General features: G+C 46.6%; 20 protein-coding genes and 1 long non-coding RNA gene across 23 annotated transcripts; 2 read left to right on the forward strand and 19 right to left on the reverse strand.

The window, feature by feature from the left end:
- Positions 1-33,391: 33,391 nt before the first annotated feature.
- LOC123445505 lies at positions 33,392-34,647 on the reverse strand. Its single transcript, XM_045122493.1, has one exon. The coding sequence runs from the start codon at positions 34,210-34,212 to the stop codon at positions 33,511-33,513; it is 702 nt and encodes a 233-aa protein (XP_044978428.1). The 5' UTR covers positions 34,213-34,647; the 3' UTR covers positions 33,392-33,510.
- A 6-nt stretch (positions 34,648-34,653) lies between these two features.
- LOC123445504 lies at positions 34,654-36,675 on the reverse strand. The gene has a single exon (XM_045122492.1). It carries the CDS (start codon positions 36,198-36,200, stop codon positions 35,496-35,498), a length of 705 nt encoding a protein of 234 aa, XP_044978427.1. The 5' UTR covers positions 36,201-36,675; the 3' UTR covers positions 34,654-35,495.
- A 728-nt stretch (positions 36,676-37,403) lies between these two features.
- Positions 37,404-39,070, reverse strand: LOC123445503. Its single transcript, XM_045122491.1, has one exon. The coding sequence runs from the start codon at positions 38,250-38,252 to the stop codon at positions 37,548-37,550; it is 705 nt and encodes a 234-aa protein (XP_044978426.1). The 5' UTR covers positions 38,253-39,070; the 3' UTR covers positions 37,404-37,547.
- Positions 39,071-41,105: 2,035 nt separating this feature from the next.
- LOC123445506 lies at positions 41,106-42,130 on the reverse strand. The gene has a single exon (XM_045122494.1). The coding sequence runs from the start codon at positions 41,943-41,945 to the stop codon at positions 41,244-41,246; it is 702 nt and encodes a 233-aa protein (XP_044978429.1). The 5' UTR covers positions 41,946-42,130; the 3' UTR covers positions 41,106-41,243.
- A 2,373-nt stretch (positions 42,131-44,503) lies between these two features.
- On the reverse strand, positions 44,504-45,435 carry LOC123445508. The gene has a single exon (XM_045122495.1). It carries the CDS (start codon positions 45,356-45,358, stop codon positions 44,654-44,656), a length of 705 nt encoding a protein of 234 aa, XP_044978430.1. The 5' UTR covers positions 45,359-45,435; the 3' UTR covers positions 44,504-44,653.
- A 2,432-nt stretch (positions 45,436-47,867) lies between these two features.
- LOC123445509 lies at positions 47,868-49,159 on the reverse strand. Its single transcript, XM_045122496.1, has one exon. The coding sequence runs from the start codon at positions 48,714-48,716 to the stop codon at positions 48,012-48,014; it is 705 nt and encodes a 234-aa protein (XP_044978431.1). The 5' UTR covers positions 48,717-49,159; the 3' UTR covers positions 47,868-48,011.
- A 2,364-nt stretch (positions 49,160-51,523) lies between these two features.
- Positions 51,524-53,178, reverse strand: LOC123445516. Its single transcript, XM_045122504.1, has one exon. It carries the CDS (start codon positions 52,300-52,302, stop codon positions 51,601-51,603), a length of 702 nt encoding a protein of 233 aa, XP_044978439.1. The 5' UTR covers positions 52,303-53,178; the 3' UTR covers positions 51,524-51,600.
- Positions 53,179-53,275: 97 nt separating this feature from the next.
- Positions 53,276-54,939, reverse strand: LOC123445514. The gene has a single exon (XM_045122502.1). The coding sequence runs from the start codon at positions 54,105-54,107 to the stop codon at positions 53,406-53,408; it is 702 nt and encodes a 233-aa protein (XP_044978437.1). The 5' UTR covers positions 54,108-54,939; the 3' UTR covers positions 53,276-53,405.
- Positions 54,940-55,900: 961 nt separating this feature from the next.
- LOC123445515 lies at positions 55,901-56,756 on the reverse strand. Its single transcript, XM_045122503.1, has one exon. It carries the CDS (start codon positions 56,626-56,628, stop codon positions 55,927-55,929), a length of 702 nt encoding a protein of 233 aa, XP_044978438.1. The 5' UTR covers positions 56,629-56,756; the 3' UTR covers positions 55,901-55,926.
- Positions 56,757-57,760: 1,004 nt separating this feature from the next.
- On the reverse strand, positions 57,761-59,000 carry LOC123445510. The gene has a single exon (XM_045122497.1). The coding sequence runs from the start codon at positions 58,595-58,597 to the stop codon at positions 57,893-57,895; it is 705 nt and encodes a 234-aa protein (XP_044978432.1). The 5' UTR covers positions 58,598-59,000; the 3' UTR covers positions 57,761-57,892.
- An 8,614-nt stretch (positions 59,001-67,614) lies between these two features.
- Positions 67,615-76,684, reverse strand: LOC123445518. The gene is made up of 3 exons (XR_006631103.1): positions 76,638-76,684; positions 72,189-72,281; positions 67,615-67,826 (listed from the first exon to the last, which is right to left on the reverse strand). It is a non-coding gene; the product is annotated as an uncharacterized LOC123445518 (long non-coding RNA).
- Positions 68,104-69,234, reverse strand: LOC123445513. Its single transcript, XM_045122501.1, has one exon. The coding sequence runs from the start codon at positions 68,938-68,940 to the stop codon at positions 68,239-68,241; it is 702 nt and encodes a 233-aa protein (XP_044978436.1). The 5' UTR covers positions 68,941-69,234; the 3' UTR covers positions 68,104-68,238.
- Positions 69,836-70,965, reverse strand: LOC123445511. Its single transcript, XM_045122499.1, has one exon. The coding sequence runs from the start codon at positions 70,902-70,904 to the stop codon at positions 70,200-70,202; it is 705 nt and encodes a 234-aa protein (XP_044978434.1). The 5' UTR covers positions 70,905-70,965; the 3' UTR covers positions 69,836-70,199.
- Positions 72,569-73,694, reverse strand: LOC123445512. The gene has a single exon (XM_045122500.1). It carries the CDS (start codon positions 73,403-73,405, stop codon positions 72,704-72,706), a length of 702 nt encoding a protein of 233 aa, XP_044978435.1. The 5' UTR covers positions 73,406-73,694; the 3' UTR covers positions 72,569-72,703.
- Positions 74,541-75,978, reverse strand: LOC123445517. The gene has a single exon (XM_045122505.1). It carries the CDS (start codon positions 75,364-75,366, stop codon positions 74,704-74,706), a length of 663 nt encoding a protein of 220 aa, XP_044978440.1. The 5' UTR covers positions 75,367-75,978; the 3' UTR covers positions 74,541-74,703.
- A 305-nt stretch (positions 76,685-76,989) lies between the features above and the next one.
- LOC123445520 lies at positions 76,990-78,547 on the reverse strand. Its single transcript, XM_045122508.1, has one exon. It carries the CDS (start codon positions 77,826-77,828, stop codon positions 77,127-77,129), a length of 702 nt encoding a protein of 233 aa, XP_044978443.1. The 5' UTR covers positions 77,829-78,547; the 3' UTR covers positions 76,990-77,126.
- Positions 78,548-78,934: 387 nt separating this feature from the next.
- LOC123445519 lies at positions 78,935-80,602 on the reverse strand. The gene has a single exon (XM_045122507.1). The coding sequence runs from the start codon at positions 79,770-79,772 to the stop codon at positions 79,068-79,070; it is 705 nt and encodes a 234-aa protein (XP_044978442.1). The 5' UTR covers positions 79,773-80,602; the 3' UTR covers positions 78,935-79,067.
- A 2,742-nt stretch (positions 80,603-83,344) lies between these two features.
- On the reverse strand, positions 83,345-95,590 carry LOC123445521 (pentatricopeptide repeat-containing protein At1g09900-like). 2 transcript variants are annotated; one of them, XM_045122511.1, is made up of 2 exons: positions 92,994-95,590; positions 83,345-83,387 (listed from the first exon to the last, which is right to left on the reverse strand). In XM_045122511.1, the coding sequence occupies exon 1, from the start codon at positions 95,466-95,468 to the stop codon at positions 93,453-93,455; it is 2,016 nt and encodes a 671-aa protein (XP_044978446.1). In that variant the 5' UTR covers positions 95,469-95,590; the 3' UTR covers positions 83,345-83,387; positions 92,994-93,452. The 2 variants fall into 2 exon arrangements, with proteins under 2 accessions (XP_044978446.1, XP_044978445.1); XM_045122510.1 differs by lacking the exon at positions 83,345-83,387 and adding an exon at positions 92,306-92,515.
- On the reverse strand, positions 84,773-87,281 carry LOC123445522. The gene has a single exon (XM_045122512.1). It carries the CDS (start codon positions 86,136-86,138, stop codon positions 85,437-85,439), a length of 702 nt encoding a protein of 233 aa, XP_044978447.1. The 5' UTR covers positions 86,139-87,281; the 3' UTR covers positions 84,773-85,436.
- Positions 95,591-95,814: 224 nt separating the features above from the next.
- LOC123445523 (gamma-tubulin complex component 5-like) lies at positions 95,815-102,317 on the forward strand. Of its 2 annotated transcripts, XM_045122514.1 has the most exons (16): positions 95,820-96,483; positions 96,584-96,844; positions 96,942-97,036; positions 97,349-97,511; positions 97,601-97,711; positions 98,816-99,955; positions 100,037-100,189; positions 100,272-100,371; positions 100,525-100,619; positions 100,695-100,868; positions 100,946-101,002; positions 101,075-101,146; positions 101,290-101,388; positions 101,468-101,599; positions 101,688-101,861; positions 101,955-102,317. In XM_045122514.1, the coding sequence occupies exons 1-16, from the start codon at positions 96,328-96,330 to the stop codon at positions 102,093-102,095; spliced, it is 3,123 nt and encodes a 1,040-aa protein (XP_044978449.1). In that variant the 5' UTR covers positions 95,820-96,327; the 3' UTR covers positions 102,096-102,317. The 2 variants fall into 2 exon arrangements, with proteins under 2 accessions (XP_044978448.1, XP_044978449.1); XM_045122513.1 differs by having other exon boundaries at positions 95,815-96,483; positions 101,688-102,317.
- Positions 102,318-131,560: 29,243 nt separating this feature from the next.
- On the forward strand, positions 131,561-137,120 carry LOC123445525 (probable RNA-dependent RNA polymerase SHL2). Its single transcript, XM_045122515.1, has 2 exons — positions 131,561-134,388; positions 135,868-137,120. Exons 1-2 carry the CDS (start codon positions 131,641-131,643, stop codon positions 136,753-136,755), a joined length of 3,636 nt encoding a protein of 1,211 aa, XP_044978450.1. The 5' UTR covers positions 131,561-131,640; the 3' UTR covers positions 136,756-137,120.
- Positions 137,121-140,331: the final 3,211 nt, after the last annotated feature.

A 140,331-nucleotide genomic window follows, 5' to 3' on the forward strand; every position in this document is an offset into this window, starting at 1 on the left:
TCAAACTGGCGTTTCCATGCGCTACTCTGACTAACGCCACCGCTGCTCACCGACGGTACCCCGCGAACTAGGCCGCCGACAAGCACGCCGATGAGGTCGCCTCTCCGTGTCTCCATTTGTCCACCCTCGGCCAGTGGCCATGCCCGCTCGAGCACGCACATCGGAGCAGACCGTTGTTGATCTATGCCGCTTCGGCCAGTGGCCATGCTGAATCGCCTCCACCACCACCATCATCTCATGCGCACCCCCCCTTCCCCAACAAGACCGAGCTTGTGCTCGAGGCGATGACCGCAAGCAATGCAACATGGTGACTTTCTGCAACAAAACACCTGTTGCAAGAAAAAATTACAACAAGAGATCTGCTTAAAAAAACTCAAAAATATTCTGCAATCAGAACTTTGTTGCGAAAAAAACTACAACACAACCTTGACCTTTGGACAGCAAGGAAAAGCAGCTTTCAGCCAGTAGAACCTCGCTGTCGTATCTTTTGTTGTTTCTGATCCAAGTAAATTGTACAAAATGTGCCGTATGCATGTATTGTACTTCCATCATAAACGCTCTTATATTTTTTTACGAAGGGAGTATGTAATAATACTTCCCGGCAAAAAAAAAAACGAGTAGGTAATAATACCATAGCATACTATGATCGTCGTAACAAACATTATGACCTACTCCTACGTACTATAAGTTCCTGTCCACGAAAAGGATAGGCAAATATTGCGTGTGGCCATACAGTACCAGGTTCGTATAACGTCCTGAAACAATCTACTCCTAGAACGGAAGTCGCGCCACACACGAATCGCTCCATCGGGTTTTTTGGTGGGGTGGGTGGGACGCATGTTTGCTCCATGGGGTTCATGCTTTTTGGCTGCTGGACCTTGGTAACACAACAGATTTGCTCCGTTGGGCTCATGCTTTTTTCACTGATGGACTTTCCAAACACAACAGACTGCCGTCACTTGTAATTTGGTGGTACTGTGGTTTTTTTTTTTTTAGGAAAGGCCATCATGGCTAGCTTTATTAACTCAAATAATCAAAACATCATTCACCAATTGGCTAACTAAGAACTCAAGAGGTTCATTAGTCAAATTGTCCTCAACTTTATTACAAAAACTAAACTTTGCTAGCTCATGAGCTACTGAATTAGCTTCACGAAAACAATGAAAGAAGATGACTTTTCCTATAGATGTAGCCATATCTATGCACTCAGCGAAGACAGCCGCTGCTGCATCCCACCACTGATCTTGCCCTTGGCAACACTTGATGACGCTCAAAGAATCTGATTCCGCTTCTACCCTGTTAAAGCCCAAGGAGTTCACCAAATGTAAACCATCTCGCATTGCCATTGCTTCAATCGTGACAACGTCAGCTGCGAAGAGAATGAATCTGCAAAACCCTGCAATAAAGCCACCCTTTTCATCTCGTAAGATACCTGCAGTAGAACCCGATCCTTCATCTGAATGGAATGAAGCATCCACATTTAGCTTTATAAATCTTGCCTCTGGTCTCTTCTACTTGTGTTCCACCGGTTCCCTCTTCTTTGATAAAGATTTTATGTAATTTCCCACTATTGCTAGAATTGAGGTATGCCACCTGAAGGATGGAGGGCAAGAATCATGATGGGTGTGTCGCCGGCGGAGCCACCAGAGATACCAGCAGCCAGCCACTATTACCTCTTTGTCATTAATACTTGGCATGATCGACATTGGTTGGTCCAGCTCTAGTAGGAGAAATTCTAAGATGGCTGACCCTAAGCGATCCACTTGAACTGCTTGTTCAATACGATCAGTCAGCCCTAGTCCAGCCCACAACCTTCTCGCCAAATCACACTGGAATAACATATGCCGCATGTCTTCAGGTCCCTATGGCACACCGGACACTCCCCATCAATAGGGATGTGCTTATTAGCAAGAATGGATTTTAGTGGTACAATTCCACGCAACGCCCGCCAACAGAAAATCTGTATTTTCCGTGGCACTTGTAACTCCCAGAGCTTCTTCCAAATAGCTGCCTGCATAGTACTGGTGGACACTGAATTCGCAAGGGATTGACCCCTGAACTTATGTGACCAGTGAATCGCCATGTCACATTATCACATGTGATCTGAACATCAATGAACATGGGGTCTAGCCGAAGTCTTTGGACTGTTATTTCGTTTCGCCACATCAGAATTAGGCCTCCACTTCTCCCATTACTAGTGCACACCATCTTCTGATCCATCTTCAAGCGTTTCCTTAAACATTCCGCCGGATAACTATCCAAGTGAGTTTCCGAAAGGAACATCACATCGGGACTAATACTTCGCTGGACATCCAGCAAAGCTCGAACTGCCGGTTCATTCCCGAGCCCCCGACAGTTCCAGGATAAGAGTTTCATTGCGTCCGGCGATCACCCTCGAGGGGCGTCGCCGATTCTAACTCATCCTTATGGTGGGTGCTACTTCCAACAGCCTGCCCGTTCTATGATCGAAACTTCTTCCTGTTCATGCTTTTTTGTGGTGTATTAAAGAGCATTGAGTCACTCTCTTCTACATCTATCTCTCCTTCAAAACGATTAACTTTCTCTGTAAAGGTAGCCTCTTCCGGACTCTCATCCAGTTTATTCTCAGTGAAAGGAATTATAGCTGTCTTGGATTCTGGTGATCACATTAATTTTCCCGACTGACGGATCAGCTGAATTACTATCTTCTGCTGCCCTCTTCCCCAAGACGTTTTCAGTCGCCGGAAGCATTCTGACATCCTGATTTGATGTTGTTGGAACCATACCATCCCCATTCGCTCCTGCATTTTCAGTCCTATCCTTCTGGACATAAGTATGTCGCCAAATCATCGGATTTTCCCCACTATTGCTCGGATTAGTTGGGTGATACTGCATGTTGTTTCCCCAGCCTCTTCCCATCCCTCGACCAACACCTTTACCCCGTCCAGCAGGATCGTTTTCACCACCTCTCTCTCTTTCAGCAGGACCGCGGCCCCCACGGCCACCACCCCTTCCTCTTCTAGGTGCCATTAGAAAGCTCCCCCATTCGAACTTAGACTGATCATGTTCACCCGATCCACATTCTTCGTGCCAATGGCCCATTAATCCACAAGCATTACAAAAAGTTGGGAGCTTCTCGTACTTCACTAAGTATTTCTCTGTTTCACCTCCCTTCGTGATCCCAACAGCCCTAGTTAACTTTTTGTTAACGTCAAGCTTCACTCTCACCCTGATAAACTCGCCAATAAATCCGTTTGGCAGTGCGACCTGCACCTCCTCAACCATACCAATCCGGCTAGCTAGATTCTGTAGTGCGTTCTTGCTCTTCAGGACTCCATCAGGCAATCTATGGATTTGGCACCACGTCTCCAGCCTATCCAATTTGATCTTCTCCGGGTTTGTAAATCCATCATACTCTGCCATAATCAGTGCCATACCACGGAAGTCCCAAGGGCCTTGGTGCATGGCCTTGTTCCAATCAGCAAGACAATTGAATTGGATCGAAAATAGGTTTGCGTTGATCCTTCGCCAAACCACCACCTGGGCAGGATTCCAGGCCGCTTCATATCCGCTATCAACGCGCTCTGACTGAAGCTTTTTGTCGTTAGGAGCCGTCCTAGGGCTAGCCACTTCGGCTTGATCTCATCCACATCAAGCTCTTCTTCCCAGACTAGGTCATCTGCCTCATCATCCTCCAGATGTAGTCTTTCCAAAAGCTTACCCGTATCATCCTCCTGCCTTTGGGAACCCGATCCAGAACCCCACCCTTGAGCAGCCATGATCGCGGGTGTCTACTCACCCCGGTCGCCTGGAGGACTGCCGAGGGAAGGAAGAACCGCGAGCACGTAGGAAACACTCAGTCGATCGTCAAGCCGCTGATCGAGTCTCAGGGGAACTCACGGCAGTCTCGCCGCCGGAGGACTGGAAAACCCTAGGTTCGAGACCTAGGGGAAAACTTTCAAAGGTTTCACAACTGGTGGTACTGTGGTTAGCACAAGCGCACGTACTCGGCCTACTTCAGGGGGAGTTGGTTGCGTCTATTGTGACGTTTAATCGATTGTGTTTTGTCTGGAAAGGAAGGAGAACTCATCATCAAATGTGGCCACTTGGACGGCGTAAGGTACATTTGGCTACCGAGCTCCCGGTAGATCTTTACTTTTTTTCCCTTTTGGTAAACTTTATTTCCGGACCTAAAAAAATTCTGAACAAGAGTGTACATATACATATAAAATGTATATTATATACATACTATGAGGTTTCATAAAATATATTTCCACATGTGTGATGTACAAAAAAAGACAAATATGCATATTAAAATGGGCTTAGAGCATCTCCAGCCGTTCGGCCCCCCAGGGGCGTGAAATAGTGTCGCATGGGGTGCGCCGGCAAAAAAATCAGCGTGGGGAGGAGGGCTTGGGTTCCCATCCCCCCAAAGGTCGTCCGAACTGATTTTGAAAAAAAAAACCCAACCTAAATTTGGCCAAAAACGATTTGAAGGAAATTCATAGTTTTTCATTGAAATTTGTACGAAAGTGAAATAAAAACATAATTAAACCCTAAATGAAAACTACGTCGCCGCCGCCCGTCGTTGCCGCCGCCTTCTACATGCTGAGAAGCTTGTTGATACACCACCGCCATCATGGCGATCGTCGTCCTGCGCTCTGCCGCCGTCCTGCGCTCTGCCGCCGTTCTGCGCTCCGCCGCCGTCCTTGCTGCACCCCTGCCCTGGGTCGCCATGGCGAACGGGGTTGGAAGGCCCGGGCGCCTCCTTATTGATGTCGTCAAGGATGACGATGCCGTCCTCCTCGCGGTCGCGACGCCGGGCGACGATCTCCTCAAGGGCACGGCGCTGGCGCTCCATCTCCTCCCGGACGTAGTCGCCCCGCGCCCATTTTAGGGCGGTCTTGTCGTCGACAGCCATGGCCAGGTGCTCCTGCTTGACAGGAGGAGCGTCGACTCTGTCTTCGGCTTGACGAGGCGGAAGGAGGCGCCGGCTCGTTGATGACGATGTTGCCACTGCGCGTGCGCCACCCTAGCAGCATCTCATGCGGCGCCAGTTTGACGGCGAGGAGCACCGGAGACCCGGAGGAGAGGGAGGGGGGCTCGGGTTCCCAGTCCCGCCCCTCCAAAGGTCGCCCTAACTGGTTTTTGGAGAAAAAAAACTCGACCTAAATTCTGCTAAAAACGACTTAAATTTGAAGGAAATCCATAGTTTTTATTGTTTTTTTTACAAAAGTGAAATAAAAACATAATTAAACCCTAAGTGGAAACTACGTCGCCGTCGCCCAACGTTGCCTTCGCCTTCTACATGCCGAGAAGCTTGTAGACGTTGGTGTAGTCACCGCCGCCATCGTCGCCATCGTCGCTGTCATCGTCCTGCGCTCCGCCGCCGTCCTTGCTGCACCCTGCCCTGGGTCGCCGTGGCGAACGGGGTTGGAAGGTCCGGGCGCCTCCTCGTCGCTGTTGTCGAGGATGACGACACCGTCCTCCTCGCGGCCGCGAGCCGGTGGACGATCTCCTCAAGGTGTTGGAAATATGCCCTAGAGGCAATAATAAATTAGTTATTATTATATTTCTTAGTTCATGATAATCTTTTATTATCCATGCTATAATTGTATTGATTGAAAACACAATATTTGTGTGGATACATAGACAAAACACTGTCCCTAGTAAGCCTCTAGTTGACTAGCTCGTTGATCAAAGATGGTCAAGGTTTCCTGACCATAGGCAAGTGTTGTCACTTGATAACGGGATCACATCATTAGGAGAATCATGTGATGGACTAGACCCAAACTAATAGACGTAGCATGTTGATCGTGTCATTTTGTTGCTACTGTTTTCTACGTGTCAAGTATTTGTTCCTATGACCATGAGATCATATAACTCACTGACACCGGAGGAATGCTTTGTGTGTATCAAACGTCGCAACGTAACTGGGTGACTATAAAGATGCTCTACAGGTATCTCCGAAGGTGTTCGTTGAGTTAATATGGATCGAGACTGGGATTTGTCACTCCGTGTGACGGAGAGGTATCTCGGGGCCCACTCGGTAATACAACATCACACACAAGCCTTGCAAGCAATGTGACTTAGTGTAAGTTGCGGGATCTTGTATTACGGAACGAGTAAAGAGACTTGCTGGTAAACGAGATTGAAATAGGTATGCGGATACTGACGATCGAATCTCGGGCAAGTAACATACCGAAGGACAAAGGGAATGACATACGGGATTATATGAATCCTTGGCGCTGAGGTTCAAACGATAAGATCTTCGTAGAATATGTAGGATCCAATATGGGCATCCAGGTCCCGCTATTGGATATTGACCGAGGAGTCACTCGGGTCATGTCTACATAGTTCTCGAACCCGCAGGGTCTGCACACTTAAGGTTTGACGTTGTTTTATGCGTATTTGAGTTATATGGTTGGTTACCGAATGTTGTTCGGAGTCCCGGATGAGATCACGGACGTCACGAGGGTTTCCGGAATGGTCCGGAAACGAAGATTGATATATAGGATGACCTCATTTGATTATCGGAAGGTTTTCGGAGTTACCGGGAATGTACCGGGAATGACGAATGGGTTCCGGGTGTTCACCGGGGGGGGGGGGGGGGGGGCAACCCACCCCGGGGAAGCCCATAGGCCTTGGGGGTGGTGCACCAGCCCTTAGTGGGCTGGTGAGACAGCCCAAGAAGGCCCTATGCGCCATAGGAAGAAAATCAAAGAGAAAAGAAAAAAAAGAGGAGGTGGGAAAAAGGGGAAGGACTCCTCCTTCCAAACCTAGTTGGATTCGGTTTGGAAGGGGATGACTCCCCCCTTTGGCTCGGCCGAACCCCTTTGGGGTCCTTGGACCCCAAGGCAAGGCTCCCCCTCTTCCCCCTATATATACGGAGGTTTTAGGGCGGATTTGAGACAACTTTGCCACGGCAGCCCGACCACATATCTCCACGGTTTTACCTCTAGATCGCGTTTCTGCGGAGCTCGGGCGGAGCCCTGCTGAGATAAGATCATCACCAACCTTCGGAGCGCCGTCACGCTGCCGGAGAACTCATCTACCTCTCCGTCTCTCTTGCTGGATCAAGAAGGCCGAGATCATCGTCGAGCTGTACGTGTGCTGAACGCGGAGGTGCCGTCCGTTCGGCACTAGATCGTGAGACTGATCGCGGGACGGTTCGCGGGGTGGATCGAGGGACGTGAGGACGTTCCACTACATCAACCGCGTTCACTAACGCTCCTGCTGTGCGATCTACAAGGGTACGTAGATCGAACATCCCCTCTCGTAGATGGACATCACCATGATAGGTCTTCGTGCGCGTAGGAAAATTTTTGTTTCCCATGCGACGTTCCCCAACAATGGCATCATGAGCTAGGTTCATGCGTAGATGTCTTCTCGAGTAGAACACAAAAGTTTTTGTGGGCGGTGATGTGCTTTTTGCTGCCCTCCTTAGTCTTTTCTTGATTCTGCGGCATTGTTGGATTGAAGCGGCTTGGACCGACATTACGCGTACGCTTACGAGAGACTGGTTTCATCGCTATGAGTAACCCCGTTGCTCAAAGATGACGGGCAAGTGTCAGTTTCTCCAACTTTAGTTGAATCGGATTTGACCGAGGAGGTCCTTGGATGAGGTTAAATATCAACTCATATATCTCGGTTGTGGTGTTTGCGTAAGTAAGATGCGATCCTACTAGATACCCATGGTCACCACGTAAAACATGCAACAACAAAATTAGAGGACGTCTAACTTGTTTTTGCAGGGTATGCTTGTGATGTGATATGGCCAACGATGTGATGTGATATATTGGATGTATGAGATGATCATGTTGTAATAGATAATATCGACTTGCACGTCGATGGTACGACAACCGGCAGGAGCCATAGGGTTGTCTTTATACTAACATTTGTGCTTGCATATGCGTTTACTATTTTGCTAGGATGTAGCTTTAGTAGTAATAGCATGAGTAGCACGACAACCCCGATGGCGACACGTTGATGGAGATCATGGTGTGGCGCCGGTGACAAGAAGATCGTGCCGGTGCTTTGGTGATGGAGATCAAGGAGCACGTGATGATGGCCATATCATGTCACTTATGAATTGCATGTGATGTTAATCCTTTTATGCACCTTATCTTGCTTAGAACGACGGTAGCATTATGAGGTGATCTCTCACTAAAATTTCAAAACGAAATTGTGTTCTCCCCGACTGTGCACTGTTGCGACAGTTCTTCGTTTCGAGACACCACGTGATGATCGGGTGTGATAGACTCAACGTTCACATACAACGGGTGCAAAACAGTTGCACACGCGGAACACTCGGGTTAAGCTTGACGAGCCTAGCATGTGCAGACATGGCCTCGGAACACATGCGACCGAAAGGTCGAGCATGAATCGTATAGTGGATATGATTAGCATAGAGATGCTTACCACTGAAACTATTCTTGACTCACGTGATGATCGGACTTGAGATAGTGGATTTGGATCATGTTCCACTCAAATGACTAGAGAGATGTACTTTTTGAGTGGGAGTTCTTAAGTAATATGATTAATTGAACTAATTGTCATGAACATAGTCTAATGGTCTTTGCAAATTACGATGTAGCTTGTGCTATAGCTATACTGTTTTTATATGTTCCTAGAGAAAATTTAGTTGAAAGTTGATAGTAGCAAACTTTGCAGAGGATTGTCCTCGTTGCTGCGCAGAAGGCTTATGTCCTTAATGCACCACTCGGTGTGCTGCACCTCAAGCGTCGTCTGTGGATGCTCTGAACATCCGACATACACGATTCTGATGACTACACGATAGTTCAGTGCAAAATACTTAATGGCTTAGAAGCAAGGCGCCGAAGACGTTTTGAAACGTCACGGAACATAAGTGATGTTCTAAAAGAGATGAAATTGTGATTTCATGCTTGTGCCCTTGTTAAGAGGTACGAGACCTCCGACAAGATTCTTTGTCCACAAAGTAAAGGAGAAAAGCTCAATCGTTGAGCGTGTGCTCAGATTGTCTGAGTACGACAATCGCTTGAATCAAGTGGGAGTTAATCTTCCAGATGAGATAGTGATGGTTCTCCAAAGTCACTGCCACCAAGCTGTGAGAGCTTCGTGATGAACTATAACATATCAAGGATAGATACAATGATCCTTGAACGATTCGCGATGTTTGACACTTCGAAAGTAGAAATCAAGAAGGAGCATCAATAGTTGATGGTTTGTAAAACCACTAAGTTTCAAGAAAGGCAAGGGCTAGAAGGGATACTTCGTGAAACGGCAAAACAGTTGCTGCACTAATGAAGAGACCCAATATTAAACCCAAACCTGAGACTAAGTGCTTCTGTAATGAGGGGAACAGTCACTGAGGCGGAGCAACCCTAGATACTTGGTAGATAAGAAGGCTGGCAAAAGTCGAAAGAAGTATATTTGATATACTTGATGTTGATGTGTATTTTACTAGTACTCCTAGTAGCATGAGGGTATTGGATACCGGTTCGGTTGCTAAGTGATTAGTAACACGAAATGATGGCTACGGCGTAAACGGAGACTAGCTAAAGGCGAGGTGACGATACGTGTTGGAAGTGTTTCTAAGATTGATATGATCAAAACGTCGCACGCTCCCTCTACCACGGGATTGGTGTTAAACCAAAATAATTGTTATTTGGTGCTTGCGTTAAGCATGAACATGATTGGATCGTGTTTATTGCAATACAATTATTCATTTAAAGAGAATAATGGTTACTCTATTTGCTTGAATAATCACCTTCAATGGTTTATTGAATCTCGACCGTAGTGTTACACATGTTCATAATATTGGTGCCAAAAGACACGAGGTAATGATGATAGTACCACTTACTTGTGGCACTGCCGCTTGAGTCATGTTGTTATAAATTGCATGAAGAGGCTCCATGCTGATGGATCTTTGTACTCACTTGATTTTGAATCACTAGTGACATGCAAATCATACCACATGAGCAAGGCCTTGTGTTCATTGAGATGAAACAATATAGTAACTTGTTGAAAGTGATACATTTTGATGTATGCAGTCCAATGGGTGCTAAGGCACGCAGTGAATATCATTATGTTCTTACTTCAATGACGATTTGAGTAGATACAAGAGTATTCACTTAATGAAACACAAGTCTGAAATATTGAAAAGTTCAATTCTGTTTCAGAGTGAAGTTCGTCGTAACAAGAGGATAAACTGTCTACGATATGATCATAGGAATGAATATCTGAGTTACGAGTTTTGGTACGCAGTTAAGACAATGTGGAAATTGTTTCGCAGTTCATGCCACCTGGAACATCATAGTGTGATGATGTGTCTGAACGTCATAGCCACGCACTATTTGGTATGGTGCATGCTATGATGTCTCTTATCGAATTACCACTATCGTTTATGGGTTATACATTAGAGACAACCGCATTCACTTTAAATAGGGCACCGCGTATTTCCGTTGAGATGACACAGTATAGACTGAGGTTTAGAGAAATCTAAACTGTCGTTTCTTGAAAGTTTGGGGCTTCGACACTTATGTGAAAAAGTTTCAGTCTGATAAGCTTGAACCCAAAGCGGATAAATGCATCTTCATAGGATATCCAAAACAGTTGGATATATCTCCTATCTCAGATCCGAAAGCAAAGTGTTTGTTTCTAGAAACGGATCCTTTCTCGAGGAAAGGTTTCTCTCGAAAGAATTGAGTGGGAGGGTGGTAGAACTTGATGAGGTTATTGAACCATCACTTCAACCGGTGTGTAGCAGGGCGCAGGAAGTTGTTCCTGTGGCGCCTACACCAATTGAAGTGAAAGCTGATGATGGTGATCATCGAGCATCGGATCAAGTTACTACAAGCCTCGTAGGTTGACAAGGTCGCGTACTACTGTAGAGTGGTACGGTAACCCTGTCTTGGAGGTCATGTTGTTGAGCAACAGTGAACCTACGAGTTATGGAGAAAGCAATGATGGGCCCGGATTTCGACAAATGGCTGGAAGCCATGAAATCCGAGAGAGGATCCATGTATGAAAACAAAGTGTAGACTTTGGAAGAACTACTTGATGGTCATAGGACTATTGAGTAAAGATGGATCTTTAAAAGGAAGACAGACGATGTTGGTGATAAGTCACTATTAAGAAAAGCTCGACTTGTCGCAAAGTTTCCGACAAGATCAAACAGTTGACTATGATGAGACTTTCTCACTCGTAGCGATGCTAAAAGTCTGTTAGAGTTATGTTAGTAGTTGTTGCATTATTTATGAAATATTTCACATAGGATGTCAAACATTGTTTCCTCGACGGTTTCCTTGAGCAAACATTGTATGTGATACAACCAGGAGGTTTTGTCGATCCTAAAGATACTAGCAAGTATGCAAGCTCCAGCGATCCTTCAATGGACTGGTGCAAGCATCTCGGAGTTGGAATATACACTTTGATGAGATGATCAAAGATTTTGGGTTTGTACAAGGTTTATGAGAAACTTGTATTTCCAAAGAAGTGAGTGGGAGCACTATAGAATTTCTGATAAGTATATGTGGTTGACATATTGTTGATCAGAAGTAATGTAGAATTTCTGTAAAGCATACAAGGTTGTTTGAAAGGGTTTTTCAAAGGAGTACCTGGATTGCGCTACTTGAACGTTGAGCATCAAAGATCTATGGAGATAGATCGAAAGCGCTTAATGGAAGTTTCAACAAGATGCATGCCTTGACAAGTTTTTGAAGGAGTGCAAAATAGATCAGCAAAAAAAGGAGTTCTTGGTTGCGTTCTAAGGTGTGAATTTGAGTAAGACTCAAAACCCGACCACGGCAGAATAAAGAGGATAGACGAAGGTCGTCTTTTATGCCTTAGCCGTAGACTCTAAAGTATGCCATGCTGAGTACTGTACCTGATGTGTGCCTTGCAGCAAGTCTGTTAAGAGGTACACAGAGTGATCCAGGATTGAATCACTGATCAGCGGTCAAAGTTATCCTTGGTAACTAAATAGACTAAGGAATTTTTCTCGATTATGCAGGTGGTTAAAGAGTTCGTCGTAAAGGGTTACATCGATGCAAGCTTTGACACTAATCCGAGTAACTATGAGTAGTGAAACAGATTCGTATAGTAGAGTAGATATTTGGAGCATTTCCGAATAGCAAGTAGTAGCAGCATCTATAAGATGACATAAAGATTTGTAAAGAACGCACAGATCTGAAAGTTTCAGAACCGTTGACTAAAACCTCTCTCACGAGCAAGACGTGATCAAGACCCCATAACTATATGGGTGTTGGATTCGTTGGAATCACATGGTGATGTGAACTAGATTATTGACTCTAGTGCAAGTGGGAGACTGTTGGAAATATGCCCTAGAGGCAATACTAAATTAGTTATTATTATATTGTTGGGGAACGTCGCATGGGAAACAAAAAATTTCCTAAGCGCACGAAGACCTATCATGGTGATGTCCATCTACGAGAGGGGATTTCCGATCTACGTACCCTTGTAGATCGCACAGCAGAAGCGTTAGTGAACGCGGTTGATGTAGTGGAACGTCCTCACGTCCCTCGATCCGCCCCGCGAACCGTCTCACGAACCGTCCCGCGATCCGTCCCACGATCTAGTGCCGAACGGACGGCACCTCCACGTTCAGCACACGTACAGCTCGACGATGATCTCGGCCTTCTTGATCCAGCAAGAGAGACGGAGAGGTAGATGAGTTCTCCGGCAGCGTGACGGCGCCCGGAGGTTGGTGGTGATCTAATCTCAGCAGGGCTCCGCCCGAGCTCCGCAGAAACGCGATCTAGAGGAAAAACCGTGGAGGTATGTGGTCGGGCTGCCGTGGCAAAAGTTGTCTCAAATCAGCCCTAATACCTCAGTATATATAGGAGGGAGGGGGAGGGAAGAGGCAGCCTCAAACCCTCAAGGTTTGGCCGAAATTGGAGGTGGAGGAGTCCTACTCCAATCCTACTTGGAGTAGGATTCCACCTTCCCAGTTGGAAACTCTTTCCACCTTGTGTTTTTTCCTTCTCAAACCTTATGGGCCTTAGTGGGAACTTATTCCAGCCCACTAGGGGCTGGTTTATCTCTTCCCATAGCCCATGAGACCCCTTGGGGCGTGACACCCCTCCCGATGGTCCCCGGCACCCCTCCCGGCACTCCCGGTACAATACCGATGAGCCCGAAACTTTTCCGGTGACCAAAACAGGACTTCCTATATATCAATCTTTACCTCCGGACCATTCCGGAGCTCCTCGTGACGTCCTGGATCTCATCCGGGACTCCGAACAACATTCGGCAACCAACCATATAACTCAAATACGCATAAAACAACGTCGAACCTTAAGTGTGCAGACCGTGCGGGTTCGAGAACTATGTAGACATGACCCGAGTGATTCCTCGGTCAATATCCAATAGCGGGGCCTGGATGCCCATATTGGATCCTACATATTCTCCGAAGATCTTATCGGTTGAACCTCAGTGTCAAGGATTCATATAATCCCGTATGTCATTCCCTTTGTCCTTCGGTATGTTACTTGCCCGAGATTCGATCGTCAGTATCCGCATACCTATTTCAATCTCGTTACCGGCAAGTCTCTTTACTCGTTCCGTAATACAAGATCCCGCAACTTACACTAAGTCACATTGCTTGCAAGGCTTGTGTGTGATGTTGTATTACCGAGTGGGCCCCGAGATACCTCTCCGTCACACGGAGTGACAAATCCCAGTCTCGATCCATACTAACTCAACTAACACCTTCGGACATACCTGTAGAGCATCTTTATAGTCACCCAATTACGTTGCGATGTTTGATACACACAAAGCATTCCTCCGGTGTCAGTGAGTTATATGATCTCATGGTCATAGGAACAAATACTTGACACGCACAAAACAGTAGCAACAAAATGACACGATCAACATGCTACGTCTATTAGTTTGGGTCTAGTCCATCACATGATTCTCCCAATGAAGTGATCACGTTATCAAGTAACAACACTTGCCTATGGCCAGGAAACCTTGGCCATCTTTGATCAACGAGCTAGTCAACTAGAGGCTTACTAGGGACCGTGTTTTGTCTATGTATCCACACAAGTATTGTGTTTCCAATCAATACAATTATAGCATGGATAATAAACGATTATCATGAACAAAGAAATATAATAATAACTAATTTATTATTGCCTCTAGGGCATATTTCCAACAGTCTCCCACTTGCACTAGAATCAATAATCTAGTTCACATCACCATGTGATTCCAACGAATCCAACACCCATATAGTCATGGGGTCTGATCACGTCTTGCTCATGAGAGAGGTTTTAGTCAACGGTTCTAAAATTTTCAGATCCGTGTGTTCTTTACAAATCTTTATGTCATCTTATAGATGCTGCTACTATGTGCTATTCGGAAATACTCCAAATATCTACTCTACTATACGAATCCGTTTCACTACTCATAGTTATTCGGATTAGTGTCAAAGCTTACATCGACGTAACCCTTTACGACGAACTCTTTAACCACCTCCATAATCGAGAAAAATTCCTTAGTCCATCAGTTACTAAGGATAAATTTTGACCGCTGCTAGTGATTCAATCATGGATCACTCTCTGTACCTCTCAACAGACTTGCTGCAAGGCACACATCAGGTGCGGTACTCAGCATTGCATACTTTAGAGTCTACGGCTAAGGCATAGAAGACGACCTTCGTCTATTCTCCTTATTCTGCCGTGGTCGGGTTTTGAGTCTTACTCAAATTCACACCTTACAATGCAACCAAGAACTTCTTCTTTGCTGATCTATTTTGAACTCCTTCAAAACTTGTCAAGGCATGCATCTTGTTGAAACTTCCATTAAGCGCTTTCGATCTATCTCCATAGATCTTTGATGCTCAACGTTCAAGTAGCTCAATCCAGGTATTCCTTTGAAAACTCCTTTCAAACAACCTTGTATGCTTTACAGAAATTCTACATTACTTCTGATCCACAATATGTCAACCACATATACTTATCAGAAATTCTATAGTGCTCCCACTCACTTCTTTGGAAATACAAGTTTCTCATAAACCTTGTACAAACCCAAATCCTTGATCATCTCATCAAAGTGTATATTCCAACTCCGAGATGCTTGCACCAGTCCATTTAAGGATCGCTGGAGCTTGCATACTTGCTAGTATCTTTAGGATCGACAAAACCTCATGGTTGTATCTCATACAATGTTTGCTCAAGGAAACCGTCGAGGAAACAATGTTTTGACATCCTACATGCAATATTTCATAAATAATGCAGCAACTACTAACATAATTCTAACAGACTTTTAGCATCGCTACGAGTGAGAAAGTCTCATCATAGTCAACTGTTTGATCTTGTTGGAAACATCTTTGCGACAAGTCGAACTTTTCATAATAGTGATTTATCACTATCATCGTCTGTCTTCCTTTAAAGACCCATCTTTACTCAATAGTCCTATGACCATCAAGTAGGTCTTCCAAAGTCTACACTTTGTTTTCATACATGGATCCTCTCTCGGATTTCATGGCTTCCAGCCATTTGTCGGAATCTGGGCCCACCATTGCTTTCTTCATAACTCGTAGGTTCACTATTGCTCAACAACATGACCTCCAAGACAGGGCTACCGTACCACTCTGTAGTAGTACGCGACCTTGTCAACCTACGAGGCTTGTAGTAACTTGATCCGATGCTCGATGATCACCATCATCAGCTTTCACTTCAATTGGTGTAGGTGCCACAGGAACAACTTCCTGCGCCCTGCTACACACTGGTCGAAGTGATGGTTCAATAACCTCATCAAGTTCTACCACCCTCCCACTCAATTCTTTCGAGAGAAATCTTTCCTCGAGAAAGGATCCGTTTCTAAGAGCAAACACTTTGCTTTCGGATCTAAGATAGGAGATGTACCCAACTGTTTTGGATATCCTATGAAGATGCATTTATCCGCTTTGGGTTCGAGCTTATCAGACTGAAACTTTTTCACATAAGTGTCGAAACCCCAAACTTTCAAGAAACGACAGTTTAGATTTCTCTAAACCTCAGTCTATACTGTGTCATCTCAACGGAAATACGTGGTGCCCTATTTAAAGTGAATGCGGTTGTCTCTAATGCTTAACCCATAAACGATAGTGGTAATTCGATAAGAGACATCATACCATGCACCATACCAAATAGTGTGTGGCTATGACGTTCAGACACATCATCACACTATGATGTTCTAGGTGGCATGAACTGCGAAATAATTTCCACATTGTCTTAACTGCGTACCAAAACTCGTAACTCAGATATTCATTTCTATGATCATATCGTAGACAGTTTATCCTCTTGTCACGACGAACCTCACTCCGAAACAGAACTGAACTTTTCAATATTTCAGACTTATGATTCATTAAGCAAATACTCTAGTATCTACTCAAATCGTCATTGAAGTAAGAACATAATGATATCCACTGCGTGCCTCACCACCCATTGGACTGCATACATCAAAATGTATCACTTCCAACAAGTTACTATCTTATTTCATCTCAATGAAAACAAGGCCTTGCTCATGTGGTATGATTTGCATGTCACTAGTGATTCAAAATCAAGTGAGTATAAAGATCCATCAGCATGGAGCCTCTTCATGCAATTTATACCAACATGACTCAAGCGGCAGTGCCACAAGTAAGTGGTACTATCATCATTACCTCGTATCTTTTGGCACCAATATCATGAACATGTGTAACACTACGATCGAGATTCAATAAACCATTGAAGGTGATTATTCAAGAAAATAGAGTAACCATTATTCTCTTTAAATGAATAATCGTATTGCAATAAACACGATCAATCATGTGCATGCTTAACGCAAGCACCAAGCACCAAATAACAATTATTTAGGTTTAACACCAATCCCGATGGTAGAGGGAGCGTGCGACGTTTGATCATATCAACCTTGGAAACACTTCCAACACGTATCGTCACCTCGCCTTTAGCTAGTCTCCGTTTATGCCGTAGCTTTCATTTCGTGTTACTAATCACTTAGCAACCGAGCCGGTATCCAATACCCTCATGCTACTAGGAGTACTAGTAAAGTACACATCAACATCATGTATATCAAATATACTTCTTTCGACTTTTGCCAGCCTTCTTATCTACCAAGTATCTAGAGTTGCTCCGCCTCAGTGACTGTTCCCCTCATTACACAAGCACTTAGTCTCGGGTTTGGGTTTAATGTTGGGTCTCTTCATTAGTGCAGCAACTGTTTTGCTGTTTCACGAAGTATCCGTTCTAGCCCTTGCCTTTCTTGAAACTTAGTGGTTTTACTAACCATCAACTATTGATGCTCCTTCTTGATTTCTACTTTCGCAGTGTCAAACATCGCGAATCGCTCAAGGATCATTGTATCTATCCTTGATATGTTATAGTTCTTCACGAAGCTCTCACAGCTTGGTGGCAGTGACTTTGGAGAATCATCACTATCTCATCTGGAAGATTAACTCCCACTTGATTCAAGCGATTCTCATACTCAGACAATCTGAGCACACGCTCAACGATTGAGCTTTTCTCCTTTACTTTGTGGACAAAGAATCTTGTCGGAGGTCTCGTACCTCTTAAGAAGGGCACAAGCATGAAATCACAATTTCATCTCTTTAGAACATCTCTTATGTTCCGTGACATTTCAAAACGTCTTCGGCGCCTTGCTTCTAAGCCATTAAATATTTTGTACTGAACTATCGTGTAGTCATCAGAAACGTGTATGTTGGATGTTCACAACATCTACAGACGACGCTCGAGGTGCAGCACACCGAGTGGTGCATTAAGGACATAAGCCTTCTGCGCAGCAACGAGGACAATCCTCGGTTTCACAGACTCAGTCTGCAAAGTTTGCTACTATCAACTTTCAACTAAATTTTCTCTAGGAACTTATAAAAACAGTAGAGCTATAGCGCAAGCTACATCGTAATTCGCAAAGACCATTAGACTATGTTCATGACAATTAGTTCATTTAATCATATTACTTAAGAACTCCCACTCAAAAAGTACATCTCTCTAGTCATTTGAGTGGTACATGATCCAAATCCACTATCTCAAGTCCGATCGTCACGTGAGTCGAGAATAGTTTCAGTTGTAAGCATCTCTTATGCTAATCATATCAACTATACGATTCATGCTCGACCTTTCGGTCTCATGTGTTCCGAGGCCATGTCTGCACATGCTAGGCTCGTCAAGCTTAACCCGAGTGTTCCGCGTGTGCAACTGTTTTGCACCCGTTGTATGTGAACGTTGAGTCTATCACACCCGATCATCACGTGTTGTCTCGAAACGAAGAACTGTCGCAACGGTGCACAGTCGGGGAGAACACAATTTCGTCTTGAAATTTTAGTGAGAGATCACCTCATAATGCTACCGTCGTTCTAAGCAAAATAAGGTGCATAAAAGGATTAACATCACATGCAATTCATAAGTGACATGATATGGCCATCATCATGTGCTTCTTGATCTCCATCACCAAAGCACCGGCACGATCTTCTTGTCACCGGCGTCACACCATGATCTCCATCAACGTGTCGCCATCGGGGTTGTCGTGCTACTCATGCTATTACTACTAAAGCTACGTCCTAGCAATATAGTAAACGCATCTGCAAGCACAAACGTTAGTTTAATGACAACCCTATGGCTCCTGCCGGTTGCCGTACCATCGACGTGCAAGTCGATATTAACTATTACAACATGATCATCTCATACATCCAATATATCGCATCACATCGTTGGCCATATCACATCACAAGCATACCCTGCAAAAACAAGTTAGACGTCCTCTAATTGTTGTTGCATGTTTTACGTGGTGACCATGGGTATCTAGTAGGATCGCATCTTACTTACGCAAACACCACAACGGAGATATATGAATTGCTATTTAACCTCATCCAAGGACCTCCTCGGTCAAATCCGATTCAACTAAAGTTGGAGAAACCGACACTCGTCGGTCATCTTTGAGCAACGAAGTTACTCGTAGCGATGAAACCAGTCTCTCGTAAGCGTACGAGTAATGTCGGTCCGAGCCACTTCGATCCAACAATACCGCCGAATCAAGAAAATACTAAGGAGGGCAGCAAAATGCACATCACCGCCCACAAAAACTTTTGTGTTCTACTCGAGAAGACATCTACGCATGAACCTAGCTCTGATACCACTGTTGGGGAACGTCGCATGGGAAACAAAAAATTTCCTACGCGCACGAAGACCTATCATGGTGATGTCCATCTACGGGAGGGGATTTCCGATCTACGTACCCTTGTAGATCGCACAGCAGAAGCGTTAGTGAACGCGGTTGATGTAGTGGAACGTCCTCACGTCCCTCGATCCGCCCCGCGAACCGTCCCACGAACCGTCCCGCGATCCGTCCCACGATCTAGTGCCGAACGGACGGCACTTCCGCGTTCAGCACACGTACAGCTCGACGATGATCTCGGCCTTCTTGATCCAGCAAGAGAGACGGAGAGGTAGATGAGTTCTCCAGCAGCGCGACGGCGCTCCGGAGGTTGGTGGTGATCTAATCTCAGCAGGGCTCCGCCCAAGCTCCGCAGAAACGCGATCTACAGGAAAAACCGTGGAGGTATGTGGTCGGGCTGCCGTGGCAAAAGTTGTCTCAAATCAGCCCTAATAACTTAGTATATATAGGAGGGAGGGGGAGGGAAGAGGCAGCCTCAAACCCTCAAGGTTTGGCCGAAATTGGAGGTGGAGGAGTCCTACTCCAATCCTACTCGGAGTAGGATTCCACCTTCCCACTTGGAAACTCTTTCCACCTTGTGTTTTTTCCTTCTCAAACCTTATGGGCCTTAGTGGGAACTTATTCCAGCCCACTAGGGGCTGGTTTATCTCTTCCCATAGCCCATGAGACCCCTTGGGGCGTGACACCCCTCCCGATGGTCCCCGGCACCCCTCCCGGCACTCCCGGTACAATACCGATGAGCCCGAAACTTTTCCGGTGACCAAAACAGGACTTCCTATATATCAATCTTTACCTCCGGACCATTCCGGAGCTCCTCGTGACGTCCTGGATCTCATCCGGGACTCCGAACAACATTCGTCAACCAACCATATAACTCAAATACGCATAAAACAACGTCGAACCTTAAGTGTGCAGACCGTGCGGGTTCGAGAACTATGTAGACATGACCCGAGTGATTCCTCGGTCAATATCCAATAGCGGGGCCTGGATGCCCATATTGGATCCTACATATTCTCCGAAGATCTTATCGGTTGAACCTCAGTGTCAAGGATTCATATAATCCCGTATGTCATTCCCTTTGTCCTTCGGTATGTTACTTGCCCGAGATTCGATCGTCAGTATCCGCATACCTATTTCAATCTCGTTTACCGGCAAGTCTCTTTACTCGTTCCGTAACACAAGATCCCGCAACTTACACTAAGTCACATTGCTTGCAAGGCTTGTGTGTGATGTTGTATTACCGAGTGGGCCCCGAGATACCTCTCCGTCACACGGAGTGACAAATCCCAGTCTCGATCCATACTAACTCAACTAACACCTTCGGACATACCTGTAGAGCATCTTTATAGTCACCCAATTACGTTGCGACGTTTGATACACACAAAGCATTCCTCCGGTGTCAGTGAGTTATATGATCTCATGGTCATAGGAACAAATACTTGACACGCACAAAACAGTAGCAACAAAATGACACGATCAACATGCTACGTCTATTAGTTTGGGTCTAGTCCATCACATGATTCTCCCAATGAAGTGATCCCGTTATCAAGTAACAACACTTGCCTATGGCCAGGAAACCTTGGCCATCTTTGATCAACGAGCTAGTCAACTAGAGGCTTACTAGGGACCGTGTTTTGTCTATGTATCCACACAAGTATTGTGTTTCCAATCAATACAATTATAGCATGGATAATAAACGATTATCATGAACAAAGAAATATAATAATAACTAATTTATTATTGCCTCTAGGGCATATTTCCAACATATATTTCTTAGTTCATAATAATCGTTTATTATCCATGCTATAATTGTATTGATTGGAAACACAATACTTGTGTGGATACATAGACAAAACACTGTCCCTAGTAAGCCTCTAGTTGACTAGCTCGTTGATCAAAGATGGTCAAGGTTTCCTGACCATAGGCAAGTGTTGTCATTTGATAACGGGATCACATCATTAGGAGAATCATGTGATGGACTAGACCCAAACTAATAGACGTAGCATGTTGATCGTGTCATTTTGTTGCTACTGTTTTCTGCGTGTCAAGTATTTGTTCCCATGACCATGAGATCATATAACTCACTGACACCGGAGGAATGCTTTGTGTGTATCAAACGTCGCAACGTAATTGGGTGACTATAAAGATGCTCTACAGGTATCTCCGAAGGTGTTCGTTGAGTTAGTATGGATCGAGACTGGGATTTGTCACTCCGTGTGACGAAGAGGTATCTCGGGGCCCACTCGGTAATACAACATCACACACAAGCCTTGCAAGCAATGTGACTTAGTGTAAGTTGCGGGATCTTGTATCACGGAACGAGTAAAGAGACTTGCCGGTAAACGAGATTGAAATAGGTATGCGGATACTGACGATCGAATCTCGGGCAAGTAACATACCGAAGGACAAAGGGAATGACATACGGGATTATATGAATCCTTGGCGCTGAGGTTCAAACGATAAGATCTTCGTAGAATATGTAGGATCCAATATGGGCATCCAGGTCCCGCTATTGGATATTGACCGGGGAGTCACTCGGGTCATGTCTACATAGTTCTCGAACCCGCAGGGTCTGCACACTTAAGGTTCGACGTTGTTTTATGCGTATTTGAGTTATATGGTTGGTTACCGAATGTTGTTCGGAGTCCCGGATGAGATCACGGACGTCACGAGGGTTTCCGGAATGGTCCGGAAACGAAGATTGATATATAGGATGACCTCATTTGATTATCGGAAGGTTTTCGGAGTTACCGGGAATGTACCGGGAATGACGAATGGGTTCCGGGTGTTCACCGGGGGGGGGGGGGGGGCAACCCACCCCGGGGAAGCCCATAGGCCTTGGGGGTGGTGCACCAGCCCTTAGTGGGCTGGTGAGACAGCCCAAGAAGGCCCTATGCGCCATAGGAAGAAAATCAAAGAGAAAAGAAAAAAAAAGAGGAGGTGGGAAAAAGGGGAAGGACTCCTCCTTCCAAACCTAGTTGGATTCGGTTTGGAAGGGGATGACTCCCCCCTTTCGCTCGGCCGAACCCCTTGGGGGTCCTTGGACCCCAAGGCAAGGCTCCCCCTCTTCCCCCTATATATACGGAGGTTTTAGGGCTGATTTGAGACAACTTTGCCACGGCAGCCCGACCACATATCTCCACGGTTTTACCTCTAGATCGCGTTTCTGCGGAGCTCGGGCGGAGCCCTGCTGAGATAAGATCATCACCAACCTCCGGAGCGCCGTCACGCTACCGGAGAACTCATCTACCTCTCCGTCTCTCTTGCTGGATCAAGAAGGCCGAGATCATCGTCGAGCTGTACGTGTGCTGAACGCAGAGGTGCTGTCCGTTCGGCACTAGATCGTGGGACTGATCGCGGGACGGTTCGTGGGGCGGATCGAGGGACGTGAGGACGTTCCACTACATCAACCGCGTTCACTAACGCTTCTGTTGTGCGATCTACAAGGGTACGTAGATCGAACATCCCCTCTCGTAGATGGACATCACCATGATAGGTCTTCGTGCGCGTAGGAAAATTTTTGTTTCCCATGCGACGTTCCCCAACACAAGGGCATGGCACTGGCGCTCCATCCTCTTCCAGACGTTGTCGCCCAGTGCCCATTTGAGGGCGGTCTCGTCGTCGGCAGCCATGGACAGGTGATCCCGCTTGACGGGAGGAGCGCCGGCTCCGTCTTTGGCTTGACGAAGCGGGAGGAGGCGTCGGGCTCGTTGATGACGATGTCACCGCTGCGTGTGCGCCTCCCTAGCAGCGTCTCCCGTGGCTCTGGTTTGACAGGGAGAAGCGCTGGCGACCCGGAGAAGAGGGAGCGGGAGCCGGACGAGGAGGAAGACACCGTCTCCATCCGCCTCGGCGTCCAAGAGCTGCCGCGATGGCGGGAGAAGGCATGTGGTGGTGGGTACTCAAACCGTGGCGAGTTGCCGCCCTCGATGTGCTCGAGGACGACCTCCAATGTGCGACCGGGGACACCCCACCATTGGCGGCGCCCCTCGGAGTTGTGGCGGCCGCGTGGTTCGACCCCGTTGGTGGCGGCAAGCTGGTCGGCTTGCCGACGTTTAAAGTGCGCCGTCCATAGTGTGTTGTTGTCGGGGGTGTACCTCGGCAGGTTTCGCAAGCTCTTCGACAACAACGACCGTATGCGTGTGATCTCCGCCCGCCAGTCAACTCTAGAGGGCGACGGTGTCACAAGGATTCCGCCGACGCTCAGCTCCACAAGCCAGGCACAGGCATGTTCGGTGGCGCCGGGTAGTCTGCCTCGTAGAGAGGGCGGGCCTCATGCTCGTGGAGATGACGGTGGCCAAAGCCATTGGCCGCCGCTCCATCGCCGGGGAAGCGCTCAACCATTTTTTTGGGAAGAAAAAGGGAGAGGAGGCGCCGGTGACGAAGGGGGCGAAAGAGGAGAGGGCGTCGGCAGCGAGGTTCTGACGAGAGAGGTGTGCGGCCACCGGCAGGGGGAGGGCTGCTTATATAGACGTGGGTGGGCGGGCACGCGGAGCGGTGCGGTGTGAACGTGTGACGGGAGCGGACAGGACGTGCGTCGCCGCGCCTTCACTGCGCCGCCCATGAAGAATCGATGCATGGCTTACCGGCGGCGCAATCTTCGCATTGATTCCCATGGGAAACGAGGCGATGAGGACGACGACTGCGCGCCAGTCGCTGACTCGGCGAGTCTACAACTGTTTCGTGCTAAAAACGTTTCCACCGGCGCCCTTGGGTTTGTTCTGGGACCGCCGGGACCAATTTTGGCCCTAACTAACGAAAAATGGGTTCCTGGAACACGTCTGGACCGTTTTTTCCCGTCAGGAAAAAAACTGTTGGGGGCGCGGCTGGAAATGCTCTTAGCATCTACCGGTGTCTCTTGCTTTTCTTTCCAAGCTTGCACCGCACCTCGATAGGGTAGTGCACGACATGGCTACCGGCCTAGGCCCGGGCCTGGGGTGTGCAGCCGGTGCCGAGTGCCGACGGCATAGGGCCCCAACTTTGTAGGGGGCCCAAATTTCCGAGCGCATTCCAGATGCTACAGGCCCATTAATTCCGTTGTCTGCACGACTGCGTGGTACGATCAATCGTGGGCGACCACTTGAGGACTCCTCTAAGTCTAGTGTCGCATGGCCGCAATGCATATGATATCGTTGCAAGGAGTAAGAACATCTTCAACAGCCGCGCTTCGCGCCGCGCCCAAAAAATACGTTTGCCGCGCACGCTTCGGCTGGTTTAGCGCGGGGTTAGGCGCATGCTCCAGCAGCCGTGCTATAATGCAGCGCGCGCGCCGCTCCAGCAGTGTCCAAAAATGCAGCGCGCGCAAACCATTTTTTAAATAGATTGCATTCAAATAAAAAGCATACAAAGTTATTTTACATAGATTGCAACTTGATAGGTAGTTCAAAAACAGAGATAGATAATTCGGTGCTAGATAGTTCGAAAACATAAAAACTAATCCCAGTCGCTCCAATCATCTGCACCATCATCATCGTCGTTGGTGTCGTCAGAGGTTGACAGCCAGATGTCGAACCAACGCTCGTCTTCTTCAGTGAAGAAGGAGCTCCCGCCTGCATTGACGAGGTCGGCCTGCTCACTCGCCAATGCCTTCCGCCGACGCCTGTCCAACCGCTCCTCGCGGCGCCGGCGCGTGTCCTCCTCGCGGCGCCTTGCCCAATAACCCTGCTCGTAGGCGACATCCTCCGGGTGGCGCCAGCGCCACTCCGCCATGACCCGCTCGTCCTCCTGGGCGACGAGGAGGCGGCGCTGCCGCGCAGTGTGCTCCGCACGGTCTTGTGCGGAGTTTACACGAGGCGACGGGGCGACGTCTAACGCCTGCTGGAGCGTGTAGACGTCCTGGAAGTTCATTTGGCGGCGCCGCCTGCCTAGGCGCCACGCCGCCGCGTCGAACGCGCGGGCGGCCTGGTGCGCCGTGTCGTACGTGCCGAGGCTAAGCCGGAGATCGCCGAAGCGTATCTCAGCGTAGAACCCGCCGTTGGGGCGCTCGCGGACGCCGCGGTAGCCGGATGCAGAACGGCAGCGCGGCGGCATGGTGGCGCGTCGGGGGCGGGGCGTTGGAGCTGTGGCGGCGCGCTGGAGCGGCGGTGGTGCGAGAGGCAGAGGGAGAGAGAGAGAGTGGAGCGGTGGCGGCGCGAGGGAGCGGCAGAGCTGCGTTTTTATAGGCGCGTGCGAAGCGGCGCGGCAAAAATGACGCGCGAGCTGTCGCCTTTTCACGCGCGCGCAACCGGTTACCGCGCGCTGTTTTCCCGTCGCCGCTGGAGCGCGCCATTCCGTCCCGCGCGCGCTAAAATGATGGTTTACCGTGCGCGCGCCCCTTTTCACGTGTCCGTTCGAGATGCTCTAAGGGAGAAGGTCGTGAAGGGCGCCCTCGCCTGTGTAGTAGTCTGCGAGAACCCGCGTCATGAACAAAACAGGCACCGGCCATTGCCGGCGGGCGGGAGCGGCGAAACACGCGTGTAGCTCTGCCTGCTACATCCCCATGAGGAGAGAGACCGAAGTGCCATACGGCGGCACTCAACTGACTCTGCGGGTGGTGTTGGCTTCGTCAGCGACGCAGATGTCCATGAGGGGTACTCGCCTAAACGTCGTCTTCAGTTCGTCTAAACTGGTGTGATGCCTAGCTAGCTCACTTGTGATTAACTTTTCTTCCCAAGAACTCATGACTACAAGTTCACAACTTGCCTAGAATAGTTTACTAGTATTATATCTAGTGCAAACCAGAGAATAAGCCATCTTGTTTCTCGCACTTACGATTCAATTTGACGAAAATTGCTTGGTGAATCTTTCAAAGAAAAGGGAGCAACTAGTTAGGGAACGCTACCTCGCGAGCCTTTGAGCGATTGCTTCCGCACGCCGTCACTTGGCGCGTTTCCAGCCAACGTCACGTGTCGCGCTTTGAGCATTTTCATCGGATTTTTTTTTAATTTTTTCGCACGCGTTTTTGCTTTTTTTGTGTGGTTTTTTTAATTTTTTTAGTGTTATGGTTTTTCACCGGTCTTTTATAACTTTTGGACGGAAACAAAAAAAAAATTCGTGAAAAAACGTGTTTTTTTACCCGAATTTTCTGTTTTTTTTACGAGAGGCACGGTTTTGCCTCCACGAGAGGCATAACCGTGCCTCTCGGAAAGAAAAAAAAACACGTTTTCTTTTTTTTGCGAGAGGCATGGTTTTGCTTTCACGAAAGGCATGGTTTTGCCTTTGCGAAAGGCACGTCCCGTGCCTTTCGGAAAGGAAAAAACACGTTTTTTTACGAGAGGCACGGTTTTGCTTTCGCGAAAGGCACGGTTTTGCTTTCGCGAAAGGCACGGTTTTGCCTTCGCGAGAGGCACTCCCGAAAGGAAAAAAAACATTTTCTGTTTTTTTTTCTGAGAGGCACGGTTTTTGCTTCCGTAAAAGGCACGGTTTTTGACTTTGCGAGAGGCACGCCCGTGCCTCTTTCGAAAAGGGGAAAAACGCGTTTTTTGCTCTCTCTTTTTTTCCGCGAGAGGCATGGTTTTGCTTCCACGAGAGGCACGGTTTTGCCTTCGCGAGAGGCACGGTTTTTTTCTATCGCGTGAGGCACGGTTTTTTCATTCGGTTTTTTCATGAAAAAAAAGTTCGTCAAAACCTATCAACATGGGATCTAGTTTTGAATATCTCGATGCCAGAAAGTCAACGGCGAAAACGGTTCGAGATTTGAACGCACGGTTTAAGAGATAAAACGTTTTGAAAATACGGATCTACGAAAAAAAGAAAAAACCCGGTTGCGACAAGTGGCACGCATGCAGTGCGCCACTTGTCACAACCTGTGATGATGGAAGTAATCGTTGGAAGGTGTATTCGCTAACTAGTGATTTCGTTCAAAGAAAATTATGCACTCGCACTAGGCCTTATTTTACGGTTTGGCACAAGCCCCCTGATTTTGCCGGCCTGGCCTTGTACCGGCCCAACGGCCTCAGCCCACCGCCCCAATCCCAAATCCACCCGAGTACGAGCAGAACCTCTCGCTCCGACTGTCCTGCACAACACACCACACATGGCAACACATCACCTATGATATGTTTTGTTGCTTAAATATGTTGATTTTTTCTGCTGTTATTGCTGTAATATGCTCCTGCTTTTCTTTCAAAGTTGATGTTTTTGCTAACTGCTCGTGGGGATGGGTTCCCTGTCCCGTGCTCGTGGGGGTGGGTTTCCGGACGGGTTTATGGGACGGGCAAAAAATGGTCCCGTGCACGGGGACGAGCTTGCGGTTTTCTCGCGGAGGCGGGTTTGGGCAAGTAATACCCGGTGAGTTTCATCCCTGTTGCCATATTGAGTGCATGGGTTGATGACTGGAAGGGAACAGGGTGGGTCGCAAACCTGCAAGGTCAAAGAGGCGTGGATCATGGAGGGGCGCGGGCCGAGGAAGCATCGGCTACAACTGACTTAACCAGGACGGTGTGGGCCACCGCGTGGGTGGCCGTCACAACCCACCCTCCCGTCGAGCAGGCGCCGAAAGGGACGACATGGGCATGCACGTTGGGCAATGACATATCCCATGAGGATGTCGATGGCACATTCCTCCCCATTGTTGGGAAGAGCGTGATCAGGGACTGGCGTGTGGCGAGAGGGGACAAATCCATGTCCACAACCGCATGAGGAGAGCGCCCCACGAGGGCGCGTCGAAGTCGAAGGCGGAGTTGGAGTTGGCTCTAGAGATGGCATCGTCAGAACGTAGCTAGAGGAGACGTCTGGACGAACATGGGGCTTTGCCTTTGGGCCTCTTACGGCAGCGACAAGTGGAGCATTGGTGGCGAGAGAGACGCGGGAGATAGCAACTCACTCTTTCAAGGATTATAATTTTTATTAAGAGCATTTAGATTTCTTTTTAAAACTTGAACCATATATCGTAATTATTTATAAGGTTCTATCAGCAATGAAAGCTTTATGTGCTAAGTACAACCATCAACCTTGTCTTTCCCATGTGTGTTGAGTGATCCACAAAATAAGGCTACTCATATATGATAAGTGTAATGCGACCTATAACCTACTAATTCCATCATAGGTTTAACATCATTGTTGTTATCGACAGGGCCAGTCCTGAGATTTTGAAGGCCCGAGGCGAAACAACACATAATAATAGTGAATATACTTATATATAAAAAACCTACATATGAACACTTAAATGCATACAAAAACCATATACATATGAAATAGAGGTAATATCATCTGAAGTCATAAAACTTGCGTTCGATGTTTAGTTTCGTGCTAAAACTTTAAAATATAAATTTCTGGTCATCCAACTTGTATTCTCGTGCAAATACGGTACTTTCACTCATATCTGTATGGCCTGCCTACATGGCGTGTCAGCCTAGCGAAGGCCCATCTGTCGGTGGCTGGGTGTCACAAAGCTTGGATGACCCTAATACACCTTTTTTGCCGCAAAACCCAATTTAAATTATGTAACTACGCACAAAATACCTTAAATATAATGAAAAAATGACCGGGAAGCTAGGATTTGAACCCATGGCCTGCTAGTTAAACACTAAGAAATACGTCCATCCCACCAGTGCCATGTTGATAATGCACTCTATAATTACAAGCAAAAGACTGTCAGATTTTTCCAAGTTAATGTGATAAATAAGCCCACCGGTCAATGGGTCAACCCATAGCTTGTAATGTCGGTGCATGAATAATTTTATTTTTAATAATAAGGAAAAAGGGGTCCGATGGATTCGAGCTTTTGACCCCGAGCGTGGAAGCGCAGGAGCTAACCACTACAACAGTACCTATTTGGGGCAAAAAGTGAAAGACCGATTTTCATATTGAGGGGCGACAACTTTTTGTAGACCACCACGACTACTCGTACCGGACCGAATATCTGAAAACTGCTCGGTTATCGGAAATTTCAGTGTTCCCGGGAAAAAATGTTATAACCCTAAAATTTTGAATCTAAAACCAGGTCAAATATAAATATGCATACAATATCATAATCACACATTTAGTTTAGTAGTAGGGTCTGTGGTTCTATTCACGTATTCTGAAATACTCCCTCCGTTCCAAAATAAATGATTCAAAAGTGACTTAACTTTGTACTTACAAAGTTGAGTCACTTATTTTGGGACGGAGGAAATACTTGTTTTAGGTTATTCATGCTCTTTAAAAAAAAATGGTCCAGGTGCTGCAAGAATGAATTGAACTTGCGACCTTTTTAAGAGAGGAGTCGAACTGACCACTACAATAGGGCAGACTTATTTAAAAAATTTAAACTAAATATATTTAGGCGTGAAAAATATTGAATTTAGAATTTATTTTGAAATTTCAGGCAAACTGTTTTTGGAGTTGCTGAGATATTTTGAAACCCGTGTTTCCCGGACCCTTCTGGGGAAAAAGGAATAAAAACATCTCGCTTGTGGAGAAGTTTTGTATGTCATGGGTTAAACATTGTAGTACGTTTTGACGCTGTTTTTTTTATTTGAATTTCATTAAAAAAAATTGGTAAAGAAACCGACATTTTAAAAAAACCTATTTCTCGACAAAACCCAGGAAAAAAGGGAATCTAGAAAATACTTGCGCCAGTATGTAGTTTTCAGGGGGTTAATTAATATGCATGGAGAATCGCTTGGACTAAAAGGGGAGCTCGCGCGCCGCCGCCGCCACCGGCGACCTCCGGACACGGCGACCCCCCCCGCCTGATGTTTGCGGAGGCAACGCATATTCATTGCCCTTCGTCAGAGGCACCGGCGCTCGCGCTGCCATTCTCTGCCGCGGACGCTCGCGCTTCTACCTCAACCCCGACGAGCGCTGCGAGCGTCTCCAGGCACTTCTTTTCGTCTGTCCGAGGTAGGATCCCCGCTCCGTCGCTGGTTGGTTTCGAGCCGTCGTTGTCAGAGCATGCGTGCTTGGGGTCGTATCGATCTGCTGCCCTGCCACTCGGTGATCGATCTGCTGCCACTCGGTCATTTTCCCGTGGAAATTCGGTGCCAAATTGCGATAATGTGTTGTACGGGGAAACTGGATAGAAGAGGCCGGTGCTCTTGCATAGGCGGTGGAGTCATATACCTTGTTCAACTTTCTCTCACGATGCAAGCGAACCCAATCCTGATCCCTGACAAAGCATGCATCTGTGTTGCCAAATGCAGGCTTCGTCTTGTGACTTTTGACATCACCATGTATCTGAAGCATGCTGGCGTTTCAATTAGTTGGATTATGATGCTGGGCTCTCATTCAGTCAAAGAAGAAATGAGCACCCTGCACTTCTCCTGGTCAGCTGAAGCAGACTTCTTGCTTGCGTATCCTTCTCAAGCAGTTGTTGTGCCTTGTTGGTCAGACTAATGGAATTCAGGGATTCAGAGAAGTCCGGAATGGAAGCTCAAATGCTTTCGTCCTAGCTAGAAATGGAATGAAGACAATAGATTCGGACAAGGGACTCTTTGCTGCAACGGTGTCGAAGTCGAACCAGTATGGTGTGCCTCTATATATATAACCAATGAGGCAGAGGCCATGTAAAGGCTCATCCTAGAGACAACAGGGTTCTCGTCGGTTATGGAGAGTTGTGTTAGATAGAAGCCACCCATCTCCCTGACAAGCTGATGCTCTTTTTTTTATGCTTGGTCAATACAAGGGGCGTCTGTAACTCTTGTCTCCAGCTGAGGCTTCTGATCAGGCTGTCATGTCTGGATTATTGGCAGCAAACTCGTGCACGAGTGTGTAGTTTGGTTTCAGATCAAGATCATGAGACCGGTGAAACGGCGAGAAATGAAGAGTTGGGTGCTGATTGCTTGCTGGTGGAAGGAACAGTTGACTTAGCCTTGGAGGTTCCAGGGCCATGCTTATCTGGTGAGCGTCATTGGCATGTTTCTAGTTTCTACTACGGCATTGGCATGTGACTATTTGCAATCTCATGACAATCCACAAGAGTTACAATTTCTTACTGCCGTGTTAGGTGCTCCTAATGAGGGCAATCACACTGTCATGTTCCAGTTATTGGCAGCAAGAAAATACATGGCTGCTTACTCTATTGATTGGGGCCATACATGAATGCTTTAGCACCACTTTGTACTAATGTAATCTGATTGATATGCAAACTTTATGTGATTTATAGTGTTAACTGCAACCGGCATATTATCAGTTATGGGGAACAATACCCAGTATATCATAAGGAGCAATATCATGGCTTCGAGTTAGCGTGTCTGAATAATGTTCTTAATCACACATTGAACATGGGCCTTAAATGTTTCTTTACTAATTGGGTGTAGGAATGAATATTGGCTTGATAGCTGCATTGTCTCCTTTTTTCAGAACCAAGTGCAGTTTCTGGATGGTGGATGATGGTCTTCAACAGTTCAACTATGAGAAACTTTCTTCATTGCATTGCAGAGGACAAGGAGCAGGGGAGATGGCTAGAGTTCTTCCCCCACTTGCTTTGCCTGCTGAATTTGGCAGAGGCTAACTTGGCCTCCAGGCAAGCACACATGATCTATTATGAATGGTCCATCCATTCTTTGTTTCTCATACCATCACGTATTGTTTCAGTGATCAGGGATGGCGAAGAGTAGAGACGGCTGTGTTTAGGATCTGAAGCTGGTCTTCGATGACTAGTTCATTAGAGTGAGGGCTGAAAGGCAAGCTGGCAGACCTTCGATGCTTGGGGCAGAAGCTGTAGTGCTATTTTTTCATCAGATGGAAAGGAAGAGAGGAGGAACTTTGCTCTAATGGTATCTACCCCAGCATGCACATTTTGGTACCGTCATATATAGTGCAGAAGTAGAAGAGCCTACAGACATCTTGTCTGTTGAGGTCCTGAGAGTTTGTCCCCCATCCTCAAGGCAAGTAATATGCCGCTCTGCTGTCATCTTATCGTTTCATACATCTATGAATATGAGTATATGGGCATGTCATGTCTAAATTATCAGAGGCAAACTCACACACGAGGATCACTTTTTTTATGTTAGATCTAGATAGCTTGATCATGTACATGATGACTAACCCTCTTCATGCTTTGCCGCTGTAATGCTACAGCCTTGTCTTAGTTGTTAGTGGCAAACTCATCTGCACGAGGGGGTGGTTGGTGCTTGCTGGTGTAAGGAGCCATTGACTTCATCACCATGTTCCAGCGTTGTGTTATCTGGTTCCGCTAACAGCCTTTGTGCATTGGCATGCCAATCTTACAACCAAGCTCATGCCAGTCATCTCCCTGCTGTCATCAGAGGTCTGTGTCTGTCTCTTCTTTCTTAGGATCCTTTCCCAAGATCCCCAAGTGTATTAATTCAACGATTCGATTCGACTAGTACTGCTAGTAAACGTATGGGTGTTCAGGTGCACAAACGTTTGTGGCCCAAAATGCTGACATTTTCTGCAAATTGATATTAAGCATATGCCGTCACCATTGAGTGACAAGGTTATAATGGAATAGGCATGGTTTTGAGTCCTGGAATCATCATTTTTGGACAAAAACTATTTTGATAAATTTTAGCACAAAGTCTTACCAACATGAGATTTATTTAGTGAATACAGTGGTAATGTATTTTACTGGCATTTGTATACAATGTAAGAGGGGTGTTGAAAGAAAAAAATTTCCTAGGTCTATTCTACCATGCTTTGATGAGGCAAAATATTTCCCTTTTACAGGAGAGATGTTATTGGTGTTAATGTGTTAAAATTAAGATATGTTATCTAAAATATTTATGATGCTCAATCCAATATTCATCTCCCATTAATACTAAAAAAATATGTTGAAGATAACAGCATAATAAAAAAATTTCAACTGCAGATATAGATTATTATTGTTATTAAGAATTTTTTTATTTCATTCTTCAACTTGATCTATCTATCATATTTAGATATATGATTTTATCAGGAATGCAAATTTATCATATGAATAATGATCTAGATGTATATACCGAAATATTCACTGAGCAAATGAGCATACGATGGCCAGAATTTGCAACTATGAAGGGAATCTGCTAGTTGATTTATGTGCTAAGTACAGCCATCGACCATGTGGGTTCAACCTAGCGTATCCCATTCACGATAAGCGAGATCCACAAAATGAGGCTAATCATGAATCTTATGGTAGGTGTGGCGCAACTGATAAAACACGTCTTGGTCTAACATCATTGTTATCATTTACCACAAAAAATTATCCTGCAACACAAACCTAACTAAAAGAACCTAGTAAATACATGATGGATTCAAATCATACACATTTTCTTTTATCATGCATATTCATCCCAAAGCTCCAGAAAGATTATACCGATATCACAAATCTGAGAGGGATCTAAACTTTGCTCTTTGTTTTCTATAACTTCTGTACATTTGTACCGTATACATATGGCAAAACTGTGTCAAGATCGGCTCATCCTCAAGAAGACGGATGCCAATCACAGGGAGTACCTATGAGCTAAGAATGTTTAAAAGAGAAACTCTGTTCTGGACTAATTTCCTGAACAGATTTCCTGCTCCATTCTGAAGGTCTCCAAGGGTACACTCTAACTCCTGCAATTTCTCCTCCTTGCAAACAACTGCCTTCTTCTTGTAAAATGCCTTGTAGACAAGAGACTGTTTTGGCATCTCAATTTGCCTCGACAAGAGATGGAGTGTGGACTCCAACAGAGAGATGCAGACCTCTCTTGCCTTGGTCAATAGCATGACCATCTTGTCGGATGCAGGCTTCTTGGCAGTCTTCTTGAAATGTTTCCTGGCCTTCTTCGCCAAGCGAGTAAAGGACTGGTTCTTGGCTTGAGCAGCTGCATCATCTCCTTTCCTTAGAGCCACCTGCATCTCTTGGATGATAGCCATCATCTCGGCGAAGGTCTCTTGCATGTAGTTGCAGAGATCTAACAGCTCAACGGAGCATCCCATCTCTCCATCCAACATCCTCCTCTGCTGGGAGGAGCAAACTTGGTGGCTTGGTAGGCAAATGATCTCTTCAAGACCATCGTAGATGTTTGCAAGAGTCCTGAGACCATCGCACATCGTGCTGATGGAATTGGAGGAAGATATGCTTGCTTCTAGGCTGTGGAGCTCTTGCTCAACTTTGGTCTCACTCACGCAAGGCCTAGATGGCAAACTTATCGATCTTTGGTGAAAAGCCATATCTGAGCTTGAAGTTTTTCTCTGTATATTTTGTGGTTGATGAGAGCTGAAGAAAAGAATAATTCTTGGTTTGATGTGTCTACTGCTCTGCTAAGGCCTATTTATACAGAAAATATAAGTAGTAGCATTTGATTGGTTGACACGAAGAATTATGTCATCACATCTCCCAGATGTTGTCTGCTTACCATGCCTTGAGATCTGGCAGAAGCATAGAGACCACAACCCTAAAGTCGTCTCATGTTCAGTACATAGTTTTGTGTGTCTACTGTCCTTGAGATGAGCAATCACATTATCATGTTCCAACAATTGGCAGCAAGAACCAGCATTAGCATAATTGCACGCTCAAGCCATTATTTAATTGGTTGCTAACCTAGCATTTGGCTAAGACATAGTTGTATTTAATAAGGTGTTTTCCTTGGTGGGCACTCTTGCAAATCACAGGTTGAAGCCTCAACGTCCGGAGCTGGCATGTTTGGGCCATGGAAACAAGACCCACTGCAGAAGGTCCATGTTAGCGGTTCAGAGTACTGTCAGAAACATGATTATTTTTCAGTTTGAGGCTTTCAGCCACCCACTGTGTGAGTAGCATGATTATTTCATATCTAACCATACAGAAACAAGCTTTTTTCAATATCTTCTATACAATCCTATTACCTTTTAGTTGTAGTAACTTATTCTCTAATATTAGTGTCTTTATTTCTGGTGAAGTTTGAAATAAGCATATAAAGCATTGATTGTTCTTTGTGTACTGAGAATTATTATATGGAAAGGAACAAAAACTTTGCATATAGTTAATCCCATAGAGAAACTGTGTTTCTAGAGTAAATGTTTTTGTTATTTTTTCCTTCTTAAATGCTTAGATGCTATTTATGCCGACGATGTTAAAGTCCGAGTACATTAATTTGGACTTTGTTGTATGAAATAAGAACTATGTTTAATTGTAGTGCCAGACTGCACAGCCATGTGGACATGTGGTGGTGGTAGAGAATGTTGGTAATAAAATTGATTGATTCTGCTAACTACAAGTTGAGACCTTGTGACTTTGATCTGGCATGTTTCATTCATAAGAAGCAAGATCCACTAACCAAGGATATCAGCATAAAGTATCACAAACACATCTTCCAGCATGAAATGGCCAAATGGATCAAAACTTTGATTTCTCTTTCTATAATATCATGTACATTTGTACAGTATAGCGTATACATATGGGAAAATTGTATGAAGTTCAGCGATTCCTTAAAAGGCGGATGCCGAGCAGAGGGTGTCAAGAGTGACTGGAGTATCTACGAGCTAAGGATGTTGAGTAGAGAAACTCTGCTTTGGACTAATTTCCTGAACAGATGTCCCGCTCCACTCTCAAGATCCCCGATGCTGCACTCTAACTCCGACAATTGCTCCTCCTTACAAACAACCGCCTTCTTCTTGTAAAATGCCTTGGAAACAAGAGACTGTTTGGGCATTTCGATTTGCTTTGACAAGAGATGGAGTGCAGACTTCAGCAGGGAGGAAGAGATCTCTCTGGCATTGGCCAACATCATGACCATGCTACAATCTGCAGGAGCCTTCTTCGTGTTCTTCTTGAAATGATTTTTGGCCGTCTTTGCCAAGCGGGTGTAAGCTTGGATCTTGGCTTGAGCAGAGGAATCATCCCCTTTCCTTAGGGCCACTTGCAGCTCTTGGATGATGGCCTTCATCTCGACGAAGATCTCTTGGATGGCGCTGCAGAGATCCAGCAGCTCGAGAGAACCTTCCATTTCTCCATCCAACATCCTCCTTTGCTGGGAGGAGAAAACTTGGTTGCTTGGTAGGCAGATGATCTCTTCAAGATCATCGTAGATGTTTGCAAGAGTCCTGAGACCATCGCACATCGTGCCGATGGAATTGGAGGAAGAGATGCTTGCTTCTAGGCTGTAGAGCTCTTGGTCGACTTCGGTCTCACTGACGTGAGGCCTAGAAGGCAAACTTATCGATCTTTGGTGGAAAGCCATATCTGAGCGTGAACCTTTTTGCTGTCTTGTGGTAGATTAGAGAAGGAGAAGCAGAAAATAAGAGCTTCTTGTTTGATGTATCTACTGTTCTGCTGCCGCCTATTTATACAGAAGATGTGTACAGCTGTGTTGTAGTATATGATTGGTAGACATGAAGAATCATGCCATTACATCTCCCACATGATGTCTGCTATGCCTTGAGATCTGGCAGAAGCATAGAGAACGCAAAACTAAAGTCTTCTCATGTTTAGTACTACAATGTTTTCTGTGCCTACTGTCCTTTAGATGAGTCATCACAATATCATGTTCCAGTAATTGGCAGCAAGAACCAATAAAAAAGATGCGGTTTAGTCTGACGGTGGATCTTGCAATAATTAAACGTCCGCGTCCTTACTTAATAGATCGCTAACCTAACATTTGGCTGTGACATACATGTATTTAATAAGGTGTTTTCCTTGGTGGACACTCTTGCGAATCACAGGTTAAAGCCTTGATGTCCGGAGCTGGCATGTTTAGGCCATGGAAACAAGATCCACCGCACAAGATCCATGGCGGTTGAGCGTGTTCTCCCCATTTTTTCAGTTTGAGGCTCTCAGCCACCCACTGTGTAAGTAGCACGGCCATTTCATATATTTATGTGTGCCCATGGCCAACTTAATTTTTTTTTGATATTTTTGTACAATCCTATTACCTTAGTGGTACTAAGCACTAACTGATTCTCGGGCATTGGCATCATTATTTTTGGTGAAGTATGAAACAAGCATATAAAGTGTCGGGCTGTTCTTTGTGGTTCGAGAATCATTATGTAGAAAGCAACAAAAACTTTGCGACTGGCAAGTTTGGATTACATCTTGCTCAGATTATTGTTAATCATGCACAACATGCAAAAGGTCGTGGTTCTAGAGTAAATGTTTTTGTCATTTTTCCACCCTAAATGCTTGGATGATATAGATGTCGCCGAAGTTATTTTTACTTTGGTGCATGAAACAAGAAGCGTATTCAATTGTAGTGCCGGACTGCAAAGCCATGTGGTTATGAGGGTGGTAGAGAATCTGGGTAATAAAATTGATTGATTCTGCTAACTGCAAGCTGGGAGCTTTTGACTTTGATCTGGCATGTTTCATGCATAAGGAGCAAGGTCCACTAACCAAGGATATCAACATAAAGTATCACAAACACATCTTGAAGCATGAAATTGCCAAATTGATCAAAACTTGGTTTCTCTTTCTATACTATCATGTACATTTATACAGTATAGTGTATACATATGGGAAAATTGTATGAAGATCGGCTATTCCTTAAAAGGCGGATGCCAATCGGAGGGCGTCAAGAGTGAATTGGGAGTATCTATGAGCTAAGGATGTTGAGCAGGGAAACTCTGCTCTGGACTAATTTCCTGAACAGATGTCCTGCTCCACTCTCAAGATCTCCGATACTGCAATCTAACTCCTGCAATTGCTCCTCCTTGCAGACAACTTCCTTCTTGATGTGAAATGCCTTGGAAACAAGAGACTGTTTAGGCATTTCGATTTGCTTCGACAAGAGACGGACCGTGGACTCCAGGAGAGACACAGAGATCTCTCTGGCCTTGGCCAACAGCATGACCATGCTACAATCTGCAGGAGCCTTCTTCGTGTTCTTCTTGAAATGATTCTTGGCCTTCTTCACCAAGCGGGTGTAAGCTTGGATCTTGGCTTGAGCAGAGGAATCATCCCCTTTCCTTAGGGCCACTTGCAGCTCTTGGATGATGGCCTTCATGTCGACAAAGATCTCTTGCATGGCGCTGCAGAGATCCAGCAAGTCGAGAGAACCTTCCATTTCTCCATCCAACATCCTCCTCTGCTGGGAGGAGAAAACTCGGTTGCTTGGTAGGCAGATGATCTCTTCAAGATCATCGTAGATGTTTGCAAGAGTCCTGAGACCATCGCACATCGTGCTGATGGAATTGGAGGAAGAGATGCTTGCTTCTAGGCTATGGAGCTCCTGCTTGACTTCTGTCTCACTGACGTGAGGCCTAGAAGGCAAACTTGTTGATCTTTGGTGGAAAGCCATATCTGATCTTGAAGATTTTCTCTGTGTTGTGGTTAAGAGAGGAGCAGGAAAGAAGAGCTTCTAGTTTGATGCATCTACCATTCTGCTGACGCCTATTTATACAGAAGATAATATGTATACAGCTGTGATGCAGCATCTGATTAGTAGACATGAAGAATCATGCCATTACATTAGCCATGAGATCTGGCAGAAGCATAGAGATCCCAACACAAAAGTCGTCTCATGTTCCACTAATTGGCAGCAAGGACTAATTAAGAATGGTATAGTTTGATGATGGCTCTTCACATAGTTGCATGCTCAAGCTATCATTTAGTGGAACCTTTTCAGTTCAAGCACTCAGAGTTTGTACCCACCTTCCAGGAAAGTTTGTGTTGCTCTGCTGTCATATTAATGTTTCATATACATCTATGCAGATGAGTTTTTTGTGTTAGATGATATAGACAACTTGATGCCTTGATCATGTGCATGATGACTAACCCTCTTCATGCTTTGTCGCTGGCATGCTACAGCCTTGTCTTAGTTGTTAGTGGCAAACTCATCTGCACGAGGGTGTCGTGTGGTTTCGTCTTGCTGGTGTAAGGAGTCAATTGACTTCATCCGCATGTTCCAGCATTGTGCTATCAGCCATTGTCCAACCTTACACTCTTGACTCTTCATAATTTCGCTGGCATGTTTCAGTTGCATGCTTGCAATTCTTTAGTAATGCTAACAAATGTACATGTGTTGTTCAAGTGCACAAACCTCTTTGTGGCCCCAAAATGCTTACATTTTCTGTGAATTGATATTAAGCATATATATGTCGTCAACATTGAGTGACAAGATTATAGTTGAACAGGCATGGTTCTAAGTTTTTTGGACAGATATGCTGATAAATTTCCTCCAAATTCTTAGCTACATGAGTTCTTTTTAGTGTATACGGTTGTAATGGATTTTAATGGCATTTATATATCTAAAGGGGGGGGGGGGGGGAGAAACAAACAAAAGTATAGTACCATGCCTAGATGAGGCAAAAAATATTTCCATTTTACAGTGGAGATTTTATTATTGTTAATGTGTTAACATGATATGTTATCTCATAAATCCATGATGCTCAATCCAATAATTATCTCCCATCAAATACCAAATAAAATTATGCACACGAAACCAGCATACAATTTTTTTTCATTTGCGAATATGGATTTTTTTGGTTACTAAGAACATTTTTTATTTCATTTTTTCACTTAATCTATCCATCACAATTAGCTATATGATTTTATCAGCAATGCAAACTTATCATATGAATAAGAATAACAAGGTAGATACATACAAAAATAATAATTGAGCTTATGATGGACAGCCTTTGCAACTATGAAGGGAATCTGGCTAGGTGTTTTTTTCGAAATGGAGGCATCGCCCCGGCCTCTGCATCGAGAGATGCATGCAGCCATTTATTAAGCAAGAACCCAGTTCAAAAGAAATACAAAGCAGTCCCAGTAAAGCCAATAGAGATAAAGTTACAAGGCGAGCATAACGCCAAATCTAAAGATAACAATAGGTCTAGATGACTATCCACCTATCCTATTAGTATGCCGCCATCCATATCGGTTGAAGATACCCTGAGCTACCATCTCCCATCGGGCACACCCAGTAACCAAAGGCTCCCTGGTTCCCACAGGATTGAGTAATAACCACGTGTGGATCGAGGCGGTAGCCCTGAATATGACCTGCAAAAAGTTAATATAACAATGTCTGTTAAAAACCACATCATTTCCGCAGTTCCATATAGCCCACATAAGAGCACAGGCTCCAACTCGAATAAGATTAGCGTAAGAAACATTAACCCCTTCCAGCCACGTCCCAAATAACATGTTAATACTGTTAGGAGGAGAAATGTTGAAAGCAATATGAATCGAGCGCCATAAAAGTTTAGCCATAGGACAATCTAGAAAGAAGTGCTTAATGGTTTCATCGGTCTGACAAAAGCTGCATCGTCTATTGCCTTTCCAATTTCGCTTGGCCAAGTTATCCTTAGTTAAGACCACTCCTTTGTGAACAAACCACATGAAGATTTTTATCTTAAGGGGAACTTTGACCTTCCATATATGCATGGATTTTGGAATAGGTGAAGAATCAATAATGTGCTCATACATTGATTTAACTGAGAATATACCATTGGTAGTCAACCTCCAACGAATACTATCAGGGTCGTCAGAAAGGGTAATATCCATCAACCTTCTAACCAAATGCAGCCATGAATGCCATCTATTACCAATCAAGGCTCTTCGGAACTGAATATTTAGAGGAATCTGACGTGACACCGCCGCAACGGACGTCTGTCTGCGTTGGGCTATATTGTAAAGCTGCGGATACTGGATTGCCAAGGGCTCATCACCTATCCAAGTATCCTCCCAGAATCTAGTTAATTCACCATTACCTATGATAAATCTAGTTCTGTTAAAGAAAGCAGTCTTTGTTTTCATGAGACCTCTCCAAAAAGGTGAATCACCCGGTCTCGTGGTGACCTGAGCTAAGCTCTTCTGTTGTAGATACTTGTTCTTCAAAATTTGTGGCTAGGTGTGATGCAACTATCAACCATGTGGCTTCGACCTGGCGTGTCCCACGCATGGTCAGTGTAGATACAAAAAATATGGATTGTGTGCTAATAAAGAATATTAAGGTACAACTCGGAAAAAAAAATCTTAAGGTAATGTTAACTTGTAAAAAAACTTGCATATAGGTCTAACATCATTTCGGTCTTATCATTTAACACAAACCTAGCAAATACATGATGGATTCACATCATACACATTTCCTTTTCTCATGCATATATTCGTCACCAGGCCCCAAGAGATTTTATCAACAGCACAAAATCTGAGATGGATCAAAACTTTGGTCTTTCTTTCTATAATTTCTGTACATTTGTACTGTATACATATGGCAAAACTGTATCAAGATAGGCTTATCCTCAAAAAGGCGGATGCCAATCACAAGGAACAGTGTGATGTTGAGAATCTATGAGCTAAGAATGTTCAAAAGAGAAACTCTGTTCTGGACTAATTTCCTGAACAGATTTCCTGCTCCATTCTGAAGATCTTCGATACTGCACTCCAACTCCTGCAACTGCTCCTCCTTGCAGACAACTGCCTTCTTCTTGCAAAATGCCTTGCAGACAAGAGACTGTTGTGGCATTTCAATTTTCTTCGACAACAGATGGAGTGTGGACTCCAACAGAGAGATGCATACCTCTCTTGCCTTGGTCAATAGCATGACCATCTTGTCGGATGCAGCCTTCTTGGTAGACTTCTTGAAATATTTCCTGGTCTTCTTCGCTAAGCGAGTAAAAGATTGGATCGTGGCTTGAGCAGCTGCATCATCTCCTTTTCTTAGAGCCGCTTGCAGCTCTTGGATGACGACCATCATCTCGGCGAAGGTCTCTTGTATGGTGTTGCAGAGATCTAAGAGCTCAATGGAGCACTCCATCTCTCCATCCAACATGTTTATCTGCTGGGAGGAGCAAGCTTGCTTGCTTGGTAGGCAAATAATCTCTTCGAGACCATCGTAGATGTTTGCAAGACTCCAGAGACCATCGCCCATCGTGCTGATAGAATGGGACGAAGAGATGCTTGCTTCTAGGCGGTGGATCTCTTGCTCGACTTCGGTCTCACTGACGTGAGGCCTAGAAGGCAAACTTATCGATCTTTGGTGGAAAGCCATATTTGAGCGTGAAGCTTATCGCTGTCTTGTGGTTGATGAGAAGAGGAGCTTCTTGTTTGATGTAACCACCGTTGCGCTGCCGCATATTTATACAGATGGTGTGTACAGCTGTGTTGTAGCATCTGATTGGTAGACATGAAGAATCATGCCATTGCACCTCGCACATGTTGTCTGCTCTGCTATGCCTTGAGATCTGCCAGAAGCATAGAGATCAAACGCTAAAGTCTTCTCATGTTTAGTACATTGTTTTCTATGCCTACTGTCCTTGAGATGAGCCATCACATTATCATGTTCCAACAATTGGCAGCAAGAACCAATCAAAAACCATTTCGGCATAATTGCACGCCCGTGCCATTACTTAAAGGATCGCTAACCTAACGTTTAGCTGTGTCGTATGTGTATTTAATAAGGTGTTTTCCATGGTGGGCACTCTAGCAAATTACAGGTTAAAGCCTTGACGGTTGGACCTGGCATGTTTAGGCCATTGAAACAAGATCCATTGCCAAAGATCCATGTTAGCTGTTCAGCATGTTATCCCCGTATTTTGTTTTCAGCTTGAGGCTTTCAGTCATCCACCGTGTGAGCGGCATGACCATTTAATATCTAACCATTGCAGAGACTAGCTTTTGATGTGTGCCTATTTTTTTCATATTTTTGTACGCTATTATTACATCTTAATCCTACTAACTGATTCTGAGACTCCCCGGGAATGAGCATATAAATTGTCGACCGTTCTTTGAGTGCACTAGAAGGTTTGGATGAGGTTTTGCTCCGATATTGTTAATACTGTAGGACATGCAAAAAAGTTGTGGCTCTGGAGTAAATGTTTTTTTTATTTTGTCGCCTTCGATGTTTAAATGATTTTTTTTTGAAAAGGAGGCATATCCCCGGTCTCTGCATCATTTTTTGTATTACAAGCTCATGCGGAGCTAAAGAAAGGTCTCAAAAGAGGTGATATAAAAATGTCACAACCGGCTTAAAATAGGCCTAGATGACTACACATCTATCTTATTACTGGACTATCATCCAAACCGGTTGTAGATATCCCGAGCTATCATCTCGCATCGGACAGACCCCGTAACCATAAGCTCCCTTGCTTTCACAGGATTTAGTAATGACCACATGCAGATCCATGATGTGGCCCTGTAGATAACCTGCAACTTTTTTTATTTGTATGTCTGTTAAAAATCAAATCATTTCTGCTAGCTAGCTATACGTGGGCGGACAACCCACGATCGGAAAACTCCCACGTCTCCCTCCCAACCCTAGCCGCCTCCCCCTCCCCCTCCCTTCCTCGTCGTCGCCTGAGGCAGCCGCCGGGCAAGCCCGGGGCGTCAAGGATGATGGCGGCGGGGCCTAGGCTACCCTGCATCTGCATGCGGAGACCCGGATCTGGAGCGGCGGCTCCATTGGCGAGGCATGGCGGGCTAGCAGCCGTGCGGGAGGTGGATCCAGCGTCTCAGCCGCGCGGGCGGCGAGATCCGGTGGTCGTTGGCGTCCTGCGGCGGGTGGCCGGTGCGCGCGATCTGGCGCCTCTCCCCTCCTCCCCTGTTCGGCGTGCGGGGCAGCCTGGTCGGGCCGCGCTTTCTTGGATTGCCGTTTTTGTACTGGAGGTGCTGCTGGTGATGGGGATCTAGTTCGGGCGAAATCCCTGGTCGGCCATGGCCGGCCGCGTCGATGGCGACGCCTGAGGGCGCCGTTCCCCTCCTTGGAGGCGTCGGTATGGACTGATCCCCTCACTTCCCCTTCCCCTAGGTCTGCCGGGCGAAAGCCTTAACTTTGTTGGGCGGTGGCGGCGCTCACGGCGCCGTTCCCTTCTTGAAGGCGCCGCTTTGGGAACCTTGGGGCTGGGTGGTGCTTGTGGGTGGTGGGAGACGGTGGTGGTGCGGCCCTATCCTAGCATGGATGTCCGTCCGTTGCTTGGAGATGGACTCGCGTAGGTGGAGGTCGTCGTTTGGCGTCCTGATGGCGTCGATGGCGGAGGCACCTGCCAAGGCTGGTACCTCAATCTGAGCTGAAGATGGATCAGTGGAAGATGGCGGCGACGACACATATGAGTGCGTCGGATCGGTTTGTGCCCCGGACCCGGTATGTGGCTCGGTCAGGGTCTCCGGCTTTAGATGTTAGGCTTAGGTGAGAGGTCTGGGTATTTGGTCCAGCTTGCACCCCTTCATCATATGAATAGGAGTAGCGACAGATGTTGCCAAGATGGCGGATTCAGACATATTGTTGTACTGCTTTGTAAGGTCCTCGAGAATAATCAATAAAATGGCCGCATGCATCTCCCAGATGCAGAGGCCGGGGGTCATCCTCCTTTTCTAAAAAAAAAAAATTCTGCAGTTCCAGCAACTCGCGACAAGAACCAATCAAAAAGATGCGGTCTAGTCTGACGGTGGATCTTGGCATATATAATTGCACCCCCATGTGGTGGTGGTGGATAATAAAATTGATTGATTCTGCAAAGTACAAGTTTCATGCACAAGGAACAAGATTCACTAACCATGGGCTTCAAAATGGACTATACTGGGATCACAAACACATCTTCAAGGAAGAAATCGTCAAATGGACCAAAACTTTTCTTTCTCTTTCTGTAGTATTATGTACATTTATACAGTAGTGTATACATGTCACAAAATTGTATACAAAGATCAGCGATTCCTTAAAAGGCGGATGCCGAGCAGAGGGTGTCAAGAGTGACTCTGGAGTATCTACAAGCTAAGGATATTGAGTAGAGAAACTCTGCTCTGGACTAATTTCCTGAACAGATGTTCTGATCCGCTCTCAAGAGCTGCGATACTGCACTCTAACTCCGACAAGTGATCCTCCTTGCAAACAAGCACCTTCTTTTTGTGAAATGCCTTGGAAACAAGAGACTGTTTAGGCATTTCGATTTGCTTCGACAAGGGATGGAGTGTGGACTCCAGCAGAGAGGCAGAGATCTCTCTGGCCTTGGCCAACAACATGACCATCCTGCAAGCTGCAGGAGCCTTTTTCGTGGTCTTCTTGAAATGATTCTTGGCCTTCTTCACCAAGCGGTTGTAAGCTTGGATCTTGGCTTGAGCAATGGAATGATCCCCTTTCCTTAGAGCCACTTGCAGCTCTTGGATGATGGCCTTCATCTCGACGAAGATCTCTTGGATGGCGCTGCAGAGATCCAGCAGCTCGAGAGAACCTTCCATTTCTCCATCCAACATCCTCCTCTGCTGGGAGGAGAAAACTTGGTTGCTTGGTAGGCAGATGATCTCTTCAAGATCATCGTAGATGTTTGCAAGAGTCCTGAGACCATCGCACATTGCGCCGATGGTGGTACGGGAAGAGATGCTAGCCTCTAGGATCAGCAGCTCTTGCTCTACTTCGGTCTCGGTGGTGTGAGGCCTAGAAGGCAGACTTGTCGATCTTAGGTGGAAAGCCATATCTGAGCTTCAAGCTTTTTTGTGTATTGTGGTTGAAGGGAGGAGGAGAAGAAAGGAACAATTCTTGGTTTGATGTGTCTCTGTGCTGCTAAGACCTATTTATATAGAAATGTACAGGTAGTAGTATTTGATTGGTAGACATGAAGAATCATGCCATTACATCTCCCAGATGCTGTCTGTTTGCTATGTCTTGTGATCTGGCAGCAGCATAGGTATTACAACCCTAAAGTCGTCTCATGTTTAGTACCTTGAGATGAGCCATCACATTATCATGTTCCAATAATTGGCAGCAAGAATCAGCAGCGAGGTTCAGTCTGATGGTGGATCATAGCACAATTGCACGCTCAAGCCATAGTTTAAAATATTGCTAACCTAACATCTAGCTTTAGCATGCCTTTTAATAAGTTGTTTTCATTTGTAGGCACTCTTGAAAATAAAAGTTAAAACCTCGACGACTGGAGCTGGCATGTTTAGGCCATGAAAACAAGATCCACTGCATAAGACCCGTGGTCCGTCGGTGACTTGACATTATCCTCATTTTTTTTTCCATTTGAGGCTTACAGAAAGAAACTTTTGATAAACAGAGTTCCTTCAAGGGTGGAGCTAAGTTTTTATTTCTAAACACCTAGTTTTGGTTTAGCTTTCTCACTGTTCTCTTGTATAGCTGCATAGTTAGATAGATAGATAGTTTTTTTACTTCTTTTCCTTTTATTTACTTGTATATACTTCATATAAATTTTATAAAAATTATGTGGGAAGAAATTTCTACAGTTTGGGGTCAAAAAACAGAAAAAGAAGATTTTGATGTGTGCCCGTGGACACCCTATTTTGTCAATGTTTTGTACAATCTTATTACCTCTTGGTCATACTAACTAATTCTTGAACATCAGCATCTTTATTTTTGGTAAAGTTCAAAGTAAGCATATAAAGCATCGATTGTTATCTGTGTATTGAGACTCATTATATGTTAAGGAACAAAAGCTTTGCGCGGTGGCAAGTTTGGATTAGGTTTTGCTCAGACTACTGTTAATCCTGTAGAACAGACAAAAGGCTGTGGTTCTACAGTAAACATTTAAAAAATCACTTTCGAAGATTAAATGATATAGATGCACCGATCTTAAAATTTGAGTGTGTTTAGGCTCTGAAGCTGTTCTTCGATGCTGTTATCATTAGAGTGAGGGCTAGAAGGCACACTGGCAGACCTTCCATGCTTGGCGCAGAAGCTCTAGTGCTATTATTTGTTTCAGATGGAAAGGAAGAGAAGGGGAACATTTGGCTACCCTCATATAGTGCAAAAGTAGAAGAGCCTACAAACAATAGGAATCTCGATCAGTTCAAGTCCTGAGAGCTTGTCACGCATCATCAAGGCAAGTTTATGCTGCTGTTTTCATCTTATCATTTCATACATCTATGAGCATATGGGCCTGTCGTGTCTAAATTATCGGTGGCAAACTCACACACAAGGACTGGGTTTTGTATTAGATCTAGATAGCTTGATCATGCATGTGCATCGGTGTCTCAGCGTTACTAACCCTCTTCATGCTTTGCCGCTGGCATGCTACGTACAGGTACAGCCGTGTCTTCGTTGTTAGTGGCAACCTCATCTGCACGAGGGTGTTGTGTCGACGGTCGGTGCCTTTTTTGTGTGTGAATGCTGTTGGTGCTTGTTCGTGCAAGGAGTCATTGACTTCATCAGCAATTTTCAGGTTTAGTCTGATTGTGGATCTTGGCATAATTGCACGCTCAAGCAATTAATTAATGGGTTTCTAACCTAGCATTTAGCTGTATTTTGTAAGGTGTTCTCCTTAGTGGGCACTCCTGCGAATCACAGGCTAAAGCCTCGACGGTCAGAGCTGGCATGTTTAGGTCATGGAAACAAGATCCATTGCAGGTACATGTTAGCGTGCTCTCCCCAATTTTCCAGTTTGAGGCTTCAACCACCCACCGTGTGAGTAGCCATTTCATATTTTGATCGACTTGACCATTTCATATTTAACCATTACATGAACGAGCTTTAGCTGTGTTCCTGCAGCCACCCTATTTTTTTCAATGTTTTCTCGTACATCGGCATCTTTATTTTTGGTTGTTCAAAATAACCATATGAACCATCAATTGTTCTTTGTCTACTAAGAATTATAATATGGAAAGGGCCAAAAGCATTCCGCACTGGAAGTTTAGATTGCATCTTTTCTCAGATTACTGTTAATCCTATATAAATTAGTTGTGGTTCTAGAGTAAATATGTTTTCATACTTTTTCAATATAAATTTTAACGATGTTAATATTTGAGTACCACTAGTTTGGACTTTGTTGTATATGAAACAAGAAACATATTCAATTGTAGTAGCCAACTAGCCATGTGGTGGTGGTGGTTGAGAATCCGGACAGTAAAATTGATTGATTCTGCTAACTACAAGTTGGGGCCTTGTGACTTTGATCTGGCATGTTTCATGCATAAGGAGCAAGATCCACTGGCAAAGGACATCAACATAAAGTATCACAAACACATCTTCAAACATGAAATGGCCAAATTGATCAAAACTTTCGTTTCTCTTTCTATACTATCATATACATATGGGAAAATTGCATGAAGATCGGCTATTCCTTAAAAGGCGGATGCCAATCAAAGGGCGTCAAGAGTGACTCGGTAGTATCTATGAGCTAAGGATGTTAAGTAGAGAAACTCTGCTCTGGACTAATTTCCTGAACAGATGTCCTGCTCCACTCTCAAGATCTTCGATACTGCACTCTAACTCCTCCAACTGCTCCTCCTTGCAAACAACGGCCTTCTTTTTGTGAAATGCCTTGGAAACAAGAGACTGTTTAGGCATTTCGATTTGCTTCGACAAGAGACGGAGTGTGGACTCCAGGAGAGACATAGAGATCTCTCTGGCCTTGACCAACAGCATGACCATGCTACAATCTGCAAGAGCCTTCTTCGTGTTCTTCTTGAAATGATTCTTGGCCTTCCTCGTCAAGCGGGTGTAGGACTGGATCTTTGCTTGAACAGCTGCGTTATCCCCTTTTCTCAAAGCCACTTGCAGCTCTTGGGCGATGGCCTTCATCTCGATGAAGATCTCTTGCATGGCGCTGCAGAGATCCAGCAGCTCGAGTGAACCTTCCATTTCTCCATCCAACATCCTCCTATGCTGGAAGGAGCAAACTTGGTTGCTTGGTAGGCAGATGATCTCTTCAAGACAATCATAGATGTCTGCAAGAGTCCTGAGACCATCGCACATCATGCTGATGGAATTGGAGGAAGAGATGCTTGCTTCTAGGCCATGGAGCTCTTGCTCGACTTCGGTCTCACCAGCGTGAGGCCTAGAAGGCAAACTTGTTGATCTTTGGTGGAAAGCCATGGTCGAGCTTGAAAATATTCTCTGTGATTTTTGTGGATGAGAGGAGAAAGAAAGAAGAGCTTCTTGTTTGATGTATGTATCGTTCTACTGACGCCTATTTATACAGAAGGTGTGTGTATAGCTGTGCTGCAGCATCTGATTAGTAGACATGAAGAATCATGCCATTACGTTAGCCATGAAGATCCCAACACAAAAGTTCGTCTCATGTTCCACTAATTGGCAGCAAGGACTAATTAAGAATGCTATAGTTTGATGATGGACCGTCACATAGTTGCATGCTCAAGCTATAATTTAGCGGAACCTTCTCAGTTCAAGCCCTGAGAGTATGTCCCCCATCTTCAAGGCAAGTTTATGCCGCTCTGCCGTATTCTTATCGTTTCATTCGTTTATGAATGAGTATATGGGCATGTTGAAAGTGTCTTAACTATCGGGGGCAAACTCACACACGAGGATCAGTTTTTTGTGTTGGATGATCTAGACAGCTTGATCATGTGCGTCATGACTAATTCTCCTCATTCTTTGCAGCTGGCGTGCTGTAACCTTGTCTTAGTTGTTAGTGGCAAACTCATCCACACGAGGGTGTCGACGTGGTTTCGTCTTGGTGTAAAGAGTCATTGACCCCATCCGCATGTTTAAGCGTTGTGCTATCCGGACATCTGGTTCTGCTAACAGCCGTTGTGTCAAGTGTTGACTCTTCATAACATTGGTGGCATGTTTCAGTTGCATGCTTCCAATTCGTCTAGTAATGCTAACAAATGTAGAGGTGTTCAAGTGCACAAATCTCTTTGTGGCCCAAAAAATGCTTACATTTTCTGTGAATGGATATTAAGTGTGTATAATTTTAACTTCGAATGGGCTGTTTACGGTTAAATCCATGTATCTTGATCTCATTGACTCTGTACCCATTTCAAAATCGCAGCATATTTGAAAGATTAGAGTTCCTCTTAGAATTAAAGTTTTCTTGTGGTTTGTCCATAAGGGAGTTATTCTAACGAAAGATAATCTGACCAAACGGAATTGGAAGGGTAGCCCCAGATGTAGCTTTTGCCCGAGGATAGAGACTATTCAGCACCTCACTATTCAGCACCTCTTTCTTGATTGTCCTATGGCTAAGCTTGTTTGGCGCTCGATTCATATTGCTTTTAATGTCCCTCCCCCTGTTAATTTGAATTCGTTATTTGGAACGTGGTTACAGGGAGTTGATGTTCATTTGGCCAAACATATTCGTGTTGGAGCATGTGCTCTTTTGTGGGCTCTATGGAATTGCAGAAATGATTTGGTTTTTAACAGACTATGTGATATTAACTTTCTGCAAGTTATCTTCAAAATTACCGTACTGATCCGCACATGGTCGTTACTCACTCCTGTGGCAGCCAGGGAGCCTATGGTTACTGGGTGTGTCCATTGGGAGATAGTAGCACAGGATATCTTCAGCCGGTTTGGATGGCAGCATATTAATAGGATAAGTGTTTAAGCATCTAGATCTTTTAGTCATCTCTGGCTTAGGCGCGAAGCTCGCCTTGTATCTTTATTTTTCACTCTTTGTTGCTTATTATCTTCTTTGTACTTTGTGCAGATTTGCTTTGGATTAATATATGGCTGCATGTCAGCCCTGGACACGGTCCGAGCCGGTCCGGTCCCGGTCCGAGCCGGCGTTTGGACCGGCCGCCGGCGGTCCGGACCGGACCGGACCGAGCTGTCCAGCGAGCTGCTTTTCCAGGACCGGACCGATTTGGAGCTGGCTCGGTCAAGCTTTAGAGGACCGTGTGGACCGATGCCATGACTTTTTCAGCTGCCGTTTATGTCCTAGTTAGCTGCAGTTTAGGTCCTAGTTAGGTTCTGTTTAGTTGTGCAACCAGTGTTGTTGTGGACTTCTTCATCAGGGTCTGTCGCTGCTAAATATACTGAAGATTCTGACGAAACTGAACCACGACGAGTTTAATACTTACTGTCGTGCTTCTGTACTGCTGTGTAGCGTGCGACCGTTTTCGATTCGTTTCAAATTACTCCTGTTCTGATGATGCATGCATGGACACCGTGCGTCCTTGTGCAGCTCGCCATGGCCACCGTGCTTGTGTGCTTACGGACGCAACCTAACATCACGGGGAGAGGCGCAACCTGACGAACTGAATTTTCTGAAAATTTGGCAACACTTATTTAACTGACGAACTGAACGCAGCGCAAGCATCTCGTGTTCATGAGAGTTGTTCCTCCTGTAGAATTCATTGGCCAGTTATCCTGTGCAGCAATAGAAAGGACAGCCATGGTTGGGACGGGGTCGAGGCCATGGCCGAGAACTCCAGATCGGCGGCAGTTCAAGCACGACAACGATGGCGACCGGCGACAAGAAGCTACGACGCATGAAGAGGAGAGGAAGGAAGGAGAAGGCAAGCTCAGAGACATGGCAGTTCACCTCGAGGTTGCCGGTGGCCGCGGCGACGAGGAACTGCGGCGGCGGTGACTACGTCTTCTCGGTCCGCTCGCTCGGCTCGGTTAAAGACCGGACCGGACCGACAATTTCTCGGGCCTGATTTGGCGGACCGGACCGTCCAATTTATCTAGCGGGCCAGGACCGAGCGGGCCAAGACCGAGCGGGCCACGAGCGGGCCAAAAAGCCCGCTCGGTACGTCCACCCTGAGCTGCATGCATCTATTGATGCAGAGGCCGGGGCTAAGCCTCCTTTTTAAAAAAAAACATCGTCGCTCTTCATTGACAAAATTATAGTTGAAGAGGCCTGATTCTAATGTTTTTTGACAAATATGTTGGTAAATTTCCTATAATTTCTATACATTTGAACTGTATACATATGGCAAAACTGTATCAAAATCGGCTTATCCTCAAAAAGGCGGATGCCAATCACAAGGAGCAGAGTGGTGTGGAGAATCTATGAGCTAAGAATGTTTAGAAGAGAAACTCTGTTCTGGACTAATTTCCTGAACAGATTTCCTGCTCCATTCTGAAGATCTTCGATACTGCACTCCAACTCGTGCAACTGCTCCTCATTGCAGACAACTGCCTTCTTCTTGCAAAATGCCTTGCAGACAAGAAACTGTTGTGGCATTTCAATTTGCTTCGACAAGAGATGGAGTGTGGACTCCAACAGAGAGATGCAGATCTCTCTTGCCTTGGTCAATAAAATGACCATCTTGTCGGATGCAGCCTTCTTGGTAGACTTCTTGAAATGTTTCCTGGCCTTCTTCGCTAAGCGAGTAAAAGACTGGATCTTGGCTTGAGCAGCTGCATCATCTCCTTTTCTTAGAGCCACTTGCAGCTCTTGGATGACGACCATCATCTCGGCGAAGGTCTCTTGCATGGTGTTGCAGAGATCTAAGAGCTCAATGGAGCACTCCATCTCTCCATCCAACATGTTCCTCTGCTGGGAGGAGCAAGCTTGGTTGCTTGGTAGGCAAATAATCTCTTCGAGACCATCGTAGATGTTTGCAAGACTCCTGAGACCATCGCCCATCGTGCTGATAGAACTAGAGGAAGAGATGCTTGCTTGTAGGCGGTGGACCTCTTGCTCGATTTCGGTCTCACTGACGTGAGGCCTAGAAGGCAAACTTATCGATCTTTGGTGGAAAGCCATATATGAGCTTGAAGCTTATCGCTGTCTTATGGTGGATGAGAGGAGGAGAAGCAGAAAATAAGAGCTTCTTGTTTGATGTATCCACCGTTTCCGTTGCCGCCTATTTATACAGATGGTGTGTGTACAGCTGTGTTGTAGCATCTAATTTGTAGACATGAAGAATCATGCCATTACATCTCGCGCATGTTGTCTGGTATGCCTTGAGATCTGCCAGAAGCATAGAGATCACAACGCTAAAGTCTTCTCATGTTTAATACATTGTTTTCTGTGCCTACTGTCCTTGAGATGAGTCATCACATTATCATGTTCCAGCAATTGGCAGCAAGAACCAATCAAAAAGATGTAGTTTAGTCTGACGGTGCATCTTGGCATAATTGTACGCCCATGCCATTATTTAATGGATCGCTAACCTAGCATTTAGCTGTAACATGCCTTTTAATAATGTCTCTAGTTTTTTCAATGTTTTTGTATAATCCTATTACCTTTTAGTCGTACTAACTGATTCTCGGACATCAGCATCTTTACTTAGGTAAAGTTTGAAATAACAAATACGCATATAAAGAATAGGTTGTTCTTTGTGTATTTTTTTCTCGGAAAGGGTTCCTTGTGTGTTGAAAATCATTATATGGAAAGAAACAAAAAAATTGCGCACTGGCAAGTTTTGATTACGTCTTGCTCAGATTATTATTGATCCGGTAGAACATGCTAAAAGCTTGGTTCTAGGGTATTTTTTTTTCTTCATTGCTTAAATGATATAGATGTCGACAGTGTTTATAATTTGAGCGCACTAATTATGCCAGACTGCACGGCCATGTGGTAGTGGTCGATAATAAAATTGATTGATTCTGCTAAGTACAAGTTGAGGCCATTTGACTTTGAGCTGGAATGTTTCATGCACAAGGAACAAGATTCACTAACTATGGGCTTCAAAATGGACTATACTGGGATCAGAAACACATCTTCAAGGAAGAAATGGTCAAATGGATCAAAACTTTTCTTTCTCTTTCTGTAGTATCATGTACATTTATACATGTGGGTGAAGATCAGCTATTCCTTAAAAGGCGGATGCCAATCAAAGGGCGTCAAGAGTGACCCGGGAGTATCTATGAGCTAAGGATGTTGAGTAGAGAAACTCTGCTCTGGACTAATTTCCTGAACAGATGTCCTGCTCCACTCTCAAGATCTTCGATGCTGCACTCTAACTCCAGCAATTGCTCCTTGCAAACAACTGCTTTCTTTTTGTGAAATGCCTTGGAAACAAGAGACCGTTTAGGCATTTCAATTTGCTTCGACAAGAGACGGAGTGTGGACTCCAGGAGAGACACAAAGATCTCTCTGGTCTTAGCCAACAGCATGACCATGCTACAATCTGCAGGAGCCTTCTTCGTGTTCTTCTTGAAATGATTCTTGGCCTTCTTCACCAAGCGGGTGTAAGCTTGGATCTTGGCTTGAGCAGAGGAATCACCCCCTTTCCTTAGGGCCACTTGCAGCTCTTGGATGATGGACTTCATCTCGACGAAGATCTCTTGCATGGCGCTGCAGAGATCCAGAACCTCGAGAGAACCTTCCATTTCTCCATCCAACATCCTCCTCTGCCGGGAAGAGCAAACTTGGTTGCTTGGTAGGCAGATGATCTCTTCAAGACCATCGTAGATGTTTGCAAGAGTCCTGAGACTATCGCACATCGTGCTGATAGAATTGGAGGAAGAGATGCTTGCTTCTAGGCTATGGAGCTCGTGCTCAATTTCGGTCTCACAGACGTGAGGCCTAGAAGGCATACTTGTTGATCTTTGGTGGAAAGCCATATCTGATCTTGAAGATTTGCTCTCTGTTGTGGTTGAGAGAGGAGCAGGAAAGAAGAGCTTCTAGTTTGATGCATCTATCATTCTGCTGACGCCTATTTATACAGAAGATAATATGTGTACAGCTGTGCTGCAGCATCTGATTAGCGGACATGAAGAATCGTGCCATTACATTAGCCATGAGATCTGGCAGAAGCATAGAGATCCCAACATAAAAGTCACCTCATGTTCCATTAATTGGCAGCAAGGACTAATTAAGAATGATATAGTTTGATGATGGACTGTCACATAGTTGCATGCTCAAGCTATCATTTAGTGGAACCTTCTCGGTTCAAGCCCTCAGCGTTTGTCCCCCATCTTCAAGGCAAGTTTATGCCGCTCCGCTGTATTCTTATATTTTCATTCATTTATGAATGAGTATATGGGCACGTCGAAAGTGTCTTAACTATCGGGGGCAAACTCACACACGAGGATCAGTTTTTTGTGTTGGATGATCTAGAAAGCTTGATCATGTGCGTGATGATTAATCCTCTTCATGTTTTGCCGCTGGCATGCTACAGCCTTGTCTTAGTTGTTAGTGGCAAACTCATCTGCACGAGGGTGTCGACGTGTGGTTTCGTCTTGCTGGTGTAAGGAGTCAATTGACTTCATCCGCATGTTCCAGCGTTGTGCTATCTGGTTTTGCTAACATCCATTGTCCAACCTTACACTCTTGACTCTTCATAATATCGCTGGCATGTTTCAGTTGCATGCTTGTAAATCATCTAGTAATGCTGACAAATGTGCAGGTGTTCAAGTGCACAAATCTCTTTGTGGCCCCATAATGCTTACATTTCCTGCGAATTGATAACGTATATATGTCGTCACCATTGAGTGACAAGAACTGGCATGGTTCTAAGATTTTTGGGCAAATATGCTGGTAAATTTCCTCCAAATTCTTAGCTACATCAGTTCTTTTTAGTGTATACGGTTGTAATGGATTTCAATGGCGTTCATATACAATGTAGGGGGAATTTTAATGGATTTTAATGGCGTTCCATTTTACAGTGGAGATTTTATTATTTTTAATGTGTTAACATGATATGTTATCTGATAAATCCATGATGCTCAATCCAATAATTATCTCCCATCGAATACCAAATAAAATTATGCAGACGATACCAGCATATAATTTTTTTCATTTGCGAATGTGGATTATTATTGTTATTAAGAACATTTTTTATTTTATTTTTTCACTTAATCTATCCAGCACAACTAGCTATATGATTTTATCAGCAATGCAAACTTATCATATGAATAAGAATAATAAGATAGATACATACCAAAATAATAATTGAGCTTATGATGGACAGCCTTTGCAACTATGAAGGGAATCTGGCTAGGTGTGATGCAACCATCAACCATGTGGCTTCGACCTGGCGTGTCCCACGCATGGTCAGTGTAGATACAAAAAATAAGGATTATGTGCTAATAAAGAATATTAAGGTACAACTCACAAAAAAAAGAATCTTAAGGTAATATTAACTTGTAAAAAAACTTGCATATAGGTCTAACATCATTTTGCTTTTATCATTTAACACAAACCTAGCAAATACATGATGGATTCACATCATACACATTTCCTTTTGTCATGCATATATTCATCACCAGGCCCCAAGAAAATTTATCAATATCACAAAATCTGAGATGGATCAAAACTTTGGTCTTTGTTTCTATAATTTCTGTACATTTGTACTGTATACATATGGCAAAACAGTATCCAGATCGGCCCATCCTCAAAAAGGCGGATGCCAATCACAGGGAGTAGAGGGATGTTGAGAATCTATGAGCTAAGAATGTTTAGAAGAGAAACTCTGTTCTGGACTAATTTCCTGAACAGATTTCCTGCTCCATTCTGAAGATCTTCGATACTGCACTCCAACTCCTGCAACTGCTCCTCACTGCAGACAACTGCCTTCTTCTTGCAAAATGCCTTGCCGACAAGAGACTGCTTTGGCATTTCAATTTGCTTCAACAAGAGATGGAGTATGGACTCCAACAGAGAGATGCAGATCTCTCTTGCCTTGCTCAATAGCATGACCATCTTGTCGGATGCAGCCTTCTTGGTAGTCTTCTTGAAATGTTTCCTGGCCTTGTTCACCAAGCGAGTAAAAGACCGGATCTTGGCTTGCGCAGCTGCATCGTCTCCTCTTCTTAGAGCCACTTGCAGCTCTTGGATGAGGACCATCATCTCGGCGAAGGCTTCTTGCATGTTGCTGCAGAGATCTAAGAGCTCAATGGAGCATCCCATTTCTCCATCCAACATGTTCCTCTGCTCGGAGGAGCAAACTTGGTTGCTTGGTAGGCAAATGATCTCTTCAAGACCATCGTAGATGTTTGCAAGACTCCTAAGACCATCGCACATCGTGCTGATGGAACTGGAGGAAGAGATGCTTGCTTCTAGGCTGTGGAGTTCTTGCTCAACTTCGGTCTCACTGATATGAGGCCTAGAAGGCAAACTTATCGATCTCTGGTGGAAAGCCATATATGAGATTGAAGCTTATCGTTGTCTAGTGGAGGAATAAAGGAGGAGAAGCGGAAAATAAGAGCTTCTTGTTTGATGTATCTACCGTTCTGCTGCCTCCTATTTATACACAAGATGTGTACAGCTGTGTTGTAGCATCTGATTGGTACACATGAAAAATCATGCCATTACACCTCCCACATGCTGTCTGCTATGCCTTGAGATCTGCAGAAGCATAGAGATCGCCACACTAAAGTCTTCTCATGTTTAGTACATTGTTTTCTGTGCCTACTGTCCTTGAGATGAGTCATCCCATTATCATGTTCCAGCAATTGGCAGCAAGAACCAATCAAAAAGGATTTCGGCATAATTGCACGCCCGTGCAATTACTTAATAAATCGCTAACCTAACGTTTAGCTGTGACATACCTGTATTTAATAAGGTGTTTTCCATGGTGGGCACTCTAGCAAATTACAGATTAAAGCCTCGACGGTCGGACCTGGCATGTTTAGGCCATTGAAACAAGATCCATTGCGAAAGATACGTGTTAGCTGTTCAGCATGTTATGCCCATATTTTGTTTTCAGCTTGAGGCTTTCAGCCACCCACCGTGTGAGTGGCATGACCATTTAATATCTAACCATTGCAGAGACTAGCTTTTCATGTGTACCTATTCTTTTCAATGTTTTTGTACGCTATTATTACCTCCTAATCGTACTAACCAATTCTGAGACTCCCCGGGAATGAGCATATAAAGCGTCGACTGTTCTTTGTGTGCACTGGCAAGTTTGGATGAGGTCTTGCTCAGATTATTGTTAATACTGTAGGACATGCAAAAAGTTGTGGTTCTGGAGTAAATGTTTTTTTTTTGTCGCCTTCGATGCTTAAATGATATAGATGTCAAAGATGTTAAAATTTGTGTACACTGATTTGAACTTCGTTGTATAAAAAAGAAATATATTCAATTGTAGTGCCAGAGTAGTGCACAGCCATGTGGTGCTGGTGGAGAATCTGGATAATAAAATTGATCGATTGGGACTTTGTGACTTTAATCTGGCATGTTTCAGGCATCAGGAACAAGATGCACTAACCATGGGAATCAAAATAAACTATACCGGGATCACGAACACGTCTTCAAGGATGAAATGGTCAAATGGATCAAAACTTTGGTTTCACTTTCTATTTCTGTAGTATCATGTACATTTATACAGCATAGTTGTATGAGATCAGCTATTCCTTAAAAGGCGGATGCCGATCGGAGGGCGCCAAGGATGACTTGGCAGTATCTACAAGCTAAGGATGTTGAGTAGAGTAACTCTGCTCTGGACTAATTTCCTGAACAGATGTCCTGCTCCACTCTCAAGATCCCCGATACTGCGCTCTAATTCCGACAATTGTTCCTCCTTACAAACAACCGCCTTCTTCTTGTGAAATGCTTTGGAAACAAGAGACTCTTTAGGCCTTTCGATTTGCTTCGACACCAGATGGAGTGTGGACTCCAGGAGAGAGGTAGAGACCTCCCTGGCCTTGGCCAATAGCATGACTATCCTGCAATCTGTAGGAGCCTTCTTCGTGGCCTTCTTGAAATGGTTCCTGGCCTTCTTCGCCAAACGGGTGTAAGACTGGATCTTGGCTTGAGCAGCTGCATCATCCCCTTTCCTTAGAGCCACTTGTAGCTCTTGGATGATGGCCTTCATCTCGACGAAGATCTCTTGCATGGCGCCGCAGAGATCTAGGAGCTCGAGAGAAGCTTCCAGTTCTCCATCCAACATCACCCTCTGCTGGGAGGAGCAAGCTTGGTGGCTTGGTAGGCAAATGATCTCTTCAAGACCATCGTAGATGTTTGCAAGACTCCTGAGACCATCGCACATCGTGCTGATGGAATTGGAGGAAGAGACGCTTGCTTCTAGGCTCCGCAGCTCTTCTTTGACTTCGGTCTCGGTGGCCTGAGGCCTAGAAGGCAGACTTGTCGATCTGAGGTGGAAAGCCATGTCTGATCTTGAAGCTTTTTTCGTATAGCGGTTGAAGAGAGGAGCAGGAAAGAAGAGCTTCTAGTTTGATGTATCTACCATTCTGCCGATGCTTATTTATACAGAAGACGTGTGTACAGCTATGCTGCAGCATCTGATTAGTAGACATGAAGAATCATGCTATTACCTCAGCCTTGAGATCTGACAGACGCATAGAAATAACAACACTAAAGTCGTCTCATGTTTACTACAGTTTTTTATTGTGTCTGCTGTCCTTGAGATGAATCATCACATAGTCATGTTCTGCTTATTGGCAGCAAGGACTAATTAAGAATGGTATAGTTTGGTGGTGGAATCTTGTCATGTTCAAGTCCTGAGAGTGTTGTCGCCCATCTTCAGGGCAAGTTTTTGCCGCTCTGCTGTCCTAATCGCTTCGTACATCTATGAATGAGTATATGGGCCTGTCAAAAGTGTCTTAATTATCGGAGGCAAACTCACACATCGGGATCAGTTTTTTGTGTTAGATGATCTAGACAGCTTGATTATGTGCATGATGACTAACACACTTCATGCTTTGCTGCTGGCATGCTACAGCCATGTCTTATTCTGCACGAGGATGTCGATGTGTGGTTGCTTCTTGCTGGTGTCCAACCTTACACTCTTGACTCTTCATAACATCGCTGGCATGTTTCAGTTGCATGCTTGCTAACAAATTTACAGGTGTTCAAGTGCACAAACCTCTTTGTGGCCCATAAATGCTTACATATTCTGCGAATTGATATTAAGCATATGTATGTCGTCATCATCGAGTGACAATATTACTGGACAGGCTTGGTTCTATGGTTTTTGGACCAATACGTTGGTAAATTATTTCCTCAGAAAATGAACTTCCGCCTCCGCCTCCGGATCGCTGCTTGGCGATTCCGAGGCGTCCCAGCCGCCGTCCTCCGAGTCCTCTCCTAGCCAGATCCGCTGGCCGCCGCCGTCACCAGCCACCCCGACGGTGGCGGCCGGCCGCCCTTCTTGCGCGCATCCCCATCCTCTCCTCCTTCTCCGTCCAGATCCATCGTCAGGCTCGTCGCGTGTACAGCGATCTGGACTTTGGTTGGATGGTGTGGTTAGAACGACAGCAGGGGTGACACCAATAAAGCGGTGCCTGGACGGCGGCGCCCGGGGCGGCGGTGGCTTCGGCTACCGGGGCGGCGGCTCCCGGTGGCGGCGGGGCTCTAGGGCCTGGACGGCGGCGGCTTCGGCTTCCGGGGTGGCGTCGCCTGGTACTGCTGGACGTCCTGTGCGCGAAGGTACAGCGGTGGTAGCCGATCCGGCACGATCCACCGCGCCAGCGACTGGTTCCAGGTGCCTTCTCCTGGTGCTTGCTGGCCGGATCTAATCCGGTCTTGGCGGTGCCGACGGCGACGGCTAACCCGGAACCATGGTGGTGGCGGCGTCCCCTCCGCCGGGGATGACGGGTCTGATGGTGGGGAGACATGGTTGCCGGTGAAAACCGAGCCGACGGCGGACGGTGGCGGCTTTCTGCGCCGTTACCTTGATGAAGGCTTCGTTCTGTAACTACTGTTGATCCACTCATGCTGCTCCGGGGGAAACCCTAGGATCTGGTTTTCCAGATCGGACGATGGCGGCATTGCGGTGTCGTTCCTCTCTAGGGAGCATCGTTTGTGGAGCAGCGCTGGAAGACGGAGGCAGAAGGTGGAGCGTCTTCGTCCTGCACGGAGCTTCGGTGGTGATGTCAGGTCATGCCTGGCCGACAGGTGCTACGCTTTGTCATGTCTGGTCGGCAGGTGCTACGCACGACATATCTTATTGAGTCTTCGCGTCTGGATGGACGAGCGCAGGGAGGGGGTGCCGTTGGGCGCCGTGGTGGCGTCGACGGATGGCCGGACTGACAAGGATTATGCGGATCTCTATCCTGAAGATGGTTCAATGGTCCGATGATGATGGCGGCTTCTAAAACGTGTGCATGTGGTGTACGCTTTAGGTCTGCTGCACCGGCTGTGAGTTCCGATACGTCATGTGGATGGATCGGAGACGACACCGGATTTAGATATGGGGAGTGAGTGCACTCCACATTATCACGGCTTGTAGGTGTGAGAGGGGGCTTCGGGTGGTTTGATGTATGTTCTTATCAGACCTTTGTTGAATAAGTAATAAAGATGGCTGCATGCATCACTCGATGCAGAGGCCGGGGCTCAGCCTCCTTTCTAAAATAAAAATAAAAAAACATGAGATTTTCTTTTTGGTGTATACGTTCTAATGGATTTTAGTGGTGTTCGTACACAATGTAAGAGGGCGGAAGAAAGAATCAGAAGTATATTACAATAGCCCCCGATGACTGATGAGGCAACATATCTCACTTTTACAGGAAATATTTTCTTGCTGCCAATGTATTAACAATAGGATGTGCTATATCACAAATAACTATATCCCATTAAATACCAAATAAAATTATGCTGAAGATACCAGCATACAGTTTTTTTCATTTGAGAATATAGATTATTATTGTTTTTTTTTTCGAGAAAACGAAAGTCTGCGTTTCATTTCATTGAAAGGGAGGAAAGTTTAAGCTGTACATGTCTCCGAGCAGCAGGCCCAACGAAAGAAAAAACACTAGGCTAGTGAACATCCCAGGTTAGCGGCAGGACCACCCCAAGGCCGACAGCCCCAGTCCGAACCCAAAGGGCTGCCTCCTCTCTGATCCTAGTAGATAGCAGTGCCATGGAAGGCTGCTCGCCGTCAAACACGCAGGAGTTGCGGTGCTCCCAGAGTAGCCATGATGTCAGGTGGGTGATCGTGGCCAACCCCTTGCGCATGGCCTTAGGTGTCTCCCGCTTGGTGTGCATCCACCAGTCATTCAGCGTTGCCTCGTGGTCCAGCGGCCGGCATGTCAGCCGCAGCCAAGAGAGCGTCTCGTGCCACACTTGTCGTGAGAAGGGGCAGGTGACGAGCAGGTGGCGCATCGTCTTGGGCTCCTGGTCGCAGAAGACACAACGCGGGTGGTGTTGCAGGCCGCGGCGGCGCAATTTGTCCGCTGTCCAACACCTGTCCAGGCTAACGAGCCATAGGAAGAATTTCACGCGCGGTGGAGCCCAGCTCCTCCAAGTCAGTTGCCATGAGTCGCAGCTAACGGAGCCGTGGAAGGTCGCTCGGTAGGCGCTGCGCGCGGAGTAGGCTCCGCTCGAGGTCCATCTCCAGATGAGTTGGTCTGGCTGGTCGTGGAGGGCGACATTTTCAGTAGCACGCCAAAGCAGCAGGTACTGGCCGATCTCGTGGATGCCCAAGTCACCGCGAATGTCGCGCGCCCATGCGTGGTTCTGAAGGCCATCTGCGATGGTGTGCTGCTTGCGCCAGTGCTTGAGGATGCAAGCGTAGAGCTGCGGTGCGAGCTCGCCGATGGAGCGGCCGTCAATCCAGCGATCCTCCCAGAATTTGCGCGTTCTGCCATCGCCCATGGCAAGCGAGGTGGAGACGAAGAACAGGGCGCGCTCCTCCTTGGTAAACGGAAGGTCAAGGCTGTGCCAGGCCCGCCCCTCGTCGGTGCGGCTGAACCATAGCCAGCGCAGCCGAAGGGCGAGTCCAGCGCGCTCCATGTCCTGGACTCCGAGGCCACCGAGGGAGAGCGGCCGGCAGACACGGCGCCAATTGACGTGGCAGCTGCGTCCGTTGGCGACAGCGCGACCTTCCTAAAGGAATCCTCTCTCGATCTTCTCGATGAGCCTTAATGTCTTCTTCGGGGAGCGAGGACAAGGAGTTGGTGGATGGGGATTGCACAGAGCACGGACTTGACAAGCGCGAGTCGGCCCGCTTTGTTCATGAGCCGGGACTTCCAGCTGGGCAGCATGCCTCCAACCTTGTCGACCAGGGATTGCAGCTGTGTGTTCGTGGGCCGTCGAATGGCGAGAGGGATCCCAAGGTATGTGACTGGCAGGTCCGCAATCTTGCACCCAAGTGCCTCCGAGATCCGCGCAGAGTCACCCGGGGCACAATTGAGCAATGTGGCAGAGCTCTTGTCGTAGTTGACATGGAGGCCCATGGCTTGTCCGAAGAGCTGCAGGATCGCCCTGATCGCGGCAAGGTCACTGGGGGAGGGGTGGCAAAACAGCACCACATTGTCCGCGAAGAGCGAGATGATCGGGATGGGGCGGCGTGGGTGTATGTGCTCCAGGATGCCCAGGGTCGCAGCCCGCTGGAAGAGGCGACTCAGCGTGCCCACATCGAGGACGAACAGTTAGGGCGACAAAGGGTCGCCCTGCCTTAGCCCCCTGCGGTGCTAGATGGGGGGCCTGGCTCACCGTTGAGCAGCACCCGCGAGCACGCGGACGACAGCAAGATGGCCAGCCAGTCCAAGAATCTGCACCCGAAGCCATACTAGCGGAGAACTTCGAACAGGAAGGGCCATGAGATGGTGTCGAAGGCGCGCGCGAGGTCGAGCTTGAGCAGGATCCGGGGCGTGCGCAGCTGGTGCAGGAGGCGCATCGACTGTCGGACGAGTACGAAGTTATCGTGTAGGGAACGACCCGCGATGAAGGCGTTCTGGTTCTTGCTGACCAGCCCGTCGAGTTTTGGAGCAAGGCGAAGGGAGAGCGTCTTGGCGAAGACCTTGGCAACTAGGTGAATGAGGCTGATGGGGCGGAAGTCGCCGATCACCTGGGCATCCGCGCGCTTGGGGAGGAGGGAGATCATGGCCTGGTTGAGGCGGTGGAATCCTCGACCCCGGAGCTGGTGCAGTTGATGGAACACAGTGATGAAGTCAGGCTTGACAGTACCCCAACATGCGCGAAGGAACTCCGCGGTGAAGCCGTCCGGTCCAGGCGCCTTGCACGCCGGCATGCGCGTGATCGTGTTCCAAATTTCCTCCTCCATGAACGGGGCATCGAGGTCTTGGAGGCCATCATCAGTCTCCATAAGGTGCTCGAGGTTGAGCGAGCACTCGCGGTCTAGGGCCGTGCCAATGAGGCTGTCAAAGTGTCCGAAGACGGCCTGTGCCATCTCGCTCTGCCCGTGAGGGTCTGCACGCCCGTGGACAGGTTGAAGATAGTGTTCTTCTGTCGTCTGTAGGAGCATTGCCGGTGGAAGAGTGCAGTGTTGGCGTCCCCCTCCCTAAGCGATGCAATGCGCGCCCGTTGTCGGGCAATGGTGCGCTCCAGCGATGCGAAGCCCAAGAAGGCTAGCTTTAGGCTCCTGTGCAGCCAGACCTCGTGTGGCGAAAGCGTCCGGTCCTCCTGAGCTTTATCGAAGCTGAGGATGAGCACCCTGCATAGCGCGAGCTTGAGCTTGACGTTGCCAACCGATTTCGCGCTCCAGCTGGTGAGCCTCTTGGCGGTGGCTTGCAGGCGCAGCCGGAGGCGGCGGAAGGGGTCGGTGTCGTCCACCGAAGCCCAAGCCAGCGCGACAGTCTCCTGGAACCTGTCCAGGCGCAGCCAAAACTCCTCGAAACGGAACCGACGGTGGGCTGGGGCGTGGGGGAGCAATCCAGCAGGAGGGGGCTGTGGTCGGACACCACCGAAGCGAGGCAGCGCAAGTGCCAGTCGCCGACGGCGTCATCCCAGTCTGACGTGCATAGGACCCGATCCAGGCGCACCAGAGTTGGCGGGCATTGCGCATTGGACCATGTGTACCGGCGGCCATTGAGGTACACCTCCCTCAGGGCAAGATCGCTAATGCAGCGCCGGAAGCGGCCCATCATTCTCCGATTCAGGTTGCCGTTGTTCTTATCCTCGTCGCACAGGATTAGGTTGAAATCACCACAAATCATCCACGGGCCCGTGCAGTCGCGGCGCACGTCCCGGATCTCCTGGAGGAACACGGTCTTGCCGTCCTCGTCTTGGGGGCCGTAGACAATGGAGATCCACCACGGAGTGCCCGCGGGAGTGGCAACCCTAGCGGCAAGGGCATTGGTGGTGAACAATGGTTCGGAGATCGTCACGACCCTGCTCTTCCAAGCAAGGAGGATGCCCCCGCGCGTGCCCTCCGCGGGCAAGAACAGGAAGCCGTCGAAGTCTAAGTCAAGGGCCTCCAAAACTATCGAGGGGTCGATGAGGGCCATCTTCGTTTCCTGTAGGCAAACTACCGACGCGTTGGCCGTAGCGACGAGCGAGCGAATCGCCAGGCGACGCGCCCTCGCGTTCAGCCCGCGCACGTTCCAGATCACTAGCTTGAGGTTGTGAGACATAAAGAAACTAGTTCGACACTGAAATACATCGGCGGGCTAGACCTCCACGAGGCAGCCAGTAGGCACGGACGTGCAAGGGACCGAGGTGACATTCGCGGGCGGCTCGCGATCGACCAGCTTGGCGATGGCGGTGAGCACGTCCACCGAGATTTCTGCCGCGAACACGCCGTCGTAGGCTTTCATTGCCTCCGCCGTGATCACCTGGTTGGCGCCGATGATGCCCAGGGTACGCAGAACCTGCACGCGAGCCCGCCGCTCTGCAGTAGGTGGCACCGAGGCCGCCGCCTTCGGGGTGGCCGAGCGGCCACGGCGTGGCGAGAAGCAGAGGGCGGGGCGACGAGGGCGCTTCCCGGATGTTGGCAGGGCAGCCTTGAGCTAGCCAGTGGCTGCCGCGAGGAAGTCCCCCAGCGTCCAGGAGATTGGGCACGATTCTGCTCTCGGGCGCGATCTCCGCAGCGTGATGGGCGGCGAGGCGAAACAGCACGCAGTGGGGCGGGGAGTCTCCGCAGAGCGTATGCTGGCCGGCAAGGACTCGGTGCTAGGCACAAAGCTGTCGTCGAGGCCCGGCCCAGCCATTGTGTTGCAATGGCCCAGCCCGAGGGGGAGGGGGTCCCGGGTGTCACCTGCGAAAAGCCCTCGTCTGGCCTGAGGGGGCGGGATTTGAATCCGGCACAGGGTCGCCCTCGGGGCCGACAGGGCGGGAGGGCGTGACCTCGGAGCTGTCCACGCGCAGGCTGGCAGCGCGTGACGCTGCCAAGGACCCGCTTTGTCCCGACAGGATATCCTCCTCGGGTACCGCGGACGGGGGAGGCAGCGAATCGGGGACCATATCGTCCTCCAGCGAATCAGGGGTCGCTCCTCGCTCGTCACGCCTCGGATCTGGGGTCGGTGGGGTCAGCGCAGCAGCCGAGCCAGGCGAGGCACAGGGTGGGTCTTGCTCGTGCGCGGAAGGCGACAATCTTGGATGGTGGGTGGCGGGCCCCGTCCCTGGCGAGGAAGGGCGGCTGAGCAATCGGGGGGCGCCAGCTGTCCCAGCGGAAAGCGCACCGGTCGCATCTTGGACCGTGGAGGGCCCGGCCGCTGCTTTGTCAGGAGATCGGTCATTCCGCTGCCAGGTTCCTTTTCCTTTTGCAGGCTGATGATGGTGGCGATGGGGCCCAACCAGACCGGGCCAGGGCAGCATCCCCTTCGCGCACGCAGCGGCATCCACCGGGGGCGGCGGCCGTGCCGTACGAAAGCGGTGGTTGGCGGACTTCCAGTACGTGTCAACGGCGACGCCGCTAGAACGACGCGAGCCCCCGGCGGCAGACCAGGCCAGGGAGTCGAGCGTCGCGCCGTCAGCGTGGCCTGCGGGCGCGACCGGCGTGTTGGGCGCCGGCGTTTGCGGCCGCGGCGACGGCCAGGGCCACGACCGTCGTTGCGCCCAGCAGGAGGAGCCCCTCCGGCGTCCCCAGGGCCGTCGGCGTGGTGGGCTGGTGGTGGCGCAGACCGGCTTCTCTCCTCGCGCACCACCCTGATGGCGATCTGATAGGTCAGGGAGCGCACCGTGGGAGCCTGGGAGGGGGGCGCGCGCCGGGATGCACTCGACGATCTCGAGGACGACATGACAGCGGATGGACGTCGGGTCACGGGTGTGCCCAAAGAGCCGGAAGGTGGCGAGGTCGGTCCTGGAACGAGTCTCCGGATGGAGGCGCTCCACCCAGCAAGAGTCGCCGAGGAGGTGCTCAACCGTGCTCAAGTTCCAGGCCTGCGCCGGGACGCCGCGGAGCTCGAGCTCAATGTGGTGCCCCAGGCTATCATAGTCGGCGTGGGCGAGCTTGCTCCAGGGGCGGAGAGACAGCGAGACGGAGGGACCCTCGATGTGGTGGTCACCGTAGATTCTGTCCTTGATGGCCTGCAAGGCGCATACGATGAGGAAGTCCTCGGGGTGGTGGAAGTGAATCGAGAAATCGCCGGGTTGTAGCTCGAGGTTGTTGAAGAGCGCGTCCGCAACCTCGTCGGCGGCGACGAGTGGCCTGGAGCCAGTGATGGTGGCCACCATCCCACGCTGCAGCACCGCATCGGCCTCCTCGATCTCGACAGAGTGGGGGATGATGACGCGCACTGGGCCTAGGGGGTCGACAGCGGGCGTCGCGGCGCGGGGCGGCGGGGGAGGCGGCGTCGGAGCTGCGCGCCGCTGGGGCGGAGCGGCCGGAGCCAGCAGAGCACGGTCACGGGCCCGACGTGCAGGGGTGCAGTTCCCGGACACGTGGCCGAGGAGGCAACGCCGGCATCGGAGCCCGTTGGTGCAGTTGCGTACGGTGTGGCCCGGGTCGAGGCAGCGGAAACAAAGGCCGGCCGACTCCTCCAGCGTGGGGCTGCGGCGGAGCCGCGGCGTGGGCGCGTCCGCACAGCGGGAGTTGCGGCGATGCCTGCTCCTCGGCTGTTCCCAAGCGCCGCCCGCGTCCGCCGTGGGCTGCGCCACCTCCTCCACGCGGTGGACCTCCGAGCGAGGGCCCAGACGGGTCGATGCGGGAGCGCGCGGTGGCGGGACGGGAGCCACCTGCGGCAGGCGCTCCGGCGGCGGCGGAGGAGGGGGGGTGCGGGCGACGTCGCGGTAAGAGTGCGTGCCGGAGGAGGAGCTGTCCGAGTCCTTCCAGCGGTCCTCGCGATGGTGGCGGCGCAGGCCGCGGCCGTCGTCGGAGGGAGCCAAGGCGCGGTGGAGGCGGGGGCGACCGGCGGGCAGGACGGCGGCGGGGCTGCACGGCTAGGCGCGGGAGAGGTGCGGGAGCTGGGAGGAGCGGAGCGGAGCCATCAGATTGAGCCTCCTCGAACTTCTGATGCCACACATAGATTATTATTGTTATTAAGAACATTTTTATTTAATTTTTTCACTTAATTGATCCATCATAATTAGCTATATGATTTTATCAGCAATGTAAACATAGAATATGTATAAGAATAACAAGGTAGATACATACCAAAATAATAACTGAGCTTATGATGGACAACATTTGCAGCTATGAAGGGAATCTGGCTAGGTGTGACATAACAATCAACCATGTGGCTTCGACCTGGCGTGTCCTATGCATGATTAGTGAGAACCATAAAATAAGGATTGTGTGATAATCAAGAATCTGAAGGTACAGCTAAAAAAAAAATCTTATGGTAATGTTAACTTGTAAAAAAACTTGCATGTAGGTTTAGCATCATTTTGCTGTTATCATTTACCACAAAATATAACCTAATTAGCAGAACCTAACAAATACATGATGGATTCACATCATACACATTTCCTTTTGTCATGCATATATTCATCACCAGGCCCCAAGAGATTTTATCAATATCACAAAATCTGAGATGGATCAAAACTTTGGTCTTTGTTTCTGTAATTTCTGTACATTTGTACTGTATACATATGGCAAAACTGTATCAAGATCGGCTCATCCTCAAAAAGACGGATGCCAATCACAGGGAGTAGAGGGATGTAGAGAATCTATGAGCTAAGAATGTTTAGAAGAGAAACTCTGTTTTGGACTAATTTCCTGAACAGATTTCCTGCTCCATTCTGAAGTTCTTCGATACGGCACTCCAACTCCTGCAACTGCTCCTCCTTGCAGACAACTGCCTTCTTCTTGCAAAATGCCTTGCAGACAAGAGACTGCTTTGGCATTTCAATTTGCTTCAACAAGAGATGGAGTGTGGACTCCAACAGAGAGATGCAGATCTCTCTTGCCTTGCTCAATAGCATGACCATCTTGTCGGATGCAGCCTTCTTGGTAGTCTTCTTGAAATGTTTCCTGGCCTTGTTCACCAAGCGAGTAAAAGACCGGATCTTGGCTTGCGCAGCTGCATCGTCTCCTCTTCTTAGAGCCACTTGCAGCTCTTGGATGAGGACCATCATCTCGGCGAAGGCCTCTTGCATGTTGCTGCAGAGATCTAAGAGCTCAATGGAGCATCCCATTTCTCCATCCAACATGTTCCTCTGCTCGGAGGAGCAAACTTGGTTGCTTGGTAGGCAAATGATCTCTTCAAGACCATCGTAGATGTTTGCAAGACTCCTAAGACCATCGCACATCGTGCTGATGGAACTGGAGGAAGACATGCTTGCTTCTAGGCTGTGGAGTTCTTGCTCAACTTCGGTCTCACTGATGTGAGGCCTAGAAGGCAAACTTATCGATCTTTGGTGGAAAGCCATATATGAGATTGAAGCTTATCGCTGTCTAGTGGAGGAATAGAGGAGGAGAAGCAGAAAATAAGAGCTTCTTATTTGATGTATCTACCGTTCTGCTGCCTCCTATTTATACACAAGATGTGTACAGCTGTGTTGTAGCATCTGATTGGTAGACATGAAGAATCATGCCATTACATCTCCCACATGCTGTCTGCTATGCCTTGAGATCTGCAGAAGCATAGAGATCGCAACACTAAAGTCTTCTCATGTTTAGTACATTGTTTTCTGTGCCTACTGTCCTTGAGATGAGTTATCCCATTATCATGTTCCAGCAATTGGCAGCAAGAACCAATCAAAAAGGATTTCGGCATAATTGCACGCCCGTGCCATTACTTAATGAATCGCTAACCTAACGTTTAGCTGTGACAAACCTGTATTTAATAAGGTGTTTTCCATGGTGGGCACTCTAGCAAATTACAGATTAAAGCCTCGACGGTCGGACCTGGCATGTTTAGGCCATTAAAACAAGATCCATTGCGAAAGATACGTGTTAGCTGTTCAGCATGTTATCCCCATATTTTGTTTTCAGCTTGAGGCTTTCAGCCACCCACCGTGTGACCATTTAATATCTAACCATTGCAGAGACTAGCTTTTCATGTGTACCTATTATTTTCAATGCTTTTGTACGCTATTATTACCTCTTAATCGTACTAACCGATTCTGAGACTCCCCGGGAATGAGCATATAAAGCGTCGACTGTTCTTTGTGTGCACTGGCAAGTTTGGATGAGGTCTTGCTCAGATTATTGTTAATACTGTAGGACATGCAAAAAGTTGTGGTTCTGGAGTAAATGTTTTTTTTAATTTTGTCGCCTTCTATGCTTAAATGATATAGATGTCAAAGATGTTAACATTTGAGTACACTGATTTGAACTTCGTTGTATAAAAAAGAAATATATTCAATTGTAGTGCCAGAGTAGTGCACAGCCATGTGGTGCTGGTGGAGAATCTGGATAATAAAATTGATCGATTGGGACTTTGTGACTTTAATCTGGCATGTTTCAGGCATCAGGAACAAGATGCACTAACCATGGGAATCAAAATAAACTATACCGGGATCACGAACACGTCTTCAAGGATGAAATGGTCAAATGGATCAAAACTTTGGTTTCACTTTCTATTTCTGTAGTATCATGTACATTTATACAGCATAGTTGTATGAGATCAGCTATTCCATAAAAGGCGGATGCCGATCGGAGGGCGCCAAGGATGACTTGGCAGTATCTACAAGCTAAGGATGTTGAGTAGAGAAACTCTGCTCTGGACTAATTTCCTGAACATATGTCCTGCTCCACTCTCAAGATCCCCGATACTGCCCTCTAATTCCGACAATTGTTCCTCCTTACAAACAACCGCCTTCTTCTTGTGAAATGCCTTGGAAACAAGAGACTGTTTAGGCATTTCGATTTGCTTCGACACCAGATGGAGTGCGGAATCCAGGAGAGAGGTAGAGACCTCCCTGGCCTTGGCCAATAGCATGACTATCCTGCAATCTGTAGGAGCCTTCTTCGTGGCCTTCCTGAAATGGTTCCTGGCCTTCTTCGCCAAACGGGTGTAAGATTGGATCTTGGTTTGAGCAGCTGCATCATCCCCTTTCCTTAGAGCCACTTGTAGCTCTTGGATGATGGCCTTCATCTCGACGAAGAACTCTTGCATGGCGCCGCAGAGATCTAGGAGCTCGAGAGAAGCTTCCAGTTCTCCATCCAACATCACCCTCTGCTGGGAAGAGCAAGCTTGGTGGCTTGGTAGGCAAATGATCTCTTCAATACCATCGTAGATGTTTGCAAGACTCCTGAGACCATCGCACACCGTGCTGATGGAATTAGAGGAAGAGATGCTTGCTTCTAGGCTCAGCAGCTCTTCTTTGACTTCAATCTCGGTGGCCTGAGGCCTAGAAGGGAGACTTATCGATCTGAGGTGGAAAGCCATGTATCTTGAAGCTTTTTTTCGTATAGCGGTTGAAGAGAGGAGGAGAAGAAAGAAGAGCTTCTAGTTTGATGTATCTACCATTCTGCTGACCCTTATTTATACAGAAGATATGTGTACAGCTATGCTGCAGCATCTGATTAGTAGACATGAAGAATCATGCCATTACCTCATCCTTAAGATCGGGCAGAAGCATAGAAATAACAATACCAAAGTCGTCTCATGTTTACTACAATTTTTTATTGTGTCTGCTGTTCTTGAGATGAATCATCACATTGTCATGTTCCACTTATTGGCAGCAAGGACTAATTAAGAATGGTATAGTTTGGTGGTGGAATCTTGTCATGTTCAAGTCCTGAGAGTGTTGTCGCGCATCTTCAGCGCAAGTTTTTGCCGCTCTGCTGTCCTTATCGTTTCATACATCTATGAATGAGTATATGGGCCTGTCGAAAGTGTCTTAATTATTGGAGACAAACTCACACATGGGGATCAGTTTTTTGTGTTAGATGATCTAGACAGCTTGATTATGTGCATGATGACTAACACACTTCATGCTTTGCTGCTGGCATGCTACAGCCATGTCTTATTCTGCACGAGGATGTCGACGTGTGGTTGCTTCTTGCTGGTGTCCAACCTTACACTCTTGACTCTTCATAACATCGCTGGCATGTTTCAGTTGCATGCTTGCAACAAATTTACAGGTGTTCAAGTGCACAAAACACTTTGTGACCCAAAAATGCTTACATATTCTGTGAATTGATATTAAGCGTATGTATGTCGTCGTCATCGAGTGACAATATTACTGGACAGGCATGGTTCTATGGTTTTTGGACAAATGCGTTGGTAAATTATTTCCTCAGAAATTCTTAGTTACATGAGATTTTCTTTTTGGTGTATACGTTCTAATGGATTTTAGTGGTAATGATTTTAGTGGTGTTCGTACACAATGTAAGAGGGCGGAAGAAAGAATTAGAAGTATATTACCATAGCCCTGATGACTGATGAGGCAACATATCTCACTTTTACATGAAATATTTTCTTGCTGCCAATGTGTTAACAATAGGATATGCTATCTCAGAAATAATTATCACCCATTAAATACCCAATAAAATTATGCCGAAGATGCCAGCATACATTTTTTTTCATTTGAGAATATAGATTATCATTGTTATTAAGAACATTTTTTATTTAATTTTTTCACTTAATTGATCCATCATAATTAGCTATATGATTTTACCCGCAATGTAAACATAGAATATGTATAAGAATAACAAGGTAGATACATACCAAAATAATAACTGAGCTTATGATGGACAACATTTGCAGCTATGAAGGGAATCTGGCTAGGTGTGACATAACAATCAACCATGTGGCTTCGACCTGGCGTGTCCTATGCATGATTAGTGAGAACCATAAAATAAGGATTGTGTGATAATCAAGAATCTGAAGGTACAGCTAAAAAAAAAATCTTATGGTAATGTTAACTTGTAAAAAAACTTGCATGTAGGTTTAGCATCATTTTGCTGTTATCATTTACCACAAAATATAACCTAATTAGCAGAACCTAACAAATACATGATGGATTCACATCATACACATTTCCTTTTGTCATGCATATATTCATCACCAGGCCCCAAGAGATTTTATCAATATCACAAAATCTGAGATGGATCAAAACTTTGGTCTTTGTTTCTGTAATTTCTGTACATTTGTACTGTATACATATGGCAAAACTGTATCAAGATCGGCTCATCCTCAAAAAGACGGATGCCAATCACAGGGAGTAGAGGGATGTAGAGAATCTATGAGCTAAGAATGTTTAGAAGAGAAACTCTGTTTTGGACTAATTTCCTGAACAGATTTCCTGCTCCATTCTGAAGTTCTTCGATACGGCACTCCAACTCCTGCAACTGCTCCTCCTTGCAGACAACTGCCTTCTTCTTGCAAAATGCCTTGCAGACAAGAGACTGCTTTGGCATTTCAATTTGCTTCAACAAGAGATGGAGTGTGGACTCCAACAGAGAGATGCAGATCTCTCTTGCCTTGCTCAATAGCATGACCATCTTGTCGGATGCAGCCTTCTTGGTAGTCTTCTTGAAATGTTTCCTGGCCTTGTTCACCAAGCGAGTAAAAGACCGGATCTTGGCTTGCGCAGCTGCATCGTCTCCTCTTCTTAGAGCCACTTGCAGCTCTTGGATGAGGACCATCATCTCGGCGAAGGCCTCTTGCATGTTGCTGCAGAGATCTAAGAGCTCAATGGAGCATCCCATTTCTCCATCCAACATGTTCCTCTGCTCGGAGGAGCAAACTTGGTTGCTTGGTAGGCAAATGATCTCTTCAAGACCATCGTAGATGTTTGCAAGACTCCTAAGACCATCGCACATCGTGCTGATGGAACTGGAGGAAGACATGCTTGCTTCTAGGCTGTGGAGTTCTTGCTCAACTTCGGTCTCACTGATGTGAGGCCTAGAAGGCAAACTTATCGATCTTTGGTGGAAAGCCATATATGAGATTGAAGCTTATCGCTGTCTAGTGGAGGAATAGAGGAGGAGAAGCAGAAAATAAGAGCTTCTTATTTGATGTATCTACCGTTCTGCTGCCTCCTATTTATACACAAGATGTGTACAGCTGTGTTGTAGCATCTGATTGGTAGACATGAAGAATCATGCCATTACATCTCCCACATGCTGTCTGCTATGCCTTGAGATCTGCAGAAGCATAGAGATCGCAACACTAAAGTCTTCTCATGTTTAGTACATTGTTTTCTGTGCCTACTGTCCTTGAGATGAGTTATCCCATTATCATGTTCCAGCAATTGGCAGCAAGAACCAATCAAAAAGGATTTCGGCATAATTGCACGCCCGTGCCATTACTTAATGAATCGCTAACCTAACGTTTAGCTGTGACAAACCTGTATTTAATAAGGTGTTTTCCATGGTGGGCACTCTAGCAAATTACAGATTAAAGCCTCGACGGTCGGACCTGGCATGTTTAGGCCATTAAAACAAGATCCATTGCGAAAGATACGTGTTAGCTGTTCAGCATGTTATCCCCATATTTTGTTTTCAGCTTGAGGCTTTCAGCCACCCACCGTGTGACCATTTAATATCTAACCATTGCAGAGACTAGCTTTTCATGTGTACCTATTATTTTCAATGCTTTTGTACGCTATTATTACCTCTTAATCGTACTAACCGATTCTGAGACTCCCCGGGAATGAGCATATAAAGCGTCGACTGTTCTTTGTGTGCACTGGCAAGTTTGGATGAGGTCTTGCTCAGATTATTGTTAATACTGTAGGACATGCAAAAAGTTGTGGTTCTGGAGTAAATGTTTTTTTTAATTTTGTCGCCTTCTATGCTTAAATGATATAGATGTCAAAGATGTTAAAATTTGAGTACACTGATTTGAACTTCGTTGTATAAAAAAGAAATATATTCAATTGTAGTGCCAGAGTAGTGCACAGCCATGTGGTGCTGGTGGAGAATCTGGATAATAAAATTGATCGATTGGGAGTTTGTGACTTTAATCTGGCATGTTTCAGGCATCAGGAACAAGATGCACTAACCATGGGAATCAAAATAAACTATACCGGGATCACGAACGTCTTCAAGGATGAAATGGTCAAATGAATCAAAACTTTGGTTTCACTTTCTATTTCTGTAGTATCATGTACATTTATACAGCATAGTTGTATGAGATCAGCTATTCCTTAAAAGGCGGATGCCGATCGGAGGGCGCCAAGGATGACTTGGCAGTATCTACAAGCTAAGGATGTTGAGTACAGAAACTCTGCTCTGGACTAATTTCCTGAACAGATGTCCTGCTCCAGTCTCAAGATCCCCGATACTGCCTCTAATTCCGACAATTGTTCCTCCTTACAAACAACCGCCTTCTTCTTGTGAAATGCCTTGGAAACAAGAGACTGTTTAGGCATTTCGATTTGCTTCGACACCAGATGGAGTGTGGACTCCAGGAGAGAGGTAGAGACCTCCCTGGCCTTGGCCAATAGCATTTCTATCCTGCAATCTGTAGGAGCCTTCTTCGTGGCCTTCTTGGAATGGTTCCTGGCCTTCTTCGCCAAACGGGTGTAAGACTGGATCTTGGCTTGAGCAGCTGCATCATCCCCTTTCCTTAGAGCCACTTGTAGCTCTTGGATGATGGCCTTCATCTCGACGAAGATCTCTTGCATGGCGCCGCAGAGATCTAGGAGCTCGAGAGAAGCTTCCAGTTCTCCATCCAACATCACCCTCTGCTGGGAGGAGCAAGCTTGGTGGCTTGGTAGGCAAATGATCTCTTCAAGACCATCGTAGATGTTTGCAAGACTCCTGAGACCATCGCACATCGTGCTGATGGAATTGGAGGAAGAGACGCTTGCTTCTAGGCTCAGCAGCTCTTCTTTGACTTCGGTCTCGGTGGCCTGAGGCCTAGAAGGCAGACTTGTCGATCTGAGGTGGAAAGCCATGTCTGATCTTGAAGCTTTTTTCGTATAGCGGTTGAAGAGAGGAGCAGGAAAGAAGAGCTTCTAGTTTGATGTATCTACCATTCTGCCGACGCTTATTTATACAGAAGACATGTGTGCAGCTATGCTGCAGCATCTGATTAGTAGACATGAAGAATCATGCTATTACCTCAGCCTTGAGATCCGACAGACGCATAGAAATAACAACACTAAAGTCGTCTCATGTTTACTACAATTTTTTATTGTGTCTGCTGTCCTTGAGATGAATCATCACATAGTCATGTTCCACTTATTGGCAGCAAGGACTAATTAAGAATGGTATAGTTTGGTGGTGGAATCTTGTCATGTTCAAGTCCTGAGAGTGTTGTCGCCCATCTTCAGGGCAAGTTTTTGCCGCTCTGCTGTCCTAATCGTTTCGTACATCTATGAATGAGTATATGGGCCTGTCAAAAGTGTCTTAATTATCGGAGGCAAACTCACACATGGGGATCAGTTTTTTGTGTTAGATGATCTAGACAGCTTGATTATGTGCATGATGACTAACACACTTAATGCTTTGTTGCTGGCATGCTACAGCCATGTCTTATTCTGCACGAGGGTGTCGACGCGTGGTTGCTTCTTACCTTACACTCTTGAGTATTGACTCTTCATAACATCGTTGGCATGTTTCAGTTGCATGCTTGCTAACAAATTCACAGGTGTTCAAGTGCACGAACCTCTTTGTGGCCCATAAATGCTTACATATTCTGCGAATTGATATTAATTGTATGTATGCTGTCGCCATCGAGTGACAATATTAGTGGACAGGCTTGGTTCTATGGTTTTTGGACCAATATGTTAGTAATTTTTCTCACAAATTCTTAGCTACATGAGATATATTTTTAGTGTATACGATTCTAATGGATTTTATTGGCGTTCGTATACAATGTAAGAGGGCGGAAGAAAGAATCAGAAGTATATTACCATAGGCTTGATGACTGATGAGGCAAAATATCTCACTTTTACAAGAAATATTTTATTGCTGCCAATGTGTTAACATTAGGATATGCTATGTCAGAAATAATCATCTCCCATTAAATACCAACTAAAATTATGCTGAAGATGCCAGCATACATTTTTTTTTTCATTTGAGAACATAGATTATTATTTGTTATTAAGAACATTTTTTGTTTCATTTTTCCACTTAATATATCCATCATATTTAGACATATGATTTTATCAGCATGGCAAACATTATCATATGAAAAAGAATAACAAGGTAACAAGATACATACCAAAATAATAACTGAGTTTATGATGGACAGCACTTGCAACTATGAAGATACATATGGTGCAACCATCAACCATATGGCTTCGACCTGGCGTGTCATATGCATGATCAGAGAGATCCACAAAAAAAAGGATTATGTGATAATCAGGAATCTTAAGGTACAGCTAAAAAAAGAATCTTAAGGTAATGTTAACTTGTAAAAAAACTTGCATGTAGGTTTACCATCATTTTGCTGTTATCGTTCACTACAAAAATGAAACCAATACATGATGGATTCACATCATACACATTTCCTTTTGTCATGCATATATTCATCACCAGGCCCCATGAGATTTTATCAATATCACAAAATCTGAGATGGATCAAAACCTTCCTCTTTGTTTCTATATTTTCTGTACATTTGTACTGTATACATATGGCAAAACTGTATCAAGATCGGCTCATCCTCAAAAAGATGGATGCCAATCACAGAGAGTAGAGTGATGTTGAGAATCTATGAGCTAAGAATGTTTAGAAGAGAAACTCTGTTCTGGACTAATTTCCTAAACAGATTTCCTGCTCCATTCTGAAGATCTTCAATAATGCACTCTAACTCCTGCAGTTGCTCCTCCTTGCAGACAATTGTCTTGTTCTTGCAAAATGCCTTGCAGACAAGAGACTGCTTTGGCATTTCAATTTGCTTCGACAAGAGATGGAGTGTGGACTCCAACAGAGAGATGCAGATCTCTCTTGCCTTGGTCAATAGCATGACCATCTTGTTGGATGCAGCCTTCTTGGTAGTCTTCTTGAAATGCTTCCTGGCCTTCTTCGCCAAGCGAATAAACGACTGCATCTTGGCTTGAGCAGCTGCATCATCTCCTTTTCTTAGAGCCACTTGCAGCTCTTGGATGACGACCATCATCTCGGGGAAGGTCTCTTGCATGGCACCACAGAGATCTAGGAGCTCGAGAGAACCTTCCAGTTCTCCATCCAACATCACCCTCTGCTGGGAGGAGTAAGCTTGGTTGCTTGGTAGGCAAATGATCTCTTCAAGATCATCATAGATGTTTGCAAGACAGCTGAGACCATCGCACGTCGTGTTGATGGAACTTGAGGAAGAGATGCTTGCTTCTAGGCTGTGGAGCTCTTGCTCGACTTCGGTCTCACTGACGTGAGGCCTAGAAGGCAAACTTATGGATCTTTGGTGGAAAGCCATATCTGAGCTTGAAGCTTTTCGCTGTCTTGTGGTTGACGAAAGGAGGAGAAGCAGAAAATAAGAGCTTCTTGTTTGATGTATCTACTGTTCTGATGCTGCCTATTTATACAGAAGATGTGTACAGCTGTGTTGTAGCAGTTGATAGGTAGACATGAAGAATCATGCCACTACATCGCCCAGATGCTGTCTGCCATGCCTTGAGATCTGGCAGAAGCATAGAGAACGCAACACTAAAGTTTTCTGTGCCTACTGTCCTTGAGACGAGTCATCACATTATCATGTTCCAGCAATTGGCAGCAAGAACCAATCAAAAAGGATTTTGGCATAATTGCACGCCCATGCCATTACTTAATGGATCGCTAACCTAACATTTAGCTGTGACATACCTGTATTTAATAAGGTGTTTTCCATGGTGGACACTCTTGCAAATTATAGGTTAAAGCCTCGACGGTCAGACCTGGCATGTTTAGGCCATTGAAACAAGATCCATTGCGAAAGATCCATGTTAGCGGTTCAGCATGTTATCCCCATATTTTGTTTTCAGCTTGAGGCTTTCAGCCACCCACCGTGTGAGCGGCATGACCATTTAATATCTAACCATTGCAGGGACTAGCTTTTGATGTGTGCCTGTTATTTTCAATGTTACTGTACGCTATTATTACCTCTTAATCATACTAACCGATTCTGAGACTCCCCGGGAATGAGCGTCGATTGTTCTTTCTGTGCACTGGCGAGTTTGGATGAGGTCTTGCTCCGATTATTGTTAATACTGTAGGACATGCAAAAAGTTGTGGTTCTGGAGTAAACGTTTTTTTATTTTGTCGCCTTCGATGCTTAAATGATATAGAAGTCAAAGATGTAAAAATTTGAGTACACTGATTTGGAATTCGTTGTATGAAAAAGAAATATATATTCAACTGTAGTGCCAGAGTACTACACAGCCATGTGGTGGTGGTGGAGAATCTGGATAATAAAACTGATCGCTTGGGACTTTGTGACTTCAATCTGGCATGTTTCAGGCATCAGGAACAAGATGCACTAACCATGGGAATCAAAATAAACTATACCGGGATCACAAACGCGTCCTCAAGGATGAAATGGTCAAATGGATCAAAACTTTGGTTTCACTTTCTATTTCTATAGTATCATGTATATTTATACAGTATAGTTGTATGGAGATCGGCTATTCCTTAAAAGGCGGATGCCGATCAGACGGCGTCAAGAATGACTTCGGAGTATCTATGAGCTAAGGATGTTGAGTAGAGAAACTCTGCTCTGGACTAATTTCCTGAACAGATGTCCTGCTTCACTCTCAAGATCTCCGATATTGCACTCTAACTCCGACAGTTGTTCCTCCTTACAAACAACCGCCTTCTTCTTGTGAAATGCCTTGGAAACAAGAGACTGTTTAGGCATTTCGATTTGCTTCGACACCAGATGGAGTGTGGACTCCAGGAGAGAGGCAGAGACCTCCCTGGCCTTGGCCAATAGCATGGCCATCCTGCAATCTGCAGGAGCCTTCTTCGTGGCCTTCTTGAAATGGTTCCTGGCCTTCTTCGCCAAACGGGTGTAAGACTGGATCTTGGCTTGAGCAGATGCACCATCCCCTTTCCTTAGAGCTACTTGCAGCTCTTGGATGATGGCCTTCATCTCGACGAAGATCTCTTGCATGGCGCCGCAGAGATCTAGGAGCTCGAGAGAAGCTTCCAGTTCTCCATCCAACATCACCCTCTGCTGGGAGGAGCAAGCTTGGTGGCTTGGTAGGCAAATGATCTCTTCAAGACCATCATAGATATTTGCAAGACTCCTGAGACCATCGCACATCGTGCTGATGGAATTAGAGGAAGAGATGCTTGCTTCTAGGGTGTGGAGTTCTTGCTCGACTTCGGTCTCACTAACGTGAGACCTAGAAGGCAAACTTATCGATCTTAGGTGGAAAGCCATGATCGAATTTGAAAGTTTTTTTCTGTATTGTGGTTGAAGAGAGGAGGAGCAGAAAAGGAAGAACTTCCAGTTTGATGTATCTACCCTTCCGCTGACGCCTATTTATACAGAGAAGTGCACAGATGTACTATAGCATCTGATTAGTAGACATGAAGAATCATGCCATTAAAACTCCCTAATGTTGTCTGCTATGCCTTGAGATCTGCCAGCAGCGTATCGATTACAGCGCCAAAGTCGTCTCATGTTCACTACATTTTCTATTGTGGTTCGCTACCCTCGAGATGAACCATCGCATTGCCGTGTTTCACTTATTAGGAGCAAGGGCTAATTAAGAATGGTATAGTTTGGTGGTGGATCTTGACATAATTGCACGATCAAGCTATTATTTAGAGGGATGCTGCTGGCTACCAGCATGTTCTACATTTAACCAGGTATGTTTCTTTCTTTTGTTGGATACATTCATGATAACCTGATGATTTGGAGCAGGCATTTTTATGTGCTGGGGAAACACGGAGCTCTTTATTTTTTCAATATTCTCTCTTTTTCTCAGGCCATTGCTTCTGTTGCCAGCCAAATGGCTCGGTTCAGTGACCGAAAGATTTTGCACTTGCCACATCACGAAGTATGGATGCAAACAAACCATGTTTGCTGGTAAGTTTGAGGCTTTCGGCCAGTATACCACGTCTGATAATAATTTATAATGTTGACACAAACGTAATTACATCAAAGCCGACGGGGCGCTCTGTAATCGTTTTCTTTTCTGCCCGTTTGGGGTGTGTACTATGTCTCGTCTACCTTCTCAATGGAATGAAACACAAGGCTTTTGTGTTTTCTCAACCAAAAAAATACGGTAGAGCGCTGCACATTTTGTATGTGGGTGTTTTACCCAGGTCTGGTCATCCAATGGGGCAGTTTGGGAGGTCAAGTTTCCATAAGGTTACATTGTTTCACTGTTACAGTCTTCCTGGACACAGAACATAGAAGACTCGATTATTTTCCTTTCTTCTCTTCTGTTTAATTTTTGAGATAAATACATTGTGAGTGTCTTAACTTATCCGACGCGGTCACTTTGGTTCCTAAAGTTGCAAAATACGCAAAATCGGTGTTGTAACTTGTCTCTCCGTTCAAATACAGTGCATCCTCGCGTATTAAGTCGTATGTAGCGCAAACGTGGCAAGTTAGAGTTTCGTGGCCCACATGTCAGTGGCTGGTGGCGCGTCGTGGTGATTTTCTTTTACGGTCCCTTAATCCCCTGTTTCTTCTGTCTGAGTCGCACCGCTTCGTGCCCTCTCCTCTTCTCCCGATCATTGCAAGGCGGCGGCGAAGCTGGTGCGGCACGACACGGCAACCGGCGGCGGCCGCGGCGATGGATGGCCCGCGTCGTCGACGTCCAGGCGAGGGACCTCCTTCCTACTGTTAGTACCTTCATTTCTCTGTTGTTCCTCCCTTTTCAGGCGTAATAGGGCTAGGTTTTTTTGGGGGGTTTTCAAGGAGGGGACTTTTTATTTGCAAGGGGATGATCTTGGATATGTGGCAGTGATAGTTCTCTTATTTGTGCAGTACAATTTGATGGAATGTTCTGAGTTGAGATCCATCACAAAGGGTTTTTTTGTGGAAGTGATAGCAACATGACCTACATGGATCATGAAGTCGATTGGTTTGATGGTTGTGACACTGATAGTTGGTCAATTCTGTGGATTGACGATTTCCTTCTCCAATTGGGATATAATAGAGCAATCTCCAAGATTGATGTGTACTCGAGCAAACCTAGGAATTCTATGTGTGATGGCCTACATTTGATTGCGTCTGATGCAGACATTGTCCTTATGATTGCTGCAACAGTGGATCACAAAAACTTGCTCCTACTGGTAAATCATGCTGACACCCTAGAGTCAGTAAGCACTGATGATGTGTTGGGAGTGGGGATGCATGAGCTCCCAAGGGTTATTACTCCAGTTAAGTCGGCAAAGGGTAAAGAAAATGTACCCAACTCTGACAAACCAGAAATTCCAAGACATATGAGATGTAACTACAAGAAAGCAAAAAAGATTTATGTCATTTGGTGAAGGCAGTAGCTCACATGTTACAAATCAGGAATTTGAGGAAGAAGATGGCAATTGTGAGACTGATGATAGTGGTGCTGAAGATGCAAATGACAGTAGTGAAGAACATGGAGATGATGCCAATGAAGAAGTTGAAACAGATGAGGACTTTTATGAGAGTGATTATGAAGTAGCAGAAGGTGATGATGATATGTTTGATGACAATGTAGACAAAGATGTTGATGATCATAGAGAGAAGGAGATTGTGCAGGACTTTGAAGGTGAACTTCCTGAAGATGCCTTAGATGACAGCCATTTGAACCTGTCGAAAGAAGGAGACAAGCTTAGGCACAAATTTAGCACATTCAATTCATCTAATGACCTGAATGCACCGGCTTTTACAGTTGGCATGATTTTTGGTGACATGAAAGAGCTCAGGCTTGCTGTGGTTGCATACAGCCATCTCTACCGGCAAGGAGGAAGGGGGGGGGGAGAAATGACGCCGGCCTTCTGTCCTCCTCGTCTAGATCTACGTCGGCCAAGGACGAATCGAAGAAGATGGCGCCGCCGCCGTGGTCGCGTGTATAGAATTAGGGATTTCCTTTTTTGATTTGGGAACTGAGGGAACTGACCATATACATGGAGAACAAGGGCTTTTATGCGATTTTAAACTAAACTGCAGGGGGTTTCCCATAAAAGATTCAGCACTACATCACCACGGCGCGCCACCAGCCACTGACATGTGGGCCACGACAATCTGACATGCCACTTGTGCGCTACATACGGCTGAATACGCGAGGAGGCACTATATTTGAACGAAGGGACAAGTTACGGCACCGATTTTGCGTATTTTGCAACTTTAGGAACCAAAGTGACCGCGTCGGACAAGTTAAGGCACTCACAGTGTATTTATCTCTTAATTTTTTACCAATGCAGTTTCAATGAGCACATATGTTTTCTAAAGGTCAGAAGATAGAAACCAATACATCTCCTGGAAGTAGAACAACATACTTGTAGGTATACTGTGTTAACTTACTTGGTTTGATTGCTGAATATATAACGGATTGATACAATCAAGAAAAGCTTAGCAGATCATCCAAGAATGATTGAAATATAAAAAGAATATTGTAAAAGTATAAGACTCCTGAGCCCCACTAGAAAAGTCTAGAGCTATCAAGTAACTGCACAAGATTAAGAAACCAAAGGAATGGAAGCATTGTTTCAGAACGATACCTTTGTTTGCTTGAACTCTGAACTTCCCATCTTCAGAAGCTGACCGAGCAGGTATTTGGATTGTAACACATACACATGATCCAGAATTCCCATGGAGATGGCGCATGAGAAGAATTACCCAGATATGAAGGAAACCATGGATTTTCAGAATTACTCAGAAATACAATGGTTTTTAATTTTTTCAACCATTTCAGACAGAACAAAACATCTGAGATCACTTGGTAACTGACAGAAAATCAAATAATTATTTGTTGCAACTGGATTTTCTCCTTACTACAAAATATAGTACTGTATGTTCCTTAATCAAGAAGCTCCCTCCGGCTAGTAGTAGTTGCAATATCTGCAGAAACAGTGAATCAAACAGATGAGAAGCTGCGAAAAATGATGATGCATTATGCAGGCTCTTGGTGTATGCTTTGAGAAGGAAAGCAAGCAAAGCCAGTGCATCTATATAGGTATATATATATATATATATATATATAACACAATTTTATAAGAATGGCATCGGCAGCACTTGTTCAACTAAAGACAGTTTCTCTTCACAAAAGCAAGGTACATAGCTGATTCTACTCTGAATCAATACAGGAGACAAACATGAATCGGTAAAAAGAGGCATGTCTAGTAAAAGTGGCAACATGCAGTACATCCATATTGATACATAATAAACAAGTTCCAGCCCAAGATCTATGTACGCCAATTCTTTCAAGCAGGGGAAGGAGGAGAATCAGGGGCGCTCAACACAAGAATCAGAAGGGAGAGATGGAAATCTCAAACCCTAGATTTTCGGAGGATGGTGTACGTACTTACAGGAAATGACCAATCCACCGTTGTCGTTACCGCCGGAGGTCATGTGCGAGAGAAGTAGGTGACGGCACAGTCATCTCATTTCAGCTGTGCAAGTTATGGGAAAAGGAGAAATAATTTTTTTGCCCGAGAAGTGTAGGCTCTGTCAACTCTGCCCCTGTCGCCTCTGGTTGCCTACATCATGTTTTCTGTCACTAGTGTGGATTAGGCCATGATCCTGGCTATTTTCAGCCTAACCAAAAGAGGCCTTACTTGGATTAACCTCTCGGCGCTGATCTCAACCAGACACTCTGGCATTTACTTGTTGCTCATTTCTACACAAATCCTTCGATGAAGCATAAGAGTGGACTGTGGCAGGCTTGCACAAGTGCACTGATTCATAACTCAGGGCATCCTTCAGACTCTTGCTTACAAAAGCGCCTTTCGCAGGGGCAGTGTAGATGACCAAGCATAACTTTATATTATTGGCATCTTCTTAAGAGATTTCAAAGGTTGACTCAAGTTACCCTGTTTGGTATAAACAATAGATTAGCATAATTGAATGTTATTTCCTTTAGAGGGCACTTCTTTCTAAGCATCTCAGCCACAACCTCCTCTGCTTCCATCCATTGTTCAGCTCTATGTGAACCCTTCAATGTAGAATTATAGGAAATGGCACCGGGCTTCCACGACATAGTGCTTAATAACTTGCGGGCATCATTCAGATGGCCTTGTTCAGAAAAGCCATTGATAAGGGAATTGTATGTGAAAATATTAGTTGTACTTCCGTACTTTGGCATTTGCTCAAACACCTCAATTGCACGATCGACAAGCCCTTTTTGATGCGAGTCCATTTGGGGGACAATCCTTTCTAGCCATCTTAGATATCAGCTCCCCAGCTTCCTCCCATCGTGCAGGTCTGCACAAACCCTTCAGCACAGCATTGTAGCCAAAAATATAAGGCTTGCATGGCATACTTAGAAATTACTCAATGGCCGATTCCACAAGCCCTTGTTCAGAAAGGCCATTACTAAGGCTACTGTATGTAACAATATCAGTGCAAAAGATTGTATCACGTTTTGCTCAGATTATCGTTAATCCTGTAGGACATGCAAAAGGTTGTGCTTCTACGATAAATGTTTTTTGTTATTTTTCACCTTAAATGCTTAAATGATATAGATGTCGACAATGTTAATACTTGAGAGTACTAATCTAGACTTTGTTGTATGAAACAATAAATATATTCAATTGTAGTGCCAGACTGCACAGCCATATGGACATGTGGTGGTGGTACAGAATCTGGATAATAAAATTGATTGATTCTGCTAACAACAAGTTGAGACCTTCTGACTTTGATCTGGCATGTTTCATGCACAAGAAGCAAGATCCACTAACTAAGGACATTAAAATAAAGTATACTAGGCTCACGAAAACACATAAGCATGAAATGGTCAAATGGATCAGAACTTCTGTTTCTCTTTCTATAGTATCATTTACATTTATACTATCTCGTAGAAATATGGGGAAACTGTATGAAGATCAGCTATTCCTTAAAAGGTGGATGCCAATCAGAGTGTCAAGAGTGTCAAGAGCGTCTTGGGAGTATCTACGAGCTAAGGATGTTGAGTAAAGAAACTCTGCTCTGGACTAATTTCCTGAACAGATGTCCTGCACCGCTCTCGAGATCTCCCATACTGCCCTCTAGACCCAACAATTGCTCCTCCTTGCAAACAGCTGCCTTCTTGTGAAATGCCTTGAAAACAAGAGGCTGTTTTGGCATTTCGATTTGCTTCGACAAGAGATGGATTGTGGACTCCAGCAGAGAGACAGAGATCTCTCTGGCCTTGGCCAACAGCATGACCATCTTGCAAGCTGCAGGAGCCTTCTTCGCGGTCTTCCTGAAATGTTTCTTGGCCTTCTTCGCCAAGTGGGTGTAAGACTGGATCTTGGCTTGAGCAGCTGCATCATCCCCTTTCCTTAGAGCCAGTTGCAGCTCTTGGATGATTGCCTTCATCTCGACAAAGATCTCTTGCATAGTGCTGCAGAGATCTAGCAGCTCGAGACAAGCTTCCATTTCTCCATCCAATATGTTCCTCTGCTGGGAGGAGCAAACTTGGTTGCTTGGTAAGCAAATAATCTCTTCAAGAGCATGGTAGATGTTTGCAAGACTCCTGAGACCATCGCACATCGTACTGATGGAATTGGAGGAACAGATGCTTGCTTCTAAGCTGTGAAGTTCTTGCTCGACTTCGGTCTCACTGACGTGAGGCCTAGAAGGCAAACTTATCGATCTTAGGTGGAAAGCCATCTCTGAGCTTGATGTTTTTCTCTGTATTGTGGTTGATGAGAGGAGGAGAAGCAGAAAAGAAGAGCTTCTTGTTTGATGTATGTACAGTTCTGCTGCCGTCTATTTATACAGAAGAAGTGTACAGCAGTGGTGCAGCATCTAATCGGTGGACATGAAGAATCATGCCATTACATCTCCCTGATGCTGCTGTCTGCTATGCCTTGAGATCTGGCAGGAGCATAGAGATGACAACACTAAAGCCGTCTCATGTTTACTACAGTTTTTTATTATGTCTGCTGTCCTCGAGATGAACCATCACATTGTCATGTTCCACTTATTGGCAGCAAGGGCTAATAAAGAATGGTGTGGTTTGGTGATGGATCTTGACACAATTGCATGCTCAAGCTGTTATGTTGTGGAATGCTGCTGGCTACCGCATGTTCTTCATTTAATCAGGCATGCTTTCTTTTGTTGGATACTCATGGTTTAGAGCTGGGATTTTTATGTATCGGAAAACAAGATACAACGCACAAGGAAACACGGAGCTTTTTATTAATTCAACATTTTATCCCCATCTTTTCAGTTTGAGCCACCCACAGTGTGAGTACTATGGTTATATCGCATCAAACCATAACATAGAAGAGGTTCTGAACTGTGCCCCTGCTCACCAGTCTTTTTTTGATGTTTTTCATACAATGCTACCCTCTCCGTCCCACCATATAAGATGTTTTTGCAAGCTATGCTAGCTTGCAAGAAACTTCTTATATTATGGGACGGAGGGAGTATTTCTTTTTGGTAGACTAATTGATTCTCAAACATCGATGAGTTCTTTTTGGTGAAGTTTAGCATCCCAATAGGTTGTTTTTCCTTTTCAGGCTATTGCTTCTTTTGCCAGCCAAATGATTCTGTTCTGCAACTGAGAGGTATGGATGCTAACAAATCCTGTTTACTATTGACTTTGAAGCTTTCTGCCATCATGTCTTAAAATAATTTCTAATGTTGATACAAACATAATCACATAGCACCTCTCATTTCTAGAAGCCCACAGGTAAGTCTGTAATCGTTTTCTTTTTCGTCCCATTTGGGGCGTACTGTGTCTCTTTTAACTTTTCAATGGAATGAAACATGAGGCTTTTGCGCTTTCTCAAAAACAGAAACATTAGAATGCTGAATATTCGCCCGCCCCGTCCCAACCGGCCCCAGCTGTCACCCCGGGGCCCGCGGAGGTTGGTGCTGCTGCCCCTGCCCCTGCACCCGCGGAAGCTGACCTGGCCGGGCCTGCTGCTGCTGCGAATGGGCACAGGACCCGGGATATCGCTGCCCTTGGGGCCGCGCCGGTTGAGACACCCGCGCTAACTGCCATGCCTGCCGGGGCACACGGACCCGCGACGCCCACGGAGCCGTCGACCCTGCCGCGCGTGGAACCGGGCTCATCCCCCTGCCCAGGGCGCCTCTCGATACTGCAGAGACCCACGCCCAGGCAGGACTCCTCCCCCTGCGCTGCTAGCACTAGCACCCGTGCTCTGGTCCCAGGTCGCTTCGCCTCGCCGCCGATCACCCTGCAGCGACGGCGCAACTGCCACGCCCCCAGCCAGCCCTGGACGCTGGGTGCCTTCCTCTCCGCGGCCACCAAACAGCTCGATGCCGTTCTGCCCTTTCCCGGGAAGCGGCAGCGCCCCGCCCTCAACTTCAGTCCCAGGAGGGGACGTTCCGCAGCCGCCGACACCATAGCCATGGCTCCTTGCGCATCAGATCGGCGCGCGGTGGTGCAGATTCTGCGCACCCTCGGCATTGTGGGGGTGAACCAGCAGATTACCGCCACGGAGATGAAGGCCTATGACGATATGTTCGCCATGCCGCTGGGGCTTCCAGTGCTGCAGGCCATGGCCGCCTTGGTCGACCGAGCTATCCCCGCTGACATGGCTACGCCGGCGGGTGATGTCATGGTCCGTGCGCGCTAGGCTGGCGGCGACTGTTGTCGATCTCTCTTCCATGTATCGAGGTCCTCAAATAGTGGTCTGGAATGTTAGGGGATTAAACTCGCGCGCTAGGCGCAGCGCGATCCGCTCTCTGCTATGTACCACTCGGGCATCCATTGTATGTCTCCAGGAAACGAAAATGGAGTTGATTTGCTCGTCGACTGTGTTGGACACCCTCGGGTCCGAGTTCGTTGGCTCTACCTATCTCCCGGCCGACGGCACCCGCGGCGGCATTCTCATCGCTTGGAAAACTAGGGCCGTCACCATTTCCGACCCCCTATTTACCCAAAACGCGATCACGGTCAAGGTGCGCGCGCCTGATGGAGCCCCGTGGTGGCTTCCCACGGTGTACGGCCCTCAAGGCGACCCCGAGAAGCTGCTGTTCCTGCAAGAGTTGTGGGACATTCGCGCCGCATGCCTGGGCCCATGGATGCTATGTGGTGATTTCAACCTCATATACCGGGATGCTGACAAGAGCTCGGGCAACCTGAATCGCCGCATGATGGGCAGATTCCGGCGTGCCATCAACGACCTTGCCTTGAAGGAAGTCTACCTCAACGGGCGCCGCTTTACTTGGTCCAACGAGCAATCGTCGACGACGCTCGTGCACCTTGACCGGGTACTATGCACCTCGGAGTGGGAGGACTGCCATGGGGAGTGCCACCTCCGTTGCCTTGCATCCGTCGTGTCCGATCACTGCCCGCTGCTCTTGGACTGCTCTCCTATGCCCGTGGCCCATAGGCGCTTCCGCTTCGAGGAATTCTGGCTCCGCCTCGACGGATTCCACGACACCGTCGCCACAGCCTGGAGCTCGGTGCATGACCCCGACCCCTTCCAGCGGCTGGTCCGACGCATGCAGGCCACTGCCCGCGCCCTTACGAGCTGGAGTGCCCGCTCCACGGGCAGCATCCGGGACAAGCTAGCCATCTCCCGCAAGCTGATTGCCCGCTTCGACCTCGCGATGGAGACTCGCCCGCTCACCCTATCAGAGGATTGGTTGCGCAGGCAGCTCAAGCTGTCATACCTTGGGCTTGCCTCCCTGGAGCGCACCATCGCGCGGCAGCGCGCCCGTATTACCTTCCTCGCGGAGGGAGATGCGAACACGAGCTTCTTCCACCGGCAGTGCACTTACCGCCGCCAGAAGAATCGCATGCATAGCCTCCTAGTTGATGGGCAGGTTCTGACTGATCACGAGGAGATGGCCCAGGCTGCATTCGAGCAGTTTGACGGGCTCCTGGGCACTGCGGTGGACCGGGAGCACACGCTTGACCTGGAGCAGCTCATCACGCCCGGCCAGCTGGGCAGCCTGGACGAGCCATTCACTTCCGAGGAGATCTGGGCTGCGGTGTGCCGCATGCCGCCGCACAAGGCACCGGGGCCGGACGGGTTCACCGCCAAACTCATGCGCGCCTGCTGGTGCATCATCAGGCAAGACATCCTGGACGTCTTCAAGCAGCTGTACGCGCTACGAGGGAGAGGGTTTGGTAAGCTCAACCAAGCCCTGCTCACCCTGCTGCCCAAGCGCGCGGATGCCCATAAGCTGGGCGACTATCGGCCCATTTGCCTGATCCACATCGTCGCCAAGATATTCGCGAAGGTTCTGTCGTTGCACATCGCCCCCAAGCTTGATAGCCTGGTGAGCCGCAACCAGAACGCCTTCATCACCGGACGCACGCTCCACGACAACTTCATGCTCGTCAGGCAGTCTCTGCGGATGCTCCAGCACCTGGGCGCGCCGTGCATCATGCTCAAGCTCGACCTCACGCGGGCTTTCGACTCCATATCCTGGCCGTTCCTCTTCGAGGTCCTGCGCCAATATGGCTTCGGTGACAGGATCAGGGAATGGTTGTCCATCCTGCTCTCTTCGGCCAGCACGCGAGTTATGCTCAATGGAGTACCCGGCCCCCCGATCTGGCACAGGCGCGGGCTGCGCCAGGGTGACCCCACATCGCCGCTGCTCTTTGTCCTGGCGGTCGATGCGCTGGCCCGCCTCATGCATAGGGTGCTCCAGACCGGCATCCTCCGGCGCCTGCACCCCCGTCGCAGCATTCCGGCAATTTCTCTATATGCCGACGACGTGATGATGTTTTGCCACGCTGAGATGGAGGAGGTTATTGTTGTGAAGAGCATCTTGGGCATCTTCGAGACCGCATCTGGCCTGCGGGTGAACTACGGCAAGAGCTCCGCCACGACCCTGCATGGGGGTGAGGATGACGACGCCCTGCTGGAGGCGCTGGGCTGCCAGCCCGCGGAGCTGCCCATCACGTACTTGGGCATCCCGCTCTCCACTCGCCGGCCCTCAGCGGCACAGATGCAGCCACTGATAGACGCCGTCGCAGGCCGCCTCCCGTCCTGGAAGGCATGGCTCATGAACAAGGCAGGACGGCTGGCATTGGTTAAATCTGTCCTAAGTGCGATCCCGATTCACCAGATGCTGGCCCTTTCGCCCCCGAAGAAGATCCTGAAACAGCTTGAGAAGATACAGCGCGACTTCCTCTGGGCGGGGCGTGAGGCTGCAATGGGAGGGCACTGTCACGTCAACTGGCGCACTGTCTCCCGGCCACTCGCCTACGGCGGGCTGGGCATTCGAGACCTGGAGCGCACGGGGCTAGCGCTCAGGCTCCGCTAGCTCTGGCTATCGAGGACGGATGCCGACCGTGCATGGCAAGGCCTTGACCTACAGTTCTCCCCTGAGGAGCGCGGCCTATTCCATGCATCCACCCTCATGCTAGTAGGTGATGGCCTCACCGCTCTGTTCTGGGAGGACCGATGGCCGCATGGGCAGTCAATTCGCGAGCTTGCGCCACTCCTATACCTATGCATCCCCAAGAACAGAAGAAGAGTGAGGACGGTGGCGGAAGGCATCGCCGGCAATGCCTGGGCCCGTGACATTAGAGATGTGGTGGGCCTGCAGGAGATAGGCCAATACTTGAGGACTTGGCAGCTCGTCGCTCGCATCAATCTGTCCTCGGAGCCGGACAAGCTCATCTGGAAGTGGACAGCCAACGACATCTACTCGGCGAGGTCTTGCTACCGGGCAACCTTCCATGGATCATTGACATGCCACTCTTGGCAGCTCATTTGGAAAGGTTGGGTTCCCCCGAAAGTCAAGTTCTTCCACTGGCTTGCGGATCTGGACCGCAGCTAGGCTCGCGCGCCGAGGGCTCCCTCACCACACTCGCTGCCTCCTATGCGACCAAGAGCCTGAGACTATCCAACACCTGCTGATCTCCTGCTCCTTCGCGCGGCAGGCATGGCATGAGACGCTATCCTGGCTGCACCTCCCGGTCCCTCTGCCGATGCATGACGCTTCCATCCAGGACTGGTGGAGTAGGGCGCGAGACGCCACCCCCCCCCCCCCCCACCGCTGCGCAAGACACTGCGATTTGTCGCGCTGCTGGTCCCCTGGATGATATGGAAGCATAGGAACGCGTGTGTGTTCGATCACATTCCTCCATCGCTGAACGAGCTCTTAGATAGGATTCGAGATGAGGCTAGGTGCTGGGCTCGGGCTGGGGACAAAGGGCTTAGGGTAGCCTTGCCCCCAACCTGGGATGTCCACTAGACCTACATGTAACCGTGTTGTAACCACCTCTTCGGAGGCTGTAAACTATCCCCCCTTTTCAATGCAAAGAAACGCAAGGCTTTTGCGTTTTCTCGAAAAGAAAAAAAAAAGAATGCAGAATATTTTGTAAGTTAGTGTTTTACCCCAAGTCTGGTCATTAGTATAATGTAGTATAACTTAGAGCGTACTGTAAATTCTTTGCCGGATATAGAAATGGGGCAATCTCCAATGGATTAGTTTGGAAGGTCAAATTTCCATAAGGTTACATTGTTTTACAGTCTTCCTGTAAAGAGGCACAGACGGCTCGTTATTTTCCTTTCTACTCTTATGTTTAAATTTTAGGTTTGATTGCTGAATATATAATGCATTGATACAATCAAGAAAAGAATAGCAGATCATCCAAGAAATGATTGAAAGAAAATGAATATTGTAGAGCCCCACTTGAAAAGTCTAGAGCTGTCAAGTAACTGCACAAGATTAAGGAGCCAAAGAAATGGAAGTACCGTTCCAGAAAGATACCTTTGTTTGCTTGAACTCTGAACTTCCCATCTTCAGAAGCTGGCCGGGCAGCTATTTGGATTCTAACACATACACATCATCCAGAATTCCCGTGGAAAAGGTACGTGAGCAGAATCACACAGATATGAATGAAACCATGGATTTTCAGAATTACTCAGAAGTACAATGCTTTTCAGTTTTTTCAACCATTTCAGATAGAATAGAACATCTGAGGCTCTGAGCACACTTGGTAACTGACAAATAATTAGTTGTTCCAACTGAATTTTCTCCTTACTACAAAATATATTTTGTTCCTTAATCAAGAAACTCCCTCCTGCTAGCAGTAGTCGCAATATCTGCAGAAACAGTGAATCAAACAGATAAGAAGGTGTGAAAAAATAAGGATGCTTTAAGCAGGTTCTTGGTGTATGCTTTGAGAAGGAAAGCAAGCAAAGCTACCAAATCTACATAACACGATGTTTTCTTGTAACAACATGAATGCAAAGAATGACATTGGCAGCACTTGTTCAACTAAACAGTTTCTTTTCACAAAGCAAGTAAGGTACATAGCTGATTCTACTCTAAACCAATACAGGAGACGAACATGAAACAATAAAAAGAAGCATGTCTAGTAAAAACGACAACATGCAGTACTAGTACGTCATATCGATGCAGAATAAGCAAGTTCCAGCACAAGATCCATTTCCCCCAATTCTTTCAAGCAGGGGAAGGAGGAGAATCAGGGAGAGTTGGAATCAGCAAGTTCCAACACAAGAATCAGAAGGGAGAGTTGGAATCTCAAACCCTAGATTTTCGGAGGATTTAGATACTTACAGGAGAGAATCAAGCCACCATTGTCGTTGCCACCGGAGGTCAAGTACGGAAAGAAGTAGGTGGGGGCACAGTTGTCTCAGTTCGGCCGTACAAGTTGCAGGAAGAGGAGAAATTAAAAGTTTGCCTGAGAGATGTGGGCCTCCGCTGCCTCCAGTTGCCTACCTCATGTTTTCTGTCGCTAGCATGAAGCGGGCCATGATCCTGGCTAATTCCAGCCTAACCAAAAGAGGCCTTTTTTGGATTACCCTCCCGTGCTAATCTCAACCAGAAACTCTGGCATTATCACAAATCCTTTGATGAAGCATAAGAGCAGACTCTGGCAGGCCTGCACAAGTACTGATTCGTAACTCAGGGCATCCTTCAGGCTCTTGCTTGCAAAATCGCCTTTGACAGGGGCAGCGTAGATGGCAAAGCGTAACTTCAGGATTGGCATTTTCTTAATAGATTCAAAAGGATGACTCAAGTTACCCTGTTTGGTACGAATAATCGATTTGCATACTTGAATGTTACTTCATTTGGGGGGCACTTCATTCTAAGCATCTCAGCCACAACCTCCTCTGCTTCCTTCCATCGTTCAGCTCTACATAAACCCTTCAACGCAGAATTATAAGACACGGCATCGGGCTTGCATGACATAGTGCTTAATAACCTCCGGGCATCATCCAGACGGCCTTGTTCAGAAAAGCCATTGATAAGGGCATTGTATGTGAAAATATCAGGTGTACTTCCGTACTTTGGCATTTGCTCGAACACCTCAATTGCACGATCGACAAGCCCTTTTTGGCACAGGGAATTGATTAGTATATTGAATGTGATTTCATTTGGGGGGCAATCCTTTCTAGCCATGTTAGATATAAGCTCACCAGCATCCTCCCATCGCGCAGCTCTGCACAAGCCCTTCAGCACAGCATTGTAGCCAAAGATATCAGGCTTACATGGCATGCTTTGAAACAACTCAATGGCGGACTCCACGAGCCCTTGTTCAGAAAGGCCATTAATAAGGCTACTGTATGTGACAATATCAGGTGTACATCCATACTTTGGCATCTGCTCAAACACTTCAATTGCGTTGTTTACCCGGCCATTCTGGCACAGCGAGTCAATGAGTATATTGAAAGTCATTTCAATTAGGGGACAGTCCTCCCTAAGCATCTGCACTATAAGCTCCTCGGCATCATCCCATCGCTCAGCTCTGCATAAACCCTTCAACGCAGCATTAAAGCTAATGACGTCAGGACTGCACGGCATGCTGTTTAGTAACTTGAGTGCGTCATCGACACGGCCTTGTTCCGAAAAGGAATAGATCAGTGTATTGTAAATGACAGCATCGGGTCTGCATCCATACTTGTGCATCTGCTCAAGAACCTCCATCGCGCAATCAACCAACCCATTCTGGCACAAGCAACTGGTCAGCATGCTGAATGTCGCCTCATTCGGCAGGCAGTCTTTCCTAACCATCTCCACAATCAGCTGTCCGACATCCTCCCAACGCTGGGCGATGCACAAACCTTTCAGCGCGGCATTGTAACAAACGGTGTTGGGCTTGCACAGCATGCCGTTGAGCAGCTCGATGGCGTCGTCCACGCGGCCTTGCTCCGAGAACCCGTTCACCAGGGTGCTGTAGATGACAACGTCAGGCGTGCATCCATACTGAGGCATTCGGTCGAGCAGCTGGACGGCGCGGTCGAGCAGCCCGTTCTGGCAGAAAGCGCGGATCTGCGTGGCGAACGTGACCTCGTTGGGAGGGCAGTGGTTCCTGACCATCTCGGCCATGAGCGCCTCGGCGTCCTCCCACTGGCGGGCGCCACACAGGCCCATGAGCACGGTGTTGTAGGTGTAGGTGTCCGGCGCGACGGGCATGGAGGCGATGAGGGCGAGCGCGTCGGCGAGCCTGCCGGAGCGGCAGTAGCCGTTGATGAGCGTGGTGTAGGTGACGACGTTGGCGGCCCCGGAGAGGCCGGCCGCCGCGAGGAGGCGCTCGGCGTCCGCCAGCCGGCCGTCGCGGCAGTACCCGGCGACGAGCGTGTTGTGGGAGACGGGGTCCGCCGCGCCGGCCGCCTTGAGCGCGTCGAGCACGCGCTCCGCGTCGGCGAGGCGGCGCTGGGCGCAGAGCTTCTTGATGAGGATGTTGCAGGCGACGACGGCCGGCGGGTCGGAGGAGGCGAGGGGCGGGGAGGCGGCCAGGAGGCGGAGCGCCGCGTCCAGGTCCCCGAGCTGGACCAGGCGGCGGAGCTTCTGTCCCGCCTGGCCGGGGCGGGATGGGGCGGTCGGGTTGACCCATATGGAGTTGCCCGCGCCGGCGCCGCGCTCCGGCGGGGCCCGGCCGCGGTTCACCCACCTCGAGGAGGCGGCCAGGCGGATGCTGAGGCGGAGGCGCGTGCGGTGGGCTCTGGGTGGGGTCGGAGGCGCCGGGAATGGGAAGGGGTGGTGGGCGGACGGCGACGAGGAGGTGGAGGAGGAGAAAGCGGCGGCCATTGTCGAGGTGGTGCTCTGCTTCTGCACTAGCGATAAGGGCGTGTTTGATGCGTTGTATTGCAACCCGCGCGTGCAGCGACCCGCGCGTGCATCGCTCTCGCCTGGAGGATAGGGTTCCCTCCCGACGCATCGCTCTCGTCCTACGCGCCGCTCTCGTCCTCGCGCCGCGCCGCGCTCCCGTCCCCGCCCCCCGCCCCCGCCCCCGCCCCGGCGAGCCGCTCCCGTCGCCGCCCCCGCCCCGACGCGCCGCTCTCGTCCTCGCGCCGCTCCCGTCCCCGCCCCCACCCCGACGCGCCGCTCCCGTCCCCGCCCCCGCCCCGGCGAGCCGCTGTCCTCCCCCGCCCCGGCGAGCCGCTCTCCTCCCCCACAGGTTGGTTCTCCTCCTCCCTCAATCCCTCTCGGATCTGATAAGTACGCTGCCGCCAGAAACGCGAGGGAGGGGAGGTCCTGGCCATGGCCGTCGTGGCCATGGGAGCTGCTTCTGAGGCTGCTCCCTGGTTACCGATTATGCATTGTGAAACCAGATAGGGTTGAGGTCTGAAACCAGCTCGTCCCGCCGCCGAGCAAGGTTCTCCCTCCAACCACGCGCCCGCGCTCGTCCCGCCATAGCCAGCGCTCTCCTCCCCACCGGTGGAGTCGCTCGAGCCGGCTGCCGGGCTCCCACTTCACAACCCCGCACAAAGACCTAGTAGGTCTCGGTACCCACCAGCCAGCCACCACCAAACCCGCAGCAGATCCGCTCGCGTTGCCCCGCCGGGCCTCACCGACCTTCCGCCGTAGCCGTCTCATACGCCCGAAGCCGCGCCCGCCGGTTTGTGGCCTCCAAAAGAATTGGGGGTTCAGTTGAACTGAATCCCCCATGGCCCCTGCATCCATGGTTCTTCCTCAGCAACCCACAGGGTACCTGGAGACCCCTGTCCCCGAAAGCTTCATACACCTGCTCCAGCGCAGCGTCTCCAAGGGCCTTCCTCACGCGGCGCCGGCGCCGGCCTCGAGGGCGGACGAGCATGAGCTGGTAAGGGTTTCCTTCTGCGGGTTGGTGCGCCACTTCTTCAGGTTCGAGCCTGTGCACTGTACTGGGATTTGAGGACTGCACTGCCGTCTATCATTTGCAGGTCAAAAGTGTCTTCCAGGTGCTCCAGGGCTTCGACACGCCCTTGCTCTACTGGGACAAGAATGTGCCGGCCTACTGCGAGAAACCTGGGACGTATGTGTCGCATCTCTCGCGGGCGAGCCTCGGCTCCGTGCTCAAGCCCTTTCTGTTTGCGGCGACATGCTTGAAGCGAGCGGAGCTCTTTGTTGGGAAGGTTAGGTCGTGCGGTCACGGGACTCCGACATTGAGTGCGTTTGCTAGTGCGGTCGATTCATGGCTTATGGTGAGATGGCAGTTCAGGCCTTGTGTGTGTTTCTCATCTAGTGTGAGCAGATGATTTTTTTGTGCTGTTCTAATGTCTGTCTTCATTTGGACGCCAGAGGCTCCGGGAAGCAGCTCTCAAGGAGGAAGAGAAGTCGTTTCTTTCTGTTGATCGGACTGTGACTCTTTTGGCTTTAACTGATTCTATGTCAAGGTATACTTCTGTATGATACCTTGATGTCAAGGACCTGCATGTTTTGTGTTCTACTAATGTATGTGTTCACCTTTGGTAGTGAAGGTTAATACAACCCCTGTAACTAAATATAAGTTGTTTTTGCAGTTCAATATTTTTACGGAAATTAGCGACTCTGTTTCCTTTTTGGTTAGTTCTTCAAGGGAAAAAAGGAATATAAATGACAACTCATATTTTGAGTAGCAATTCCGGTGTTTTCATGTTAATTTAGCATTTTACATTCTAAACTGAATGTGTAGCCATTATTCACCAATGCTGTAAAATTCCTTGCAGTTTATGTTCGGGAGCAGAACATCTGTATCAAGTTGTGCATGGAGCTGTGCCAGACAGCTTTTGGGGTTCTGGAGCAAACATTGCATCTAGTGAAGTGGCAGTCCATGTTGTGAACCATATTTTTAAAAAGTTAAATGAAGTCTGTCTTGTGGAAGATGGCGAGGTTGCAGCAGGGCCTAATTGTCCAAAATCTATCTGTTTATGCTTCTTTTCACAATGTTCACTAACCTTGATTTTAAATCTAAATTGTAGGGTGAGCCATATCATATGCTGCTAGTGATATTTGCTGGAACCTTATTACCTTATCTTCAGTGCCTTGATTCCTGGCTTTATGATGGTATTCTTGATGACCCTTATGAAGAGGTATTGAAGGAACATCTCTTGTAACTGATTTATAGCATAAGAAATTACTCAAATATATCTGCTTGTCAAACACTGGAACACTAGCATACGGTACTTCCATTCCTCAATCTAGAACTTTAACCGGAGAGTGTCATTCTTAATTTGTTATATGCTGTAAACCTTGTAGACTTCTACAAAGACATAAATAATTATTTGTTTCCTCATATGTTTTGGTCGACTGTCTAGGTTCCTGACCCCATATAAATATTACCTTTATATATGCTTATCCATAGGCCTGTTCAAAAAATGTTTCAGGTGAAATCGTAGAAACAATTAGCCTAGTTCAGTTTCCTTCTTTGATTGTAAACCGAGTTAGTACAGTTTTCACGGCTTGAACTCAAACCATTTTTGAACATGCATACTTATGCACATTCTTGTTTGAGGATTGAGAGAATCGATCGATCTATGCTGGTTGTGTGGAAAAGAGACTGATAATCGATCGAGAGAGAGGAAATCGAGACCAAGACGAATTAGATCAGGAAGAGACGAGTTGCGGTGTCGAAAAAAAGAAAAACTCTAAACCTGGGATCTGACACCATGTTAGAGGAGCAACTTATCTGTATTGCATAGCCCTTTGTGGTATGAGATTATTGTTCTTTGTTGTCTGAAATGTTACTTTTTCTTGGGCCAATGCTTTAGTTTTGTAAGTCATATAACCCTTTTTAAAAGGACCCTGATAAGTGCCATACGTGTGGCGCAAACACATGGCAACTCTCAATGTTTTTTATGGCAAGTTTAGTGACGCGAGGATTTTAACTTTAGTTCTAAAGCATGGCAACTTCCTTTTCGGATGGCAAGTTTCAGTTTTTTTTTTTGTTTTGTTTTTTCTTTTCGGATGGCAACTTTAGTTTAAAAAAACGTCAGGGCCGGAACGCTTCATGCCACACGTGTGACACTTATCATTTGGGTTTTAAATTGACTGCTGGAAGGTTACTAACTTACTTTGTCATGTCACACAGTAAACATTACATTTGATTGCACCAGTTTATTATAATCCTGTAGGATTTTCCATTTTTGCATTGCTGATTGAACTTTAAACGTTTTCTGTTTTCATTTGTGATGTAGATGTTCTTTTATGCAAATAATGCAGTTACGATAGATCAACCAGCCTTCTGGGAAATGAGCTATATGCTCAGAGTAAGAGGACCACGATCTGACAATTCATCAACCCTAACTGACAGTGAGTCTATCAGGACAAAGGAATCAAGCAAACAGGAACCAAGTAATACAGGAGCTTGCTTGAAAACCAGTAATCAAGGTTACACGGATATACTATGCCCGGTGTTCTTGAAGGATATCGCAAGGCCCATTGTATCTGCTGGAAAATCATTTCAGCTTGTTCAGCATGTTCAGAGCACACACCATATTCGAACTCATGATGGCACAAATGGTTTTGATGTTGATCAACGTTTCAATCACAGTAGTCGACAGAATTGGCCAGACGTATTAAGATCTGATATTCAAAACGGGCATTTAAGATGTCAAGATGCTCTTACAAAATCTGCAGGCCAGTTTGGACATGATGCTCGCGAAATGGGCCTCTTATCTTTGTCTGAGATTTTCTTGATATGCCTATCTGGTCTGTTAGAGAATGGTGACCATGTTTATGAATTCTTAAGAAGGCTGCGTGCTGGTAGTGCTCCAGATGTCCAAGCTTTTTTGGAGTGTAAGAGTGACGCACAAGGAATGGAAGAGGCATGTGCAGAAAATTGCTCCAAGAAGACTTGGTTAAAGCTCTTAAGAGGTGCTATCTCAGGAAGAAAATATGATGGTATGGAGAAAACATTGTCCAAAGATGCTGTTACGGGGGATCCAATATTTGTTCATGGATACCTGCAAGATGTATCTTCCAGTGCAGTAGAAATGCCTTTCAGTCCATGTTGCTATGAAAATACAGCCATCACTGCTTGCGGAGATGTACTGCAGAGGAATCCAAATTCTTGGAGTGATTTGAATATCTCTACAAGTTTTAACCTTCCTCCATTGAATGATGATAACATGCGGAGTGCTATATTTGGCGATCGCCAATCTGCTGGAACTAGCACCTGTGGCGATACACAGCCTACACCATCTTTTCCCAGACTAGATGGAACTGATTTTAAATTTGGTTTTCGGTTTGATGATTTGGAATATGTTCGTCAAGAGGATGATAGAAGGACCCTCGAGGAACTTTATGCATTTCCGACTCTTCTTCCTTGTGTAACTGTAAGAGTTGCTTCTGTAGTATTCTTTTTGTTCTTCATGTTTTCTCGTTAGCTATAAGCCTATGACCACATTGCCCTTCAGGAAAATGCCCCGTTGTCGGAGATTTTACCTTTGCAGAAAGATAGTACACTTGCATCACGAGTTCTGAAGTTTATTCAGAGCATGAGTTTGAAAGACCCTCTTCATCCAGTGGGTATTATCCAAGAATGCCTTTCTAAATGTATAAAGAAACAGGTCTGATCCATAGTTATACTCACATTCCATTTCTTGTTAGTTCATCTGTATAACTGTTTTGTGCTTTCTTCCTCTTCGTTAGGTGGATCACATTGGCAAGCAAATCCTGTGCAAGCTAATGGGTGAATGGAGATTAATGGATGAACTGCTTGTATTACGAGCTATCTATTTGCTAGGATCAGGTGTGCCATCCAGTGGATTTAACCTTTTGCTGTGTTTTCCCCGACAAAATTTTCCATTGGACAGAAGAGTAGCCTTCACTTGAGAAATAAATATTCTTTTGACAATGAGTAATGATTTCAATATGCTTCGAATAATCCAACGCGAGTTTTCAGGTGACATGCTGCAGCAGTTTCTGATAACAATTTTTGATAAGCTCGATAAAGGAAATTCCTGGGACGATGATTTTGAGCTGAATACTTTGTTGCAGGTGATACTTTGCAAATCTACGTTCTGACTGATATCTATGTCCATCATTACTCTTACATTAGTCCCTGACTTGCAGGAATCCATAAGATATTCAGCTGATAAAATGCTCCTAACCGCTCCAGATTCGTTGGTTGTTTCATTAGCAAAGCATGACACACGATATGATGAGGAAAGTGCACCAACTTCCAGAAAAGGTCGTGCACAGGGTTTTGGCATCGATGCGCTTGATGTACTTAACTTCACATATAAGGTATTTCCCAATAACTACAGGGATTATCTGTATCATTTTCTGTGTGTGACAGTTTTCATGCATTCTTTTTGTGACAGGTGTCTTGGCCTCTTGATCTAATTGCCAATACAGAGGCTCTGAAGAAGTATAATAAGGTAATTATTTTTACAGCAAGTATTTAACAGGGCTGCATGTAAATGATGGCTTTGGTCATTTTGCTGGACCAGGTCATGGGGTTCTTACTGAAAGTCAAGCGTGCAAAGTTTGTTTTGGACGAAACCCGAAAGTGGATGTGGAAGGTACTCTGCCATCAGATCATCTCGTGCTACTTTTTTTGTGCAGTTACTATAGTGTTTACTGTTTGGTGTTGGATAATTGGATCCGCTCTATCTTGCCAATGTGTGAGCTTCATTCTGATGTATCAACCATTTTCCTTTGGCAGGGCAGAGGCAGCACGACGCCTAATTTTAAACAACACTTAATAGTAGGGCAGAAGCTCCTCCATTTTGTCGATGCATTTCATCAATATGTCATGGACCGAGTGAGTTGAGACGGGTTCGATTTATTTCATTGTAAGAAGCTATGGCTGTCTCAATTTGAACTCGTTTCTTTTTGAGCAGGTGTATCATAGTGCGTGGACTGAGCTTTGTGATGGCATGGCATCTGCTACTACATTAGATGAAGTCATGGAAGTTCATGAGGCATATCTTTCTTCTATTCAGAGACAATGCTTTGTGGCCTCGGATAAGTTGGTGAGAACATGTTATTCTTACAAAAATCAATGTCAGGCTTGAAGTTCTGAACTATTGCTAAGAGTGTTTATTTCCCGTGTGTTTTCAGTGGGCTCTGATCGCCAGTCGAGTCAAGACTATACTGGGATTGGCGTTAGACTTCCACAATGTGGAGCAAACTCTCGGCACTGGAGGGACCGCGGCATCTGTTAGGGCAAGATGCGAGATGGAGTTGGATCGGATCGAGAAGCAATTCGACGAGTGCGTCGTGTTCCTCTTGAGGGTATGCTTCTACCTACTTCGGCAAAATTTGATGATCCCTTATGTTGTCCAAAATTTATGTGTCAGTAGATTTACTGCTGAAATCCCTTTGCAGATCCTATCTTTCAAGCTGAACGTGGGCCACTTTCCCCATCTCGCGGATTTGGTCACGAGGATCAACTACAATCACTATTACATGTCTGACACCGGAAGCTTCACTGCGATCCCTGGGTCCCGTGCTCGGCAGCAGCCTTGATAGGATTGTAGGTGCTTTTCAGCTCCATTTGTGGGGAGTGTATATAAACCTGACGTGGCCAGGCCGAGGTAGCACGAAGCAGTTCCTGAATTCCTTGGGTTTTAGTACCACACAATTCTGAGGATGTATCTTCTTTTGACCGCATTCTGAGGATGCAACTTCCTTTTCCCAAGTTTCAGTGTATGTGTGAGTATGTTGAAGAGATTGGGTCTTCTTGTGTCAGGGCGATGCTAATTTCTTCGAATGGATTGATCATCCATCAAGGACCCATATACCCTAAGGGCCAATTCCATCCCCCCCCCCCCCCCTCCTAATTAACATAATATAACACGTTTTTGCAAGTTAACATATCTTGCAAAGACGTGAGGCAGAGGCATTATACAACTCTGAAATGTATTTTCCATATATATACATTGGGAAAGTGCTCTCAAAAGTGATAGCCATATCATTGTTATTCAAAGTTAGTCAGATGGACTGCATGCATCCAGGACACAATCAACAATGGAGCTGCTTTCCGGACATCACATCGTACTAATAATTACTGAACAAAAGTATCCTCCATCATTTTGGCTTTGCAACAATGTTGTCTGGCCTGATAACATTTGGAAGCATACAAGAAATCCTCGAATTTTGGCCAAGAGGCCAAGAGCTCATTAACCAAAGAAGAAAGAACTCATCGGTAGCAGATGCTTCATGTGATGGTGCTCATCATCAGAGCATGTATGTTCTACAGGCCATTATGGCATGTACGAATAACGAAATGAACAAGCCTGCCTTGCCAATAATCCATATTCGGACGGTCTCCAGGCCACCGCATACGTATGGATTCCGAAAGCCATTCAACACACGTCTATTTCTGTCTGTCGTATACGTCCGGATTCCGGAATCCTCTTTCCTTGGAGTATAGATTTAGTACATGTTCTTATGAACCAATTATCATGTGTCATTCTTCAATTAATATCATGGTTGAAAAAATGGTGTATGATATTTCTAATGTACAACAGTACAATTGTATTATGTTTTCATTCATATATACACTAGTGGAGACAGGGCCTATAGCCCCGGCCCGTAAGGGGCTTTAGTCCCGGTTCACCAACCAGGACTAAAGGGGCGGGACTAAAGGCCTAACCTTTAGTCCCGGTCATGTTTCAAGTCGGGACCAAAGGTGCTCCACGTGGGCACCTCGGAGCGCCCTCAAGGGCAGGTCCTTTAGTCCCGGGTCTTAACACAGACCGGGACTAAAGAGTTTCTGCAGATTTTGTTTATTTTAGGGTTTTAGGGTTTTAGGGTTTAGGTGTTCGGGAGATTAACGTGATGTCTCGTTTGGTGTTCGGGAATTAATTTTCATATAATTCTAAATATACATGTTTATACATACATACATATATATATATATATATATATATATATATATATATATATAAGATTAACTTATCTTACAAGCGAGCATATATATATATACAATTATATGGAGATCTGAATTATCGGGACTAGAGCCCGTCTATTCGATTACATGGACCAACATCAGTAATGGCTCCTAGTTACACCAAATCGTCCTTTGTCATCTATAGCTTCTGTCCTCAGAAAGGTCGCAAGCTCCTCTGCAACAGCAATCGCGCGCGTTGCTCTGGTAGGGACTTCTCCCTCATGGTCGTGTACTATATAAGAAGAGGAGATGAATATGAATATCAATAATGATAATAAAGAATGACGGGTAAAAATAGAGGTGTGAGTGTTCATTGCTTACGTCGTATCTGTGATCCTTGTGCTCAGAGGTAAACGTGCGAATGGTCTCGCAAACATAGTATCCGCATAGATGCGTCCCCCGTAGCTGCTGGTCGCACTTTACGAGAATAGAATATATATAATCAAAATAATAATCTAGCATCATAAATGTATTGAAAATAGAAGTATATCATACTACTACTTACCTGAGCCGCTCTAAAGGTCAGCTTCTCAGGCTCGATACCGGGAGTCACGCACTTGAACCGCTTCCAAACCCTGTCCGGCAAGGAAAATGATTTGCTAAGTTTTTCATTAATTGATATATCAGAAAATCATCGAAAGAGACCGATAGAGCGCAAGAATGATTGAAATTACCCTTGGAGCATGTCCTGCAGGCTTCGGAACTGTTCCAAGGGTCTCGATAATGGGTCGAAGGCATCAACTCTTCCCTTATCAATTTGAATGTCCAACATAATCCAATGGAAGCTATATATATATATATATATATATATATATATATATATATATATATATATATATATATATATATATATATATATATATCTGTGTGTGTGTGTGTGTGTGTCAGTAACTTATCAATTACACTTACAAGTGAATGGACACAACAGAGTAAAGACCCTCACCTGAAGTTGTATGGAAACAGTATGTGGTCACAGAAATTTTGATCTGTTAGAAACCTTAGAAGGTTTTCCTCTGTCTCCTTGGGTTTATCAGTTAGCGTCGCTATATGCATTTTATCTGGGTCAATAAACCCAATATTTAGGATGTTCCTACTTTTACATTCCAGAATCTTCATTCTGCATAATAGAGTACAAGTTATATGTAGACAATGAATTGAAATAACTAAACAAATTATATGTAGACAACGAATTGAAAAACTTACACACAATAGCAACTCATAAGCGATTTATCGAGGGCATCGGCATTGTACATCTGGAAGAGTTCATCAAAGTCGATATGAATTTCTTCGGGGCGGCCGGGACACTCACCACGATCATCGTTCTCCCATTCTTTGATTCACTTAAGTACCATGTATGCAAGTAACGCATATTTGTTGGGAGATCATATTTGCTGACCAAAGGCGCTCCCATGACAAACTGTGGCTTAGGGGCTACCACAGCCTTGGGTAACCTGTCGTCTTGGGAAGCCAGAACGTCTTCAACCGGGATACCCCATTCATCCGCCCACTTCTTTGGTAATTCCAAATCTTGCCCCTGCACCAGAGGGGGGGCATTCTCGGGTAACACCCTGAGGGGTGGGATCGACTGTTTGGCCTGTTGTCCAAGCTGAGGAACGTCTGATCTTTTTTGCTTGTAGTTGAACTTGATTTGCTCCCACTTGCACTTGCACGTTCTGCTCTTTTTCCCTTCCTTCTGCAATGTGCGTGTATAGTCATCAGGCTTATGGTGTAAGTCATACTGTGATGGAAGGTTCGTGAAGTATTTTGCAAATGCTATTTGCTTCTCGGTGTATTCCGGGCGGGGCTCGGGTTCCTTCTTTTTCATCTGCGCATCATGATGTTCCTTTGCTATCCTGGCGTTTTCCTCGGCGGTACGATCATAAGGTCTGATGGGAAGATTAGCATGAGGTACCTTTGGGAGGGGCGACAGTTTGCGCTTTGGGGAGCTCCGTCGCTTAGGGTGTGTTTGGTTGCTGTCATGGGCTGGAATGTCACGGGTCGGACCCGTTCCTAGTCCTCGTTCCTGCGTTTGGTTTACCAACTGGAATAGAACCCACTCATTCCACTTTAGGGAACATTCCACTCAGATCCGGAACGTGCTAGTACCACGAAATTGATGGAATCACACGGAACGGCTCGTCTCGCGCAACTCGTCTCCTCCTTCCCGAGTTGCACCGCTCGAGCTCCTCCTTCCCTCTCTGCTGTGTCGCCGCGCCGCCGGCCCCCTCTCTCTCTGCTGTCGCCCGCGCCGCCGGGCCCCTCCCTCTCTGCTGCCGCGCCGCGCCACCGGCCCCCTCCCTCTCTACTGCCGCCGGCCCTCTCCCTCCCTCTCTGCTGCGTCGCCGCGCCGTCGGCCCCCTCCCTCTCTGCTGCTGCGTCGCGCCGCCGGCCCTCCCCCTTCCTCTCTGTTGCGTCGGCGCCGGCCCTCTCCCTTCCATTTTTCATTCCATGCCTCCCAACCAAACACTCGAACGGAACCATCCCGTTCCACTTTTTTGCTCGTACCAAACACAGGAACGGAACCGACCCGTTCCTCTGGAATGGAACCATTCCATTCCATGACAGTTGGTTCTCCAACCAAACACACCCTTAGAAATGGACTCGTTCTTGCTGCCACACTTTCGCTTAGTATCCGGAGCGGGCGGCGGCGGAGACGGACGACCCAAGTCCGGCGGCGGTGATCGAGATGGACTCGTGTTGTGTTGGCCGTCGTCATGTGGAGGGCTTGGAGGTGATGGAGGTGTAGGTGACCTGCGACGACTCGAAGGCGGTGTTGTCCTTGGGGCCGAGCCTGGAAGCTTGATGTAGTTCTTGTCCCATAGGATGACTCCACCCAGTACTTCTCCGAGAGTCCTCTCATCTTCGGGTCCAGCTATGTCGAGCTCCATATCATGAAACCCCGCCATGATTTCATCCACCCCGACTTTAGCAAAGCCAGCTGGAATCTCACAGCCATGCCAGCGTGCATCAGGGCCAGAAGGTAAAGCTTGTCCGACGGCCACCTTCATGGATATGTTCTTGAATTTCTGATGGAGTTCACATGATGTTGACTCCTTGATTCCATCCACGGGGTAGCCGGGAACGCCCTCTATCATTCTTCGTGCATCGTCGGGCGGGGCCTCAGATTCAGCCACGCTGCTTTTCCGCTTAGATGGGGCGCCGGTAATATCGAGTGCAAGATCTTCCTGGCGCGCTACTCCTCTAAGCTCATCAGTCTGCTTCTGTTGCTCATTAATCCTGGCAAGCAACTGGTTGAACTTGTCATTCTCCTCATCCTGCTGTCGGTTATTTGCTCTCGCTCGGCTTCTGTAAGTGTCTTGGTCTCTGGCAAACCCAAGCCACCACGGGTAAGAAGGACCGAAGCCTCGCGTTCGTCCTCCATGTTCGTCATTGCCAAGGACCAGTGTGAGCAAATTTTTCTCTCTATCTGCAGTGAACTGTCTTTTTCCCTCCTTAATTTCTTTCACTATCTTTTTCCAATTCTCCCTGAGTATCCTAAGACCGTCACTGCAGATGAGGTCCCCTGTTTCTTCGTCGTACGAACCACCATGCGCAAGGAACCAATTTCTTGCTCTCAATTCCCACTCATCACGGAGTGGTTCAGGTATGATGCCTTTAGCTAGCAGATCTTGCTCTTTCTTATCCCACTTTGGGATGGCAGTCTCATAGCCCCCTGGCCCTAGCGTGTGGTGATATTTCTTCTTGTCGGCATTTTTCTTGTTCTTTTCTGATAATGCCTTGGCATCTTCTGACTCCTTGTACTCTTGAAATGCCTTCCAGTGATTCGCCGGCTTGGCTAGATACCCCTCGAATACTGGCACTTTCTTTGTCTTCAGATAGTTTTTCCATAGCTTCTTCTTCCAGCTACGGAACAGTTCGGCCATCTTCTTTAGAGTCCACTGCTTGACTTTGGCCCTCAGTTTTTTTGCGGCGTCTTCATTCTCACATTCTGGCAGGTTGAAATGTGACATGAGATCATTCCAAAGATTATCTTTGTACCTTTCGGTGACATAGTCACTATCGGCTGCCCCTTTGCGCTTGTTCCACTCCCGAACGCTGATCGGGACGTGATCCCTAACGAGAACTCCGCATTGCTTCTTGAATGTGTCAGCAGCATTCTTAGGAAGCTTGGGTTCGCCCATAGGCAATATCACCTCAAAGGTGTAATGCGTCCGTGCATCCAACTTTCTAGTCGGGCCTCGTTTCATAGATTTGCTCGATGTGGAGGCCTAAGAGGGAGAAACAGTCGTCAAATGAATGTATATGTATACAATATAGAGCTATCTCCAATATTTTTCACATATTACAAGTGATTGTCGAACTTCATATGTATACCTCGCCGGACTTTATTATTTCTCCACCGGCTTCTCCATCAGTGGAGCTATCACCTTCTTCGTCATTGGACCTATCTCCTGCCCCATCGGCTTCATCTTCGTGTCGGTCGACCTCCATTCCATATCCGGAGGGGTTTAGATATGACGACGGAGATTCAGCTGGTTCAACGTCGGAGCCGTCTTTGATTATATCTTCGAGAAGTTCTTCCTCTTCGAGGTTCCTGATATGTGGATCCATAGTTCTGCAAAAAACGGACATTTGATTAACTAATAAACTAACAAACTATATAAGAGGGGTTGGAAACTTCGAAGTGTCGTTTTATATAGGAGGACCTTTAGTCCTGGGTCTTGGCTAGAACCTAAACTCTAAAATATGTCTAGCGGATTCTCTTAACCTTTAAGGATTTAACAAAATGGCGACATTCTAGATGTGTAGACAATGATCCTATTTTTCCTGATCTCATCTACCCTTCTATATGTCACATTGTCTAAGTCAAAGGACTTTGTTGAACTTTGTACCAAAAAAGAATTATTCTATCAGGAACTCCGTTCCAAAACAACTTTAGTCCCGGATCGTGGCTCCACCCGGGACTCCTAGATTTCTGCATAGTATTCAAAGTAGGAGTACTTTTCCAATTTAGAACCACCCGGGACCCTAATAATCTAGCACAAACCTAATAACAATAGGAATTAAATGACAAAAAAAATCTTTTCTTCTTTTCTTCTCCTTTTTCTTCTTTTCTTCTCCTTTTTCTTCTTTTCTTCTCATTTTTCTTCTTTTCTTCTCCTTTTTCTTCTTTTCTTCTCCTTTTTATTCTTTTCTTCTCCTTTTTCTTCTTTTCTTCTCCTCCTCACCGGTCGGCACGACGGCGGCGGTGGCGTCCCCGCCGGCGGGCACTGGCAGCTCGTCCTTCGTACGTGTTGGGGAGGAGGAGGGGGCGGGGGGCTTACCGGAGTGGACAGGGCGACGACGCCGGCGAGGAGGACGTCGAGGAGGCCGGCGAGGAGGACGGCAAGGAGGCCGACGAGGAGGACGACAGGGCGACGGCGACGGCGGGCAGCCTGGCGGCGTCGAGGAGTTCGTTCGTTGCCGCGGCGGGCAGGAGAGGCGAGCGAGAGGAAGAAGAGAACGAAATGGATTTTCGTCCACGCCGTATATATAGTAGGATCTTTAGTCCCGGTTTAGGGCTCGAACCAGGACTAAAGACACCCTTTAGTCCCGGGTGGAGCCACGACCCGGGGCTAAAGACCCCTTTTCGGCAGGCGAGGAGGCGGGAAACGAGGGGCTTTAATCCCGGGTTGGGGCTCGAGCCGGGACTAAAGACACCCTTTAGTCCCGGGTCTAGCCACCACCCGGGACTAAAGCCCCTCCGCTGGCTGCACGATAAGTTTAGTCCCACCTCGCCCAACGAGGGGCACTGACACTAGTTTATAAGCCCCGTCGCAACATCTCCATCGAGCTCCTCTCTAAAACAGGCTTACGAGCCTAAAGAGACTGTAAATTTAAAAATTGAAACTATATTTGAAATTATGGAGAAAATTCAACCTGAATTCAAAGTGAGGTCACTTTGAATTTAGGTTTAATTTTCTCTATAAATTCTCATATAGTTTCAATTTATTTCTATTTTCAAAATTAATTATTTTGACTATCCAAACTATTAACTATTTTGTTATTTTCAATTAAAAACTATGTTTATTAAAAGTTTTTTTTGCATATTTGATAATTTGACAAAACTATGAAAATGAAAAGTGTTTGAAGTTGAATAAATAATTCAAAACTAGTTTCTATTTTCAAAATTAATTATTTTAACTATGCAAACTATTAACTATTTTGTTATTTGGCATGCTATCATCATTTCACTACAAATGAACTCTAAAAATGTTGAAAGTTGGCATGCTATCATCATTTCACCCACATAGCATGTGTTAAAAAGTTGAGAGGGCTACGACAAAAACTGGATGCACTTCGTGTACAAAACGGACAATCTCTCTCGAAGTATCAGGATTTTGAACGAGAACTCATCTCTTACATGGATACTATGAAAATGAAAAGTGTTTGAAATTTAGTACATTCCATACATGCATTACATAAAAGGTTTAATACATTATTACATTATTGCACCAATATTCCTATCTATTATTTCTGTTTTCTTCTGGGTCGTAGCCATGGAGAATCTTCATCATTCAGTAGGATGCTTGGGTCAGTTTTCACTTTGAAGGGCGGAATTTCATGAAACTTATTATAATCTTCTGACATGTCTGTCTTGTCATCTACTCCCACGATGTTTCTTTTCCCTGAAAGAACTATGTGGCGTTTTGGCTCATCGGACGATATCTTCTTTTGCTGATTTCTTTTTCTCGTTAATGTAGACATGTCCTTCACATAGAAAACCTGAGCGACATCATTGGCTAGGACAAATGGTTCGTCCATGTACGCAAGATTGTTGAGATCCACTGTTGTCATGCCGTACTTTTGGTCTACAACTACCCCGCCTCCTGTCAGCTTCACCCATTTGCACCGAAACAAAGGGATCTTAAAAGTAGGTCCATAGTCAAGTTCCCATATCTCCTCTATGTACCCGTAATATGTTTCCAAACAGTGTCCATTCTCGTTTGTTGCATCAAAGCGGACACCACTATTTTGGTTGGTGCTCTTTTTATCTTGGGCAACCGTGTAAAATGTATTCCCATTTATCTCATACCCTTGGAAAGTACATATAGTCGAAGGTGGTGGCCTGGCCAAACAGTACAGCTGATCTCCAACGGTGTCGTCATTCATGAGATGTGTCTGCAACCAACTGCCGAAAGTCTTCTCGTGTTCCCCTTTAATCCAAGAGTCAGCCTTCCCCGGGTTTTCGGAGCATAGAATATTCTTGTGTCTCACGATATACGGAGCCACCACGATGGAATTGTGTAGAACTGTGTAGTGTGCTTGAGAGAAAGAATGCCCGTCCATACATACTTTTGTTTTCCTTCCTAGTGTGCCTTTTCCTGTCAGCCTACCCTCATACCGAGATTCAGGAACACCAATCGGCTTAAGGTCAGGAAGAAAGTCCACACAAAACTCAATGACCTCCTCTGTTCCATAGCCCTTGGAGATGCTTCCTTCTGGCCTAGCACGGTTACGAACATATTTCTTTAAGACTCCCATGAACCTCTCGAAGGGGAACATATTGTGTAGAAACACAGGACCGAGAATTCTAATCTCTTCGACTAGGTGAACTAGGAGGTGTGTCATTATATTGAAGAAGGATGGCGGGAACAACAACTCAAAGCCGACCAGACATTGGACCACATCAATCTGTAACCCTGATAGACTTTCTCGATCGATTACCTTCTGAGAAATTGCATTGAGGAATGCACATACCTTCACAATTGCCAGGCGAACATTTTCCGGTAGAATTCCCCTCAATGCAACCGGAAGCAATTGCGTCATAAGCACGTGGCAGTCATGAGACTTTAGGTTTTGGAATTTTTTGTCTTTCATATTTACGATTCCCTTTATATTCGACGAGAAGCCAGTCGGGACCTTGATACTGAAAAGGACTTCAAAGAAGATTTCCTTCTCTTCCTTAGTAAGAGCGTAGCTGGCACGCCCTTGAAACTGCCCTGGATGCATGCCATCTCTTCCTTTATGACGTTCCTGGTCCTCCCGTGCTTCCGGTGTATCTTTTGACTTCCCATACAAGCCCAGGAAGCCTAGAATATTCACGCAGATATTCTTCGTCACGTGCATCACGTCGATTGCCGAGCGGACCTCATGGACTTCCCAGTAGGGTAGCTGCCAAAATATAGATTTCTTCTTCCACATGGGTACGCGCTTATGAGGGCTGTTAGGAACAGGTTGGCTGCCAGGACCCATTCCAAAGATTACTTTTAAATCTTTGACCATATCGAATACTTCAGCACCAGTACGGATGACAGGCTTCCCCCGGGGTTCTGCCTTGCCATTGAAATGCTTGCCTTTTTTCTTTAAGGGATGCGTGGGCGGAAGAAAACGACGATTGTACGGGTACACATTCTTGTTGGAAATATGCCCTAGAGGCAATAATAAATTTGTTATTATTATATTTCTTAGTTCATGATAATCGTTTATTATCCATGCTATAATTGTATTGATTGGAAACACAATACTTGTGTGGATACATAGACAAAACACTGTCCCTAGTAAGCCTCTAGTTGACTAGCTCGTTGATCAAAGATGGTCAAGGTTTCCTGGCCATAGGCAAGTGTTGTCACTTGATAACGGGATCACATCATTAGGAGAATCATGTGATGGACTAGACCCAAACTAATAGACGTAGCATGTTGATCGTGTCATTTTGTTGCTACTGTTTTCTGCGTGTCAAGTATTTATTCCTATGACCATGAGATCATATAACTCACTGACACCGGAGGAATGCTTTGTGTGTATCAAACGTCGCAACGTAACTGGGTGACTATAAAGATGCTCTACAGGTATCTCCGAAGGTGTTAGTTGAGTTAGTATGGATCAAGACTGGGATTTGTCACTCCGTGTGAACGGAGAGGTATCTCGGGGCCCACTCGGTAATACAACATCACACACAAGCCTTGCAAGCAATGTAACTTAGTGTAAGTTGCGGGATCTTGTATTACGGAACGAGTAAAGAGACTTGCCAGTAAACGAGATTGAAATAGGTATACGGATACTGACGATCGAATCTCGGGCAAGTAACATACCGAAGGACAAAGGGAATGACATACGGGATTATATGAATCCTTGGCACTGAGGTTCAAACGATAAGATCTTCGTAGAATATGTAGGATCCAATATGGGCATCCAGGTCCCGCTATTGGATATTGACCGAGGAGTCTCTCGGGTCATGTCTACATAGTTCTCGAACCCGCAGGGTCTGCACACTTAAGGTTCGACGTTGTTTTATACGTATTTGAGTTATATGGTTGGTTACCGAATGTTGTTCGGAGTCCCGGATGAGATCCAGGACGTCACGAGGAGCTCCGGAATGGTCCGGAGGTAAAGATTGATATATAGGAAGTCCTGTTTTGGTCACCGAAAAAGTTTCGGGCTCATCGGTAGTGTACCGGGAGTGCCGGGAGGGGTGCCGGGGACCATCGGAAGGGGTGTCACGCCCCAAGGGGTCTCATGGGCTATGGGAAGAGATAAACCAGCCCCTAGTGGGCTGGAATAAGTTCCCACTAAGGCCCATAAGGTTTGAGAAGGAAAAAACACAAGGTGGAAAGAGTTTCCAAGTGGGAAGGTGGAATCCTACTCCAAGTAGGATTGGAGTAGGACTCCTCCACTTCCAATTTCGGCCAACCCTTTAGGTTTTGAGGCTGCCTCCTCCCCTCCCTCCCACCTATATATACGGAGGTTTTAGGGCTGATTTGAGATGACTTTTCCACGGCAGCCCGACCACATACCTCCACGGTTTTTCCTCTAGATCGCGTTTCTGCGGAGCTCGGGCGGAGCCCTGCTGAGACAAGGTCATCACCAACCTCCGGAGCGCCGTCACGCTGCCGGAGAACTCTTCTACCTCTCCGTCTCTCTTGCTGGATCAAGAAGGCCGAGATCATCGTCGAGCTGTACGTGTGCTGAACGCGGAGGTGCCGTCCGTTCGGTACTAGATCGTGGGACTGATCGCGGGATTGTTCGCGGGGCGGATCGAGGGACGTGAGGACGTTCCACTACATCAACCGCGTTCACTAACGCTTCTGCTGTACGATCTACAAGGGTACGTAGATCACTCATCCCCTCTCGTAGATGGACATCACCATGATAGGTCTTCGTGCGCGTAGGAAAATTTTTGTTTCCCTTGCGACGTTCCCCAACAGTGGCATCATGAGCTAGGTTCATGCGTAGATGTCTTCTCGAGTAGAACACAAAAGTTTTTGTGGGCGGTGATGTGCGTTTTGCTGCCCTCCTTAGTTTTTTCTTGATTCCGCGGTATTGTTGGATTGAAGCGGCTTGGACCGACATTACTCGTACGCTTACGAGAGACTGGTTTCATCGTTACGAGTAACCCCCTTTGCTCAAAGATGACTGGCAAGTGACTGTTTCTCCAACTTTAGTTGAATCGGATTTGACCGAGGAGGTCCTTGGATGAGGTTAAATAGCAACTCATATATCTCCGTTGTGGTGTTTGCGTAAGTAAGATGCGATCCTACTAGATACCCTCGGTCACCACGTAAAACATGCAACAACAAAATTAGAGGACGTCTAACTTGTTTTTGCAGGGTATGATTGTGATGTGATATGGCCAACGATGTGATGTGATATATTGGATGTATGAGATGATCATGTTGTAATAGAAATATCGACTTGCACGTCGATGGTACGGCAACCGGCAGGAGCCATAGGGTTGTCTTTATACTAACGTTTGTGCTTGCAGATGCGTTTACTATTTTTCTAGGATGTAGCTTTAGTAGTAATAGCATAAGTAGCACGACAACCCCGATGGCAACACGTTGATGGATGATCATGGTGTGGCGCCGGTGACAAGAAGATCGTGCCGGTGCTTTGGTGATGGAGATCAAGAAGCACGTGATGATGGCCATATCATGTCACTTATGAATTGCATGTGATGTTAATCCCTTTATGCACCTTATTTTGCTTAGAACGACGGTAGCATTATGAGGTGATCTCTCACTAAAATTTCAAGACGAAATTGTGTTCTCCCCGACTGTGCACCGTTGCGACAGTTCTTCGTTTCGAGACACCACGTGATGATCGGGTGTGATAGACTCAACGTTCACATACAACGGGTGCAAAACAGTTGCACACGCAGAACACTCGGGTTAAGCTTGACGAGCCTAGCATGTGCAGACATGGCCTCGGAACACATGAGACCGAAAGGTCGAGCATGAATCGTATGGTTGATATGATTAGCATAGAGATGCTTACCACTGAAACTATTCTCGACTCACGTGATGATCGGACTTGAGATAGTGGATTTGGATCATGTACCACTCAAATGACTAGAGAGATGTACTTTTTGAGTGGGAGTTCTTAAGTAATATGATTAATTGAACTAATTGTCATAAACATAGTCTAATGGTCTTTGCGAATTACGATGTAGCTTGCGCTATAGCTCTACTGTTTTTATATGTTCCTAGAGAAAATTTAGTTGAAAGTTGATAGTAGCAAACTTTGCAGAGGATTGTCCTCGTTGCTGCGCAGAAGGCTTATGTCCTTAATGCACCACTTGGTGTGCTGCACCTCGAGCGTCGTCTGTGGATGCTGTGAACATCCGACATACACGTTTCTGATGACTACATGATAGTTCAGTGCAAAATACTTAATGGCTTAGAAGCAAGGCGCCAAAGACGTTTTGAAACGTCACGGAACATAAGTGATGTTCTAAAGAGATGAAATTGTGATTTCATGCTTGTGCCCTTGTTAAGAGGTACGAGACCTCCAACAAGATTCTTTGTCCACAAAGTAAATGAGAAAAGCTCAATCGTTGAGCGTGTGCTCAGATTGTCTGAGTACGACAAACACTTGAATCAAGTGGGAGTTAATCTTCCAGATGAGATAGTGATGGTTCTCCAAAAGTCACTGCCACCAAGCTGTGAGAGCTTCGTGATGAACTATAACATATCAAGGATAGATACAATGATCCTTGAGCGATTCGTGATGTTTGACACTGCGAAAGTAGAAATCAAGAAGGAGCGTCAATAGTTGATGGTTTGTAAAACCACTAAGTTTCAAGAAAGGCAAGGGCTAGAAGGGATACTTCGTGAAACGGCAAAACAGTTGCTGCACTAATGAAGAGACCCAAGATTAAACCCAAACCCGAGACTAAGTGCTTCTGTAATGAGGGGAACAGTCACTGAGGCGGAGCAACTCTAGATACTTGGTAGATAAGAAGGCTGGCAAAAGTCGAAAGAAGTGTATTTGATATACATGATGTTGATGTGTACTTTACTAGTACTCCTAGTAGCATGAGGGTATTGGATACCGGTTCGGTTGCTAAGTCATTAGTAACACGAAATGAAAGCTACGACATAAACGGAGACTAGCTAAAGGCGAGGTGACGATACGTGTTGGAAGTGTTTCCAAGGTTGATATGATCAAACGTCGCACGCTCCCTCTACCATCGGGATTGGTGTTAAACCTAAATAATTGTTATTTGGTGCTTGCGTTAAGCATGAACATGATTGTATCGTGTTTATTGCAATACGATTATTCATTTAAGGAGAATAATGGTTACTCTATTTTCTTGAATATTCACCTTCAATGGTTTATTGAATCTCGATCGTAGTGTTACACATGTTCATGATATTGGTGCCAAAAGATACGAGTTAATGATGATAGTACCACTTACTTGTGGCACTGCCGCTTGAGTCATGTTAGTATAAATTGCATGAAGAGGCTCCATGCTGATGGATCTTTGTACTCACCTGATTTCGAATCACTAGTGACATGCAAATCATACCACATGAGCAAGGCCTTGTTTTCATTGAGATGAAATAAGATAGTAACTTGTTGGAAGTGATACATTTTGATGTATGCAGTCCAATGGGTGCTGAGGCACGCAGTGGATATCATTATGTTCTTACTTCACTGACGATTTGAGTAGATACAGGAGTATTTACTTAATGAATCACAAGTCTGAAATGTTGAAAAGTTCAATTCCGTTTCAGAGTGAAGTTCATCGTAACAAGAGGATAAACTGTCTACGATATGATCATGGAAATGAAAATCTGAGTTACGGGTTTTGGTACGCAGTTAAGACAATGTGGAAATTGTTTCGCAGTTCATGCCACCTGGAACATCATAGTGTGATGATGTGTCTGAACGTCATAGCCACGCACTATTTGGTATGGTGCATACTATGATGTCTCTTATCGAATTATCACTATCGTTTATGGGTTTTGCATTAGAGACAACCGCACTCACTTTAAATAGGGCACCGCGTATTTCCGTTGAGATGACACAGTATAGACTGAGGTTTAGAGAAATCTAAACTGTCGTTTCCTGAAAGTTTGGGGTTTCGACACTTATGTGAAAAAGTTTCAGTCTGATAAGCTCGAACCCAAAGCGGATAAATGCATCTTCATAGGATATCCAAAACAGTTGGGTACATCTCCTATCTCAGATCCGAAAGCAAAGTGTTTGTTTCTAGAAACGGATCCTTTCTCGAGGAAAGGTTTCTCTCGAAAGAATTGAGTGGGAGGGTAGTAGAACTTGATGAGGTTATAGAACCATCACTTCAACCAGTGTGTAGCAGGGCATAGGAAGTTGTTCCTGTGGCGCCTACACCAATTGAAGTGAAAGCTGATGATGGTGATCATTGAGCTTCGAATCAAGTTACTATAAACCTCGTAGGTCGACAAGGTCGCGTACTGCTGTAGAATAGTACGGTAACCCTGTCTTGGAGGTCATGTTGTTGAGCAACAGTGAACCTACGAGTTATGGAGAAAGCGATGGTGGGCCCAGATTCCGACAAATGGCTGGAAGCCATGAAATCCGAGAGAGGATCCATGTATGAAAACAAAGTGTAGACTTTGGTAGAACTACTTGATGGTCATAGGACTATTGAGTAAAAATGGATCTTTAAAGGAAGACAGACGATGATGGTGATAAGTCACTATTAAGAAAAGCTCGACTTGTCGCAAAGATGTTTTCGACAAGATCAAACAAGTTGACTATGATGAGACTTTCTCACTCGTAGCGATGCTAAAGGTCTGTTAGAATTATGTTAGTTGTTGATGCATTATTTATGAAATATTGCATGTAGGATGTCAAAACATTGTTTTCTCAACGGTTTCCTTGAGCAAACATTGTATGTGATACAACCAGAAGGTTTTGTCAATCCTAAAGATACTAGCAAGTATGCAAGCTCCAGTGATCCTTCAATGGACTGGTGCAAGCATCTCGGAGTTGGAATATACACTTTGATGAGATGATCAAAGATTTTGGGTTTGTACAAGGTTTATGAGAAACTTGTATTTCCAAAGAAGTGAGTGGGAGCACTATAGAACTTCTGATAAGTATATGTGGTTGACATATTGTGGATCAGAAGTAATGTAGAATTTCTGTAAAGCATACAAGGTTGTTTGAAAGGAGTTTTCAAAGGAATACCTAGATTGAGCTACTTGAACGTTGAGCATCAAACATCTATGGAGATAGATCGAAAGCGCTTAATGGAAGTTTCAACAAAATGCATGCCTTGACAAGTTTTGAAGGAGTTCAAAATAGATCAGCAAAGAAGGAGTTCTTGGTTGCGTTGTAAGGTGTGAATTTGAGTAAGACTCAAAACCCGACCCCGGCAGAATAAAGAGAATAGACGAAGGTCGTCTTCTATGCCTTGCCGTAGAATCTAAAGTATGCCATGCTGTGTACCGCACCTGATGTGTGCCTTGACTCAAAGTATGTTGAGAGGTACAGAGAGTGATCCATGATTGAATCACTAGCAGCGGTCAAAATTTATCCTTAGTAACTAATGGACTAAGGAATTTTTCTCGATTATGGAGGTGGTTAAAGAGTTCGTCATAAAAGGTTACGTCGATGCAAACTTTGACACTAATCCGATTAACTATGAGTAGTGAAACGGATTCATATAGTAGAGTAGATATTTGGAGCATTTCCGAATAGCGCGTAGTAGCAGCATCTATAAGATGACATAAAGATTTGTAAAGAACGCACGGATCTGAAAGTTTCAGAACCGTTGACTAAAACCTCTCTCACGAGCAAGACGTGACCAGACCCCAGAACTATATGGGTGTTGGATTCGTTGGAATCACATGGTGATGTGAACTAGATTATTGACTCTAGTGCAAGTGCGAGACTGTTGGAAATATGCCCTAGAGGCAATAATAAATTAGTTATTATTATATTTCTTAGTTCATGATAATCGTTTATTATCCATGCTATAATTGTATTGATTGGAAACACAATACTTGTGTGGATACATAGACAAAACACTGTCCCTAGTAAGCCTCTAGTTGACTAGCTCGTTGATCAAAGATGGTCAAGGTTTCCTGGCCATAGGCAAGTGTTGTCACTTGATAACGGGATCACATCATTAGGAGAATCATGTGATGGACTAGACCCAAACTAATAGACGTAGCATGTTGATCGTGTCATTTTGTTGCTACTGTTTTCTGCGTGTCAAGTATTTATTCCTATGACCATGAGATCATATAACTCACTGACACCGGAGGAATGCTTTGTGTGTATCAAACGTCGCAACGTAACTGGGTGACTATAAAGATGCTCTACAGGTATCTCCGAAGGTGTTAGTTGAGTTAGTATGGATCAAGACTGGGATTTGTCACTCCGTGTGAACGGAGAGGTATCTCGGGGCCCACTCGGTAATACAACATCACACACAAGCCTTGCAAGCAATGTAACTTAGTGTAAGTTGCGGGATCTTGTATTACGGAACGAGTAAAGAGACTTGCCAGTAAACGAGATTGAAATAGGTATACGGATACTGACGATCGAATCTCGGGCAAGTAACATACCGAAGGACAAAGGGAATGACATACGGGATTATATGAATCCTTGGCACTGAGGTTCAAACGATAAGATCTTCGTAGAATATGTAGGATCCAATATGGGCATCCAGGTCCCGCTATTGGATATTGACCGAGGAGTCTCTCGGGTCATGTCTACATAGTTCTCGAACCCGCAGGGTCTGCACACTTAAGGTTCGACGTTGTTTTATACGTATTTGAGTTATATGGTTGGTTACCGAATGTTGTTCGGAGTCCCGGATGAGATCCAGGACGTCACGAGGAGCTCCGGAATGGTCCGGAGGTAAAGATTGATATATAGGAAGTCCTGTTTTGGTCACCGAAAAAGTTTCGGGCTCATCGGTAGTGTACCGGGAGTGCCGGGAGGGGTGCCGGGGACCATCGGGAGGGGTGTCACGCCCCAAGGGGTCTCATGGGCTATGGGAAGAGATAAACCAGCCCCTAGTGGGCTGGAATAAGTTCCCACTAAGGCCCATAAGGTTTGAGAAGGAAAAAACACAAGGTGGAAAGAGTTTCCAAGTGGGAAGGTGGAATCCTACTCCAAGTAGGATTGGAGTAGGACTCCTCCACTTCCAATTTCGGCCAACCCTTTAGGTTTTGAGGCTGCCTCCTCCCCTCCCTCCCACCTATATATACGGAGGTTTTAGGGCTGATTTGAGACGACTTTTCCACGGCAGCCCGACCATATACCTCCACGGTTTTTCCTCTAGATCGCGTTTCTGCGGAGCTCGGGCGGAGCCCTGCTGAGACAAGGTCATCACCAACCTCCGGAGCGCCGTCACGCTGCCGGAGAACTCTTCTACCTCTCCGTCTCTCTTGCTGGATCAAGAAGGCCGAGATCATCGTCGAGCTGTACGTGTGCTGAACGCGGAGGTGCCGTCCGTTCGGTACTAGATCGTGGGACTGATCGCGGGATTGTTCGCGGGGCGGATCGAGGGACGTGAGGACGTTCCACTACATCAACCGCGTTCACTAACGCTTCTGCTGTACGATCTACAAGGGTACGTAGATCACTCATCCCCTCTCGTAGATGGACATCACCATGATAGGTCTTCGTGCGCGTAGGAAAATTTTTGTTTCCCTTGCGACGTTCCCCAACAATTCTTCCTACATTTGTCCAGATATATACTTTCTGTCTGATCCAAACAGTGCGTGCATGCATTGTATCCCTTGTTTGACTGTCCTGAAAGGTTACTAAGAGCAGGCCAATAATTGATGGTTACGAAAAGCAACGCTCGAAGGTCAAATTCCTCTTGTTTGTGCTCGTCCCACACACGTACACCTGGTTCGGCCCACAACTGTAAAAGTTCATCAACTAATGGCCTTAGGTACACATCAATATCGTTGCCGGGTTGCTTTGGACCTTGGATAAGCACTGGCATCATAATGAACTTCCGCTTCATGCACAACCAAGGAGGCAGGTTGTAGATACATAGAGTAACGGGCCAGGTGCTGTGACTGCAACTCTGCTCCCCAAAAGGATTCATGCCATCTGTACTCAGACCAAACCATAAGTTCCTTGTGTCAGCTGCAAATCTCGGGAACTCTCTCTCGATTTTTCTCCACTGCCGACCATCAGCGGTGTGCCTCAACTTATCGTCTTTCATACGATCTTCCATGTGCCATCGCAACAACTTCGCATGATCTTTATTTCTGAACAGACGTTTCAACCGTGGTATTATAGGAGCATACCAAATCACCTTGGCAGGAACCCTCTTCCTGGGTGGCTCGCCCTCAATATCACCAGGGTCATCTTTTCTGATCTTATACCGCAATGCAGTGCATACCAGGCATTTATCCATATTCTCGTACTTCTCACCGCGGTAGAGGATGCAGTCATTAGGGCATGCATGTATCTTCTGCACGTCTAATCCTAGAGGGCAGACAAGCTTCTTTGCTTCGTACGTGCTGGCGGGCAATTCGTTCTTTCTTGGAAGCATCTTCTTCATTAGTACCAGCAACTTTTCGAATGACGAGTCAGTCACACCGGTCTCTGCCTTCCACTTTAGCAATTCCAGTGTGCTACCCAGCTTCTTCTGGCCATCTTCACAAGTTGGGTACAATAATTTGTTGTGGTCCTGTAACATCTGCTCGAACTGCAACCTCTCCTTTTCTATGTCGCAACCTCGCCGTGCATCAGAAATGACCCGGCCAAGATCATCAGCGGGCTCATCTGGTTCCCGTTCTTCATCCTGATTTTCTTCTTCATTGTCTTCCATTGCGGTATCAGCATACTCAGGGAACATAGATCGGTAGTTTTCATCATCCTTCTCTTCTTCTTCATCGTCGTCTTCCATCATAACCCCTCTTTCTCCGTGCTTGGTCCAAACATTATAGCCCGACATAAAACCGGACCGAAGCAGGTGGCTCTGAATGACTCTTGAGGAAGTGTAATCCTTCTCATTCCGACATTCAACACATGGACAAAACATATAGCCACCACCATGCTTGTTCGCATCGGCTGCATCTCGAAAAGAATGCACGCCTTCTCTGTAAGCGGTTGTGCGTCGATCACCGTACATCCATGGATGGCTCATCTGCGTTATACGACAGTATATCAAATACAATCACGATCCTAAAAATTAGTACCGCACGGTCTAAACGAGGAAATATAGTTGCTAACCTTTTAGAATAAGTAGAAATAAAGAGGAAGAGGTTTAAGCGTGGCTCGGGCATCTCATATCGTAGTTGTGTTCGGTGAACTGAAGCGGCATCGCTCTAACACACATTTCAACAAACACCTCTAGTACATCCAAGAAAAATGGAGAGCTAGCACACACCCACACTCTTCCATCCAAGAAAAATGCAAGGAAGAGGGGAGAGGGGGGTTGTGGCCAATATATATAGGCAGAGGACTTTAGTCCCGGTTTGAGAAACAAATCGGGACTAAAGGTGGCGCACATGCGGGCTGCACACCGCGTAGCCCTTTAGTCCCGGTTTCAGTCACAAACCAAGACTAAAGGCTCCTTACGGGCCGGTACCAAAGCCTCGTGGGCGGCATTGCAATTTGGGGCGACGTGGCCGGGCCTTTAGTCCCGGCCCAGAGGGAGGCCGGCGCTAAAGGGTCCAGGCCAAAGGCCCGTTTTCCACTAGTGATAGAGCATGGACGAGAGGAATCTTTTCACATGGTGTTCAGATCTAAGATCATTCGCATTTTGTGTTGCTAGCTACATACCTGACGGGCAAGGAAGCCGCATGTTGCTGGATGTACTGCATCACTAAATATGTTGCGAGTTAGTCTCTTTTGTCCTTCACTTCACCAAAACTATTGATGTTGGATTGTAGATCAAAGACTGACGATGAAAAGTTAGTGTAATTTATTCTACCATCTGATGCCACAAGCCAATTTGATGTTTTATATGCTACTGTTCATGTAAGGACAACATAAAAAAGTTCACAATTTTATTTTCCTCGTATATAGAAAACCTACCTTATTCACATCATAGCATGTCTTTCTCTATGCACAAGACAGATTTTGGTCTTCATTTTTTGGTGAGCAGACATCCTTAATCTGTCTAACTAGAGATTTATGGTGTGCAAATTGTTTTGGCTTCTAACACATTTGGTCTTCCCTTGCTCTCTGGAATGTAATACAAACAAAGGGGATTATCAATCAAGTTATATTAGTGAATGTTCAACACACTTCCCCATAATAATTATTGATCATATAAAACCAAGTAGATATGATGGGTTAACGTGTGTATGCAGTTTGTAGCTTTGCCTAGAATAAAGTTGCTTAATTCTCAAAAAAAACTAAGTTACATAGCTCTTTCGGGTATGGCAAATATTCGAGGAAGAGATGCATGAACAAAGTGATCCATCTAAATGATTAAATGTCCACATCATATGTAATTTGTTGTGTTTTTCTTCTCACTCTTTTGTTACTTTTTCTTACAACCTTCATGTCTGAAGAGAACTAACTATTACACTTCATTTTGTTTGTGTATTATTGTGCCAAGGACATATGCATTTTTATTCTCCCGTTGCAACGCACGGGTATTTTTACTAGTTGTCTACAAACATCAAACACGGGTCACCAAATCCACCTAGACCGGTCAGAATGTTTGATGTCCTACAAACTTGCCCCACATCCAGAAAGGTTTGTGGAAGTCAAGATGTCCACCAACGTCGGGCTACGACACAACCCCATCAAACAACCCTATTCGATCGTCGACTTTAGAACCCTCCGCATAGTGACACCCCAATACCCTACCTCTACCCCTGCTCCCACCATCTGAGTCATCGTCCGTCGTCCCTAGTTCGCATCCGCATTCATCATCTGATGTCGCAATTGCTGGCTCCGCACCTTCGTGGTTCAAGAAAATGATGTCGGGGGTGCCACACCAAAATCGTGGAGGAGGTCCATGTAGTGCCCCAGATGTAAACCTTCCCTATTTGGAATCTATTGCAAGTGGGTCCACCTTGTCAGAGATTTGATGTTATCATTTGTGCCATGACTTCTGGTGTTGTTCCTTGTATTTTTTTCCCTTCCTTGCATGCATGCATAGCATATCGTTGCATGCCTTGTCTTGTGTTGTTGCTATATGATCTTAGCATTTCATGTGGTGTGGTGATCTTGTGGTTAGCTACCTTGTGTTGCATGTGATCTTGTGTGTGTGTGTTGAGGGGCTACTAAGAGTTCATGTGATGGTAGTACTAAGGTAGTGGGGCTTGTCATATTTACAAAGCCCCCCCTCTCTCTCTCTCTTAGTTCCCTAGCTCAGATATTTATATGATCCTTCCCTGTTTTAAAAATGTCCAATGTTTAGGGATTATTGTGAGTGTGAAGTTGTGATAGTTTGGTGTTTTTAAAAGTGTTTAAAGTAGGTGAAATAAGAACAAAACAGAGGCATTAATTCTGTTTTGTGAAATATTATCTGCTCCTAAAAATCTTGATCTTATTTTATTTAAATAGGTCATATTTTTATATGACCAGGGGGTATTTTCTTTTGAATTTATCCCAGTAGTTTTTGCCTTGTATTATTTTTCCTTTCTGGCTTTCTTTTAAATAGAAGTAGCACACGTTTTTCTTTTATGTCTAAATAGCGCCAGTGGGCTCCCTCTCCCTGGCGGCCCTTTCCCTTCCTCCCTCGCGCAGGTGGCCCATCCGCCTTTCGTCCTCCTCCTGACGCCGTTGTTTTCCTTCCCTCGCTTTCCATCAGTGTGCAAGAGAGAGAGAGAGCGGGCAGTAACGTCGTTGCACAAACGTCGAGGGGCCCTTATATCCTGGGCGTCCGTGCCCCCCCCCCCCCTCGCCTAGGGTTCCTCTCCATTCCCTCCTGCCGCCGCCACCTCTCTTCTTCCCCTCCATCTCTCCCTTCCTCCCCAAGGTAAGTACTCTGTAGGAGTTAGCACAGAAGCAGAGAAGGAGCCCGCCGTCGATCCCCTGCCTCCCGTCGTCTTCGGCGACGGTGGCCATGTCCAGGAGCTCGGGGTTCGACCCCGTGTTCCATTCCCGTCGTCGGTAGAGTCGGGGAGCGACCACACCGACGGGGCCGAGCTCGTCTTCGCCACGGCCACGGTGCCCTCCTTCCTCTACTTCAGCAGCAGCAGATCTTCCTCCGTTCGTTCTTCTTCCTCTTCATCGCCTCGTCGCCGTGGGTTCACCTCCTTCATTCTCCCTTCTCGAGGTGAGCATCGCCCCCTTGCTTCCTCCTCCTTGGTTCGGTCTAGATCCGAGGAAGGGCTCGTCGTTTCCTCTTTGTTGCCATTCGTCAGAGTGTAGCGAGGTGATGCGTGTGCGTAGCGTGGTGCGATATGCGTGATGGCGTTGATTGGTAGTAGTAGGAGCAGGAGCTCGCCTCCATCCGGTGCGTCGAAGCCGCTGCGGCAGCAGGGCGTGCCACCTCCCTCCCTGTCACCAGGTTCCTGTCAAGCAGGGTGTACCAGGGCATCAGGAGCTGTGTGCGTGTGTATCTTTCTATCAGGGCGACATGTAGGCATGTAGCAGTAGCAGGGGATCTCCCCCTTCGTGTTGCTTCGTCGTGGTGGAGGGTTCCTTCGGTGGCGCAGCAGCAGCAGCAGCACGGCGAGGCGCCGTCGTTCCTTCCCTATCGCCAGCGCGTCTCTGTGCGTGCAGGGCAGAGCTGCGGTAGGGGTAGTATACATTGTTCGCGTGCCCTCCTCTGTTAGTTACCACATTCGTAGCGCAGTGGTAGAGAGCCCTGTGAGTTACCGAGAGGTGCAGGGATCGAGTCCGAGGTGATGCACCCCCCTTTTTGGGTTTCTTTTCTCTGATCGATAGCAGTAGCAGTAGCAGGGAGGGGTTAACCTGCTCTGTTCCCCTCTCTGTCAAAACAATGCCAGCAGCAGAGTGGTAGGATGCAGTGTGGTGCACTATGGGGTATACGGTTCGAATCCCTTCCAGCCCCTTTTTGCTATTTTCTTCTTTCTTTCTTATTTTTGTTTTCTTTGCTACTTCTTGTGCCTAAATAATGGACATTAAAAGGAGTGCAATTATTTTCCCTTCCTGCAATGCATTAGTGGTGTGGTTCATATTATGTGTGAGTGTGTAGGTATTTGCAAGGTAGTGTGTGATGCATGTGTGTGCAAGTATCATGTTGTGTGTGCACCTTGTGAGTGATTGGCACCATGAGATGAGGCATATGTAGGTGCATGTGCTAGTATAATCTTGAGCTTGCAAGCATAGTGGAGTGCATGTATGTGTTGTTTCCAAGTTTACTTGTTTAGTAGATTTTACCTTCATGTTATACTTTGGTTCAAGTGCTTATGAAGTGTGTGTGATGATGTATGTGGGTGGTAAGCCAGCCCCAGTTGCAACTTGTGCACCTCCTCATGTTAATATGAGAGAGGGCATGATGATGTGTGTGTGTGGGTGATCTAGTGAGAGAAGTGGTTGTGAAGTTGATGTGCATGACACAAACATGGGGTTCAAACCCCCATGTCACTTTGTCATTGTGCACATGAGCTCAACCATGTAGTATTTGATCTAGTGAAACTACATGAAATGATGCACTATTCACTAGGCATGATTTGGAGTAGTTTCCTCTTCCTTAATTTGTGGTCACTTGTTCCAAGTAAGTGCCCACATATTATATATGATTTTGGGGTAGAATCTCCCAAGGAATCCAGTGGTGAAGTTAGTTTTGCCATTAGGATACTTTCTGGAGTTGACATATTCAGATGTGTTGCAAGTTTGCTTCTTGTTTCCATGGAATAGGTGGAGCCCAAGGGCATGAGCTTTGGCGTGGTAGTAGTAGGGGTTTTTCTCTACACCATAGTGGTGTCATTTATCTCTTGGTGTTACTTGTGTGCAAGTTAGGCCTAGACAAAGTGGGCATGTGGCTGGAAATTCCAGATTAGTGAAAACCTGAGATTTTCACCAAGTCTGAGAATCTGGTTATATTTTCTTCCCCTGTAGATGAGGTTGTGCTGGTCATTGTGTTGTGATCTAGCCTTAGTTTAGTGCTAGGAATTTGGACCTGATATGTTTTTGAAGCTCCCTGTTAAATTTCATCCCATTTGGAGTCCTGTAGGTTATGTTTTGGCTGATGTCAAAAAGCTTCAGAACAAAGACAGAAAGTCAGGTGCAGGAATTTTCACTAAGTCCCTGTGATCTGATGGTTTTGGGAAAGTTTGCAGCCTTGTATCTTCCTGTGTTTAATTCGTTTTGGTGTGATTCTTGCTTGTGATTGTAGTATTCTTGGTTGGCTACAGCCACATATATTATTTGTCATAGTTGGGTGGCTGTAGGTGCTTTGCATGTAGCTCACAAAGTGCTAAGATGCAGATTATGGCAGATTATGTAGTTTTGTCATTTTGATGATTGTGAGTGCTTAGTTGATGTTGTGGTGTTCTTCCTTGCTCCAATCCATTCATATTGGGTTGTTATATGACTTGGAAACCTGGGAAAACCAGATTTGTGCCATTTGAGTGTGTGGTGAAGATTTTGACACGTAGGGTTTCATATCTTGTTTCGTTGATTCCCGTTGATCCGCAGCTCCGATTGTATTGTTCTTTATATGGTTTTGCATCGATTTCTCGAGACGCATCTACTCATGTCATTCTCATGCATGTCAAAATAGCTTAGGGTACAGTTCTGTCCAGAAACTTGTATTAGCTTCTTTTGCTTGTGCTAGTGATATAAATAGTGATGCATGCTCATTTTTCATCTCATGCATCATGTGCTTGTTGCATCTTGAGGTGCTGTTGTTCATTGGATGTTATTCTTATGTTGGGTAGCACCGGGATCGGAGAACGAGTACGTGGATTCGGGAGAGTACGTGCAGGACGAACAAAAACCATTCCAAGCTGGGGATATCACAAGCAAGATGATATGACCTTGATTCCATCTCTAGTCTTGTTATGCTAGTTTGCGTTTCCATGTCATATTGCTCGCTGCCTACCACTGAAATATTGCCTCTCGATATGCCATGAACCCAAACACTGATCCCTTCCTAGCAAACTTGATTGGCTAAGTAGGCTTTGCTCTGCTACTAATGTTAGCATTGCTAGATGCAGGTGCTTTGTATCATGTGACAACATGAGCTTGATATCATTATCTTAAATTCTATTATTTAATTAAGGCACCTATATACTTGGTAAATGACGGAAGGCCTAGCCTTTTGCCGGGTGCTTTGTTACGTTATTGCCGCCTTAGTTACCAGCTACCGGTGTTTGATTCCATAATGATCGCTCCTAACATGTTCGAGGTTGTTATGGGGACCCCCTCGATAAATCGCGTAGTGCTAAGGCTTGTCCGGCAGGACCCAACTTTGGTTTTAATCTGCTAATCACATAATAATCTGCATAGGGAATAGCTACCCCGAGGAATTTAATCAACAACCCGGGCCAGTGCTCCTCATGAGTGTTGGTCCCACCTGAGCGATGTCCGGGGCCCCACTGGTCACCCAGAGGTTTAGCCGTCCCGACGTCTAGCTCATCCGTCGTGTCCTGAGATTGAGATACGCGGCTCTTATCAGGGTCGTCGACACGACGGGAGGTCCTGCTAGCCTTGCCTTACCTTAGCGATATATCTTGCGTATAGGAATCCGAGTGAAGCTTTGGTTTCCCCCAGAGTTGAGGTTTTCCTCTAAGGAATCCAATGAGATCACGAGATTCATGATAGAGGATTACTTTGCGGCCTGTGTACGTTTGTGATGGACTAGTTGGAGCACCCCTGCAGGGTTTAATCTTTCGGAAAGCCGTGCCCGCGGTTATGTGGCAACTTGGAATATTTTGTTAACATCCGGTAATAGATAACTTAAACAAAAGCTAATAAAATTGCCAACTGTGTGCGTAACCGTGACTGTCCCCTCGAAGATCTCTCTTTGATCGGGAACACGGTGGGGTTATGAATGGCGTAGGTAGGTGTTCGGGGTCACTTAGTGATCAAGTATTGTCGATCGCTAGTACAGTCCACCCTCATTCATGTTCTACGTAAGTTAGCCACTAAATCAAGCTTAGGATGCTGCAACCTTAAACACTTCACCTTATCCTATCTAATAACTTGACTAGTTCTGGCACCAAGGTCTTAGATTGCTGAGTCCCCGTGGCTCATGGATTCCTCCACAATACCAACAGGTTTAGGTACCTCAGAGAAAGATGATCCCGACGGCACGCAGCTGGCGTGGTAGTACGGTGAGGAGACGGACCGCCTGTACGTAAACTATCCAGAAGATTGAGGCGTGGTCGTGATCGTGGGCCTGCAGGCGGGGTAGCATAGCCTTTCTATGTTTTGTAGTCCGTAGCGGAACTACCTTGGTTGTATGTGTGATGTACTCTGAGATATTTATGAGAAGGCAATTGAATCCCTGATTGTCTATCTTTATTATTATGTATGTGATGTGTTACCTGTTTGCAAGACGCTTAGATGTGCACCTTTCCAATTCGGGGCCTCGATCCCCAGATCGAAAAGGACCGCATCTTGGTCGTTACAGTCCACTCCGTTGATGCCTGGTGTCACGCCTGCATTGAGGCAGGACAGCCTTCGAGCTCACTGTACCCAAATTTGGAGGAGGACGAGGAGGGTGATACCATGGCCCATGATAGATGTCACGGAGGTGTTAGTGCATGCACTAGGAATGGAGGAGGTGACCGCGACGGAGCAAGAAGCGATGACCATCAACATCGTGTCACCGCATGCGGAGTACCGGTACAACCTAATGCTACTAGAAGAGCGTCTCTTGGCGGAGGCTCAAATGGATGCGGATCACGCGTCCACCGCCGATGTTGCCACGATTGTTAAGGTGGACCGCAACATCGCTGACGTGAACCGGTAGCGTTTGATGAGTAGATTAGGTTCTTTAGTTGTTTTGGTTTTTTTTTTGTTAAAGTAATCAAAAATCGATGAAATAAGCGGGGTCCATGGCCTTTTGGTGATCATGTTGGATGGTCGGCATCAGGCCGGATGTCCACTAACACATTTGGACAAGTCTACGGACAATTAATGATGTACATTCGTTGATCCGTGTTGGAGATGACCTAACCCCCAAGCCTAGTGAATCACATTGTTCCTTTGAGTTGTTAAACAGGGTAATGTGAATACATCATTCACATCATGCGTCGAAGCAGAATGGCTTCTAGAGCTTCTAATGGATTTGTTAGTGGTTGATAAGTCAATCCCGACTATCCTTATGAACTGCGACAATCAAACAGTGATTGCCAAGGCTAAGAGTTCAAAGGTCAACATGCAATCCACAAAGCATATAAGAAGAAGGTTGAAATATGTCGGGCATTCAAGAAAATCCGGGGTTATAGCGTTGGATTATTTCCAAACGGCTAAGAATCTAGCAAATCCCTTTACAAAAGGGTTATCACGGATTGTGATAGAAAATGCATCGAGGGAGATGGCCATAAGACCCACGTCAGTTGCCATGGGGGTATTCCAACCTATGTGATGAAACAACTTAAATGAAGCATCACCGAGGCAATTGGTGTTGCGATGAAACACCATCGAGACACCGGTGCTTCAGTGGAGCATCGCCGGCCCGTGGATGTGCTTCAATGGAGCATCGCTGTGGTCAAGAACCGATACTTCGGCGACGTGCGCTGCTATAGGGGGTTGTTGCTCACACGAGTGAGGAGGAAGACGAGCACTGCCAGCTAGAGGTGGAAGACTCGACGTGCTGCGTTGTCGCGAGCAAGCAATCGAACGGCAACACGCACTACATCGGACGGCTAGTCAGCCGGTTGATCTTTTGTAGCAGCGCCCCAACGACAAACAAACGTGATTAAAACTGTTTTGCACAAATCTTACAACAAACACATCGTGTGATGGATTATTTAGAGGGTGCTTGGATACGTTTCAGTCCCATGACTAAAAGTAGTGGGACTAAAACTTGATAGCCTCACCCATGCTTGTATCCAAATACTAAAGAGACTAAAATCAAGTTAATAATCATTTATTATCCTCCAAACCCTCGAATGCAGAACTCGCCTGTGTTAAAGGAGAAGAGTTAAATGACGAGAGAGATGACTAATCCATATTTTAGTAGGGGCACCCCTGACTAAAAGAAATTATAGGGTGCTTGGATACGTTTTAGTCCCATGACTAAAAGTAGTGAGACTAAAACTTGCTAGCCTCATCCATGCTTGGATCCAAATACTAAAGAGACTAAAATCAAGTTAATGAGCATTTATTATCCTCCAAACCCTCCAAGCATTAACTTGATTTTAGTCTCTTTAATATTTGGATCCAAGCATGGGTGAGGCTAGCAAGTTTTAGTCTCATTACTTTTAGTCATGGGACTAAAACGTATCCAAGCACCCTCTTAGTCCCTTGGATTCAAGCACCCTCTTAGTCTGAAGACTAGTTTTAGCCCCTCTTTAGTCAGGGATAATTGAAACTTTAACCTCTCTTTAGTCAGGGATAATTCAGAATAAATCTTTGAGTTACCAAGATTTAGAAAATGTAAAGATTGCTTCAACTTGTGAATAAATTTAAAAGAAGAAACATTTCCTTTTATTTGTGTACAAAATTTCTAAATCAAGCGATGATATGTGAACTAATGTGTTCATCATCATTGGAGATTATGTTTTTTTTTTCTTACGTAGCTAATCCCATACATAAATAAATACCACCGCTCTCCAATATGAATGCAGTCAATCTTTTGCTGCTCGTTTTGCTTGCACACGCATTGGTTTCCTTGATTGATCGATGATTGATGGGTGAAAACGGTAAATGAATGAGTCAAATGAGAAAAATGAGAAGGTGGTCGTGGCAGCCTTCCTTCCTTCCTTCACAGCTTTCACACCTCTCTTGTCAATTCTCATCGTAGCGGTTAATAATTGGGGATCCCAAACCCCAACCCCAACCCCTGTCCAACCCAAATCAATCCCCTCCGACCAGCCGCCGACGGCAATGGGGGCGCCGCGCGCCGGCGACCTGGTGACCACGCAGGTCAGCCTGGGCGGTTTCGACGCCGCCGTCCGGGCGCGCGACCTCGCCGACTTCCTCGAGCTGGAGGCGGGCCCCGTCTGGCGCTGCCGCGTCAAGACCAACACCTACCCGCAGGACGCCGACCCCGACTTCCTCCTCCCCGCCGCCGCCGCCCTCGCCCCCGGCCAGGCGCAGCAGCGGCTCGTACCCGTCCCGCCGCACGCCTTCGTCCACTTCGCGCGCCCGGAGGCGGCCCGCCGCGCCGCCGACGCCGCCGGCCGCTGCGAGCTCATCCTCTCCGGGAAGCCGCTCCGCGCCGCCTCCGCGCCCGACAGCGCGCTCCGGGCCTCCCGCCGCCGCGGCGTCGCGCCCTTCCGCTTCCCCGGGGCCCGCCTCGAGGTCGGGGACCTCCCCGCCCCCGACGCCTTCCTCGCCGCCTGGCGCTGCCCCGCCGCCGGGGGGCTCGAGTTCGCCGTCGACCCGTTCGACGGCTCCTGCCGCCTCGTCTTCGCCCGCGACACCGCATTCGCCTTCAAGGAACTCCGCGAGGCCGCCGTCGTCATGCGCTGCGACGTCAAGCTCGAGTTCCCCGTCCGCGACGTCGCCGAGGTCAGGGTGTTCAAGCTCGACTGCTCGCTGCTGCTCCGGCTCTCCGCCGTGCCGCTCGTCTACTACCGCACTGCGGACGACGACATCCATGACTCCGTGCCGTTCGACCTGCTCGACGACGACGACCCGTGGATCCGGACCACCGACATCACCCCCAGCGGCGCCATCGGGCGCTGCCGCGTGTACAGGATCGCGTTCCCGGCGCGCTTCTGGTCCAAGATGGAGCGCGCGCTGGCCTACATGAGGGAGAGGAGGGTGACCATCGTGGAGTGCGGCGGTGGGTGGGGGCCCAGGAGGGGGCTCACCGTGCGCGACGAGCCCGAGTTCGGGGAGCGGATGCAGGACCTCTTCTTCTGCGTGCAGCACGCCCAGGGGCTCAAGTTCCCGGTGCTCTTCCTGGTGAATGCGCTGGTGCACAAGGGAGTCGTCAGCCAGCACCAGCTCACGCCTGAATTCTACGGTCTGCTCCAGAGGAGGGAGGATGATGTCAATGTGGCTGCCCTCAAGGAATTCTGGGGGATCAAGTTTCCCGTGTTTGATGCGTGTCGTCGGCTCAAGAATCTGCAGGACAGGGTTGCCAGAAACCCCAAGCTCCTTCACAGTAAGATTGGGGATGACCATTCAGAGGTGAGGAGGCTGGTGATCACGCCCACCACGGCGTATTGCCTGCCGCCGCAAGTGGAGCGCTCTAATCGTGTCGTTCGGCATTATCGTGATGCCGCGGACAGGTTCCTGAGGGTAACTTTTATGGATGAGGGTATGCAGCAACTCAACAGCAATGTGCTGAATTTCTCTGCTGCTCAGATCGTCAAGGATTTGATGTCCAACTCGTTCCTGCAGCATAAGACAACTGTGTACAAGCGTGTTAAGACATTTTTGACAGAGGGTTTCCACATGTGTGGCAGGAAGTACTCGTTTCTTGCATTCTCATCGAATCAGCTGAGGGACAGATCTGCCTGGTTCTTTGCAGAGGACAGAACGGACAGAACGAGAACAGTGGAAAGCATTAGGAAATGGATGGGGCGCTTCACAAGCAAGAACGTGGCAAAGCATACTGCTCGGATGGGGCAGTGCTTCTCGTCGACCTATGCAACGGTGGTGATGCACCCACATGAGGTCAATGAGTGTCTTGAGGATGTTGAACGTAATGGGTACGTTTTCTCTGATGGAATCGGCAAGATTACCCAGGAACTCGCACTGGAAGTCGCTAAGAAGCTGCAACTGACAGATAATCCCCCGTCTGCTTACCAGATCAGGTATGCAGGCTTCAAGGGTGTTATAGCTGTCTGGGAAGGAGAAAATGATGGGATACAGCTTTCACTGAGGCCAAGCATGCACAAGTTTGAGTCTCCCCACACCGTGTTAGAGGTGGTCTCATGGACAAAGTTTCAGCCAGGATTCTTAAACCGTCAGATCATTACATTACTGTCCTCCTTGAATGTCCCGGATGCTATCTTTTCGCAAATGCAGAAAGACATGCTGTCTAATCTCAACAATATTTTGACGGATACTGATGTTGCTTTTGACGTCGTAACCACCTCTTGTGCTGATGAAGGAAACACCGCAGCACTGATGTTGAGTGCTGGCATTTTACCTGGAACTGAGCCGCACCTGAAAGCATTGCTGTTGGCTATAAGGTCCACACAGCTACTGGGTCTGTTGGAAAAATCAAGGATTTTTGTTCCCAAGGGAAGGTGGTTGATGGGATGCCTTGATGAACTTGGGATCCTTGAGCAAGGGCAGTGCTTTATTCGGGCCTCATCTCCAGTACTCAATAATTCTCTGGTGAAGCATGGACCAAGATTTTCCTCAGCAAACAACAATGCAGAGACCATTGTAGGTACTGTTGTAATGGCAAAGAACCCGTGCCTTCATCCAGGGGATGTCCGGATCCTTGAAGCCATTGATGTGCCTGCTTTGCATCACCTTGTTGATTGCTTGGTCTTTCCCAAGAATGGTGAGAGGCCACACGCCAATGAAGCATCTGGGAGTGATCTTGATGGGGATCTATACTTTGTGACATGGGATGAAAAACTTATCCCACCGGGCAAAAAAAGCTGGAACCCTATGGACTACTCCCCAGCCGAAGCAAAACAGCTACCGCGCCAAGTAACCCAATCTGTAAGTTCAAGTATTCTTGTCATTTAGGCATTTTTCCCCTGAAAGTTCGGTGTATGGATATATTCTGTTGAATATTTGTTCAGTGTTTTGATGTCCTCCCATTAATAATTTCTGCTTGACATGTTAGTACTCTTACTGAAACAATCCTTGCCATAGCTAAATAAGCAACTTGAACATAAGCAGTCATGGAAACTATATCATACAGTAGTTTTGACCCTGGATCAGGGATTCTGTTTCTTCCTACTAATTCCATGCCTGTTAATTGGCATGGAAAACCCTAAACTTCTTGGACCAGGATTATATTGCGTACCGTTTGACCTATCTCTATTTGGTTTTATTGTCTGCAATTTGATTAACAGATGACAATACACAATAGCTTTAACTACATTTGTTTAGGGACAACCCAGTAAGCTACCATCACTTATATATCAACTTTGGTCGACCGACTATCTCTTGTACTTACAATAGACCATTGTATGAAATTTTTAGAATGCTTTTTAATCATCCTCTTACCTTAATATGAATCATGCAATACCCCGTATGATGTAATTTTTTTTACTATAATATAGTTTCTGTAGACAGAAAACATGAAATCTGCTGCAACTGCATCCATGCCATTTGCCCATATATGTTTCTACATTTTCATTCGACAATCCAAGTCCACAGTCCTATTATTAAGTTAATATAGTTTTAGTTGCCAAATCACATGATTTTTACTGGAGGGCATGCTTGTTGATTTGTTGGAATGCTAGAGGTAATAATACCAATGGGGGCAGTAGTGGGTCACTTTGTTACTTCATTTGTACCCCATTTCCTTTGCTTGGAGATCTGGATTACTTAAATTAAATTAGTTTTGGGTCGAGTCGATCAAATGATTTAGAAAAAGGAAAACCTGCGTCCTCGGTGTTTTTGTGTGTATTTGGTTGGGCCTAATGGCATGACAAATTCTGAAGGTAATAGTCAGGAAGCCTAGTGTGTACAGCTGGAACTCAATATAATTTGATTTGATTCTTGGAGAACTGTAGCTGTAGAGTACAACTAGTCATTGATTTAACTCTGGTATTGCTGTTGTAGATCAATACCCCTTTTGCTCCATTTGATTTAAGGTTACCCTGTTTGCAACACCTAAGTTGTTTTCGTTGGATGAAATTGAATTCAAGAACTCCTGATCATTACTCATCATATAAGGCATACACGCTTTTCAGTTCATCATCAACTAGCTCTTTTCTCTTTGATCATTTTGAAAATTACTAACACTTGCTCTTATTATCTTACTCCCTTTGTTCCTGAATATATGACGTTTTGGTGGTTCAATTTGAACTAACAAAACGTCATATATTTAGGAACGGAGGGAGTACAATTGATCTGATGCTTGTAGTTAATATACACACTTCAAATTGCTTCATCCTTGAGTTGTGATAGATATTAATTTTTTGCAATACAATTTTACTAATAAGGTCTCTGTGCTGTTAACAACAGGACATCGTTGATTTCTTTCTGAAGAACATGGTCAATGAGAAACTGGGTCCGATAAGCAATGCTCATGTTGTTCATGCCGATATGAGCGAGTATGGAGCAATGGACGAGAAGTGCATTCAGTTGGCAGAACTAGCAGCATTTGCTGTTGACTTCCCCAAGACGGGCAAAATCGTGTCGATGCCGCCAGCACTTAGACCAAAACTGTACCCCGACTTCATGGGAAAGGATGATGCCATTTCCTACAAATCAGAGAAGATCCTCGGAAGGCTGTATCGTTCCATCCAAGAAGCCTCCAGCAGCGATCTGGTCCCCGAAGAAACCTGCACGCTGAACGACCTGCCTTACGACACGGACATGGAGGTCCCCGGCGCGGCGGATTTCCTGTCGAGCGCGTGGCAGTGCAAGTGCTCGTACGAGGCGCAGCTGGACGCGCTGCTCAAGCAGTACGGCGTGCGCACGGAGGCGGAGCTGGTGACAGAGCACATATGGTCGCTCCCCAAGTACAACAGCAGGAAGCAGGGGGACATAAAGGAGAGGCTGAAGAACGCCTACTCCGCCCTGCGCAAGGAGTACCGGGCCATCTTCGAGAGCGTGGAGGCACCGGGCCAGGCCAAGGCTGTCACCTTGGACGACGACGAGAGGAACCGGGTGTATGAGATGAAGGCCTCGGCATGGTACCAGGTGACCTACCACCCCAAATGGGTTGAGCGATCAAGGGAGGCGCTGTTGGAGCCCGACCGCGAGGAGGACACGCCGGCGAGGCTTAGCTTCGCATGGATCCCCGTGGAGCACCTGGCGCGGATCAAGTTACGGTGCCGTGGGGGAGTGAAGGTGAACCGCCGGAGGCCCGTCGAGAGGCTCGCCGCCTACATGTCTGGGAGCCTGTGATGATGCTCTTGGTGTGAATCAGACCCCTGCAGTACGTACGTACTGAAGCAAGACCACTCTGCCCTTTGGCCATGCCGGCCGTGTCATGTGATGTTGTTATCTGGGTTAATGTATCCCAAGCCGAACTTGTTTGAACCCTCTTGGTAATTAGGTACCATAAAACTGCTCCCTGACCCTGCTAAAACTGTTGCTGATGAGCCCTATGTGTGTGTGTGTGTGTGTGTGTGTGAGAGAGAGAGAGAGAGGGGGGCCTGCAGCAGTGGTATCTGAATGAATTTCTCGACTGTTTTGGAGTATGTTGCAGTTTTCTGCTGGAAAATGGTCAAAACTGAACCAAGGAACATGGGGTATCCACTGTTGAAGTACAAAATCTCTTATTCTTAAGTTCATTCACAATGTTGTGGCCGATGGGCGCACCATCATCTAGAGCATCTCCAACAAAAGTACCAAAATAGGGCGGCCACCCAACAAACCGTTTTCAGGCATTTGGACCCCAAAACATTGCTCCAGCAGCTGTACTATCTGCATTTGGGCGCTGAAGCTTCCCGCGCACGACCGCCTCCCTCCCACGCGCGACCATTGTCGCCGCCGTCATGGACAACACCTCTTATCTCTTATGTAACCGCCAACCCCACCGTCCTCGCCCTCCACCCATCGCGCCTGCTTTGTCGCGGCCGCCTCGAAGCTGAAGGCTGCTCCTAACGGTCGTGCAGTTTTTGCAGCCCCATGAGCCGGTGACGGGTCCGTGCGCCAGGCCACATCGTCGCTCGAAAGGTCAAGATGTCGCCAAAAGCCATGTGGTGGTCCCGGTGAGAAGAGGCCGTCGTGGGATCCATCACTGGCTACCCCGCGGCTGAAGAAGACGAAGGGCGCGGCGGCGACGGTTGTTGTGGCTGTGCCCCCTCCCCCTTTCATCCCACCGCCGTCCTTGGAAGAGTCGCCATCGTCACCCGCCATGGACACTAGCGCCTTCAACAAGTTCGATGACCCCCTCAAAGCGCCAGGCCCAGACGACTTCCTGACCCGTTTTTTCCAACGAGATTGAGAGACTTTGAAGAAAGATGTGGTTGTTGCAGTGCAAAATTTCTTCACGAGTAGTATCATGTCTGATGGTGTAAACGACATGTCCATTGTGTTGATCCCTGAAGGCAAGAACCCGCAAAGTTTGAAAGACTTCCGTTCGATAAGCCTATGCAATGTTAAATACGAAGCTTAAGTACTAGCTCTAGTACAAAGTTGTACTAAGAGCAAGTACAATAGAGCTGAGTCAGCTGGCTATAAGAAATAAAGTAGTATATTTTTGCTTAGTTGGAGGAGAGAGAAGAGAAGAGAGAAGGTAAGCGGGCTCTTAGCTAAGAGCCAGCTCTAGCACGTGCTCCTAGACACTTTGTGAGAATAAAAGGTGGGTCATATAATAAATAAGTAGTATATTTTTCTAACCAACTATTGTACATGTTAGCTATAAGATGAGCTATAGGTGACATGGCATGAGCTTACAGCCGGCAATCGGCTCTACTATTGTACTTGCTCTAAGCTTAAAACACTTATTTTAAAACGAAGGGTAAAAATGAATGGAGAAGTGTTGGAGCAGTTTTCCCCTCAAGAGGTCTGAGACAAGGGGACACCCTAAGCCCCTACTTGTTTGTTGGGCGAGGAGAGGTACAGAGAGGAAGCATATAACCAGTTGCAAATGTTCTTGCTAGATTTTTTAACAAAGAGGTATTAATGAAGCGATCCCGCGGATACAGAAGTTGTGTTTGAAGTATGAGCTGCTGCTGCTGCTGAAAACAATATTTTAGGTAAGGGGGGAAGCATATCACCAGTCAAGATGGCCCGGAATCGCCCATGAATTTCAAATCTACTGTTTGCGGATGACAGCTTGGTGTTTTCCAAGGCCACGTGTGGCCAAGCTAGAGCGGTCAAGAATGCTCTCACGTTGTTGAAAAAATGTGCGTGTCAGCTGCTCACCAGTAGCAAATGTTCAATTCTTTTCAGCGAACATTGCCCTATCTCATTGCAAAACGAAATTAAGGATATTCTCGCTTCTGAGACATCTACTTTTGAAAGTAAGTATCTTGGGCTACCAACTGCATCTTGCGATGCATGCAGTGATTGGACTGGGAGGCATAGGAAGTGCATGCCAAGACAATAGTACAAGCCCCACCCATCTTTGCCATGGGTGTCTTTAAATTCTATGAGGTTTTGTGATAAATATGAGCGCCTCATCTAGGAATGTAGAGCTGCGCCCGATGAGTAGAGTAAGAACAAATCGCCTCTATTCTCATCAAGGATTGTGATAATTCTTTCCTTGTAACATACTTCCTCTGTAAAAAAAATGTAAAAACGTTTAGATCATTATAAGTACTGCTTGTAACGTACTTCTCCTAAAAAATATATAAAGGCATTTAAATCACTAAAATAGTTGCGGAGGGAGTAATTTGGGGCTGGGTGATCCTCATCTTTTTATCTCATTGATGGTCTCGCGGACGCACATGCATGTTGTAATGTGTAGGGTCTTGATCTATTCCCTCAATTCCTAGTTTTTTAAAAAGTTAAACCTTGTCTATGTTTGACCAACTTTATAGCAAAATATATAGTGATTTACAATACAAGATATAAAATATATGAAAATAGATTTCATGATGAATCTAGTGATAATAATTTGGTATTTTAGACTTTGATATTTTATCTACAAACCTGGTCAAAGATTTCATGATGAATCTAGTGATAATAATATGAAAAGAGGAATAGAAGCAGGGAAACAGATGTGGCGAAAAATCTTGAATAGAAAGGAAAGAACCGCATTGACTATTCACTTTTCACACTCATCCACCACCCACCTATTGATTAAAGGCAAATGTTTGTCCACCACGCGTAGGCCGAACGAACCATTGCGTCGGACGCGCCTGACGCGCTCGATGAAGGGGCGATCCCGCGGCCCAGCGCTCGCCCCTGTAGGCCCATCCTTATCCTCTTCTGGCTGTCTTCCTCCTCCTTTTCTTCTTCGCATTTGCCGGCGCATCTCCACGACATTCTCGGCGCCAACCTCGCGCGCTTCGGCGTTGCCGACGAGCCTCTCACCACCTTTGCTGCACCGGCACACCCCCGCAACTACTCCAAGCTTTCCATGTCGGGCTTTCACAGCCGACGGCGGCGCTACAACCGACGACCTTTTTTTTTTTGCTTCAACCGGCATGGAAAAATCTACAAGCGGTGTGTGAAAAAGCTTCAACCGGCATGGAAAAAGCTACAAGTGGTGTGTGAAAAAGCTTCAACCGGCATGGAAAAGCTTCAACTGTCATGGAAAAAGCTACAAGCGGTGTGTGAAAAAGCTTCAACCGGCATGGAAAAAGCTACAAGTGGTGCGCGAAAAAGCTTCAACCGGCATGGAAAAAGCTACAAGCGGTGTGCGAAAAACCTACAAGAGGTGTATGAAAAAGCTACAAGCGGTGTGGGAAAAACCTACAACCGGTGTGCAAAAAAGCTACAAGAGGTGTACGAAAAAGCTATAAACGGTGTGCGAAAAAGCTACAACCACTAGTGGAAAACGGGCCTTTGGCCGGGACCCTTTAATCC

The sequence above is a fragment of the Hordeum vulgare genome, chromosome 3H, assembly GCF_904849725.1.
Source record: "Hordeum vulgare subsp. vulgare chromosome 3H, MorexV3_pseudomolecules_assembly, whole genome shotgun sequence".
NCBI lineage: Eukaryota > Viridiplantae > Streptophyta > Magnoliopsida > Poales > Poaceae > Hordeum > Hordeum vulgare.

Bases quoted from the DNA above. Each gene is read 5' to 3' on its own strand.
- LOC123445522 (XM_045122512.1), bottom strand. From the start codon at position 86,138: ATGGCTTTCCACCTAAGATCGATAAGTTTGCCTTCTAGGCCTCACGTC.
- LOC123445506 (XM_045122494.1), bottom strand. From the start codon at position 41,945: ATGGCTTTCCACCAAAGATCGATAAGTTTGCCTTCTAGGCCTCACGTC.
- LOC123445515 (XM_045122503.1), bottom strand. From the start codon at position 56,628: ATGGCTTTCCACCAGAGATCGATAAGTTTGCCTTCTAGGCCTCATATC.
- LOC123445503 (XM_045122491.1), bottom strand. From the start codon at position 38,252: ATGGCTTTCCACCAAAGATCAACAAGTTTGCCTTCTAGGCCTCACGTC.
- LOC123445516 (XM_045122504.1), bottom strand. From the start codon at position 52,302: ATGGCTTTCCACCAAAGATCGATAAGTTTGCCTTCTAGGCCTCACGTC.
- LOC123445505 (XM_045122493.1), bottom strand. From the start codon at position 34,212: ATGGCTTTTCACCAAAGATCGATAAGTTTGCCATCTAGGCCTTGCGTG.
- LOC123445519 (XM_045122507.1), bottom strand. From the start codon at position 79,772: ATGGCTTTCCACCTAAGATCGATAAGTTTGCCTTCTAGGTCTCACGTT.
- LOC123445525 (XM_045122515.1), top strand. From the start codon at position 131,641: ATGGGGGCGCCGCGCGCCGGCGACCTGGTGACCACGCAGGTCAGCCTG. The intron at 134,389-135,867 runs GTAAGTTCAAGT...TGTTAACAACAG, and splicing joins CGCGCCAAGTAACCCAATCT to GACATCGTTGATTTCTTTCT.
- LOC123445521 (XM_045122511.1), bottom strand. From the start codon at position 95,468: ATGGCCGCCGCTTTCTCCTCCTCCACCTCCTCGTCGCCGTCCGCCCAC.
- LOC123445509 (XM_045122496.1), bottom strand. From the start codon at position 48,716: ATGGCTTTCCACCAAAGATCAACAAGTTTGCCTTCTAGGCCTCACGCT.
- LOC123445512 (XM_045122500.1), bottom strand. From the start codon at position 73,405: ATGGCTTTCCACCAAAGATCGATAAGTTTGCCTTCTAGGCCTCACATC.
- LOC123445520 (XM_045122508.1), bottom strand. From the start codon at position 77,828: ATGGCTTTCCACCAAAGATCCATAAGTTTGCCTTCTAGGCCTCACGTC.
- LOC123445513 (XM_045122501.1), bottom strand. From the start codon at position 68,940: ATGGCTTTCCACCAAAGATCGATAAGTTTGCCTTCTAGGCCTCACATC.
- LOC123445523 (XM_045122513.1), top strand. From the start codon at position 96,328: ATGGCCCCTGCATCCATGGTTCTTCCTCAGCAACCCACAGGGTACCTG. The intron at 97,512-97,600 runs GTTGCAGCAGGG...TCTAAATTGTAG, and splicing joins GTCTTGTGGAAGATGGCGAG to GGTGAGCCATATCATATGCT. The intron at 100,620-100,694 runs GTGATACTTTGC...CCTGACTTGCAG, and splicing joins AGCTGAATACTTTGTTGCAG to GAATCCATAAGATATTCAGC.
- LOC123445508 (XM_045122495.1), bottom strand. From the start codon at position 45,358: ATGGCTTTCCACCTAAGATCGACAAGTCTGCCTTCTAGGCCTCACACC.
- LOC123445511 (XM_045122499.1), bottom strand. From the start codon at position 70,904: ATGGCTTTCCACCTCAGATCGATAAGTCTCCCTTCTAGGCCTCAGGCC.
- LOC123445517 (XM_045122505.1), bottom strand. From the start codon at position 75,366: ATGGCTTTCCACCTCAGATCGACAAGTCTGCCTTCTAGGCCTCAGGCC.
- LOC123445504 (XM_045122492.1), bottom strand. From the start codon at position 36,200: ATGGCTTTCCACCAAAGATCGATAAGTTTGCCTTCTAGGCCTCACGTC.
- LOC123445510 (XM_045122497.1), bottom strand. From the start codon at position 58,597: ATGGCTTTCCACCTCAGATCGACAAGTCTGCCTTCTAGGCCTCAGGCC.
- LOC123445514 (XM_045122502.1), bottom strand. From the start codon at position 54,107: ATGGCTTTCCACCAAAGATCAACAAGTATGCCTTCTAGGCCTCACGTC.